General features: G+C 35.2%; 1 protein-coding gene and 2 non-coding genes across 3 annotated transcripts; 1 reads left to right on the top strand and 2 right to left on the bottom strand.

Annotated features, from left to right (window-relative positions):
- Positions 1-47239: 47239 nt before the first annotated feature.
- Positions 47240-138780, bottom strand: LOC133323488 (maternal protein pumilio-like). The gene is made up of 7 exons (XM_061532410.1): positions 138449-138780; positions 133248-134024; positions 77613-77833; positions 73930-74065; positions 69321-69439; positions 47423-47711; positions 47240-47359 (listed from the first exon to the last, which is right to left on the bottom strand). The coding sequence occupies exons 1-7, from the start codon at positions 138695-138697 to the stop codon at positions 47240-47242; spliced, it is 1911 nt and encodes a 636-aa protein (XP_061388394.1). The 5' UTR covers positions 138698-138780.
- Trnaa-agc (transfer RNA alanine (anticodon AGC)) lies at positions 109903-109975 on the bottom strand. Its single transcript has one exon. It is a non-coding gene; the product is annotated as a tRNA-Ala (tRNA).
- Trnaa-agc (transfer RNA alanine (anticodon AGC)) lies at positions 117887-117959 on the top strand. The gene has a single exon. It is a non-coding gene; the product is annotated as a tRNA-Ala (tRNA).
- Positions 138781-144179: the final 5399 nt, after the last annotated feature.

The raw sequence follows: 144179 nt of genomic DNA, 5'->3' as shown, positions 1-144179 counted from the left end.
TAACCTAGAGGAAAGGATTTCACACAGATCTTCCCTTTTGCACAAGTTATACGGGTCACTCATTTTCTTTTTATTTATTCCACGTACCGTCTTTTTCTTTTTTATTTCCTTCAAGCAGTTAAAATTATCATGGTCATATCGATTATGCTATTTTATTGCCTCCTCGTTAGCTCTTGAAACATTATAACACCTATTTTGTGTTCTCCGTGTGCCTTTATATATGTACAAACCATTCCTCTTAAACGCGGTTATTACACACTTGCGCTGGTCATCCCAAATCTTAATTGAATTCCTTTCAAAAATTACTCTTGCGCCATTGTCTGTTGCTTTAGACACCGATATAAAATTATGAAGGATGGACGTAACGTGCAGGACATCAATGTGACGTTTATTTCTCCTAGAAATTCGTCTCCACAACCCAAAGGTTTTACATTTGTATTGTTCGGCAATATAACAACTTCTACACATTCTTTATATGTTCTAAATAACTCACGCACACAGCAGAAATGACTAGTCGCTCCACTACCAATGCACCAATAATTTTCATCAATATTCTCCTTTTTGCTATTGCTATTGGCTCCCATTAACCGTGTCATGAGGCAAGAATTTCTTTCATCTTTTTTTGGTTCCGTACACTTAGCTGCAAAATGTCCTGGCTGACCACAGTTATAACATTTCTTGACAAATTCCTTCATATTATAACCAAGATCTCGTCCGGCAACTGCACCTCAACTTCATTCAGTTTCTCACAAATTGTACTAAATTCATTTAGATGATCTACCATCTTACCTCCGACTTGCAGCTTCATTGGCAGGAGTTTCTTGAACAACATTATCTTCCTTGCAGGACCCTTTGGTTGATGCGTCTCTTTCAACTTCAACCACGCCCGCTCCGCCGTTTTGCAATCCTTTACATGATGAATTTGATTTGCCTTCAAATAAAGCAATATCAATGCCAACGCCTTCTCATCCTTGATTTCAAAAACTGCTGCTCCTGCGTCTTCGGGTTTTATCTCTCTTCCACATGTGATTCTCCACAAATACATATGGACTAGGCCACTTTTTATCTAAATGTTCCATGTAGCATAATTGCCATCGTCCAATTTCTTCTCTTGATTTCACACGATTTTCGGGGATTTTCCAATTATTTCCTAAAATCACACAGAATTTTTTTCATAGCCCGCCTGGGCCTATAACCAATTGACACCTGGTTTCTATATAGAACGCAAAATTTTCTGTTTGTTACGAAGCTCTTAAATAATTTAATAACCTCAGGGCTGAATCCAATTCTTATAATTTTGGTCAATATTCCATAATGGGAGGCATGATCAAAGGCCTTCTCTACATCTAGGGAAACTGCTACGGTACACTTCTTTCCTTTCAGAACGATATCATTGGTGAATTTAGTCATTGCATCAACTGTGGAATGCCCTTTTTGAAACCCGAACTGTGAATTACTTATATACGGTAAAGTGACTCCTACATCCATTTTAATACGTACAATCATTTCCAAAAGTTTACCAATGTTAGATAACAAGGATATAGGTCTCAAATTAGATATGTCATCATTATTCGGTTTTTTCTTTATGGGAACACTTTTAGAGACTTTCCAAGATTCTGGGAAATAGCCGTTTGAAATGCAGTTATTAAAGATAATGGTAAGATATTCAAAGGCATTTGTTGGAAGCTTAAGAATTGTGAAATTAGAAAGTTTGTCAAGTCCGGAAGATTTTTTTATTTTTAATAGTGTTAGCAATAGCCAGAATTTCATTTAAATTTGTTAAATTTACACATCCTGTTTGATTTCTAGCATCTGAATCACTGGAAAATACGTGACAGTTCTGTGGAACGTTTGCAATATACCCGTTTACAAAATCTTCACTAACAAAAGGAATGTTAGCAGCGTTATTATAAATGTTATAAAAAAATGATTTTAAAAGCGTAAGATATTCAGAATCATCACTTATAACAGTACCATCTACGGCAAATTTGTCTATCGGATGGGATCATTCATGACCAATAATCTTAAAAACTTCCTTATGCGCCTTTGGCCCCTGCTTAATATTTTTAAGTTTATCTTGGAAATTCGAAACTTGCTCAAGTTCTACCTGTCTTTTTATCATTATACTTAATAATTGGATCTGTTTCGATAATCTCAAATATTCCGGACTGCGCCTGTTATTTGAGATACGGTAAATCCGTTTAAGCTCCTTTTGCCAATTATATTTTATTTTGAATAACTGTTTTATCCTATCTGATACTGTAAATTGTCTTTTTTTCAAGTCAATTTTTTCGGAATGAAATTCAGAGACCGAATTAACCACAGAAGTAAAGTCATCTACATACTGACCGATTTCATCGTTAGTCAAATTTCTATCAGTATTGGGATAATGGTCCAAGATACCTTGACAAACCAACGGCAAACAAAACCAAAATATGTATAAGGCAAGGACTACTATGTTATTTTTAGGTAGACATTAAAAAATATTTTTTAAGAATTCCACGCCTATAGGTAGACACTAAAAAATATTTTTTAAAAATCCACGCCTATAAGTAGACCCAAAAAAAATATATTTTTACAAAACTTACATTTTAATGATTTTTAGTTTCGAGTGATTATTGTTTCTGGTGGTCAATGGGGGTCGGTCGGTCGTTCATTGTTGTATTTATGCACATAAATAACTGATAATGACTCATTGTTTTAAATATTTATGCTGTAGATGGCAAATAATATGCACACGCATATATATTTACAAATATAACTGGATGTTAATGATTTATTAAAATGAGAAATACTTGTGGGAACTGAGAAAATATTTATATGCTTAACAAATATCCCAGGGAGAAAAAAACCCGAATAGCGAATTGCGCGCTTATATGATATGCAACAGTTCTCAGAATTTCAATGTGACCCCCAGTTGTAGGCAATAGTCATAGGAATTCAATGAGGACGTCAGTGTCAATCAATAATTTATTTTAAATTTTGAATAGAGCACCTAAAAGCATGCAATAAAAATATCAACGAATGTAACATCTTAATGAATTTTAATATATACCAAAAAATATGCAACACCAATAGAAGGTCTAATAATGCCTCAAAGGTATGCAATAGTTTCCCGGAGTTTAATGCAGCCCTTTTAAAATCGACAATAGCAATTGAAAATGAATTAACTCCTTCAGAATGTGCCATAACATTCTCGATTTTAAAAATGGCTCCTCAAAGTAGGAGCCATTTCTGGACATAATTCAACTTCAAAATTCCTACATGAGTAGGTTATGTGGGGATTTCATTAAAACTATTTAAATAAGAAGTTTTGCCTCAATGATATGCTACAGTTTTCAGGTATTACTAAAGAGCCTAAATGTAGACAAAGAGAGTAAAAGTATGAATTTTTAAAATATGTATACGCATTTTAATTTATAAATTCGAAATATTGTCCTACATACAGTGTCCTCTTTATAGCAAAATATCCTTCCCTTTAAGTTAAAATTCTAATTATATTTTGACACATATACAAAACTTTTCCCTCAAACTAATCATCCAACAAAACGTTCCAACTTTCTTTGGTCGATAAAATTACAGTTCGTCCTCTTCCCTCTCTGATAGGAGAACTAATTCATCTATGCTTTTAGACGAATTAGTCCAACCAACACAAAGACACTTTAATATAAGTTACTACAGACACTATTACCCATATGGTTCGTCGTCGAAGAAAGGAACGAAAAACTTTTCAATGAATAGTACCCGACAAAGGAGAAAAAGCTTTTAAGTGCATCGGAGAGTGACAGGCAGCAAGCATAGCATATCTCAATGAAATGGCAATTTAATAAAGCCGAGGCAACTAAAAGGTCTTTAAATCAATTTCCAACAGTTTTATTGTGATGGAATCGATAATATATTCGTGGGTAAAAGAAAGCTCTAAACAGAAATGATATGGGTTTTTATGTTTGGAAGAAGAAGGTTGCGGAACTTTTGAAAGATGGAAGGGTGCGGGAGAGTAATTCAGTTGACTTACCACCACGAACAGGGTATTGATTTATAAAACAACGGGTCTTACCTGGAACAGGGTAAAAGAAGAAAAATATTTGTAATCAATAAAAATTATAAATTATTTAAAAAATGTGTTTTTAAAATTCTTCGGAGTCTGACTTCAAATCATAAGTAATGAGGAATATATAATCAGGAAGTAATGAATCAATCCTCTGCAGGTAAGGAAACAACCCTTGACAAGTAATGAATCAATCATTTGCAAGTAAGGAATCCATAATCCATATGTAATGAATGAATCCCCGACTCAAAAAGAATCGATCCTCAACATGAGTCCATTTAGTTACATGGTCCGTCAATGAGAAGGAATCAAAATAATGGTATAAGAAATTAGGAAGTATAGATTTAGTACTTATTCATGTGCGGAATTAATTATTAGCAAGAGAAATAAGGTAATGGATAAAAAAGAACAGGACACGAAAGCAAGAAATGGACACCTGCAGCAAAAGGAACTAGATGAACGAATGATACGATCCTATTACCGATCGTTCCATTTGCAGAATAGTTCATTTGAACTAATTCGTTCCGGAAAGACCTAACTCTAATCAATTCATTGTTAATTAGAGCCGTATGAGCGAGTAATGAATCCTTGAAGACGGTTACTTAATTTACAACACATACTGCTGTAAAATTCATCATCTTATATAAATAATCAGCTTATTCAGTTGTTGATAAAGTATACTATGGCATCAGTTCGAAGGTTTCAGAGCCAAGTGCTTAACTTCCGTAGGTTGCACAAAAACCGATCCATACCAGGAAAAACGCTATTGTAGGCTGTAAAGTTTCCCTACATAAAAACATTGCACTGAAAAGCAATGCCAAATGTCGAACATTTGAATTTACTTTTCAGATGCAATTTCGAAATTCATTGCCCGATGACAATGAATTAGTGGTTAATTGAAAAATCAATCTCCATTAAATTTGTGGTTTTTAAGAATCACTTCTTAGGATAGGAAATAAGGATAGATGAAGCATTTTTCAAATGATTTTTTTCTGTAATCTAGGAATCAATGTTCGGAGTTTGTGGACAAAACTATCAGAGATTATGTAGTTAAAGTTAGATAGTTAGAGGTTAGATATATGGGAATCAATATTCAGCTATTGAGGGGATAATTTTCAACAGTGGATGACTAATCAATTCTATGTCGTCGATTGATGAATCAATTGGCGGTGATTGAAAAATATTCGGCGATAGAGCCGTGATTGAGTAAGCATAGATGCAGCAATTTTCGAATGATGTCTTCTTTGAATTAGGAATCCACGATAGGCACAGATTAATTGTTAATTAAATTATTTATAATAATAAAATATAAATTAATGGCCTTTTAGGTCAATTTTCCATTTATAGGTTATATACCATTTAGTCTTATAGAAGCATTTTCACTTCTATTGAGATTGGAATACTCATCCGCTTAGGACAGATTCCCAATACCTGAGGAATTTAATACATGTGCAATATTTTACAATCTCTCCGAATAGCATCCTTGATGAAGCAATATTCAAATGATTTATTTTGTAGTCTAGAAATCAATTTTCAGGGTTTGTGGAAAAAAATATAAGAGATTATGTAGTTAATGTACATATAACAAGGAATCAATATTCAGCTACTGGGGAAATAACCTCCGACAGATTATTTTCTTTAATTCTAAGTCAACGATTGATGAATCTATTCATAGTGATAGAATAATCTACGGCGACCGAGATTCATTAGGGATAGATGAAGCAATTTTCGAATGATTTCTTTGGTTTAGAAATTAATCATAGGCAGAAATTAATAAATAATAAAATTAATATTAATTATTAAAAATATAAATTAGTTAAGTCTATGCCGTTTAGGTCGACAATTTTTTGTTGGCTATCGATTTTCCAATTTTTGATTATATATTGCTGCTTACCCTTCTATTGAAGTTTGAACACTCCTCCGTTTAGAACAGATTCACTAATACTTTAAGAATTTTCTATATGTGTTCTTTTTTACACCCTCTCCGAATAGTCTGTTTTTTCAGATGTTACAAAACTGTCTCAATGCACCAGACTTGTACGAACCTCGTATTTTCGTATTAAACAAAAGAAAATGTAAAAAAAAACATGTCCTATATTTTCCTTGCTTTATTTAATATACTTCATCGGTATATACTTTCAATATTCCCCTACTACACAAACACATCCGACAATAATAACAATCGGGAAAACAACATCAATTTTTACGTCATATTAATACGCGTAATATACCACATTACTGTGTTGTTTTTCCTTTCTAGCCATTTACTTTGCCTTGCAGAAAATTTTCTTATGTTATGATTCGCATTCTTCGCAAGGCCGTCGTCATTCGGCTTGTTTTTAATGGCGGATGTAATTGACTTCCTTCCGTATGGTACTACTACTACTCCCACTCCTACCATAATAACATGACCAAGTCGGTTCATTTTCAACTGTTTTGCATACATTCACAAACAAATGCGAACAACAACTACCATCTCACTCACAGTGTGTGTGGGTCTTGGAAGATGGGCGCAATGTGTGGATCTATTAATGTATGCATCAAAACATCGTCGTCGTCTTCGTTTTCCAAATGCGTAGAACGTACACCATTAGACGGAACAGCGACCGACCGGAGTAGGTAAAAGAAAGCTTAATTACATTTTATTTACCTACCTATCTATTAGAATAAATTGATTATTGTACACGGAAAAGAACATGAGAAGCGATATCGCTGTAGAAACTCTCCCGCCTTGCAGACAAGCAAATTAAATTCCTCTTTCATTTATTTCTATTTTTTTCTACTTCTTTAATGGACGCAAGCATTGCTTTTGATCCATTTCCAGTTGTTGGCCAAAGGCAGCAACAAAACTGGGAAAGAAAAATATTATGGCAGCCTAGATATAGGCACTGCAGTAATTTTCAATGAAATTAAATCAGCCTAGAAGTATGCATTACTACAGGGAAAATATCAATTGGAGGAGTAAGAAATTATCAAGTAGAACGGAATGTAAACTAAGGTAAGATGGATGTTTCTCTAAAGTCGTTGCTTAGTTTAATTGAGAATTTGAATGGCAATTAAAAAAAATCGAAATCTCTGGTAATCTGATTAGCCATATTGCAAAGCATGGAAGGCGAAACCGAAAAAAGCTTTATGAGGTTATTGAAATCGAATACTTCATAATAGAAAAATCGAGACTTCTTGAAACTTTTAACACATAAAAAAGGAATATTTAAAGAAGTTTCTGAAGAAGTTAGGCATCCTCTATCTGTGATAGAGGATTTTAGAGAGAATGTACTACGCACGTATAGAAACTTTCTCAGATATTGGAGAAAGTTAAGCAGTATTAGAACCTTAGTATAAGTGAAAATGCTCCCATAGGACTAAGCGGTAGGTAAATAATATTTAAATGAGGAACGATAGCCAAAAATAAAAATTCGTCAAACAAGGTTCACAATTTAATTCTGTTTGAGTCCAACTTGGACTTTAAACCTGGTACTTATACTGCGCCGGGCCGAAACTTTCAAAGTCATATACTTTACTTCCGATGGTTTTACATAACCAGGTGTATACCAGAGAAAAATCTACATATTTATGTTGTATGGAAAAAAAGTTCGACATGATAAGAATAACGTGCTCTGAAAAGGCATGCCAAAACCTTGTGGATAATTGAAGAATATATCTCCTGTAAATGGGGAAACCATATCTGTCATTTTAAGAATCATTTGGTTATTGGTAATACAATTATCAGCGAAGATAGTGGTCGGGATAATTAAGAATAGATGAAGCAATTTTCAAATGATTTCTTCTGTGGTCGAGGAATAAATGCTAAGAGTTTGTGGGAATAATCTTCAGGGTTTGTGTATATTGTTCGTAGAGATTGATTGATCAATTTTCAATCATTGACTGAACAATACAAATAATTAGCCACGATAGAGGTCGGAATAATTAATGATAGATGATGCAAATTTCAAATGATTTCTTCTGTAATCTAGGCGATTGAGGCGAACATTATTAGGTATAGATGAATCACATTTCCAGAGGTCTGGGAATCAATGCTAAGAGTTTGTGGGAATAATCTTGAAGGATTGTGTGTTCAGTTGGTAGAAATTGATGGATCGATTCTCAATAATCGACTGAAGAATAAATATAATCAACGGCATTGAGGTCGGAATACTGAGGATAGATGAACGACCTAGTTCAATTGAACGAGTCAGTCCACTGAACGAGTGAACGACATAGTTCAGTTTCAATTATTGTCGTTCACTGAACGATTTTGTTTACCGAACGCAGTAGGTCTCTGAACGACTTTGCTCAATGAACGCCGTCGATCACTGAACGACATTGTATTTTCTTCTACACCTTGAGTGTTGTTCATAGGTCCACTGACTTTGACCAACTGAACGGCGTCAAATAAGAACAATTTCATATAAAATCTGTTAAATTGAATGAAGGTACGTGTAATATATTGTTGTCCCATTTCATGCAATGCGGTGCTTAAAAGATCAAATGCTGCAGTACTGCAGTATATAAATAATATGAAGCGACATTTATAACCAAAGCACCCTCATAGACAACTGTGGAGCTGGAAACCACGGAAAATACCAAAGGTGTTCGGAGCAACTGAACGAGGTGAACGACCTAGTTCACTCTTAAAAAATGTTCTAGTTCGTTCGATCACTGAACGATATTGCCCAAGACTATTCTGTAAACTAGGGATCATTATCCAGGTTTTGGATAAAAATCCTCTGGAATTAAATAGTCAATGGACAGTTTTCAGTTCTAATTAAGAATAGACAAAGTAATTTGATCTCTTCAGAAATATAGGAATCAATGTTCAGGGTTTTGAAGAAAAAATTCTCATGTATTAAGTAATAAATGTACAGAAATCAATCAGAAGTCGTTCCTTACGGTATCAATCATCTTACTGACAATTGAAGAATTCGTATTGTTTCGCAGTGGTTAAAGCGATAATATTTGGCGTTTAAGGAATCGGTTCTCTATTCTATTTGATAGAATAAACTTCAGCGTTCGAAGCAGCAATTTTTAGGTTAGATGAAGCAATTTTCGAATGATTTATTCCGTACTTCAGAATCAACGTCATGCAGATCAATCTCTGCATGACGTTAATAAGTCAGTCATTCATTATCGAGCCAATCTTCAGTGTTTGAGTGTCCATTCTTGGTGATAAATGAAAAAAAGGTTATCGCTTCTGGTTGATGGAATAATTTTCGCCAATTGAAGCAGGAATAATTTCTCATTAGGCATAGATGAAGCAATTTTCGAATGATTAGTCTACAGTAGGTAATCAAAGCCAGTAGATATCGGATATAAGAAAATCAAAAAAGCCAGAGATTTCTTTCTTATAAGCGTTTTTTTCTTATATGGAATTATCGGATAAAGGAAGTATAAGCTCGGTGTTTTTGATAATCTTTCATATATGCGGGTTTTTCTTATATGTGATGTGCTTATATCCGATATCTACTGTATAGTAATCAGGTTCGTGTTTGTGTTAATCCAGTTCCTTTTGGTCCAGTCGTTCCTTTTTTGTTCCCGTCTATTGACCGAATTAACAAACGCATATAAATGAATTATGGTAGTTCATTTTGTTGACCGGACCGAAAAAGAACGAACCCATTCAGGAACCTAATTGTCCAACTATGGTGTATATAATGTTTTTGGACCTGTGACAATGATCTTCAAATATCGAGGAAATTATCAGTAGAGATTTATAAACTAATTCTCTGTAGTTAATTGAAAATGCAATCTAAAATAGATGAGGAAATAATATTAGACATTTGAAGAATCAGATACTTGTTCTGGATCATCTTCGATGATCGGGACGAAAATTTTATTATGAATAGATGAAGCATATGCCGAATGTGTTCAGTAGTAGAGGAATCAATGATTTGAATTTGAGCTAATTATATTCAAGGAAATGAATCAAGATAAATCACTTGAAGAATCATGTCTCGCTGTTAGCTGATAGAATAATATTTAGCAATGGAGCATGTAATTATTAAGAAAAAACCCATGATAGAATAACTATTTGGAATTGTTTAGACCATAGTGTATCAGACAATAAACCAGTTTGTCCCGCATTCCAATTTAAGGAAAGGGGGAAATTTATTTTCAGAGTAGTTTCGAATATTATCTAATATTTCTAATATTATTAAAAAAGAAGCTTACAAGGTGATATCCGTCTTCGGCATCTACTTCAGCACATATTGATAACATAAAATGTGAATGTCAGGAGATAGCGCCACCCAGAGGCAAAGGGCAACACTAACTAAGCCAGGACACCAACCACTACATACAATTAAAGGGGACGTTGCTGCTAGACAAGGGTAGATGGCAGTTCCACCATCTAGGACAGACTTCAGAATGATTAACGAAACTAATGCAAGGACTAATCGAGTAGGAATTAGAGGAGAACACCTTGAATATTCTACAGCAGACCAAATAACTACTATGCTGGTTTTACACAATTGCGTAAAAGCAATAGGGATGCTACTACAACAACTACTATGCTGGAGTAAAAAGCCAATGATTAACTAAATTAAGAGTAAGAGGCAATGCGTTGTGGGAGCCCTTTGCTCCCAAGTATAGAAAAATCCCACCTTTTTTAAGTATTTTGGAAAATATATTTTCTAAAAATTTTTAATTGCTAACAATTAAAAAACATTCACTTTTGTTTGTCCTTTAAACAAAAAAAGATGCAAGCATCTATTGAACCTCAAAATAAAAATAAAGTATATTAAAACATTAATTCAACAAATATTATAAAAAACATCTATGCTCCTATAATAATTAAAAATAATTTACAACAATAGTCTTTGAAAATAGCCACTACTTTTCCGGAATATTCACCATAATGTAACAATCCTTTACCCCATAAATAATCGTTTTACAAAGTTTGGCACTGCCACAGCCATTAATGTTATTGACACCATACATATTCTTCTTTGCAGCCTACCACATATATCTCCGCAAAATAATATTTATACAGTTCTGACTTTGAAACCCCAACACAAAAAACAACGAATTATCTACCATATTCCCATTTGAAATTAATAGAGCGGAAATAATAACAATTACAACATTAGGATAACATCGAAAAACTTATTGTTCCTCCCTAGCCCCTCAACCTCCTCCATCCCATTACCAGTGTACGCGCCACTTACACACACACCATCATCAATTCACACAATTTGGAAAATATTCTTCTGCCTAATTTATGCCCAACGAAAAAAAAATTGGCCAACAAAAATATTATGAATATCAATGGAGGAGGAGGAGCGCACCATTCCATTATCGATTTCCGTTTTATCGAAAAAAAAAATGTTCACACACACAAAAAACCAAATTCTCTCAATTGCAACAAAGTTTCGAAACCAAATTTAATGCATAAATTGTTTGCCAATGTAAGTGAGTGGAACAAAGTTTTTTTTTTTGCACTCTCCCTCTTTGGGTTGTGTGAAAAATATTGAATGGCGGAAATGTAATGATACGAATGACTTCAGCTGATTGAGTGTGCAGTCGTTTGCCTAAAAGTATGCATTGGTATTTGAAAATATGTGCATTTGATTGTGTAACTTTACTAAAATCATAGATTATGAGAGGATAATGGCTGGTGAAGTAATGGTTGCGATTTTGAAATAATCGCATTACAAACGAAAATGAAAGTTCGAAAGTTCTATGTTAAGAATATTATGAATATTTATGAGGAAAAAATATTATTTGGATTTGTCTAAACGTTAAGGTTTCATGCGTAGTGTGTAAGCTAGAAGTAATTTAGTTGTAATTAAGTTCTCAAACAGGAATAAGTTGAAACAACTTAAAGTAAATCTTACAACATGTTGTGGGGTCCCAGGCATTCTGAAGGGAAAATAATAAAGGTATATGTAAGGGGGACAAAACTCATTATGATCGATTGTAAATCGGGATTAATAACATTGGAAAAGGATACATTTAAGCAAAGTATACCACGGACGAATCTAAGAAAATCCTATTCCGAAATAATGGAAATTGAGTTGTGATCAGGATATACAAAGGATCGTCGCATTTGTAAAATGGAATGACTAAATTGAAGCCACTATCAATCAGTGTGACAAGTGAGCAAGTGGAATGCATTCATTGTAGAATATTGAGAAGCCAGCAGATATAATTACGAGTCATTGTGTTTGCAAATGAAGTGAAGTGATCTCTGAAAAGACTACAGATAAAATGATCACTCTCTATGGTTTCCATAAATAGTGACCGATTGATCACTATTGAGTCCTTTTTTAAATGAACTATAATCTAAAACACTTCTATTCAGCTATCTTACATGATGAGTAGGAACTCGGCAAATAAAACGGGATCAGTCGTCAACCAAAAGGCCCAGTGAGAAAAAGGTTATTATTTAAGATATTAAAATAAAAGGAGAAGGAATGGAATTCAAAGGTACCTGTTTGAAATAAGGAAGACATATTAGTCATATTGATCCAAACCAGTATGGCAAATAGAGGTTATCTACCAAAGTCTTATTGTCCACCAAAATCTCTGAAAAGACCGATAAAAGTGCTACGAGATGAGAAGAAGCTAATTGGGTATTCTGAAGAATGGAAGGCTTATTGAATGTGATCTCTAACAAAGGTCACATTATAATCATTCGGGTCGTCAGATTCATCGATGATTTCTATGGAGAAAAAATATAAAATGTTGTTGATATTTGTTTGACACATTAAGATCTGCAATATATGCAAATTGAGGAACATTTTTAAGGAAATAGATGAAAAAATTGGAAGATTCAGCACTCGGCAATGCGTTGGAAGAAATAGAAAAAAATAAAGGGGGACAGCGTCTTCTTCGCAACGGAAAGCCATACCGACCGCAAAAATATCAGCCAAATCCAAGCAAACGAAGAAGAATCGGAAGATGTCGTTTTTATAGAATCAATCGGGTCATCAGATTCATCGATGATTTCTATGGAGAAAAAGCAGAAAACTTAGTTCATATTCGTTTGACATATGAAGATCAATGAAATATGCAAATTGAGGCAAATTGTGAAGAAATAGATGAACAAATCTAAAGATTAAAAAAATGAAAATCCATCAAAAGAAATTAAAAAAACTGATTAGAGGTAGAAAACTACTTGTCCGAGTCGGAAAGCCAGGAATCGCACAAAAATATCGGTAAAATCCAAGCAAACGAAGAATGATATTGAAGAAACCCCGGAAGAGGATGAGTTTTTTGAAGTATGTGAATACATCAATGCCATTTTATGCAGACGATCCAGTTTCCTATGAAGATGCGATAAATTAGGCGGAAGATTCATACTAGAGTTTAGCAATAGATAATGACTCAAATCATGAATGGGACTTTGGAAATAACGAAAATGCCTGGAAAGAGAAATGTTATTAGCTGTAGACTCGAATAGTAGCAAAGGCTTGATCACAACGTCTAGAGGAGGATTCTACAAAAGCTTATTCGCTAGTCGCTAAATCATCGACAATTTGTCTAATAGCAGATTTAGCAGTAAAACAAGAACCTTCAAAACGTATAAAATTGATTTTGTAACTTTTTATTTGAATGGAGATCGATGCAAAATCGTATATATGGAAGTTCCGGATAATTTAGATAATTTCTTACCAAAAAAATAATTTGAAACGCGTAAGCAAAAAACGTGATATAGCTAAGATGATTGCTCAATTAAAAAATTGGAATCACTTGTTCCGAGAGTTTTTGAATTCCCATACTTTTTTAGATTTCCATTTTGTGCAAAATGGTGTGCCCAACTTCGCTCGAAAGTACGACTCGAAACATTAGCTTTGCTCAATATGATTTTTAATCTATTTTCTATTTGTTTAACAACAAAATTATGAAAAACTGCAAGCTGGCTTGATAATTGTCCTGATTTCTACTAGAAGAAGGCTAATAATATTGGAAGGTTTTAAACGACATCGCCTTAGGTAATCTGTGTAAGTATTTCGATGTTTGCAAAGCTATGCAATCCTGAAAAGGTTGTGGAAATCGTAAACATAGGAATGTATTGTTTAAAAAAATCTGTCATGTCTGCCATATCGAGCCCAAAAAATTCTAGCAAACTTTACGGCGGCGGAGGTGGCGGCAGTATAATGGGTATGGATAACAGTACCTTTGGCAACAATCTGTTATCGAAATTTCCCCAATAAAATGACAGCCAGTACAGCATCCATGGTCATTTTGTCGGCCTCACCATCCAAGTCTGTTGCGGGCTCATCGTCAAAGAAAAAATCCACAACATCCTCATCGACGTTAGCATCTCCTCGTCAAATGCGACGGCGTCGGGAAATGAATGACTTTTTATTTCCTTTAATTTTACTAGAAAATCTAATTTGAATACTGGGTTTTTTAATTAAATGTTGTAAAAACAAGTTAAATATTACATCTGAATTCTTTTTTAACTTGTATGTGCTCAGAAACGCCGTACAATCACATTTCTTTTTCGATCCGAATTATATTCCCAAATTTATTTTTGGCATTCCCACACCAAATGTGGGAAAATGTTTCAGATTCGAGCAAATTCGAAATGCAGCACATGGGCGATTGAATCAATTCTGATTTAGAGATAATGCACACATTCCCTACTCAAAATTTAATTGAAGCACTTGTATATTTAACAGGGAATATAAGAGCAGAAATTGCATATTCTGCGCATTTTTTAAGTCAATTTAATTCGAACTATAGGACTGAATATTTACAAGTTACAAAACGATTATTGTGACCGACTAACATTAGATTTGGCTCAAAAGTATTCAACTGAAGTAGCTGTAAAGGCAGAAATCATTACCGAGGAAACAAAAATTGTTGGGAATCTGCCCAACCCATTGGATGACGAAATCGAACTGGACCTCATCGACCTCGATAAATAATTTATCGATGAGGTCCCATCTCCACCGATACAAAAAAGCACTCTTCTTTTTGAAATGGAAATAAGTGGATCGCCAGATCAAATAAACAGTGAATTTAATTCATTTGTAATATTTTGAAAATAATTAATAAAAAGACCGACAGAGTCAAAATTTTGAATTCAAAATCTATTTAAAGTATTTAATTTGCAGGTAACAAAACGTAAGTGCCGTCTGACTACTCGTTGTGTTGTTATAGTTGCAAATTTATATTGTTGTCCGTCTTGTTCAAGACTCTAAAACTACTCAGTAGAATTAGAATCCCTACAAGTCCTTTCGACTGTATCGGAACTTGAAACAATTCTATACTATGCGATTGTAGTCTGTGTATAGATGGACCTTAAGCATGGACTTTTAAAAGATATTTTATTGCAAACTACCAGAGACGTGGGTTTTTTGAAAGTCCCTAAAAGTATGCTGCTTTCAATTTGAATTTCAATTGGAAAATTCGTTTTTAATATACCTTTCCGTCTACAATAAAGTTATTTGACAGCATTTTGTTTGAAATATACTTTTTGACTTATTGTTTTAAAGTTAATTCTCTGGGATTTATTTCTATCATCACGTTATGTTGCACCCCTTCGTCTTTCATCCCAAAAGTATGCTATTTTCTATAAGTACTCTAACAAATTACTACTGCACTTTCGTTCATTTTATAATCACTGCCACTTTAACATTTCTTCTTAATTATTCTTCTTAACAAACTGTTCCGTAGTGGCGATGACCAAAGACGACAAGTCCAGAAAGGAAGAATTGAAAGAAAAAATAAAAAAATCAACTTTGAGAATGTTAATGAATTACAACAGACAGTTTGTTCGTTCATTCGCCGGCTGGCAAATGATGAAAATCTCAGAAAAAAATGAAAGAAACACACAAAGAAATTTTGCAATAAAATGGAAATATGAGAGTTGTTCTCTGATTCTGACTAAATATTGTTGCTGTTGCTTTTGTTGGGTTGACTTATTTCCAAGACGACTTCTTACCTTGAAGTTGTACTCATTAATATTTAACAAGTTTCATAATTAAGTAAAAATTGCTTAAAAACTTGTTTTTGGTGTTGTTTTTGTTTCTTGTACCATATCTGTTTCTTTCTTCTTTTCCCTTTGACTTTTCGTTAGAATTTCGTTTTTGTTGTAGTTGTTAGAATTTGTTTTTCTTTTTATTTGGTATTTGCCTTTGTTTCCTCTTTACACCATCATCACTTGCCGACAGAAGAAGCCAAAGACAACAAATGGTTGGGCCTGGAAGAAAAACGGGAAGCTAGTTGTGTTTCCGTTTTTCTCTCTCTCTATCTCAGACAGAATATCTAAAGTTAAAACCGATGTACAAATGCCAATTGCTTGAGGCAAGCAAAGGAACAACCAAAAAAATACAAGGAAGCTATAAAACATGGAACCCCGTGAATGGGAGAGAGAGTGAGCAAAGAAAATTCCAACATTGGGACCAGACAAGACAACCAAAACTCACTTAAAGTTCCCCAATTTTTTTGTTGTGTTCCAAGATTCTTCATTCACTTTGCTCTAAAATACATTGCCATGGTTGGCTCTTAACTTTTCCTTCATTGCCAAATCAAACAGTGATCAGGGAGTTCCAAACACCGAGAACTGAGAAAAAGTTTCCAGTTTGATTTTGTTTTCCCATTTAATTTGATTGTTGTTCGGGGAAATGTTGTTCGGGGCATCTTCTTCCTCCCCATCCGAAAGAAGTTCAACATTATTATTTATTCTCAATAGTTTTCTGATACTGCTGAAATTTGAAATCATGAAATGGTGCCAATTAATTTGCCATTAGTTTATTGCCGAGTGCACGGCTGGGAATAGGTTTCGTTTCAAAAAGTTTTCTTCAAACAGTGCATACTTTTAGGAGACCAAAAACAGAAAGGAAAGAGAAATTTTAGAGAGACAAAAATTTAGGAACAGGCCAGAAAATATGAGTACTCTGGATTAATATTAAAAAAATCCAGCCTAAAGATAGACCCTGTAAAATATTTCTAAAAAAAATTAAGCCTAAAGATAGACCTTGAAAAATATCTTTAAAAAAGCCACGCCTAAATAGTTAAAACCACGACTAAGGAGGCTGCTACAAAAAATATTTTTAAAAAAGCCAGCCTAAATAGTTAAAAACACGACTAAGGCGGCTGCTATAAAACATGTTTTTGTAAAAAATCTACACCTATAGACCTATCGTTAGACCCCCAAAAACATGTTTTTGTAAAAAATCTACACCTATAGACCTATCGTTAGACCCCAAAAACATGTTTTTTTTTGAAAATCTACGCCTATAGTTAGACCCATAGTCCTATCGTTAGACCCTACAAAAAATATTTAAAAAAATCTACGCCTATAAATAAAATATTTAAAAAATTCACGCCTAAAAAAATAACTTGAAAGAAGGTTTTAAAAAATGCACGACTAAAAATGGCTTGAAAAAAGTTTTTAAAAAATGCACGCCTGAAAAATGGCTTGAAAACAGATTTAAAAAAAACCACGACTATAAATAGGCTTCAAAAATGTTGTTTTTAAATCCACGGCTATGTATATACCAAGAAAATATTTGTAAAAAATCCACTCCTATAAATAGTCAAAAAAAATATTTTTAAAAAGGAAAGCCTAACGTAGATTAAAAAAAATGTTTTTAAAAAATACACGCCTTTAAATATGCTGATTTTTTTTAATCAACGCCTATAAATAGGCTTGAAAAAAAATACTTTTAAAAAATCTACGCCTATAAATAGGCTTGAAAAATATATAATATAAATATAAATATTCTTAAAAAATATTTTAAAAAATCCACGCCTATAAATAGGCTTTAAAAAATCCACGCCTATAAATAGGCTTTAAAAAATCCACGCCTATAAATAGGCTTTAAAAAATCCACGCCTATAAATAGGCTTTAAAAAATCCACGCCTATAAATAGGCTTTAAAAAATTTAAAAAAATCCACGCCTATAAATAGGCTTGAAAATATTTAAAAAAAGTCCAGGCCTAACAATGGGCTTTAAATATTTTTAAAAATTCTACGCATATAGTAAGACCACTGAGCATTGTTTAATTTTTGTTTTAGATGTGCCACCCGGGCCCTTTATCTCGCCCCTTAAATATTCCTCTACGTATTTATAAAGGACCTTGGTTCTTATATTGTAATTAGTTCCCTTTACTGTAATATTATAGCATGCTTTTAGGCGAATGTCATTTGAAGGAATCAAAATATTTTTTTTTTGAAAAACTATAGAAATTGTTTTCCATTAATTTATTAAAAGTAAACAGAAAAGACGACATTCTAATTTTCTATTCAAACGCCTAGTGAAAGGCTTTTCTTCTGTTCTTCATGACATCTGTCTGTTGTCCAGGCATTTGTCATCATTAACCGTCATTATGTAAGTCCGCATTCATTCCTTCACTCAGCCGGGTAGCTAACGAACGCCGTCGCCTCTACCCGAAAAAACAACCGACAACCGAAAAAAACAATAACTGTCATTTTCTTTAGAAAATTATTCATCTTTGGTGTTCAGTTATCACCTTGCGCATAATGAATGCGTATTATCGGGCAATGCAGCTTAGAGCTTTTAGTGAAGTTTACCAAAAGAAAACATATTTTATTTTCTATTTTTGTTTTGTTTTCCTTTCTTTTATTTTTCACAGCTCCCATTGAGAAAAACCTCTTTTCAAACTAATGCGCCAGGCGGCTTAGGAAAAATGAAAATCTCCCTGGCTTGGTTTTTTTTTGTTGTTGTCACACAAAAGGACAACTAATAGAAATGGAAAAATGTCAGCAGATATCCAGCCCCCTTCCATTGCAGCACCCCCTCTCTACATGCTAACCACAATTAAGGAAAGGATTGTATAACAAGACTTCATAATTTTGATTGACAAATGTCTATCAGGCTGCTGCTGCTGCTGCTGAGTGAATGAATGAATGTCATAGAAAAGAAAAAGGATATTTCCTTCTTAGCCATCACCCAACCACACTTCCGCACCCACCACAACTAACAAACAAAGGTCCCCAAAGACAAACAAATGCCATTCATTCATTCATTCTGTTTTGGAGAAAATTGGACGCATTATTCAAAATAATCGTGGCATGATAACAATCATCATCGTCATCATCATAATTGTAATGCCTTATGGAAGCGATGGTGACTTGTCACCACAAATAGCAAAAAAAAAAAACAAATGTCACTTCAATTGAAATACTTTCGAGTGCTGTTGTTGTTGTAACCGCCACTTTCTTTTCACCCATTCGAAAAGAATTCTACGCTTCCTTCCCAGTAAACAAATATGACGCCATACTATTTTCCAGTAGCTAGCCGAGCTCTCTGTTCAACAATTTTTATTAGCAGCAGCAGCACTTATTTTAATTAAGGGCGTGTATTGTATTTCGTTGTATTCTCAAATGTCCCTTAAAGTAGGTTACTCAAGTATCCTCCTTAATGTGGGTGCAAGGTGAGCAGCAGCGAACACATGGAAAGTAAAAACACAATTGAAAGTAATGGAGTTAAAGATTTAAACCTTAAAGTTCTCAACCTAATTGTTAAAGATATTTTTATTTAAAAATATATTTTTTTCAATCTTATTTACAGGCGTAAATTTTTTTAAATATTTTTTCAAGTTTTTTTTTTTCAAAAAATTTTAAACTAAATTTTAAATATTTTGAAGTTTACTTCCTCCTTTTTTTCTAAGCAAAGCAAAAATTCCTTGTTTTTTGTGCATTTTACCTAAATGCTATCATAAAAGTTAGTCAGGCACACACACACTCACATACACCCCACACATTACTACTTTTTTTGTATAAAGTCGAAAACTTTTGATCCTTTCGTCACCCTCAACCCTGAACGAACCGAGACAACCGAGTATAACCGACTCCCAAAACGATTCACAATTTAATCCTCTGTTTAAACATTTTTTGGGCTTATGTGGTTTAACACTTCTTGTCTTGTCTTCATCTTAAAATGTTCTTCGTTTTTTGTCGACTTTATTATCTGCAAAATTTGAATGGGATAAAGCCAGACGGGTAAAACGCATTCATGTGTGTGTGTTTGCAAACTGCTGTGTTAATGTAATGAACGTTTATCCTGGAGTGGAGCAACAAAAAAATCTCTAAATATATGTATATACATAATGATGATGATGGCATGTATGATACTTACAAAATAAAAATGAAGCATCGGGACTCACACACACACACACATTCCTACTAAATGAAGCTGTGTGGCAGGCATTAAAAGGGTTAGACATAGTAGTTGTCTATTTCCCAGCCAGGAGCAATACAACAACAAGATGAACAAAAATTCAAGAAAATGTTGTTAGGGAGTAAACTTTGAGCCTTAAGAGGGGAGAAAAAGTTAAATATCTTGAAAGTTTTTCTTTGAACTTGTTATGCCCCAAGATTTTTTTCTTGTCGAAACTTTGTTGGGGTAGTTTCCCATATATGGCCATTTCGATGATCCCCTTAATGCGTTTTAGTGCGTGTTAACCGCATGTGAATTTGGTTTTGTGGGTTTTTCTTTAATAGTTCATTGGATATGCTAGCTTATTCCACCCTAAGCTATTTAACTAAACGGGAGAATTTTGTTGAGGAGTTTTAGATGAAGGAAATCAAAATCAAATATTAGTATTTTTAAAAATCCAATGAAGGCTCTACAAATATTTCTAAAAAATCTACGCCAATAATTAGGCTCTAAAAAATATTTCTAAAAACTCACCCCAAAAAGTAGGCTCCAAAATATTTCTAAAACAGCCACGCCAATAATTAGGCTCTAAAAAATATTTCTAAACAATCTACCTCTAAAATATATTTTTAAAAGATCTATGCCTATATAATTTTTAAAAAATCCACGCCTATAAGTGGGCACTAAAAATATTTAAAAAAACCAACGCCCGAAAGTAGACCCATAAAATATTTTAAACCAGTGAGCAGAGCAGTATAGTCGGACGGGGCCGACCATACGATACCCTACACAACTACCACGGAACTCTAACTTCCTGTGGATTTTTATTCCGAGCCTGTGCAATATTTCGTGATAGTTGGACCCTCTTGCACGATTAGAGCTCACCCGCACCACTTCAGTGTAAGGAATATAACTAATATTCAGAACAGTCCTTCCAATTATTTCATATTCTCTTCACCTTGGGTTGTGTTGAGATGTTCGGCTTATAAATGTAGCCTATAGATCGACTCAAAAAAAAAAAAACACACACACAAAAACTTAAGTATTCGGTCCACTTCATCCCAAAATTAGTATCTGATCATCATCGAAAATTATAGGCGTTGTTCTTGACCATAGCTGGAACCTCATGGAACATTTTAAAACGATCACCGTTATATTTCCGCCCTGCAGTGTGGTAATGGTTTACTAATACATAAATACGTAAGCTCCTGAAAATATTTACCTGTAACTCCCACATCCGAGTACATACGAAAATATAATTGGTATCAATTTAAAGGCCAACCACTCCTCTTGGATATATTATCAACTTCTCGGGTCTATGTACTTCAGGAGTAAATATATACGCTATAGAATACAAATTTTGTCATTGTTCACACAAAATCAGGGTCAATTTGATCCGCTAAATATTGGCCGATCTTTATGAAAACAGGGATGCTTGATCCCCTTCTCCATGTAAAAATTCGAGATGTTTGGACCATAATTGTGGCCTCTAGAGCGATCAGAAAACCCGTCAAAAATTAAATACTTGGTCCATTTCATTGTGTAAATATTTGCCGATCTTTACCAAAAACAATAGGGTCTTCATTGGCCAGAATACATTCTACATGCGAAATTTCGTGAAGATTGGTCCATAACTGTGTCCTGTATCGTGTTTACAAATTATTATGGACAGATGGACGGACGGACACACATGTCTAGATCGACTCAGCTAGTTGAGATATGACGATCGGTATACTTGAAGGTGGGTCTAGGACCAATATTCGTTACAAACTCTTGGGCCTGCACAAAGCTATAATACCCTGACAACATAGTTGTGTAGGTTATAAAAATCCAGTCCTTATAGTAGACTCTAAAATATTTTGTAAAAAAATCCAAGCCAATATGTAGGCTCTAAAAAATATTTCTAAAAAATCCACGCCTATATTAGGGCGCTTTAAAATGTTTAAAAAAATCCATGCTTTATAAAAATATTTTTAAAAAATCCAAGGCTATAGGGAGACTCTCAAAAAATATCTTTAAAAAATTCACGCCTATAAAGTGGCTCTATAAAGTATTTAAAAAATCCACGCCTATAAGTAGGCTCTAAAAATATCTTTTTTAAATACATGCCTATAAGGCTCTAAAAATCCACACCTAAAGTTAGACCATGAAAAAACATTTTTAAAAAATCCACACCTGAAGGTAGACCCTCAAAAAAATTAAAAAAAAAAACATTTCTAAAGGAAGACCCTTAAAAAAAATTCTTAAAAAATCCTTCTCTAAAGGTAGACCATAAAAACAGGTTTTTAAAAAAATCCCCGCATAAAGGTAGACCCTGAAAAATATGTTTAAAAAATCTACGCCTAAAGGTAGGTACTGAAAAATAGTTTTAAATAATCCAAGCCTATAAGTAGGCACTAAATATATTAAAACCAGTAAGATAAGTAGTAGAGACGGACTGGGCCGACTATAGGATACCCTTCACCACTTTGGGTATATTTTACATATGTATCCTAACAGACAAAAATCTATATCTGAACCGATTTCAGGGAAACTTGCCAGACACTAATTTATATAACATCACTACCTTGTGTCAATCGGCCTAGCTATGGATCTTTTCACGAAGCTTAGCAACATCATTCTAGACTTAATTCAGTACCCTATACCAAAATTCGTGCAAATCGAAAGATATATAGGGTCTTGGGTGCACCAATTACCTTAAATGGGATGAAAATATATATGGGAGCTATATATAAATCTGAACCAATTTTCACGAAACTTGACAGACATCATTCTGGACCTAATGCAATACCCTATGCCAAATTTTGTGCATATCGAAAGATATATAGGGACTTTAGAGCCATATTTACCTTAAATCGGACGAAAATATATATGGGAACTATATCCAAAATCTGAGCCGATTTTCTTCAATTTCAATAGGGTTTGTCCTTGGGCCAAATAATTGACTTGTGCCAAAATTCAACTAATTCGGATCATAAATGCGACCTGTACTTTGTTTACAATGTAACATCTACAGCGGACGGACGGGCGGATGGACATGCATAAATCGACTCAGAAAGTGATTCTATGCATATTCTCAAAAGGAACCATTTGTCTATCTCGTTTCCTTTTGCCTGTTACAAACATATGCACAAAGACATAATACCTTGTATCACAGTGTGGTGAAGGGTATAAAAATCCACGCCTAAAGGTAGACCCTCAAATAATATTTTTGAATAATTCATTTCTAAAGGAATACCTTTAAAAAAATCTTTTCTAAAGGTAGACCCTAAAAAAGACATTTTTAAAAGATCCGTTTCTAAAGGTAGACCCTTAAAATTTTTTATTTTTTAAAAATCCACGCCTGAAGGAAGACCCTAAAGAATATTTTTTTAAAAATCCACGCCTGAAGGAAGACCCTAAAGAATATTTTTTTAAAAATCCACGCCTGAAGGAAGGCCCTAAAGAATATTTTTTTAAAAATCCACGCCTGAAGGAAGACCCTGAAAAATATTTTTTAAAAATCCACGCCTGAAGGAAGACCCTGAAAAATACTTTTTTAAATCCACGCCTATAAGTAGGCACTACATATATTAAAAAAAAACAACGCCCAAAAGTAGACCCCTAAAAATATTTTAATAAAATCACGCCTAAATGTAGACCTTTTTTTAACTTTTTCCTCTTACCCAACCCTCGTTTTGTCCTATCAGTATAACTCCCAATGAATATTTAACTTTATTATTTGATAATTTCTTTAAAATGTGTCATTTAATAATATGATAGCTCCCTGGACTTCTAAATTTGGTGAAAATTGGCAAACTCTCACACACACGGACCGAACACACATACAAACTTGAAGTATTCACTTCCCAAAGCATACAAAGTTAAAAGGGTAAATTTGTATTTGGAGAATACCCTGATGTACAATATAAATGTTTTTACAACAACAAGAACAACAACAAAAACACTTGTAACAAGTTTAAGTGTTGTTGTTGCTGTTGTTTGTTTTTGGTTTCTATGGCAAAATATGCTATCAAAAGGTAAAGAGGATTACCAAAGTAAAGTGTCTGGATGAAGGAAAAAGGACACAAAAAATTAAACATACTCAAAGGATATGATACTAGTAATGTATGTGTGTGTGTGTGGAAAGAGGAGGGGCAAGATATTTTCGGAATTAAAGATTTCCCAGGAATTAAATGTCCTTTGTAAAAACACTCACACATACATTTGTATACATTCTCCATAGAAAATGGAGAAGTTTCTTTGCCATTTTAAAATGGTGTGTGAACAGTCGAATCTCTTTGACCTGCCTTAACCACAATTCATTATTCTGGGACTATATCAAAGCAAGTCTTTAAAATCTTAGAATGCAATCACAAAAAAACATACACACAAACTAATTGTTGGGGGAAATTTTGTGAAATAGTAGATTTTAATAATCTCACAGATGCCACAAATTATGCTTCACAAAGATCAATATTAACCTAAAAGTATGCCACACATTTTAAATGTTTACAATTTGTTAAGGAATTCAATTCAAAGACAATTTCTGTTGATTTTATAAATTGTTTTAAATTCTTATTGAATTATTAGATTTGTGGTTTTCAGGGGTGGCTAATAATAATAATAATCTCTGATTTAATTTCAAATTTAATTGTGGAAAATTTTCTAATTAAAAATGTGGTTATAAATTGTGTGTCTTAACTTACCAAACATAAGAGTGGAAATATTTGAAAAACTAATTTTTTGTTGTAATTACCTGGAAATAGAGAAGAAGAAAACATGAAAATCATTAGTTTTGGGAAAAATATTAAACACTTATTATAAACTATCATATGCCCGCTACTTCGTTAGCGAATGTGGGATATATTTAAACATGTATTAACATATTATTTTATTTTCACATAAAACTAGATATGCCATAAAAACTAAGCAATCCACACATTAATATCGACCATAAATTAAATTCGAGTACCATTTAGTACCAAAATTTCCTCCACAATTCAATTTGTACCAAATTTAGTACACAGTAGTAAGAATTTCCAAAACTTCCTACTTAACCCACACCTACACCCCCACAGTAATCTTAAATCCAAGTTTCAGAATTCCATCTCTATCGGTTTATCCACAATCCAAATTGTACAAAATTTAGTACACAGTAGTACCAATTTCCAAAACTTCGTACATACCCCAATCCTACACCCCCACAGTGATCCTAGCCTCAAATTTCAAGATTCCAACTCTATCGGTTCACCCACAATTCAAATTGTACCAAATTTAGTACACAAAACTTCATACATAAACTAATTTTACACCCCCACCGAAGTTTCACGATTCCAACTCTATCGGTCCACCCACAATTCAATTTGTACCAAATTTAGTACACAGTAGTACCAATTTCCAAAACTTCCTACTTAATCCACACCTACACCCCCACACTGATCCTAAATCCAAGTTTCAGGATTCCAACTCTATCGGTTCACCCACAATTCAAATTGTACCAAATTTAGTACACATTAGTAAACATTTTTAAAACTTCCTACATATTTCGACCGTACACCCTAACAGTGATCCTGACTTCAAATTTCATGATTATAGCTCTATTGGTTCGCTTAAAATTCAAATTGTACCAAATTAAGTACCATTTAGTACCCATGAATATAAATTGCTTAAACTGAATCCTGACTCCAATCCTACACCCCTACCGTGATCCTGACTAAAATTTTGTTCTTCCCGCTCTTTCGGTTCACCCAAATCCAAATTGTACCAATTATAGTACGATTTAGTACTTTTCTTAGACATCAGTAAAAAAATTCCAAAACAACGTACATATCCCACACCTACACTCCGATGGTAATGTTAATTTCAAATTTCAGGATTCCAGCTCGATTTGTACCTCCAAAATAAATAGGCACCAAATATAGTACCATGTAGTACTTTTCGTACACACATGCTTCAAAACCATCTCCTTAAATGGACCCTACTTTTCAACATTAGTTTACACTCTAAATTTCAAGTTTTTAGCGCTATCCGTTCACATGCTACAGAATTGTACCAAATTTAGTAAATTTTCGTACTTTTCGGATAGTTATAGTTCGAATTTCCAAAACCCCTTTGGTACATCTATCCTGCACTCTATCAACGACCACCAAACCAAATATAAGAGTTCTGGCTCCACCGTTTCGCCAAATACAAATGATATCAAATTTAGTACTTTTCGTACCGTTCTAGTACGAAAATCTCGACTAGCTGAGTCGATCTAGACATGTGTGTCGGTCCGTCTGTCCATTATAATTTGTAAACACGAACAGGCCACAGTTATTGGCCAATTTTCACGAAATTTTGCATGTAGGATGGGTTCTGGCCAATGAAGACCCCTATTGTGTTTGGTAAAGATCTGTTATATTTAGGGGATGAAATGGACCATATACTTCATTTTTGTCCTTCGGACAAAGGGTCGGACATGGAGAAAGGGATCGGACTAAAGAATAAGCATGCCTGTTTTGATAAAGATCGGTCAACATTAGCGGGTCAAATAGACCCTGACTTTTGTGTGAAAAATTACAAAATTTGTATTCTATAGCGTATATATTTACTCCTGAAGGACATAGACCCGAGAAGTTGATAGTATATCCAAGAGGAGTGAATGGCCTTTAAATTGATACTAATTATATTGTCGTATGTACACGGATGTGGGAGTTACACGTAAATATTTTCAGGAGTTTACGTATTCACATATAGCGCTGATCGCTTTGAAATGTTCTATGAGGTTCCAGCTATGGTCAAGAACAACGCCTAGAATTTTCGATAATGATCTGTTACTAATTTTGGGATGAAGTGGACTGAATACTTAAATTTTGTTTGTGTTTTTTTTTAATCGATCAGTAACCTCAATTATAAGCAGAACATCACAACATAACCCACGGTGAAGGGAATATGGACAAGTAATTAGAAAAGCTGTACTGAATATTGGTAATATTCCGAAAATATGTCAGTGTAAGGAAGTGGTACTGTTGACCTCTAATCGGGCAACAGGTTGCAACTATCCCGATATATTGCACAGGCTCGGAATAAAAAACAAGGGGAAAGTTAGAGTTCCGTGGTAGTTGTGGAGGGTATCGTATGGTCGGCCCCGTACGACTACATTGCTCTTCTCACTGTTTTAAAAAATATTTTCCCAAACCTATTCATATGCGTGGGTTTTATAAAAATATTTTCTCAATCCTATCTAAAGGCGTGGATTTTATAAAAATAGTATGTCAAGCATGTTTTTAGGCGTAGATTTTTTAAGTTTGGATTTTTTGAAGTCCAATTTTTGTTAAATTTTTTTAAAAATAATTATTTTTTAAAGTCTGTTTATAGGCGTGGATCTTTTAAAATTATTTTCGAAGGCCTATTTTTAGGCGTGGATTTTTTAAAATTATTTTTGAAGGCCCATTTTTAGGCGTGGACTTTTTTAAAATTATTTTTGAAGGCCTATTTTTAGGCGTGGATTTTTAAAAAGATATTTTCAAGGCCTATTTTTGAAAGCCTATTTTTAGGCGTGGATTTTTTAAAAGATATTTTCAAGGCCTATTTTTAGGCGTGGATTTTTTAAAAGATATTTTCAAGGCCTATTTTTAGGCGTGGATTTTTTAAAAGATATTTTCAAGGCCTATTTTTAGGCGTGGATTTTTTAAAAGATATTTTCAAGGCCTATTTTTAGGCGTGGATTTTTTAAAAGATATTTTCAAGGCCTATTTTTAGGCGTGGATTTTTTAAAAGATATTTTCAAGGCCTATTTTTAGGCGTGGATTTTTTAAAAGATATTTTCAAGGCCTATTTTTAGGCGTGGATTTTTTAAAAGATATTTTCAAGGCCTATTTTTATTTTTGAAGGTCTATTTATAGTCGTGGATTTTTCTAAATTATTTTTGAAGGTCTATTTATAGGCGTGGATTTTTCTAAATAATTTTTGAAGGTCTATTTATAGGCGTCGATTTTTCTAAATTATTTTTGAAGGTCTATTTATAGGCGTGGATTTTTCTAAATTATTTTTGAAGGTCTATTTATAGGCGTGGATTTTTCTAAATTATTTTTGAAGGTCTATTTATAGGCGTGGATTTTATAAAATTATTTTTGAAGGTCTATTTATAGGCGTGGATTTTTCTAAATTATTTTTGAAGGCCTATTTATAGGGCTGGATTTTTTTAATTATCTTTGAAAGGCTATTTATAGGCGTGGATTTTTCTAAATTATATTTGAAGGTCTATTTATAGGCGTGGATTTTTCTAAATTATTTTTGAAGGTCTATTTATAGGCGTGGATTTTTCTCAATTATTTTTAAAGGTCTGGATTTTTAAAAAGCATTTTAAGTTTTTATTAACTTCTTTATTGCTACTATCCCAAAAGATTTCCATTTAATAGTTATTTCTCTTTCTCCTTACCCTGGAGAATGTATATGGCAATTAAATTGCATAATACAATGTATATATTTACTTATGTTTGCAACAACAACAATAATAACAACAGCAGCAACAATATATTGAATATATATATTTAATTAAAACTGACGTCTCGCTGTATAATCAAAAATTATTTATTTACATAACAACTTAAAAACATCCACACATACTCGTACACACACAGAGTAAATATTTACAATTTGTGGCAAAATTATGGAAAAACAATAGCAAGGAGGACGTAACGAATTTACGATGCCCTATATGGTTTGAATCAAACATGAAAAACAAGATTCGTAGAATAAACTCAGCTTTAATAGGAAAATATTACTGTGGCAGGGTGAGGGTTTGTAATCCATAGATCTGGCTTCCAAAGTGGCTAACTTATAGCCCAAAAAGATTTTAAAATTTTAACCGATATCCTTGAGCTTCGATTCGGAATGTTGGACCTTAGACTTTACCACACACAAAACTCCGACTCCTAGGAATATTTAAAATCATTTCAGTCCTCCAAATTATCCACTTCGAAATGTTACAAACGAAATGCCTAACCAAATCCACCCTCCATCCGGAAAGTAGTGTAAGTTCTGAACAAAAAAACCTACATTCACATAAATAATTGAGCAAAACTATACATATATTGAAATTATGATAAAACATATGAAACGTGATATTTTGTCGATAAATTTTTAAAGCTACCATCACCGAATGAACGTCTTTTTTCCGCCAACCCACCTACAACTATCAATGGATGTTTTATTTAAAAAAAAAAACATATTTTTGTCAAATGGAAAAATGTGCGAATCTGCAAAGGCAACAACTGAAAGCAAATAAAACGTGTTTTACGTGGGCCAGCATATTTATCACGTTTTTCTTTATTTCGTTTCGGTTTTTTTTTTATTTTTTAATCAAAAAATATTTTTTGATAGAATATTGATAATAATATAAATGCAAATAGATTATTTGCGTGCTTGCAGAAAATTAGGTATGTACGTTCGATGGGGAAATGTGATTTGATGGCAAACTTTGGATTGTGAATTGAATGATTATTGAGGTCGTGATATTTTTTTAGAAAGGAGAAAACAAGCAACTATATTTTTAAAAAATATTAGAGGAATTAACTTGAAAACTGAATGTAAAGAAAGTATGGGTCCTTAGTAAGAGTGGATTTTTTTTTTTAATATTTTTTGAAGTGCTCCTTAGATGATTTTTTTTAAATCCCCAGGCGTGGATTTTTTTAAAATATGTTTTAAGGTCTTTCAACAAGCGTGAATTTTTAAAAAATTTTTTTTCAGGGTCTATCTTCAGGCGTGAATCCTTTTTGTATTGTTTTGCAGGGTCTATCTTTAGGCGTGAATTTAAAAATACATTTTTTCAAGGTCTATGTTTAGGCGTGGATTAAACAAAAATATTAGAACTACAGCAAGGCCACCTTCCGCCAGACAAAACTCACACTTTACAAGACGTGGATACTACCCGTGCTGTTATATGAATCTGAAGCATGGGTACTTGCGCAAGCAGATGAGGCAGCTCTTGGGGTGTTTGAAAGAAATCTTTTCTAAGCTCGGCTTATGGAACAACCGTTCTAACAAGTCGTGGATTTTCTAAGGCGAGGATTTTTTTAAAAATATTTCTTGAAGGCGTGGATTTAAAAAAATTGAAGGCGTGGATTCTTTAAAAAATATTTTTTGAAAGCGTGGATTTTTTTAAAAAAAATATTTTTGAAGACCCTCAAATAGGCGTGGATTTTTTAAAAAATATTTTTTGAAAGCGTGGATTTTTTTAAAAAAAATATTTTTGAAGACCCTCAAATAGGCGTGGATTTTTTAAAAAATATTTTTTGGAGGCGTGGATTTTTTAAAAAATATTTTTTGGAGGCGTGGATTTTTTAAAAAATATTTTTTGAAGGCCGTAATTTTTTTGAAGGCTTGGATTATTTAAAAAATATTTTTTGAAGGCCACAATTTTTTTGAAGGCGTGGATTTTTTAAAAAATATTTTTAAGGTGTGGATTTAAAAAAAAAAATTAAGGCGTGGATTTAAAAAAAAATTTAAGGCGTGGATTTAAAAAAAAAAATATTTTTTGAAGGCTTACAAATAGGCGCGGATTTTTTAAAAAATATTTTTTGAAAGCCCACAAATAGGGGTGGATTTTTTAAAAAATATTTTTTGAAGGCCCACAAATAGACGAGGATTTTTTAAAAAATATTTTTGAAGGCCCACAAATATGCGTGGAATTTTTAAAAAACATTTTTGATGGCCCACAAATAGGCGTGTCTATGTCTACCCTAAGTCGTGGATTTAAAAAAAAAAAATTTCAGGGTCTATCTTAGGCCTGGATTTTAAAAAGGGCCTATCTTTATATTAATTTTTTTTTTAATTTATTTTGTTCAGACAACCAAGGACATAGATTTAAAAAAATATTTTTTCTATAGTCATAGATATTTTGTAAATATTTTTTTTAATATCCATAAACATAAAAATTATTTGATATAATTATTGCATATTTCACACTTTTTTCCAAGAAACAAATCGCTTCCCACTTTGTTTTTTAGTTAGTTGTTAAATCACACTGCCTGTCCGTCCGTTTGTCTGCCTGCCTATAATCTACCATCCTCTATTGGCCACCACACTACAATTGATAGGCCACTTTCGTTTGGCGGAACTTTGTTTTTTTTATGATTGTGTTAACAAAATTATGGTTTTCTTGCTATTGAATATTACGAAAATTGCAACAACAACAAGAACACCAATAACAACAAATTGAGAAAATCAACATTTGATTTCGGTATCGCGAAAAATAAAATTTGTTATGCTCTGTTTAATGAACGCAGCGGCGCTAAAAAGTGTTAGAAACCAACAGCAACAGCAAAAGATTTCAATGTACAACAAAGTTATTTGTTGTTGTAATTGTGTTTTTTCAACACTTAACATTTTCATTTTTTTTCCAGTGCGAAAGAAGAAGACGAAAAAAAACTTATAATTATTTTCCAATCTCATTTTTACACAATGCTCATCGCCGACCGTAGTGGTAGTGGTCGTGGAAAACATTAAATCGTAAATTAATCAATAGACGGCGGCCAGGTTGGCGAATAAATAATTTTAATGCGAGGTGAAGACGTGGTGTTTATGTGATTTTTTATTTTAAAAATTTTCCTTCGATTTTTGTAGCTTCCCTCTTTGTTGTTGTTCGCACCATCATCACTTCACCGTTAAATATTTTACGAAGTAGCCGAATAATGAAACAATAACAAAAATTAATGTAGCGCATAGTATTTGTAAAATATTGTAAAATTGTATTTTACAACTAAAAAACAGGTGTAGCTTAGGGGTTCAATACGATTAGTTATAGTGGTGGTGCCAGACTGAAATTAATCAGTTTGCTGCTAGAGGAAATCATTAACACTTCATATTAAATAAATTATTTTAAACAACGCAAGTCATTTTTTCTATTAAAAAATAAAAAAATTATGCCCATTTTAATAAGTATTCAAAAAATATTTTTAAAATATTCACGCCTTAGATGGTTATTCGAAAAAAAAAAATTTTTAACAATACACGCCTATGGTGGGTAATCCAAAAATATTTAAAAACAAATCCTGTCTTGGGGGGTACTCAAAAAATATTTTCAAAAAAGAACCCCCTCTATGACTTTGGTCTTTAAAAATATTTTTTAAAAACATTCACGCCTGTTAAAGGTCTAAAAATATTTAAAAGAATCCACACCTGTTAAGGGTCCTAGAAAAATATTTTAAACAAGTGAAAAAGCGTTAAGTTCGGCCGGACCGAACTTTGGATACCCTCCACCATAGATATACTGACAGGTACTTGAAATGAAAATATAGGGAAAATATCAAAAAGTGGACCAATACCGACAGTTCCACAAACCGATTATGTAAACCATAATACAAATTTCAAAAAATTTTAATGGATAATTATACCCTCAGCCTTATGGCTGATGAGGTTGTATACACTTTGACACGGTGAAAATGTGCCTCATGGAAATATTGGTTCTAGACCCCATGTTTCATTGGACCAAATTTGTTTCAGAAAATTTTGATTTCATCCAAACTTTGCCCATCTTATTATTTCTTCCAAAATTAATTCAAGTTCGAAGATGGGGAATATCGGTCCCCTCTTTCTGGTACCTCCCACACAGAGGCTAGGCCTAAATGCGGGTTATAGTTCATATATAGTTCATTATCGAACCTTACGTTCTAGCTTTTTATCTCGATATCCTCCGCAGTTGAAATGATTACGACTGAGTCTTAGAACCAAACCCAAAACGCGGAACAAATTAGATAACTATGTTAATATAAACAAGTAAGGAAAGTTCAAAAGTCGGACGGGGCCGACGATATGATACCCTTCACCACTTTGCACACATAAGCATGGACCTGCGCTGTGCAAAATGTTGGCCCAATCGGACAAATATTAGAAGTTTGGTGCATCATTTACATAAAAGCTATATCTAAATCAGAACCGATTTTCTCCAATTTCAATAGGGTTCGTCCTTGGGCTAAATAAGTGAACTGTGCCAAATTTCATCCAAATCGGATCATAAATGCGACCTGTACTTTGTTAACAAAGATACATGGACGAACGGACGAACAGACGGACATACGTAAATCGACTTAGAAAGTGATTCTATGCATATTCTCAAAAGGAACCATGGGTCTATATCGATTCTTTTTGCCTGTTACAAACATATGCACAAAGGCATAATACCCTGTACCACAGTGTGGTGAAGATGGTTATATGGGGACTACCCCAAAAAGGGGACGAATATTAATAATATTTGGTGGGGAGATTTGTTACCATATACGACTACAAAATACCAAATTGCAGCGAATTCGGCTGAAAAACGCGCTCAAGAACCCCAAAATACCGAAAATTGGGGGTACCCTTATATGGGGGCAATCCGAAAAAATTGACCTATAATTATAATTTTTTGTGGAGAGATTTGGTACCTATTAAGAACTCAAAATACAAAATTACAACCAATTCGGTGGAAAAATACGATCAAAACTCCCAAAATACTGAAAATTAGGAGGTACCGTTATATGGGGGCTACCAGAAAAAGTGGACCTATACTTATAATTTTTGTGGAGACACTTAGTACCCAATAAGAACCCAATGTACCAAATTTCAGCGAATTCGGCTGAAAAACGCGCTCAAGAACCCCAAAATACCGAAAAATGGGGGGTACTGTTATATGGGAGCTATGCCTAAACGTGAACCGATATATCTCATCTTCGAACTTGACCTGCCTGCAGACAAAAAAAAAACAAAAACTATACAAAATTTCAGCACCCTATCTCAATTCATTCAGAAGATAGCGTGATTACAACAGACGGAACTGAGAGACCATACTGGAAACCCTACATTTGGAATATAGAATTGAGATAAGGAAGCATAGTAATTATGTGTACTAAACTCAAATACGAAAAGTACTAAATATGGTACAATTTGGATATATGTGAACGGATAGGGCTGGGATTCTGAAATTTATTATTAAAATTACTGAAACTCGTACTTACGTCTACGAAGAGTAATAAATGGTACTAAATGTGGTACAATTTGGATGTCGGTGAACGGATAAAGCTGGAATCTTTAAATGTGGACTTAAGGGGACCCCCCCATTCTCGGGGTCAAAATTTTTGTTGATATAATTCGAATCTACACTGATTAAAGAATGTCTCTACAAAATTTCAAGTGAAAATCTCAAGAACTGTTGAAGATATATCCGATTTATTGTGTCAGCATCAAGTGACGGCTGAAGGGCTTCTCAAACTTTAAACGCGTTTTTCTCTAAACATTTTTTTGCGAATGGCGGGCACGATAACTCAAAAACTAATAATCCAATCGGTTCCAAATTTTGCAACGTTTCTCTGGGAGTGTATAGCTCTCGTATGAACTAGGATAAAGCCAATCGGTGAAGATCTTCCTTATTTTTTAACTTGGTTTTTGGTAAAAAATCCGCGATTTTTCAAAAATATTTTTTCAAAGGGCCACCATTTTCTTAATTTTAGAGCGAAGTCAATAATCCTAGTTCATACGAGAGTCAGACATGTACTCTTTCTAACACCGTTGGAATTTTCGGATTCCGATGTTCCAGTGAGGAGTTATCATGCCCGCCATCAAAAATAAGGACTTTTCTTTAATTACAAAAAACAACAACAAAACAATAACAAAATTTTTTTGTAAATTATTTTTCTTCTCTTTTAAATCTTCAATTATATATGTGCAAAGTTACAAACCTTAACAAGCATTGGCATTGATTTACCAGCCCATTGAAAATCTTGAAAAAATAAAATCGAGAATGGGGGGGGTTCCCTTAAGGGAATTATTGGAGTGCATAACTGAGATAGTTTTGGTTCGTACTTATGGGTACGAAAAGCACAACATTTGGTACAATTTGGAATTTGGTGAAGGGGTAAAACTGGAATCCTGAAAGTTGCAACATAGGTTACTGTGGGAATGTAGTTTAAATGTGGACTTATAATTACTATTTGAAATCAGGTTTTCGAATATTGAGGTAGGTTTTGGAATATGGGTAAGAAAAGTACAGAATAGTACCAAAACTGGTATAATTTTGTTTTAAATGAACAGAGAGAGATGTAATTCTTAAATGTGGACTTACGATTACTATTTGAAAGCAGGATTCAGGTAAATTTGGATTTGATTGAATCCTTAGATTATAAATTTAGATTACTGTTGAAGTGTAGTAGTATTTAGCTATGGAGACAACTTTGGAAACTCGCATTTATGTGTACGAATAGTAAATAGAAAAGTATAAATAAATAAATAAAAAAATCATTACATTTGAATTGGGGTAACGAAGAAAGCTGGAAACCTAAAACATAGAATGTGTTTCACTGACGTAGAGTTAGAAAGAAGTACCAAAGGACTTTTGGTACTAACTGGTACTAAATTTAGTGGTGGTTATGGTATGGAGTCTTGTGGAACCTGTACGTAAAATATATAATAGGAATTCTGATGTATTTTTAATCTGTGTAATGGAAATAAGAAAGAGATTTCGGAAAATTGTGCTTATGTGTATGAAGAGTACTAAATTGGTAATAAACTTGATTTTAGATATAGGAATAGAGGTGGAATTCAGAACTATAGTACAACAAATTATACCGTATTCACAATTTCCATATGATATTATTATCGTATTCCCTTTCAGCATACGAAGTAGCTGTCACTTTGCTAGTAAAAAATATTTTTAAAAAATCCACGCAAAATGAACACCTATAGATGTAATTTTATATATTTAGATATATATTTTTTTACTTATATAAATATATTGCATATTTTCAGGCGCTTATCATTTAATTTAATAACATTTCATTTACACACCAGAACCAACCAAACACTTTTATTATTACTCCGCCGTCAACTAATTTTCCGGAGTTCCAAGTGGCTCTGATTACCACAATCTCACCTGCCTCTCTTCCTCCCCTCAACCTCTTTCACCCATACTGAGGGAAAAATTGTTTCGCTAAAAACTAAAAGTCGTTTAAAATAACTTCGAACTCGCGTGCTGCAATATCTCTCATCCTTCAAACTTCTCCTTCTGCGAGAGATAACGTGAAAGGGTAAGGGGGTGCGGTGTGGTGTCGAGTGTGTGTTTTTTTTTCACACTTTGACACCCAAAGTTTTGAGTTTCATGGCACACAAAAAAAATGAAGGAAAACAAAACCAGCAAATACATCATCGTCGGGCTGTGAAGGAAAAACTTTGCCATAAACGAAAAAAACATTTTCACATGGTAGGTGGACGATGGAAGGAATCGCGGAGCAGAAATAAATAAAAAATAACTTTGTCACTTGTTGTGTTTTTTGTTGTTGTTTTCCTTCCACAGTTGCTTGTATGTTCGCTCACAAGGAAACAAACTGTGAACCAAACATTGGGTTGCCGTGACAAAGTTGTTAGTTTAAGTAGGTATTAGTAACGGAATTAACTTTTCCGAAGGTTGCTGATATCGGTTTCACTTTGATTTGTTTTTTATACTCTTTTATTTCTGAATATTTATGTACGAATGTGTGTATTGGGGTAACCCAGTTTTATTTTTTTATTTATGATGAGGTGAGTGCCTTAACATTAATTAGTTTGGGCTGAGGGATCTTCAAAAATATTTTTAAAAAATCCACCCCACTTGAGGAACCTTTAAAAATTCACGCCTATAATTATGCTTGAAAATAATTATGCTTGAAAAAATATTTTTAAAAAATCCACGCCTATAACTATGCTTGAAAAAATATGTTTAAAAAATCCACGCCTATAATTATGCTTGAAAAAATGTTTTTAAAAAATCCACGCCTATAACTAAGTTTGAAAAAATATTTTTAAAAAATCCACGCCTATAACTATGCTTGAAAAAATATTTTTAAAAAATCCACGCCTATAATTATGCTTGAAAAAATATTTTTAAAAAATCCACGCCTATAACTATGCTTGAAAAATATTTTTAAAAAATCCACGCCTATAACTATGCTTGAAAAAATATTTTTAAAAAATCCACGCCTATAATTATGCTTGAAAAAATATTTTTAAAAAATCCACTCCTATAATTAAAACCCTGAAAAATTATTTTTAAAAAATCCACTCCTATAATTATGCTTGAAAAAATATTTTTAAAAAATCCACGCCTATAACTATGCTTGAAAAATATTTTTAAAAAATCCACGCCTATAACTATGCTTGAAAAAATATTTTTAAAAAATCCAAAATATTTTTAAAAAATCGATTTCACCAATGCCCACATGCCAAATGGAATAATAAAAATTGGATATCATGTTTAATAAATATATATAACTATGCTTGAAAAAATATTTTTAAAAAATCCACACCTATAATTATGCTTGAAAAAATATTTTTAAAAAATCCACGCCTATAATTATGCTTGAAAAAATATTTTTAAAAATCCACGCCTATAATTATGCTTGAAAAAATATTTTTAAAAAATCCACGCCTATAATTATACTTGAAAAAATATTTTTAAAAAATCCACGCCTATAATAAAGTTTGAAAAAATATTTTTAAAAAATCCAATTATGCTTGAAAAAATATTTTTAAAAAATCCACGGCTATAATAAAGTTTGAAAAAATATTTTTAAAAAATCCAATTATGCTTGAAAAAATATTTTTAAAAAAACCACGCCTATAATTAAGTTTGAAAAAAAATTTTTAAAAAATCCAATTATGCTTGAAAAACTATTTTTAAAAAATCCACGCCTATAACTATGCTTGAAAAAATATTTTTAAAAAATCCACGCCTATAACTATGCTTGAAAAAATATTTTTAAAAAATCCACGCCTATAATTAAGTTTGAAAAAATATTTTTAAAAAATCCAATTATGCTTGAAAAACTATTTTTAAAAAATCCACGCCTATAACTATGCTTGAAAAAATATTTTTAAAAAATCCACGCCTATAATTAAGTTTGAAAAAATATTTTTAAAAAATCCAATTATGCTTGAAAAAATATTTTTAAAAAATCCACGCCTATAACTATGCTTGAAAAAATATTTTTAAAAAATCCACGCCTATAACTATGCTTGAAAAAATATTTTTAAAAAATCCACGCCTATAACTATGCTTGAAAAAATATTTTTAAAAAATCCACGCCTATAATTATGCTTGAAAAAATATTTTTTAAATGTCCACGCCTATAATTATGCCCGAAATTTTTCTTAAAAATCTACGCCTATAATTATGATTGATTTTTTTTTAAATCCACGCCTATAATTATGCTTGAAGTTTTTTTTAAATACATGCCTATAATTATGCTTGAAAAATATTTTTCCCCCATATTTTGTCTTTCCAAAAAATTACCATTCTTTCTCCCCCTCTCTTCTTTCCCCAAAATATATCGATTTCACCAATGCCCACATGCCAAATGGAATAATAACCAGTAAGGAAAGTAGTAAAGTCGGACGGGGCCGACTATATGATACCCTTCACCACTATGGGTATATTAAACAGGACTATTAACATGTAATTGGATGAAAAAAAGTAATGTTTATCTAAATGTGAATCTACCTAGATCTATCCATAAAGTATGTTAATCGACTTCAAACAAATATAAATAAGTCCGTTGGGCTATGTCTGTACTTCTAGAAAACGCAACTACGTAATTGTATGCTCAATTTTGTGCGTTGTGCACAATTTGATGTCAATCTGACTAACATGAGGAGTCTGATGCCCAATTTACTTGAAATCGGTCGAAAATATATATGGAAGCTCTATCCAAATATTAAGCGATTTCAAACAAACTTGTCACAGGTTAGGTTATACTAATTTCAGAACGTTTTGTTTCTATTGGTTCCTTAGTACGTCAATTACTTAAAATCAATCTATAATAAAAGGGAGCTATATCTAAATCTGGACCGATTTTCACGAAACTTAGCATCATTTTAGGCTCAATTCAGTACGTTATGACAAATTTCGTGCAAATCGAAAGTTATATAGGGACTTTGGGGCACCATTTACATGAAATCGTACGAAACTATATGTGGGAGCTATATCTAAATCTGGGCCGATTTTCTCGAAACTTGGTAGACATCATTCTAGGCTCAATTCAGTGCGTTATGCCAAATTTCGTGCAAATCGAAAGTTATATAGGGACTTTGAGGCACCATTTACATGAAATCGGACGAAACTATATATGGGAGCTATATCTAAATCTGGACCGATTTTCTCCAAACTTGGCAGACATCACTCTAGGCTTAATTCAGTACGTTATGCCAAATTTCGTGCAAATCAAAAGATATATAGGGACTTTGGGGCACCATTTACATGAAATCGTACGAAACTATATATGGGAGCTATATCTAAATCTGGACCGATTTTCTCGAAACTTGGTAGACATCATTCCAGGCTCAATTCAGTACGTTATACCAAATTTCGTGCTAATCAAAAGATATATAGGAACTTTGGGGCACCATATACATGAAATCGGACGAAACTATATATGGGAGCTATATCTAAATCTGGACCGATTTTCACGAAACTTGGCAGACATCATTCTAGACCTAAATGATTAAGCTGTACCAAATTTCGTGCAAATCGAAAGATATATAGGGGCCGTTTACATTAAATCGGTTAAATATATATATGGGAGCTATATCTAAATCTGAACCGATTTTTCCCAATTTCAATAGGGTTCGTCCTTGGGCCGAATAAGTGACCTATACCAAATTTCATTCAATTCGGATCATAAATGCGACCTGTACTTTGTTTACAATTTAACATGGACAGACAGACAGACAGACAGACGGACAGACGGACGGACATGCATAAATCGACTTAGAAAGTGATTCTATGCATATTCTCAAAAGGAACCATGTGTCTATCTCGTTTCCTTTTGCCTGTTACAAACATATGCACAAAGACATAATACCCTGTACCACAGTGTGGTGAAGGGTATAAAAATTGGATATCATGTTTAATAAATATTCATATTTAGTATATATCCTTCCTTTGGGTAGACGAATAGCTGGCACCAAAACTAACTTCCAACCAAACCCCCTTCAACCTACCCTGCTCACAACCTACAGGTGTGAAGACACTCATTGTATTGTTGAGCAGGCCTTTAGTTTCAAGTGTTTGCCTTTGGTGTATCATCATCATCGTCACCATCGTACTTGCCAAACGTCACGAGTGACAAGTACAATACAATAATAACAAAAATAACAACAGAATATTATATGAAAAATATTACTGCAGAGGAAATCGAAAATTAAAGTGAATGGAAATTGATATGGAAAAACAAAAAAAAACAAGCAAAAGGAAAACACTACAAAAGCTAGGTGGTAAGGGAGGAATTGAGGCTTAGGCAGTCTCTTATGACAAGGGTATCGTGCAAATAATATTTATTTTTAATTACAGGAAATTCGATAGGCCAGAGGACAAAACTACAAAAACAAATCCACGCCTAAAGAAGATAGGCCTTTAAAAAATATTAAAAAAAAAAATCCACGCCTAAAGAAGATAGGCCTTTGAAAAATATTAAAAAAAAATCCACGCCTTAAGGTAGGCCCTCTAAAAATATTTAAAAAAAATCCACGCCTTAAGGTAGGCGCTCTAAAAATATTTAAAAAAATCCACGCCTAAACAAGGTAGGCCCTTTAAAAATATTAAAAAAAAATCCGCGCCTAAAGAAGGTAGGCCTTTTGAAAATATTTAAAAAAACCACGCCTTAAGGTAGGAGGTCTAAAAATATTTAAAAAACCCTCCGCTTTAAGGTAGGCCCTCTAAAAATATTTAAAAGATCCACACCTTAAGATAGGCCCTCTAAAAATATTTAAAAAATCCACGCTTAAAGAAGGTAGGCCTTTTAAAAATATTTACAAAAAAATCAACGCCTTAAGGTAGGACCTCTAAAAATATTTAAAAAAAAATCCATCCCTTAAGGTAGGCCCTCTAAAAATATTTAAAAAAAAGTCCACGCCTTAAGGTAGGTCCTCTAAAAATATTTAAAAAAATCCACGCCTAAAGGTAGGCCCTCTAAAAATATTTAAAAAAAAAAAATCCATGCCTTAAGGTAGGCCCTCTAAAAATATTTAAAAAAATCCACGCCTTAAGGCAGGAGCTCTAAAAATATTTAAGAAAATCCACGCCTTAAGGTAGGAGCTCTAAAAATATTTAAAGAAAATCCACTCCTAAAGAAGGTAGGCCCACTAAAAATATTTAAAAAAATCCACACCTTAAGGTAGGCCCTATAAAAATATTTAAAAAAATCCACGCCTAAAGAAGGTAGGCCCTTTAAAAATATTTAAAAAAAATCCACGCCTTAAGGTAGGCCCTCTAAAAATATTTAAAAAAATCCACGCCTAAAGGTAGGCTTTCTAAAAATATTTTAAAAAAATCCACGCCTAAAGGTAGACCTTCCAAAAATCCAAGCCTATCTTTAGGCCACAGAAAATATTTTAATTTAATCCAGGCCTAAAAATAGACAAAAAAACAATTTTTAAAAAAATCCAGGCATAAAGATAGACCACAGAAAATATTTTTTTAAAATTTAGGCCTAAGGATAGACCACAGAATCCACGCCTATGGTTAGGCTCTGAAAAATATTTAAAAAAAAAATCCTCGCCCATAGGTAGACCACGGAAAAAATCAATGCCTAAAGTTAGGCTCTGAATAATATTTTTAAAAATCTACGCAGTAGGCCCCTGGAAATATGTTTTTAAAAAATCCACGTATATTGTCTACTTTTAGTTGCTATCATAACCATTGCCTAGTTTTAGGCATCCTCAATTTGATTTGTGAAAAATAAATTAGAATCTGCCATTGACAATTGTGGCTAATAAATCCGATTGCTTTTTTCCTTTTTTTCTGCTCAGCAATTTTAACTCCCCCAATTTTTCTCTATTTTTTTTTTTAATTCAACATTCCACTCAGAAATTTCAAAAGTGCCCCGGCAAGCCAATACTGGTGCAGAAATTAACTCCAACAGCTCAGAGGCAATAAATTCAACAAGTAAATACAATTGTTGGGATTCACAATTCACAGCAGAGATGGCCATACGGAGTAGTAGGATATGGATTCCGGAGTGGGTTGGGCGAACCATTTACAGTGGATTGCAGCAAATTGCCGACACACACACACAAATGGGCCAAATGCAAAACTTCAATTTTAAGTAGTTCAAACTATCAGAGGGAAGAAAAGAGAAGGGGGACATAGGAGAGAATAGGGAAGAGTTAGCACACATTTAACTCAGCAATTTTACAATGACATTAATTCCCCAGGGAGTCATAAAATCCGAATGCCTACTATTGGCTAAGAGGGCTTACGTCGGGCGGTGGGATAAAACTTTTCCGGAATAACTCGAGGAAACCATTTAAATATTCAGGTCAATTGGATTGCCATAGGGGGGATATTTAAAAATTAACAAACAAAACAATCAGAAAGGGGAATCGATTTAATAATTTGTTGAATTGTTTGGCAGAGCAGGAATCGACATACGCACATATCCTGATGCAAGGAATTAGAAAAAAAACGCCTTGTGATAGGCAATATAGACATTATTTTCAAAATCTACGCCTAGTGGTAGGCTATATAAAAAGTATTTCAAAAATCTACGCCTTATGGTAGGCTATATAAAAATAATTATTTAAAAGATATGCGCCTTATGGTAGGCTATATAAAAATTATTTTATAAATGTGCGCCTTATGGTAGGCTATATAAAAATTATTTTAAACATCTACGCCTTGCGGTAGGCTATATAAAAATTATTTAAAAAATCTACGCCTTGTGGTAGGCTATATACAAATTATTTTAAAAATCTACGTCTTGTGGTAGGCTATATAAAAATTGTTTTAACAATCTACACCTTGTGGTGGGCTATATAAAAATTATTTTAAAAATCTACGCCTTGTGGTGGGCTATATAAAAATTATTTTAAAAATCTACGCCTTGTGGTGGGCTATATAAAAATTAGTTTAAAAACCCACGCCTTGTAGTTGGCAACATAAAAACGATTTTAAAAATATACGCCTTAGGGAAGGCTATATAAAAATTCTTTTAAAAATCTGCGCCTTGTGGTAGGCAATATAAAAACGATTTTAAAAATCTGCGCCTTATGGTAGGCTATATAAAAATAATTATTTAAAAAAAAAAAATATTTAAAAGATCTACGCCTTATGGCAACTATATAACAATTATTTGAAAAATGTACGCCTTGTGCTGGGCTATATAAAAATTATTTGAAGAATCTAGGCATTGTGATAGCCTATATAAAAATTATTTGAAGAATCTAGGCATTGTGATAGCCTATATAAAAATTATTTGAAGAATCTAGGCATTGTGATAGCCTATATAAAAATTATTTGAAGAATCTACGCCTTGTGGTAGGCTATATAAAATTAGTTTAAAAATCTACGGCTTGTAGTAGGCTATATAAAAATTATTTTAAAAATCTACGCCTTGTGGTAGGCTATATAAAAATTATTTTAAAAATCTACGCCTTGTGGTAGGCTATATAAAAATTATTTTAAAAATCTAGTATATAAAAATTATTAGGATATATAAAAATTATTTTAAAAATCTGCGCCTTGTGGTAGGCTATATAAAAATTATTTTAAAAATCTACGCCTTTTGGTAGGCTATATAAACAATTATTTTAAATATCTACGCCTTAGGGAAGGCTATATAAAAATTATTTTAAAAATCTACGGCTTAGGGAAGGCTATATAAAATTATTTTAAAAATCTACGCCTTATGGTAGGCTATATAAAAATTATTTTAAAAATCTACGCCTTGTGGTAGGCTATATAAAAATTATTTTAAAAATCTACGCCTTGTGGTGGGCTATATAAAAATTATTTTACAAATCTACGCCTTGTGGCGTATTATTATTTTAAATTATTTTAAAAATCCACCCTTTATAGAAGTCTATAGAAAAATGGTTTACAGTATCTAGACTTCAGTTCCAGAATTAAAATATTTTGTATGGGTTTTTTTGCCCAAAAGTATGCACCACACAAAAAAACACATTCCATCTGATTACAGACTTCACACATATGTAATTGATCAACAACTTCTTCCAACTGCAATTTGTACTTCCTACCTAATTTGTCGTTGGCAAGATACTTGGCAAAAAAATACTGAAGCCACGAACGAACATGCTTTTATTGAATAATTTATATTCCTTTTTAAGGAATATATTAATGGTCATTTGATTTCCTTGTGGAATTATCAAGCCGTCATGTAGTTGGGTTTTCTTTTTTTGTTGAAAGGAATCTTCCAAGTGTGGAAAGTTTTACGTGCCGGAAAGGGTAGGTAAGGAGAGGCAATGGTGTTTCTTTGGTTTTCAATGTCCATTGCAATTTGGTTTTTGTACTTCATTGCATTTCTGACTGACTGAGTGGCTGGCTGGTTGGTTGGTTGGTTGGTCCGCCTGATAGAAGAAGTGTTGAAAAGTGTTTGTCCCGCAATGTTCGGATGGCTGGCAAATTGTTTCTTTACCGCAAAACTTTGTTAGGCGAAGGGAGGGAGGCAGGGGCATATTGAAATTTACTGGAATGTGTGTAACATACACACACATGTTTACAGACATATGTGTGTGTGTGCATTGTAATGGAATAAATTTTGTAGCCAGAATATGTAGTTAGTTTTACTTCGTTTTTTCTTCCTCCTCTCAATTTTTTTCGTTTCGGTTTGTAATGAAATGCAGTCAATATTGCTCAAGTTTCATGTTCAATTCGCTTGCCATTCGTCGTAGTCTTCTTCTACTTGTTTTTCTGCCAGACATGTTGCCACTCAAAAAACCACATGTGTGGAAAGTTTTGTCTATTTATCCCGGAGGCATTTTTGGGGGAGAGGCGCAGGGGAGAGGGTGGTATATAGGAAGGGTATCAATGCTGTTACTACCAACTGTAGTTTTAACTTCATCCTATCCTGTATCCTTTTTTCCGCATATAACCATTTACTTTTGCATCTGCCATTGCTGTGGAACCGAATTGAATGGTGGATTTGAGTTTCAGAGGAAGAACAAAAAAATACTGGACAGCCATCCAAATGCGTATAAGAATTTTCAACTAATCGAATTGACAGCGTAAAAAAATATTCTATGCATTTTTGGTGGGTGTCTCAGTCGTTCGATTTTTTGCTATTATTTTTTTTCTGTGGTTATTGACTTTTATGGGCTATCAAGTAATAGCTTACTTCTCACTTCCATTTTCGCTTCAATGAAGTCCTCCATAATGGCATTTAAGCTTTAAAACATAACAAAAATATTTTATAGGCATTCATATGGCATAGATTTTTTAAATAATTTTTATATAGCCTACCACAAGGCGTAGATTTTTAAAATATTTTTATATAGCCTTCCTTAAGGCGTAGATTTTTAAAATAATTTTTATATAGCCTACCACAAGGCTTAGATTTTAAAAATATTTTTTATATAGCCTACCATAAGGCGTAGATTTTTAAAATAATTTTTATATAGCCTTGCTCAAGGCGTAGATTTTTAAAATAATTTTTATGTAGCCTTCCTTAAGGCGTGGTTTTTTCAAAATAATTTTTATATAGCCTTCCTTGAGCCGTAGATTTTTAAAATAATTTTTATATAGCCTTGCTTAAGTCGTAGATTTTTAAAATAATTTTTATATAGCCTTCCTTAAGGCGTAGATTTTTAAAATAATTTACCTTAAAAAAATAAAAATGTACGTCTTATGATTGACCCTTAAAAATCTACGTCTTATGATTGACCCTTAAAAATATACGCCTTATGCTGGACTAAGGGATGATGGTATAGAGTGTATACCACCTAGCCAAGATGAGGTCATAAAAACAATTAATCGGCTGAAGAATAATAAAGCAGCAGGTGCCGATGGCTTACAAGCCGAACTATTCAAGACTGGTGGTCAGATGCTGGTAAGCAGCATGCACCAGCTGATTAGTACAATTTGGCTAGAAGAATGCATGCCTAATGATTGGAACCTCCGCATCCTGTGTCCTGTGCACAAAAAAGTAGACAAGACGATATGTGCCAACTATAGAGGAATAAGTCTCCTTCCCATTGCATATAAAGTGCTATCCAGTGTGCTGTGTGAACGATTGAAGCCAAAGGTCTATGACATTATTGGACCATACCAATACGGCTTCAGACCTGGCAAATCCACCATTGACCAGATTCTCACCCTGCGCCAAATCCTGGAAAAAAAAACCCACGAAAATCACATCGAAACATACAACCTGTTCGTCGACTATAAAGCCGCATTCGACAGCCCTATCCGTTCAGAGGAAAAGGTCATACGGAAGGCAAAGGTGAACAGAAATGGCACTCTGTACACCAAACAACACATGTTACTAGCCTACGCCGATGACATCGATATAATGGGTCGAACATTGCGAGCGGTAACAGCTACCTTTGAACAAATTGTGAAGGAGTCTGCCAAAGTGGGTATCAACGCCCAAGACATCCAGTAGACTCGGACCAACTGTGGAACTTGAGAACTACAACTTCGAGGTAGTTATAGATTTTATATACCTTGGTACCGCCATAAACAAAAAGAATGACATCAGTTTTGAAATTCGGCATTTACTGTGATGGCCAACAGATGCTACTATGGTCTAAGTAAGTAGTTTAGAAACAAGCCACCTCCCGCCAGACCAAACTCACTCTTTACAAAGCGCTTATACCACCCGTGCTGTTACATGGATCTGAAGCATGGGTACTTGCACAAGCAGATGAGGCGGTGTTTGAAAGAAAAATTCTCCGAAAAATCTACGGGCCGATCTGCGTCGACGGTGAATATCGGCGTCGAATGAACCACGAGCTTTAAAATTGATACGCGGACATCGACATAGTCAGTCGTATTGAGCTGCAGCTACTGCGATGCCATGTTGGGCGAATGAATGAGAATGCCCCAGCTCAAAAGTCATATAAAAGCGAACCTACTGATGGTTCCCGTAGAAGGGGAAGGCCACGAATCAGATGGAAAGATTCGTCTTTCTAATTGGAGGAGATGCACACAAGACCGACGCGCTTGGAAATCTTTTTTAAGTTCGGCTTATGGAAGGACCGTTCTCTACGTAAGTTAGTATGCTGGACTAAAAAATAAAATCTACACCTTATGCTGCACTTTTAATTTTTTTTAATCTTCGACTTATTCAGAGCTTCGTATAAATTATTTGAAAAACCTACATCTTCAAAAATAATGCCTCCTGTAATTAAGACCTAATTATAATTCTCCCGACTCACCTGTACATCAAAATTAGGAGGCTGTTGCTGCAATAGATTTCCTGGTGATTCCATTTGATTGGGACCCTGTTGACCTTGGTGATTCATCATGGGACTCTGTAACCAAAAAAAATCGCAAGTTATTCCACATATTCCGATTAAAAACGTGTTAAAACTTACCTGAGCCATTTGCATACCACCCACACCGTTCATAACCGGTGGCTGTAGCTGATTCATTTGCGGCATTTGATGATGTGGAAATGATGAGTTCATCTGTTGACCCTGACCACCGGGACCACCGGCACCCGTATTGGCGGACGAATTACCGGGATGATCCATACCGGCGGCGCCCAACATATGATTGAATGCATGTGGTGGAAATGCCGGGTGTTGTGAGGGATCGAGTAGTGTTGGTGGACGTGGTAGGGTCTCTTCGGCTGGTGATGGTTGGCGGGAGCCGGGTGTACGACTGTAAAGATGAAGAAAAGATAATTTAAACGTAACGGTTATTAAATTGCCTTAAAGAAAATGTTAAGGGTGATTACAGTATGTCTAACTATAAAGGGAAATGTTAAAAGTACTGTACAATATATTTAATCGATAAGGTTGTTGTCTATAATACATGGAAATATTTTTCTTGTAGCCGAGACATACACCAAAGTGCTATGTTGGCAAAGGGGAATATTTAGCTTTAATATGAAATATGAAAAGGGATATTTTAAAAGTTAGCAGAGATCCAAATCATTTCTGAACTCAGATAACAGAAAAAAAATTAGACAATGTTAAAGTTGTGACAAGTTTTGGGACAAATGTTACAGCACGGTAACAGTATTGGTTCACACAATATATCCCCTAGAAGCATAGCATGTATTTACAAAAATCCTTAAAAAATCTACTCTAAAAAATTAATTAACAAATGTACGCCTTTTGTAGGACTCTAAACAATTTATTTAACAAATCTACGCCTTTTGTAGGAATCTAAAAAAAATATGTAAAAAATCGACGCCATATGCAAGACCCTAAAAATTATGTAAAAAATCTACGCGTTATGTAGGGCTCTAAAAAAATTATTTAAAAATTCTAAGCCTTATGTAGGACCCTAAAAAAATTATTTTAAAAATCTACGCCTTATATAGGACCCTTAACAAAATTATTTTAAAAATCTACGCCTTATGTAGGACCCTAAAAAATTATGTAAAAAATCTACGCCTTATGTAGGGCTCTAAAAAATTATTTAAAACTTCTAAGCCTTATGTAGGACCCTTAAAAAATTATTTTAGAAATCTACGCCTTATGTAGGACCCTAAAAAATTATTTTAAAACTCTACGCCTTATATAGGACCCTAAAAAATTATTTTAAAACTCTACGCCTTATATAGGACCCTAAAAAATTATTTTAAAACTCTACGCCTTATATAGGACCCTTAAAAATTATTTTGAAAATCTACGCCTTATGCAGAGGCTTGAAAAAATTCTACGCCTTATGGTTGGCCTTAAAAAAATTCTTTAAAAAATCTACGCCTTATGGTTGGCCTTAAAAAAATTCTTTAAAAAATCTACGCCTTATGTAGAGGCTTGAAAAAATTCTTTAAAAAATCTACGCCTTATGTAGAGGCTTGAAAAAATTCTTTTAAAAATCTACGCCTTTTGTAGAGCCTTGAAAAAATTATTTAAAAAATCTACGCCTTATGGTTGGCCTTAAAAAAATTCTCTAAAAAATCTACGCCTTATGTAGAGGCTTGAAAAAATTCTTTAAAAAATCTACCCCTTATGTAGAGGCTTGAAAAAATTCTTTAAAAAATCTACGCCTTATGTAGAGGCTTGAAAAAATTCTTTAAAAAATCTACGCCTTATGTAGAGGACCTAAAAAATTATTTAAAAAACTACGCCTTATGTAGGGATCCAAATTTTAATAAATTTACGCCTTACGGCTCTTATCTATGTCCCTAAACAAATTCTTTAAAAAATCTACGCCTTATGTAGGGCTCAAAAAAAGTTATTTTAAAAATCTACGTCTTATGCGGGGCTCTAAAAAAATCTTTTAAAAATTCTACGGCTTATGTAGAGCCTTGAAAAAATTCTTTACAAAATCTACGCTTTAAGTAGGGCTCTAAAAAAATCTTTAAAAACATATACGCTAATAAAAATTATTAATAAAATTACACCTTTTGATTGACTCTGCAATAAACAATATCAGTAATCATTTGATCGCTCGTGTGCCTTATTGTTATTGTTTTTTGTGTTACATCGATTAACTTAACAAGTTTGGCGCTTAAGTCTTTTGTTTTAACTTTCTGCCTGGCTGGTTGGCTTGCTCGCCGTTGTTTTTTTTTTTACTTTGTGGGCTAACTAGCTGTTGGACTATGATAGTTTTTTATTTATTTTTTAACTACAACTTGTTCGAGCTGCAACTAGCTGTGGGTATCGTTGATGTATACACCCATTATAGTCTCCAGCCGTTGTTGTCGTCTCTCCGACTGGTGGCTGCATTGAGTTATTGTTTGCAAATTGACAGACACACAGATGGTTGTTGTTGCTGCTGCTGTTCGAACCCCATTGCAAATTCAGTCAATAGATTTATGGCAATTTAATTGATTGTTGTTGTTAGATTTGTTTTATTGTTTGTATAAATGGTGTGATTATTGAGATGTTGTTGTTGTGATTGTTTTGTTATGGTTGTTGTTGCTATTGATTTGCAGTTTTGTTATTTGATTGTTATTTGTCAAGATTTGATATCAATTAACAGTTGATTAGCTTGTTGCTATTGTCAAACTATATGATGATCTTGTTGGCAGATATAGGTCAGTAAGGTTTTTTTTTGGTCCTTGAAAAAATATTTTTAAAACAGATCGAGGCTTCTGTTCGAAATTTGAAAAAAATTGGACAGCTTTTCTTTTTTAGGGGTAATTTTGTATAGATTTTTTATAACCGTACCATAAAGCGTAGATTTTTTAAAGAATTCTTCTAGAATTCTTCTAGATTTTTCAGAATCCTACATAAGGCGTTGATTTTTGGGAGCCCTACATGAGGCGTAGATTTTTCAGAGCCCTACATAAGGCGTAAATTTTTTAGAGCCCTACTTAAGGCTCAGATTTTCTAGAGCCTACGTAAGGCGAAGATTTTTTAGAGCCCTACATAAGGCGTTGATTTTTTAGAGCCCTACATAAGACGAAGATTTTTTAGAGCCCTACATAAGGCGTAGATTTTTTAGAGCCCTACATAAGGCGTAGATTTTTTAAAGAATTTCTTAGAGCCCTACACAAGTCGTAGATTTTTAAAGGATTTTTTTAAAGACAACCTTAAGGCGTAGATTTTGTAAAGATTTTTTTTAAAGACAACCATAAGGCGTAAATTTTTTATAAAACTCCTAAGATATTTGAATTTTTTTATTTGTCTGCTTTGAAAAATTAAATTTGGGGCCTTCGAAAAAATATTTGTTTTATAATCTTTTTAGAATATTTTGGAATATTAAAAAAATACAAAATTGACTTCTCGGGATTGTTGAAATAATATTATGTTAAACAAGATGCTCGGAATCATTGAAAAAAGTGTTGCTTCGGTATTTCAAAGGTATTGGAAACCTGTGAGCGGAGCAGTATAGTCGGACGGGGCCGACCATATGATACCCTAACACAACTTCGACGAAAATCTAACTTTCTATGGTTCTACATTCAGAGCTTGGGTAATATTTCGCGATATTTGCACCCTCTAGACCGACTAGATGTCAACAAATATTTCTAATATTCAGTACACGAGGGCTGTACTTGTCCAGATTCTCTTTACCGTGAGTTATGTTGTGATGTTGAGCTTTCAATTGTGGCCTGTTGATCGAGTTGAAAAAAAATATGTTTTCGGTCCACTTCATTCCAATATTATTATCTGATCATCACCGAAAATTATAGGCATTGTCCTTGGCCATAACTAGAACCTCATGGAACTTTTCAAAGCGATCAGCGCTATATTTCCGCCCTCTAGTGGGGTAATGGGTTACTAAATAATATCTGAATATATAAGCACCAGTAAATATCTAAGTTTAAGTCCCGCATCCGAGTACATACAAAAATATGATTGGCATCAATTTAAAGGCCAACAACTCCTTTTGGATATACTATCAACTTCTCGGCTCTATGCCCTTCAGGAGTAAATATATACTCTATAGAATACAAATTGTGTAATTTTTCACACAAAAGTCAAGGTCTATTTGAACTGCTAAATATTAACCGATCTTTATCAAAATAGGCATGCTTATTCTTTGGCCCAATACCTTCTCCATGTAAAAATTCGAGATGTTTGGGTCATAATTGCACCATCTGGAGCGATCAGAAAAACCGACAAAAAGTAAATATTTGGTCCATTTCATCCCCTAAATATTAACCGATCTTTACCAAAAACAATAGGGGTCTTCATTGGGCCGAACCTATCCTACATGAAGATTGGTGCATAACTGTGGCCTGTATCGTGTTTACAAATTATAATGGACGGACGGACCCACATGTCTAGATCGACTCAGCTAGTCGAGATATTACGATCGGTATACATAAAGGTGGGTCTTAGACCAATATTTCGCGGCGTTATAAAACCTTGGTGCTGCACAAAGCTATAATACCCTGACAACATAGTTGTGTAGGGTATAAAAACCCACGCTTGATTGGATCTTTATATTTTTTTTTAATTAACGTAACTCAAATTGTCCTCAAATTGTTTTTTTAATCGCCTTTGGGCCCTCCTTTTTGTTATATAAACACAAATGATTCCTTTGCTGTTAGTCCTTTCAAAAATAAAAAAATCCACGACTAGACCTCCGATGTTCCTTAGAAAAATATTCTTTAAAAAATCCACTCCTAGGGAGTTTTTTTAACATATTCATTAAAAATTAAAACCTCGTCATCTGCTGTTTTTTTTAAATATATTCTAACAAAAATTCATGCATAGACCTCCGATGAGCCTTTGAAAAATAAATTCTTCAAAAAATCCACGACTGGGCCTCAGTTAATCCATTGAGAAATATTCTTTAAAATATCAAACCTCTTTCAGCCTCTGTTACTACTTTCAAAATAAATTCTTTAAAGATACACGCTTGGACCTCCTATGGTCCTCTAAAAAATATTCTTTCAAAATCTATGCCTGAAGGACTGTTTGTGCCTTGAAAAAATCCACGGCTGAAGGTCTGTAGGTCCTTTGAAAAAATCTTAAGAATCCACTCCTGAAGGACTGTTGGTCCCTTGCAAAAAACATTAAAAATCCACGCCCGAAGATCTGTATGCCCTTTGAAAAAAAATCTTTTAATAATATTCTTTAAAGAATCCACGCCCGATGATCTGTATGTCCTTTGAAAAACATTCTTTAAAGAATCCACGCCCGATAATCTGTATGTCCTTTGAAAAACATTCTTTAAAAAATCCACGCCTGGAGGACTGATAGTCCTTTCAAAAAATCTTAAAAATCCACACCTGAAGATCTGTAGGTGCTTTGAAAAACATTCTTCAAAAAAATCCACGCCCGAAGATATGAATGTCCTTTGAAAAACATTCTTTAAAAAATCCACGCCTGGAGGACTGATGGTATTTTCAAAAAATCTTAAAAATCCACGCCTGAAGATCTGTAAGTCCTTTGAAAAATATGCCTTTGAAAAATATGCTTTAAAATCCAAGCCTGAAGATATGTAAGTCCTTTAAAAATATGCTTTAAAAAATATTATTTATTCTTTCAAAACACGCCTGGAGGACTAATGGTCCTTTGAAAAATATTCTTTAAAAATCCACGCCTGGAGCTCCAACGGTCATTAAAAAAATATTTAAAAATTAGAATTCTCGGATGGTTCCTTGACATCATACGGTGCTTTGAAAATCATTCTTTAAAAATCCACGCTATATTTAATCCTTTGGAAAAAGCATAAGAAAGCAGGCCTGCTGGTCCTTAAAAGTCTGTGTATCCTTTGAAAACTATTCTTTAAAAAATTCGAGGCATGGATCTCCGGTTCTTTGAAAATATCTTTAAATAATCTATGCATAAACATCCGATGATCCTGCAAAAATATTATTTAAAATTCATTTCACCTTGTCTATTTTGTTGCTTTAGAAAATATTCGTTAACAGCATTTTGTTGTTGTCACTTTAAAAAGACAAGCAATCATAAACTATAAATTCTGATTCGGAATGGTATGGCTATTAGTGTCGGATGAATCACCACAAACCGTTTATCATCTATCCATTGCTTTAATCGTTCTCATAACAAATTCCATGAATGGTTAAAATGACAAACAGCGGATGAGCGAACGAGCGAGCGATTGAATGAAATGGAAAATTGAATATGAATGTGTGTGTGTGTGACGACCAAAAAAGAAAGAAGAGAAAAAAATAATTTTTTGTCGGCTAAGCACCACTTTGCAATCAGAGTTGGAGCAGCACGTTTTTTCACGCTTTCGTTGTTGTTGTTTTGTCACAGTTCTTTTTTTCTAAATGCATTTTTAAATAATTTATTTATTTATGATTGTCATAGACGTCTTTGTTGTTGTTGTCGTTGTGATTATTGTTTTCATTTTGCTGGGATTTGCTCGTAAATTAAAATTCAGTTTTCACAGCTAATTTCATTATTGTTGTTGTTCAGATTTTTTGTTGTTGTATCTGCTCTTTTTTTTTTTTTGTTATTGCTTTTAGAGGTCATTAACATTCAGACAAGTTAATGATTTAGAATCATTTTTTAAGGGGAGGAGAAGTTAAAGGGAGGGTGATGCCTAGTTGTAGTACTACAGATGATGTAGTAGAATTCGTCTGCCGCTAATAGTTCCCTACTAAACTTAATGGAGCTAATTGCTGCTGGAAATTGTTTAAAACGATTTTTAATGAAATAGAAAAATGTAAATGGAGGCTATTAACGCCATTGGTAATGACGTTTCTATTTGCCCAACTAAGCTCCAGGTGTAGATTTTTTCAAGTATATTTTGTAGAGTTTCAATAGATCTATAGACGTTGATTTTTAAGGAATATTTCCAAAGGACTTATAGATCTCAAGGCGTAGATTTTTATAAAATATATCACCAACAAATCCTTCAGGTGCAGATTTTTATAAAATATTTTTTCCACAGACAAAGAGGTCTGGTTTTTAATGAATATTTTTGAAAAGGAATAATGTCCTCCAGTCCTGTAATTTTCAGTGAATATTTTTCAAGGACCATCAGTAGTCTAGGCGTGGATTTTTTAAATAAATTTTTCAAAGGGTCATCGAATTACTTTTTAAAGAGTCATCGGAGGTCTAGGCATGAATTGTTTAAAGAATATTTTTCCAAAGGTCCATCGGAGGTCTAAGCGTGAATTTTTTAAAGAATATTTTTTCAAAGGGCCAACGGAGGTCTGGACGTTGATTTTTTAAATAATATTTTCCAAAGGGTCATCGAATTATTTTTAATGGGTCATCGGATGTCTAGGCGTGGATTTTTTAAAGAATATATTTCCAAAGGGCCATCGGAGGTCTAGGCGTGAATTTTTAAGAATATTTTTTCAAAGGGCTATCGGAGATCTAGCCTTGGATTTATTAAATAATATTTTTTCAAACGGCCATCGGTGGTGTAGGCGTGGAGGTTTAAAAGAACATTTTTTTCAAAGGGCCATCGGATGTCTAGGCGTGGATTTTTTTAAAGAATATTTTTCCAAACGGCCATCGGAGGTCTAGGCGTGGATTTTTTAAAGAATATTTTTTCGAAGGGCCATCGGAGGTCTAGGCGTGGATTTTTTAAAGAATATTTTTCCAAAGGGCCATCGGAGGTCTAGGCGTGGATTTTTTGAAGAATATTTTTCCAAAGAGCCATCGGAGGTCTAGGCGTGGATTTTTTAAAGAATATTTTTTCAAAGGACCGTCGGAGTTCTAGGCGTGGATTTTTTTAAAGAATATTTTTCCAAAGGGCCATCGGAGGTCTAGGCGTGGATTTTTTGAAGAATATTTTTCCAAAGAGCCATCGGAGGTCTAGGCGTGGATTTTTTAAAGAATATTTTTTCAAAGGACCGTCGGAGTTCTAGGCGTGGATTTTTTTAAAGAATATTTTTCCAAAGGGTCATCGCAGGACTAGACGTGGATGTTTTAAAGAATATTTTTCCAAAGGGTCATCGGATGTCTAGGCCTGGATTTTTTAAAGAATATTTTTCGAAACGGGCATCGGGGGTCTAGTCGCCGAGTTTTTTAAAGAATATTTTTCGAAACGGGCATCGGATTTTTTTTTTAAATCCACTCTTTGATAGTCCTAGAAAAAAAAACCCTTTTCCGATAGTCGTCCTTCAAAGTAAAATCTCAAAATAATCTAAACTGAAAACTCCGGTAGGCCCTGAACATGTTCTTCCTCTGTTGTTCGTTAGAGACTTATTTGAAGTGTTCTGTTCATAGAGGAGAGTTCAAGAGATGTAATGTATATTGAAGCCCTCCGACGATATTCTACGTATTGTACACCTTTAGAAGATATTCCTTATACATAATGCCTATGGAGTTTTTCTGCAGGATGCCTTCTGTTTATTGAAGACCGCATTAGGTATCTATCTGAGGTATTCTAACCTCAGGAGGTCTCAGAAGGTCTTTTGTCTATAGATGACTTCATATATAAAATATTCTGTTTGTAGAAGACTTCAGGAGGTAAAGAGAGGACTGTATAGAAGAATGCAGGAGATCTTCTGCCTATATGAAAGATCTCAAGAGACATTTCTTATGTGGAAGATCTTAAAATGTATTTCTATATCTATAGAAGAAGGAGAAATGTCTTCCGTCTGTTGAAGATCTCTTCATTCTTTAGGAGGTCCTCTAAAACGACTTCTCGAAGATCTTTTGTCTCTATAAAACATCACTGGATAGTATTCTGTCAATAGAATGCCTCTAAAATGGTCTTTATCTGAAGGTATTGAAAGGCCTTCAAGAGGACTTCAATGCATATAAATCTCTAAAAGTTATTTTGCCTCTATATAATCTCAAGGAGTAGTCTAACATAGTAAGGCACTCGGGGAGGTCTTCCATCCATAGAAAATTTCGGGATAACTTTTTACAAAAGAATACGGTTTCGGAAAAATTTCTGGAAAGTTCTCTTCAGAGTCTTGAATATCCTCTAAGAGTTCTTATATCTATTAAATAACGACTCTATTATTCTGCCAATAGAATACCATTTATAGTTAGCCTATAGAAAACTTTTAGGATATTTTTGCCATTTGAGGTCTTATATCTTCAGAGGACCTTTGGAATGGAAGTCTTCTATTTGTAGAAGATATGTTCTTTGTTTAGAAGGCACCCTATAAAGTCTTCTGTCTAAAGAATCTCTAGAGTATCACATGCCCACATAACACCCCAGGAGATTGTGTTGGTGGTCTTGAGCTATAGGGTATAAAACAATCACCCACGCTGACTATTTTCCATTTTTCTTTAATAAACACCACTTCACTCAATCGTGTTCGCCAACAATCAGTGCTGACCCCATTTGCTATTTCTAATTGCGGTTAAGAGGTTAAAACTTTTTTTTAGATATATCGGCTAGAAATCGTAATGACGAAGCAAAAAATTGTAACAATCTTATGATCAAAGAAACGTGATACAATAAAAAAAATTAAAAAGAAAAATGACAAACGAATCCGGAGAGGTGAAAAAAATAAATAAACAAAAATTTTAATTGGAAGAATTTCATCGTTTATGTACTAAATAAAAGATGAATAGAGGGACTTATTTTCTTCCAGGGAAGGGTAGGACAATTGTCTACAGTAGACTAGCCTATATATCAAACAAGTACTATGTGGTGCGGGAAGGGATAGAGTTGAGCTCTCCAGGCTTTTAATAGCCGTCAGTAGAAAGCAAAATTCAAAACATCGGGATTTTCAATTCGAAAATTTTCTTTAATTATGCCACTTTGCATTTTATCAGCAACTACTACCCATGTATGCAGCTCAGCTGCATATCATCAAACCACAAATATCGCATTACATTACCCTGCCCTGCAATTACAAAATGTTGTAATGCCAGCAACGTCAGATACCTACAGACATAGTAAACGAGACGTCGACGATGGTGATGACGACTGTGACGATGACGATAACAATAGCCACCGAGTAGTAGTAATGAAGTTTGTAACGATGTTACACAGCCGCAGCCACTCCACTCAGCCAGCCACACTCTTAGCTTAACTTTCAAGCAAAGCTTTGGTGGATATCAAGTTTTTTTGAAAATGATTATTTTGACCATGAATTATTTGAGTTGGTGCCTTGTGTTTTTTTGCTGGCCAACTGCTGTGGTAAGAGCAAAAATATATGTTAACCGGCATTTTTTGCTATTGTTGTTGTTGTTTTTGTTGATAGTAAAAACTGGTTATGACGTTTGTCGGTTTGGCGATGGATGATGTTGGATATATAAACCACCATTATTGGCCAAGTAATACCATTTTTATGTTCATGCTGTTGTTGTTATTTTTATGATACACATTATTATTAACATCAACAGGTTGCTATGTAATAATGCTCATCTTTGCGGCAATTATGTCATTTGCGATTTTTTTCCTTGTACAATTTAATTTTTTTGAAAAAGAAGTGTTGATAAAAATTTTATTAAACTTGGAAAATTGATGTATATACACAGAAGATTTTTAGTGGTATTCTATTAGGACAGGAAACCTTTAGGGGAATTCTGTATACATAATAGGTGCTGAGGTTTTCTATACACAGAAGATAGCCTGGTGGTTTTCTAAATATAGAAGAGTTCATTTTTTTATATTTCAAGAAACAAACTCTTCAGGTCGAAATAATTTATTTGTATTAAAAAAAAAACACACACACAGAGATGCTTAGAGTACGTGGGTACCTACCTTGCGGTCTTACCCCACGGTGCTGTAAACACCAGTTAATACAAAGCGTCAACCAACGCCCCCACACCGAAATGCAGGTACCAATCGATCGATCACACGTATTTGGACGCGATCACCTCCTTGGATGAGGAGCGGAGCCCATCTAAAACTCCTGCCTTTCTATGGGTCAGGCACCCGGTTGTAATGCAACTCCACACCGAGTCAAAGCTCTCCCCGCGATTTGGGTACAAACCACAACCAGCACGATGCTCCCCGAAGGGCCAACACCAACTGCCAGGCTAGATCCGCAGACCTAGGGGCCCTGACACCCGTGCTACCGAAACCTTCGGTCAGGTTCATAGCCAAAGCTATTACCAGTAGAACCCCAAACAGTTCGAGACTGGTCACTCACAGACTATAGCCTCTGCCCAGCTTCATAGCCAAAGCTACTACCATTAGGACTAAACATGCAGGCTCTCTACAATGAAACAATTGCTGAAAGGGGATACAATGCAAAAGTGGCCACCAACATCACACGATATTGGTAGCCACCATGCATCTCACCCCTCCCAACAATTATTCCACAAGCCTGCTAGTCCGGGAATGGTCCCCCACAGACTAAACTCTGCACGTTTTCGTAGCCGAAGCTACTACCATTTGAACTTGTAACTGCAGGCTCTCCACAATGGAATGACCATAAAGAGAGGATGAAAACAGATGCAAAAACCAACACCTCTCGATGCTAATTCCCACACCGTCTCCATCCTGACCCAATGATCATTCCACAAGCCTACAAAGTTCGGGAATGGTGACCCTACTAGTTTCGATCCACGATCCGGGACTAGTAAACCCAAAGACACCAAACACACCACCGGAACACCAGAATGCCCTCACGGGCATTCCGCACAACACACACACACCAAACAACAAAACCTCCCAACCTCACCACAGTCCACACAACCATCCACACAGGACAGTGACCGCAACCACTCGGGTATCCGGCCCGTCGGATCAAACACACTGGACAGTGACTAAACACCCTCACGGATGTCCAGCCCGTCGGACCAAGCACCCGAACAACGAGCAATCAAGGGCCCCAGCCAAACACGTCTAAACAGACGGTTCGACACCACCAACAGACAACCAGCGACCGAAACCACCACCGCAACACAACCTCCCATCAGACCACACATCTCACACCCACACAGGACAGTGACCATAACCACTCGGGTATCCGGCCCGTCGGATCACACACTCAGGACAGTGACTAGACACCCTCACGAATGTCCAGCCCGTCGGACCAAACACCCGAAAACCATCAACCAATGGCCATAGCCAAACACGTCCATACGGACAGTTCGGCACCACCAACAGACACAGCGACCAGCACCTACCCATACAGACACACACACACACACACGCAGAGCGACAAACCAAACCAACACCACCTCCAGCGCAACCACACACCTCACCCCAAGCGCCACTACACTACCATAGGCATGACAATGCAGTAGGCACCAGCAACCACCAACACCACGAGCAAGCAACCACTCACCACGGCAGCTTAGCGGAGTCGGTGCATGACTTCCACAGAATGGAGCCACACACCAATACCGCTCAACTGCCAACCTCCGAGGCCAGCAAAACGATGAGCCGGCACAGGGAAACGCTAAGCAGCTCATGAACAGGACCATACACCAGATGACGACTAGCTCCGAGGATCACCTCCACTAAGTCTAGTCCTTCTCCTAGTAAACACCTCCCTCGCAAACACGCCAAGTGCCGCATATGTCTCGTCCCCCACGACCGAAGCTGTTAGATCCCTACCATCCCGGGTACTGCGAATACCCATTCTGGCCAAGTCTCTAACGTCATCATAAAACATGCACTGAGTCAGTACGTGCATGACATCCTCAGGTCCCCCACCACAACCACAATCCGGAGAGTCAGACAAAGTTCGCCTATGCAAAAACGCATTCAACGAACCGTGCCCCGTCAGTAAATACCCCAGACTAAGACCAAAGCCAAAGTCTGGTCGATCCTGTACGAAGGTCACGTCTTTGATAAAGGCGTACGTCACCCGACCATTATTACTCTCATTCCATCTTGTCTGCCACCTAGACACAAGTCGCTCATTTACGAGTTCTTTGTTCCTCCTCATATCCCCGGCCAGTTCAGATGCGGAAATCCAATCAACTTCAGAGAGCGGCAGTCCCTTCTTGATCTTAAAGATGATAGCTCTGCGCATCACCTCCAAGTCAAGGGGTGCTGCCCCTAACAGAACCTGCAAAGCATCCGTAGATACAGTCCTACAAACGGGCATACTCGCTAACAGCATAATCCTTTGAATAGATTGGATCTTGCGCAGGCCCACCGAAGTGGTTACTGCCTTATACCACACAGGTGCACCAAATGTTGCGCAAGCAACAAAAAGTCCACCATATATGGTACGGACAGCACGCCTGCCCAAGCCCCAATCGCTCCGAAGGATACGCTTAACTTTCCCTGCCAGTGCTAACATCTTCTCTCTGACATAATCAAAATGAGCAGTGAAATTCATGCGTTCAGCAACCATGATCCCAAGATACTTGACCTTGGAAACGAAACCAATACTAACACCACCAGAACGAATGAGTGGCGGACGACTGTGCGACAATCTCCCTTTAAGGAGCATCGTCGAAGTCTTGTCGAAAGCCACCTCCACACCAACACGACCACCCCACTCATTCGCTATGCGCATAGCCACCTCACCCCGACTCTCCAGCTCGGCACGAGACCGGCCTTCGATAAGAATGAGAAGGTCATCCGCATACGCACACACCTTAAAGGATGCAGCCAATGAGCGCAACAAGGTATCCATCATGAGATTCCATATATATGGACCACAGATGGAACCCTGAGGACACCCACGGGATACATCCCTATAAACTGTGTCGCTGGCACCTACCACACACGCCTTTCTATTACTAAAATAACTCTGCCAAAGATCTAACTCACGACAACCAATTTCCTCCAACCGCGTGAGCACTCTATCCCAAGAGAGATAGTCGAAAGCGCCTTTGAAATCTACGAATATGCCCAACACATACTTGGCATTCGACTGACTAACTGCATCACTAACATACAGCCAAGCATCCTCCACACCTCTGCCTTGCCTAAACCCGAACTGCTCTGTGGCAAAACCGTCGCTATAGCTCTCCAAAAGTCGTGCCACCATTACCCTCTCCAAAGCTTTCGCAAGCTCCGGAAGGAGACTGATGCCACGATAGGAGCGGGGATTGCTCCTATCCCTATCTGGGGCCTTAAGGAGAACCACAACGCGTGCCACTTTCCACACGGAAGGAAAATATCCTGTTCTAAGGCAACTCTCAAAAATTGATTCGATATGGGCCGGAATGGCTTTCCAGATGGCCTTAAGCATCCTTCCAGTCATTCCGTCCATACCGGGCGACTTTCCACATTTGATCCGACCAATACTTACGTCCACTTCCGAACTATCCAGAGGAGGCGCATCAGCAATCTCCACCACAGGTGGAATATCACCAACACGTTCAGCATCTGGGAAAAAAGATGTCAGTAACGTCTCTATACACTCACTCCAAGAAGACAACGAATTGCCAGCTTGGAGGGCCGTCACGTCGGTCACTCTACCTTTACCTCTGCACACTTTGTACACGGTACCCCAGGGGTCATCCCTATTGTCCAGTACAAATCTCCTCCAATCTTCGTCTTTAACCCTAGCTAAACTGTCTTTGTACGTCCTAAGACAACCAAGATATTCATTCTTACGCTGAGCTAGGTCCTCCGCATTAGCCCGCCTAGCCCTTTGGAAAAGTCTCCTAAGGCGTCGAACTGACCTCCGCATCAGATCTAACTCACGGGTCCACCACGGGACCTTGCTTGGCTTAGCCTCTCGGCGTCTACCAAGGTGCGCATCATTCACTGCACACATCCACTGATCTACCTTGCTTATCCGATCGTCTATCGTCAGTAGCCTAAAGTCCTCTATTGGCATAGCTGCCTCCCTGACACGATCCGAGTATAATCCCCAGTCCACGTCTCTGTCCCGCCACTTGCGAGACCGTTCGGGAACCCTCGTTCGTTGATGGAAAGTGACATCAACCGTAATTGGCCGATGATCACTTACCCCCCAACTGTCCTCAACACCCCACCTAAAATCAAAGGCTGTCAGCGCTGCCCCATTTACAGCCGTCACGTCGATGTCACTAGCACCATTGGGTCCATCGAAAGTATATAAACTACTCGGCTCATTTAAGACACCGAGTTCCACCGAAAGCATCCATTCACTAAGCATTACGCCCCGGTCGATACTCCTTGAACTGGCCACATGACCAGCTACCTTGGAGTACCACATGGGCGAGCTCGCATTCGCATCAAGAGCCACGATGAGCGGACTACCACTAACAAGCAGCAGAACCGCATCCATATACTCAAGATAGGGACCCAATGGTTCACTATACCTACAGTAGACGCTAGCCAGAAGCATCGTCCCAAAACCCCCTTCAATCCGGACACAAACGCCCCACTGGCTGCTACTAACGACGGTACAGTCAACGTCCCTGTCACAAATAACAATAGCAGAGTCTCCATTCAGTACGTTTTGTTCCCTTCATCCATATATTGGTTCCTTGGCGCGTCAATTACTTAAAATCAATCGATAATATAAAAGGGAGCTATATCTAAATCTCAACCGATTTTCACGAAACTTGGCAGACATCACTACAGGTTCAATTCAGTATGCCATGCCAAATTTCGTGCAAATCGAAAGATATATAGGGACTTTGGTGCACCATTTACATAAAATCGGACGAAACTATATATGGGAGCTATATCCAAATCTGGGCCGATATTCATTCTAGGCTCAATCCAGTACGTCGTGCCAAATTTCGTGCAAATCGAAAGATATACAGGGACTTTGGTGCACCATTTACATTAAATCGGACGAAACTATATATGGGAGCTATATCTAAATCTGGGCCGATTTTCACGAAACTTGGCGGACATCATTCTAGACCTAATTCAGTACACTGTGCCAAATTTCGTGCAAATCGAAAGATATAAAGGGACATTGGTGCACCATTTACGTTAAATCGGACGAAAATATATATGGGAGCTATATCTAAATCTTAACAGATTTTTCCCAATTTCAATAGGGTTCGTCCTTGGGCCAAATAAGTGAGCTGTGCCAAATTTCATCCAATTCGGATTATAAATGCGACCTGTACTTTGTTTACAATTTAACACCAACAGACAGACGGACGGACGGACATACATAAATCGACTCCGAAAGTGATTCTATGCATATTCTCAAAAGGAACTATGTGTCTATCTCGATTCCTTTTGCCTGTTATAAACCATTGGACACCTATTTGAGATCTTCTGTCTCAAAAAGTAATCATAAAATTAGTCGTTTTTTCAGAGGTCTCCGGGAGACCCCCCTAAGTCTTATGATTACCGAAGAGCGTAGATGTTTTAAAAAATATTTTTAAAGAGATCAGTGAAGCATCGATTTTTAAGCAATATTTTTATACACTCAGCCTTATGGCTAATAATCGAAATATTAGTTTTAGATCCCATGTTTCTTTGGCGCAAATCCGTTTCTGACCATTTGGAGTCTGTCCAGCTGGTGGGCACGATAACTCTCGAAGGAAGTAACCGATTTTATTCAAAAATTTACACATCTTAATATTTATTCCAAACGGAGGATATCGGTCCACTCCTTCTGCTACCTCCCACATAAATATTTGTAAACATCATATGAAGCGAACGAAACATCCAATATCATTGAAACTTTGCACAGATCGAGTCCGATAATGGGACAAATTGGTTCACTCCTTTTGGTACCTTCACCACAAAGTGTCAAAATTTTTAAATATTAGGTCGAAGAAAAAGAAATCCATTATATGTCGATTAAATCGGAAAAATGATCGAAGTTGACCGGCATGTTAGCAGTCGTAACATCGCCCAGGAGCTAATAATCAACCATAAAACTATTTTAAACCATTTACATTTACAAAAAAAGCTGGATTCAAAAGAACCTCGATGTTTGGGTGCCACCCCAATTAACAGTAAAAAATAAAATGGATCGAATTTCCATGTGCCAAGCCTTGGCCAAACGGAATGAGAAAGACCCATTTCATAAACGGAGATTAGAAATGGATGGACATACGATAGCCCTGTGCGAAAACGGTCGTGGCCAAAGAGCGGTGAAGCACCTCAAACGGTGGCCAAACCAGGTCTAACGGCCTGGAAGGCCCCGCTATGCATTTGGTGGGACTGGAAGGGGATTATTTATTATGAGTTGCTTCCATATGGCCAAACGCTAAATTCTGATCTCTACTGTCAACAACTGGTCGGTTTGAAGATAGCAATTGACCAGAAACGGCTAGAATTGGCCAACAGGAGATGTGTCGTGTTCCATTAGGACAATGCTAGGCCACACACAGCTACAGTGACTCGCCAGAAACTTCGGTAGCTTGGTTGGGAAGTTTTAATGCATCCGCCATACAGTCCGGCCTTAGCACCAAGCGATTATCATCTTTTTCGTGCATTGCAAAATTTTCTTAAAAGATAAAAAATTGGTATCTAGGGAGGATTGTGAACTACTCGACAACTAGAGTTTTTTTTTTTTTTTGCAAATAGAGAGCAGGACTTCTATGAGAAAGGCAGTATGAAGTTACCTTTAAAATGGCAACATATCATACAACAAAACTGTGCACATGTGGGCCAAATCGGACATTCCGCAGCATGTTAAATAAAGCCCTGTAGTTCATATAAAGAAAATAATGGATTTCTTTTTCCCGCGAACCTCCCACGATGCAAAACGACCGCAGCCAGCACGCTCACCACCAACAACCGCACCAACACCCATCGCCACCCGGTGCACCAACCCACCACCACCCGGTGCAACCGACTAAATCCACCTGCGAGGGCAACCTCCACTAAGTGCTGTCCTTCTCCTAAATGTTTCACGAGCAAAACTACTTAAACAACTAAAGGTCCGATCGTCTTCAATAACTCTACTGAAATCTCACCCCGACCCTCCCTTCTACATACCCATACTTCCTAAATCTCTAATGTCATCATAGTAACAGCATTCCGTCAGTATATGCTTCCAGTCCTCAGTCATCCCGCACCCACATAAATCCGTCTGGGACAGGCCTCTTTCATGCAGAAACGGATTGAGAGAACCATGCCCCGTCAGTACAAAACCAGTACTTAAGCCGAAGCGAAAGTCTGGCCGGTCCACAACGAACGTTGCGTCACGAATAAATTCGTACGTCACCCTCCCTTTGTCACTTTGTCTTTTGTGTTGTGTTAAAATCGATATGGATATAGAAAACTTCTAAAGTAACTCAAAATCTGATGATTATTTATTCTATAGATGAAAAATCCGCCAATCGAACAGATAGATTTTTTTAAAAAATAAACTATTTTTCCAAAGTAGGATATATTTTTATTAAACCTTTTCTAAAAATAATCTCCAACGTACCCCCAAACCTTTTCAGTTTCCAAAGATTTGCCAAAAACCATTAAAATCACTTCGGAAGCATTTCCCCAAACTTTTTCCATATTAGGCAAAACAAAACATTCATTTTTATGAAATAACTCTTGACATAAATCACCATTAAATTATTTTCAAATAAAAGAAAAGATATTCAAGTCTGGCGGCAAGTGTACTAAAGCCAAAAAGAAAAGAACCGGTTACCAGCATTTTTCTTCGACATTTCAGACATGAAAAGAAACAGACAAACAAACAGAAAAAAATCTTGGAAAATCTTCAAGAAAAGCGAAAAGTTAAGAGTAAGAGTTATGCAAGAAAAAAGGCAAAAACAACGAAGAAAAAAATTTAAAAAAAAACTTTAGAAGTTTCTTAATAACAAATGAAAAAAATTGGCAAATTCTAATGGAAGGGAGAAGAAACTACAACAAGACGTAGAAGCAGACAAATACTGAAAGAAATGAAAATGAAAACCTGAAACTAAAAACCAAAAACTATGTTGTAATAACAACATGAAAAACTTTTGTATTTGCAATAACACCAACCAACAATCCGACAAGAAGAAAACAACAACAAAATAAGGAAACCAGAATGCTGCCATAACACCACCGTCCGCAGTCTTGGATAAGTGCAGAACACACACAAGTGCCGTCGAATGAAAACCCCTCCGAAGCTGAAGAAGAAATCTATACTCCACACATGACGAACAACGTATGTGTGTGTGTGTGTGGAAGCTCAAGAAGAAGACAGACACAAGATGCAGACACAATGCCAGCAAGTTCTTTGTCGGGGTGTGGAGGCAGCAGGCGACTGAGCCAGACGACACCGCCAAAAGGAAATGAACAAGTTTTCTGGTAACCGGAAAATATAAACAATTTGAAGCTGTTAACATGCTGGCTGACTGGCAGGGTAGCCTAGCCCAGGCTAAGTCGGTAAATGTATGGCAAGTTAGAGGGGGCTATTGGCACACAAACACAACAGGTGTGAATGTGTTGAAAAGTCTTGGATTACAACCAGAGAACAGTGAGAGCCTGAGTAAAAAAATCTTCAGGTCCTACGAAGGATAATTTTTTCTATAGAAGAAAATTCCTCTATTGAAAAAAAATCCTCAGGTCCGGCTGATGCTTTTTTATAGAAAAAAATACCTCTGAAGTCTGCTATTTCCTATAGAAAAAATTCCTCAGATACCTCTGAGAACTATCTTTTCTATAGAATAGAAATGCCTCAGATACCTCTCAGCATTGCTTTTTCTATAGAAGAAATTCCTCAGACTGTTTTTTCAAAAAAAAAAAACCTTTTTCTATAGAAAAATATTCCTCAGATACCTCTGAGGATTGCTTTTTCTATAGAAAAATATTCCTCAGGTACCTCTGAGGATTGCTTTTTCTATAGAAAAATATTCTTCAGATACCTCTGAAGATTGCTTTTTCTATAGAAAAATATTCCTTAGATACCTCTGAGGATTGCTTTTTCTATAGAAAAATATTCCTCAGATACCTCTGAGGATTGCTTTTTCTATAGAAAAATATTCCTCAGATACCTCTGAGGATTGCTTTTTCTATAGAAAAATATTCCTCAGATACCTCTGAGGATTGCTTTTTCTATAGAAAAATATTCCTCAGATACCTCTGAGGATTGCTTTTTCTATAGAAAAATATTCCTCAGATACCTCTGAGGATTGCTTTTTCTATAGAAAAATATTCCTCAGATACCTCTGAGGATTGCTTTTTCTATAGAAAAATATTCCTCAGATACCTCTGAGGATTGCTTTTTCTATAGAAAAATATTCGTCAGATACCTCTGAGGATTGCTTTTTCTATAGAAAAATATTCGTCAGATACCTCTGAGGATTGCTTTTTCTATAGAAAAATATTCGTCAGATACCTCTGAGGATTGCTTTTTCTATAGAAAAATATTCGTCAGATACCTCTGAGGATTGCTTTTTCTATAGAAAAAAATTCTGAGGTCTGAGGTCTTCTTTTTCTATAGAAAAAAAATCCTCAGGTCCCCTGAGGTCTTCTTTTTCTATAGAAAAAAATTCCTCAAAAACCTCTGAGGATAGCTTTTTCTATAGAAAAAAATCCTCAGAAACCTAAGAGGATGGCTTTTTCTATAGAAAAAATTCCTCAGAAACCTCTGAGGATGGCTTTTTCTACAGAAACAAATTCCTCAGATACCTCTGAGGATGGCTTTTTCTATAGAAAAAAATTCCTCAAAAACCTCTGAGGATAGCTTTTTCTATAGAAAAAAATCCTCAGAAACCTAAGAGGATGGCTTTTTCTATAGAAAAAATTCCTCGGGACCCCTGAGGTCTTCTTTTTCTATAGAAAAAATTTCTCAGGACCCCTTAGGTCTTCTTTTTCTATAGAAAAAATTCCTCAGGACCCCTGAGGACTTGTTTCTCTATAGAAAAAAATCCTCAGGACCCCTGAGGTCTGTTGTTTCTATAGAAAAAAATTCCTCAGGAAACCTGAGGTCTTCCTTTTCTATAAAAAAAATCCTCAGATACCTCTGAGGATTGCTTTTCTGAGGACCCTGAGGTCTTCTTTTTCTATACAAAAGAATTCCTCAGGACCCCTGAGGTCTTCTTTTTCTATAGAAAAAAATCCTCAGGACCCCTGAGGTCTTCTTTTTCCATAGAAAAAAATTCCTCAGGACCGCTGAGGTCTGTTTTTCTATAGAAAAAAATCCTCAGGACCCCTTAAGTCTGTTTTTCTATAGAAAAAATCCTCAGGGCCCCTGAGATGTGTTTTTCTATAGTAAACAATTTCTCAGATACCCTAGGGTCTTGAGAAATTTTCTCCCACTGTGTTTATTTAATTGTGTCCCGGAATCGGTGTCTGCAATAGCAACCATAATCAAGTCAATATGCCTCCGCTCTAGTGTTGAAGTTATGTGATGATTGTTATTGTCGTCTAGTTTTTGTTGGTTTTTGCGGCACAAAAGCCGGTTGGCTGGCTGGCTGACTGCCTGCTGAAAACTAAGACGGCATGCAGACACTACCATTGAAACAACCCAAAATAAGCACACACCAGGCCATGCCAGACCAGATCCGACCGAACCGATCAACTGGGAAAGGAGAAGTTGAAGAAAAACGCAAATGGAAACCTTGAAGAAACCAGTTCTCCAATTCTAATGTCAATGCCATTACAAACAAGTTGACGGGGATTGTGAAGCATGGCTGGATGCAGGCAGCAGCAGCTGCTGCTGCATCAGCCATCCTCGACGTCACTGCCACCGCCAAAAACCAGCATGGTGTTTGGTGGCTGGTTATTGTTAGCAATTGTGGTTTGTTGCAGCATGCAACACACACTGCAGCTTGTGGTACCAACACACACGTACACTCGTATTAAACAATTACTCAAGCAAAATATTCGTCGAAAGATGTTGGGAGATTGGAGGAGAGTCGAGGCACTCCACCACAACATTGTGATTGTTAACAGCAACAACATTTGACATAACCACAAATCAACAAAAACAACAACAACCAACCAGTGACTGATTTTCGTTGTTACCTAACATTGGATGCAATAATCTGCTAGTGATGTGGAAATTGAGAAGAGAACGGGTAATCCGAATTTGAATTGCAGAAGAATAGGATTGATTTATTTATTATTATTAATTTTTTTTTTTTTTTGAAGTCTCTGAATATTCCCTTGGGTCAAATTGTATCCTATCAGAGCACCTAGACTTAGCCTCAGGTAATTTTCCTATTTGGATCCTATCCAAAATTTATTTCAAATCGAATGTTTGGTACTTACTTGAATCCTTTGTCATCGTCAATGCCATTGACAACACCATTCGTTGTGGTCACTTGGTCATCCTTCTTCAGACCATTTGTGTCAAAAGGAGAATTAGCCTTCTCTTTATCGTCGTGAGACTGGAATGAGAACAAAAAAGAAAATAAATGTAATGGAAATTGTAACTCATACTAAAGACCAATAAAAAGACCTCAAACGTCCTGAGGAGTTTTTTCCATGAAAAACTGATATCAGTAGACCTGAGAAATTGTTTTCCACAGAAAAACAGACCTCAGAAGATTTGAGCATTTTTTTTTTCTATAGAAAAACAGGTCTCAGAGAACCTGAGGAATTTTTTTATAGAAAAACACACTTCAATTGTTTTTATAGAAAACCAGAACTCAGGAGATCTGAGTATTTTTTCTATATAAAAAACCGACCTCAGGAGATCTGAGTATTTTTTCTATATAAAAAACCGACCTCAGGAGACCTGAGGAATTTTTTTCTATAGAAAAGGAAGACCTCAGGGGTCCTAATGATTTTTTTTCAGGGAACCTGACTATTTTTTTATAAAAAATAAGACCTTAGAAGAAAGCGACCTGAGGATTTTTTTTATAGAAAAACAGGCCTCAAGCGACCAAAGGATTTTTTCTATTGAAAAACAGACCTTAGGAGGCTTGATTTTTTTTCAACAGAAAATCAGACCTGAGGAATTTATTTCTATAGAAAATCAGAACTCAGTAGACCTGAGATTTTTTTAATAGAAAAATACACTGTAGCCCTGATATTTTTTCTATAGAATACTATACCTCAGTTGACCTAAGGAATCTTCTCTATAGAGAACAGACCTCAACGGACTCGAATTTTTTACTATAGCAAAAATTGACCCATGGGTCCTGAGAACTTGTTTCTCCTGAGGAGTATTTTCTATAGAAAAAGCCACCCTAAGTGGACTTGACTTCTTTTTATTTAAACAAGCCCTCACTGAGGCCCGACATTTAAAATACGAAAAAATTATTGAGGCTTTTATGGAGGCTATGCCATGGTAAATTCCAGCCAACAGAAAACAAAGACCTTGAACATACTAAAAATGATGCGTGAGCTTTGTATGGGTCTAGTAGAATCATAAATATATCTAACATATTCCGTAAGAAAGCTGGTTACCCACCCATGTCCTAGACTATCAAAATTACAGCCAACTTCGTAATTATAAAATATAGTCACTTTGGTTGGAAAATACGCATAGGGCCATTAAAATAACATTTAAAAGGCTGAACTTGTATATGGGAGGCTATATCCAAAGATCGACCGATACTTGAAATTTTTGCTAGGAATATCTGTATTCTAATGAAAACCTAAAATATCCGATTACAACCAATTCGATTGAAAACCCTGACTGAAATTCTCAAAATACCGAAAATTAGCGCAATCTTTATATGGGGTCTACATCAGAACATGGACCGACATTCGTAATTTATAATAGGAAGACTTGCAAAGCAATGGAAATTGAAAATATCAGATTACAGCCGATACATTTGAAAACGTGTATTCAAAATATCGAATAATGGGGGCTACCCGTTATATGTATGCTACCCTGAAAGTTAGGCCTATATTGATACTTTTTGGTAAGGAAACTTTCTGCACAAAGTCAATTCGAAATTCTAAATTCCTCGGTCGGAAAACGTGACAAAAATTCTCAAAATAACAAATATTGGGAGGGTACCAAAAACAATTGGACCAATATTGATAATTTTTGGTACGAAGATTAACCTTATTTTTTAACTTGGTTTTTGGTAAAAAATCGGCGATTTTCCAAAAATATTTTTTCAAAGGTCCACCATTTTGTTAATTTTAGAGCGAAGTCAATAATCCTAGTTCATACGAGAGCCAGACATGTACTCTTTCTATCACCGTTGGAATTTTCGGATTCCGATGTTCCAGTGAGGAGTTATCACGCCCGCCATCAAAAATAAGGACTTTTCTTTAATTACAAAATTACAACAACAACTGTGCAAAGTTACAAACCTTAAAAAACATTGGTATTGATTTACCAGCCCATTGAAAATCTTGAAAAATTAAAATCGAGAATAGAGGGGGTTCCCTTAAATAAACTTTCTGAAGATTTTTCAACCAATGAGAACCCAAAATATCCAATTACGGTCGATTCGATTATGTCGATAATGAATAATGAAGGGAATGTCTCTATATTAACGACGTGACCCCGCTATAAAAAAGAAGAACAATATATCGAGCTCGCAATCTCTACTACTTCAAGATGTTGCTGGTGTTTGCTATAGAAAAACAACTCTCAGAGGTCCTAAAGAAAATTTTCGATGGAAAAAACACCTCTGGGAATTTTTGTTGCGAAAAAGAAAACCTCAAGTGACCTTATATATTTTTTTGTAAAAACAACCCTCAGGGGACCGGGGGATTTTTACTGTAGGGACGCAGGCACCAGAAGTGAGCGGAGAAATTGTTTTCTTGTGGGGACAAAATGAATAATTTGATTAGAAAAATAACCCTCATAGAGGGCTAAAGAGTTTTTTTTTTTTTTTTTTTTTTTTTTTGTACAAAAAGATTTATTTTCTGCAGAAGAGGTCCCTCAGGAGATCTAAATATATTTTTATACTAAACCAATTTTCAATGGACATGAGGAATTTTTCTAAAGAAAAACATCCCTCAGGGTAGATAAGGATTTTGCTCTAGAAGATAAATCCTCAGGAGACCTGATAAATTTGTTTTCAGAAATGAAATCCTCAGAGAAATTAAAACTTTAATGGACCTGAGGAACTTTCAGGTGATTTTAGAATTTCTCAAGGGACATGAGGATTTTTGGTTATTTTAAAAGTAGTTTTGCTTTTATACAAAAAAAACGGTAGGGTCCATGAGGGAGTTGTTGTTGTAGAAAAACGATTTTTAACAAACATTTTTGTCATCAGAGAAGTTTATTTATTTTTAGAAAGCTAATTCTAAGGTTTTCTACGGAAGAACATACATCAATCAGTCTTTAGATTTTTTGTAGAAAAAGAACCATTACATGATTTGTGGTTTTTCTATAAAATAAATAAACAGATCAGATTTTTTTACAAAAAATCACTTTGGATTTTTTTCTATGAAAAGCGGACTTCAGCGAGTCATATAAAATTTACTACTGTATATAATTAGGAGAAGGTATAAAACTGTTCAGTCTTCTGGTACCTGCCTCAAATTAAAAAAAAATGTATTGTTACAAAACCTAATAAAATCCGATAATGGGATCTATAGGGCAACTTCTCCTGTTACCTCTCCATAGCTGGTCAAATCTTTGGTAAGAAAAATATGATGATTACAATTTTATGTAAAAAAAAAATCCTTAGGGCTTCTGATGATCATCTTTGTTTTAAAAAATGCTAAAGACCCTTGAGGATTACCGAACATCAGGAACCTAAGGATTACATTATAGTAGTGGAAAACAATTATTTTCTATATAACTGGTACGCCTCAGGACTTGGGGTTACCTTCTTCAGTCCCTTCTAAGGTCTTTTGGGGATTACTTTTTTCTATAGATATCCACAGGGCCCATATATAGATATTCTAACCCCCCTTGAAGACTCCATCTATAGCTAACTTCCTTTCATAGGTTTCAGAGATTTATATAGAAAAAAATGCTATCTATAATGACTCTCTTCTGCAAAAAAATAAATCTCGTTTTTATTAAACAAAATTAACTCTGCGTTTAGTGATTACAGAATTACCCTGGTCTGGCTAACTTCCTTCCGTTTCAATTACAATAATTCTCTTCTGGAGGAATTCTACATAAGGGGATAGAAGGTATTTTTATTTATCTCCCCCATTACATGTTTACATGTGGATGCTGGTGCATCGCGGTTTACATAGGGTGTTAACTACAAAATTACTGTCGCTGCCGGTTGGTTGATTGGTTCGCATTTACAATTGGACAAAATAAAAAAAAGAATTCCGGATAGGAAATAAACCTCTATAGATAAACAGCCATAGACAGTCAGAACAATTTTTGTGTAAAGCGAATTTATTCGCCACCACTTCATTAAATGAAAATTACCTCCAACACCACCAACAACAACAACAGCAATAATAAAATAAGTAGATAGATATGCAGAAAAGGGCATTGACAACTAATGAGGTTATCTCTTTAGTGTTTGTTGGGTTGGAACGATTGGAAATGCAGTGGGAATTTTATTTAATGTTCACTCAAATTTTCTGTGCGGGCTGCACTATTTGGGGTTTAAGCAGTTACTGTAAAAGAAGAAGCAAATATAGGCCTTATAAATATTTATACGAAAATTCGAGGGAAGGTTGCCAAACAGTCCTCTGTGGACCTAAGAATTTTTCTACGGATTTTTTACGGAACCTCTGAAAAAATAATTCTCATTATTTTTTAATTTTTTTTTTTTGCAATCCTCAGGAGTTCTGAAAAATTATTCGCATTAAAAATTATACTTTCGGGAACCAGATATTTTTTTTATAGAAAAATAACTCTCAGGGGACCCTTAGTGGGTTATATACACCATGTTACGACGAAAATGTCCCTCATCGACATATCGAAGAGAATAGCCAATTTAATTTATTTATTATTATTATTATTATTTTTTTTTTTTTTGCTTCAACTCACCTTATCATTATCATCGAACTTCAGTCCTCTTAAGCGTGGTTCCAAACCGGACAAAGGACTCTCTTTGTTCGTTGGTGATCCACCCAAAACATATTCGACCATTTTAACACCCAAACCACTTGTTGAATCACGAGGACTGTAAAGATAATAAAAAACATAAAATAAATTATTAAAATTAGGAAAAAATTAAATCATTTTTTTTTTATAAAATAATTAATAAAGTCAATTCATGAAAGTAAGGATTTATTGTAAAAATCTGTAAGGAAAGTAGTGAAGTCGGACTAGGCCGACTACATGATACCCTTCACCACTGTAGGTATATTGTACAAATGTATCCTTACAATTGTATCTCAATGAAATTACATTTATTTGTAGCCTATGATAAATTTAATTTCATGCGGGCAGATCTAGTGTCGTCTGCGCATCATGGGACAAATTTATGGAAATTTATAGCAAATTTGATACGTGATATTCGGTACACCACACTGTTAAAAATTTAATTTCAAACAGACACCCGTTCAAAATACATAAGGAAGCTGTGGCTGCATCTGCACCAATTTCAACAAAACGCAATAACGTCATTCAAGTCTCAATTTGATACGTTGTGCAAAATTTCGTATTAATCGAACAAACATAAGGAGTTTGGTTCACCATTTATGCAGGGTGCGCAAAAATTCGCTCGCGAATGATTTAAAATACATTATTTTGTTTGTTGTTGTTTTTAACAGTGCTCGCGAGAATTCGCGAACATTTGTTTTTTGAGTTTTTCAAAAGAATATTCTTCAGCAACAAATGCTCGCGAAAGAATGAATCGACGACACTTGCAGCGAATTTTTATCGTTTGTGAATTTTTCGTACAATGCGAACATTCACGAGAGAATGCAAATGCTTGTGCATTCATTGTAACTTTATCATTCGCGATAAATTGAAAACATTCAAATTCTCGCCCGTGAGCATTCGTGAGAACGAGCGTATTTTAATCATTCTTCGCACCCTACATTTATGTAAAATCGAACGAATACATATGGATATGTTGGAGCTATATCGAAATCTGAACCGATTTTCACGAAACTTAACACACACCACTCCAGACTTCATTCAGTACGCAATGCCAAATTTCGTGCAAATCGAAAGATATATAGGGACTTTGGTGCACTATTTACATAAAATCGGACGAAAATATATATGGGAGCTATATCTAAAGCTGAACCGATTTTCACGAAACTTAACACACATCATTCTAGACCTAAATCATTAGGCTGTGCCAAATTTCGTACAAATCGAAAGATATATAGGACCTTTGGTGCACTATTTCCTGAAATCGGACGAAAATAGATATCTGAGCTATATCTAAAACTGAACCGATTTTCACGAAACTTGACAGACATCACTCTAGACTTAATTTAGTACGTTATGCCAAATTTCATGATATATAGGGACTTTGGTGCACTATTTACCTAAAATCGGACGAAAATATATATGAGAGCTATATCTAAATCTGAACCGATCTTCACGAAATTTAGCACACATCATTTTAGACTCAATTCAGTACGCTATGCCAAATTTCGTGCAAATCGAAAGATATATAGGGACCTTGTGCATTATTTTAATCGGACGAAAATATATATGGGAGCTATATTTAAAACTGAGCCGATTTTCACGAAACTTAACACACATCACTCTAGACTTTATTTAGTACACTATGCCTAATTTCGTGCGAATCGAAGGATTTTAAGGGACTTTGTTGCACTATTTAGCTAAAATCGGACGAAACTATATATGGGAGCTATATCTAACTCTGAACCGATTTTCATGAAACTTAACACACATCACTCTAGACTTAATTCAGTACGCTTTGCCAAATTTCGTGCAAATCGAAAGATATATAGGGATTTTGGTGCACTATTTACCTAAAATCGAACGAAAATATATATGGGAGCTATATCTAAATCTGAACCGATTTTCATGAAACTTAACACACATCACTATGGACTTAATTCAGCACGTTTTGCCAAATTTCGTGAAAATGGAAGGATATATAGGCACTTTGGTGCACTATTTATCTAAAATCGGACGAAAATATATATGGGAGCTATATCTAAATTTCAATAGGGTCCTTGGGCCAAATGAATGAGGTTTGCCAAATTTCCTCCAATTCGAATGAAAAATGCGACCTGTACTTTGTTTACAAGTTAACATGAACAGACGGACGGACGGACATGCATAAATCGGCTCAGAAAGTGATCCTATGCATATTCTCAAAAGGAACCCTGTGTCTATCTCGTTTCCTTTTGTCTGGTACAAACATATGCGCAAAGACATAATACCATGTGCCACAGTGTGCTGAAGGGTATAAATAGAAAAAAAATTAATTTTTTCCTAAAAATAGAGGCGTTTTTATTTATTTATTTTTTTTTTTAAATGGTTTTTAATTTTTTTTAATTTCCATTTATTATTTTTTCAAGGTCTATGGCTATATGTTTGGATTTTTTAAATATATTTCTTCAGCCTTTCCTTGGGCGTGGATTTAAAAAATGTTTTTGGACATGGATTTCAAACTTTTTGTGTAGTCGCATTTAAAAAATTATAATTTTTTGTCTATCCATAGGCGTGGATTCTTAAAAATATATTTTTAAGGCCTATTCCAAGGCGTGCATTAAAAAATGCCGCTCCTTTTATTAAAGAAGACCACAGATTTTTAGAATTTTTTGAAACAGATTTTTACGATTTTTTGGATTTTTTAAAAAAATATTTTTTTCACGAATAAACCAAGGCGTTGATTTTTTTTTTTTTAAATATTTTTTCACTGATTAACCCAGGCTTGGATTTTTTTAAAACATTGTTTCACGGATTAACTGAGGCGTGGATTTTTTTTTAAATATTTGTTCACGGATTAACCGAGGCGTGGATTTTTTTAAAACATTTTTTTCACGGATTAACCGAGGCGTGAATTTTTTTAAAATATTTTTGAAAAAGAAACCCCTAGGCGTGGATTTTTTAAAAAAATATTTTTGAAAAAGAAACCCCTAGGCGTGGATTTTTTTAAAATATTTTTAAAAAGAAATCCCTAGGCGTAAATTTTTTTAAAATATTTTTAAAAAGAAATGCCTAGGCGTGGATTTTTTTTAAATTTTTTTAAAAAGAAATCCCTAGGCGTGGATTTTTTAAAAAAATATTTTTTCACGGATTAACCGAGGCGTGGATTTTTTTAAAATATTTTTTTCACGGATTAACCGAGGGTTGGATTTTTTTTAAATATTTTTTTCACGGATTAACCGAGGGTTGGATTTTTTTTAAATATTTTTTCAAGGCGTTGTTTTTTATTTCAAGGATGATGTGGATTTTTTAAAGAATAAACGAGGCGTGGATTTTTTTTTAATATTTTAAAAAATTAAACGAGGTGCGGATTTTTTTTTTCAAGGAAAGAAACATTAGAAATATTTAAAATAGAGTGGATCGTGTAAAAAATTGAAGCGTAATTTTTTTGAAATATTATTTAGAAGACAAGGAGATCCCTCATTAGTCAGGTTCTTCAAGCCATTTTGATATCGCTTCATCTCGTGATCTCTTTAAGATTCTCTCGATAAAATAAGCTACCAAGCCCTAAGCCCTTATCTTCACAATTATTTTGTTTTATTTTATAAAAAAAAAAAAAAACTTGAAAGACCCTTTGGCTCACTCACCTTAATATGCCAGCATTTCCACTCGCTGTCGTATCGGGCGCTTGTGGAAATGTACGTGGCCTCGGCAATATGGTTTCAGTCTGTGTTGACCATGGCGAATCTTTCCAAACATGTGGATCACCAATGTGCAAGGGATTTAGGGGGCCACCGGTAACACCAGCCGATGAGGCGCCCTTGCCATCCGATTTCTCCCATAGTTTTTTGGCAGTGGATGTTGTGATCTGCAGAATGAAAAAGACAAGAAGAAGAAAATTAAATTTCAGGAAAATATTTAAAAAAAATCGAAGATTAAATTTAAATACTAAATTAAAATTGGTAATAAAAAACATTACATTATACCACGATTTGTGGTTGTTGTTGTATTTGATTATTAGTGGTGGTGGCAACAACAACTGAATTACTTGACATTTTCCAAGTTTCCGTTTTACTTTTAACCACGTTGTGTCATTTCCGCAATTTGAATAAAATTTCTTGCTCCACAGAAAATTTATTTAAGGTGAGGGGAGAGAAGGTAAATGGGAGAATAGGGAATTCAACAGGACATGTACAAATCAACGCTTTCCACAGACATACACACACACCTGGACTCAGTGTATGGTTCTATCCAATTCCATTGAAAGTTAATTCCATTCCCTTCTATGCTGCCTTACTTCTGCTACTGCTGTCATCAGTAAGTCAATCACCTCATTTAATCTGTTACTAAGGGAAGTGAAGGTGAAGAGTGGAAGAGCGATGAATGGAAAATGGATGAACAAGTGTGTGAGGGGCTGATAATGCCTAAATGACTCATTGCAAAAATTGCAGGTTGGTTGCTCATTTTCATTTTTCAGTCCAATCATTGCACACCCACAAAAAAGTTCTGACAGTAGGTTCAGCACTTGCTTCGGGAGACCATCATACTGGGCTAATGACATATTCTCCAGTTCAGATTTGTGAACAACAACAACAAGAAAAAGCGCAAAGGGGACGTTCTTCTTTTGTGATTTGATTTGGTTGCCATTTACACAACCGCCTGCCCGACCGACCATCCGTCATCCAGTCCCCCTGTCCACCTCTCATAATTCCAAATATATGTTGCGATGTATAGAAATCCGACTCGAAGTGTAGGCAAGAGTTATTTGCCGCCTGACCTAATTGCCAATAGTGCTACTACACTTCGGGAACACTACTGTGAATGGCTGATGAGGTGGAGGATGAATGATGATGACGATGTTGGATGGCAACAGAAACCCAAACATGTAGACAAGGAGTCAGGAAAGAAAAAAAAACGTGTTCAAGTATTTGGATCAGAATCTTTTGACAAAAACAAAATCATCATCGAGAAGAGCTATGAACTGTGGAGCAATGCAGCACAGCTGCAAGGCTGGAAGGGAAGCAAAGCATGCAACTCAGTCAGTTGTCAAGAAAGGAAATCACAAATTATCTAGAGGTTGGAGGGCAGAGCATTGGATTCGGAGTAGGACGATGACTAATTGGAGGAACAAACAAATGTATAGGAAAAGTAAAACTGGAACAGCAATTTTACTCGTTAAAGAATCGCAATGAAATTGGTAGATTTCTGTAAAGGATTGTTTAAGGACCAAACGAAGCGTGGATTTAAAATAAATATATATTTTGGGTGACGTAGGGGACGATAGATACCAAACAACGGATCTGATTGGCTTTAACATGGCGAAGCCCAGGCTTATCTTGGTCCCTCTTTTCATCATAATCATCCTATAGTAGTTAGCAGCACCAGATTCAAGCTTCACGATATACACAAGGCCACCTGGATTTCTCCTTATCAAGCAACGAGAAATCAAATTGACCCTGTTGTGATAGACGGAAGGCATTTGTCCAGTGTTTTAGACGTTCGATCGATACGAGGAGCGAATATCGATTCGGACCATTATTTTGTGGCAGCCAAGGTTCGCAGCCCCGCCTTAATGTAGCAGCAAAGTTGCGATCTAACACAACACGGAAACTCGACGTCGAAAAGCTGCAAACACAACAGGTAGCAGAGGCCTACACCGCTGAACTTACCCACCAGCTTGACGAAAGCACTTCTTGTCCCGATAATGGTACAGAAGCACAATGGCAATGAATTGCCCACTCCCTACAAACTGCAGCAAAAGCATCACTTGGGTACCAAAAACCACCATCAAGATATCCATGGTACGATCAGGAGTGTCGTAATGCCACAGCATATAGGGCAACCCTGCAAATAGTAGCCACAAGTAATGTGATGGAGAATTATCGGCAGAAAAGGAAAAGGATAAACAGAAAAAAGAACAAGAAAAACGTGAGCGTGAACGTGAGCAAATCGAGATGTACAGGAGTCAGAATGAAGTCCGAACATTTTACGAACGAGTAAAACACCAAACCGAAGGCTTTGGTGCAGGCACATCCTCTTGTAGAGATGAAGAAGGAAACCTGGTGACAGATACAGACAGCGTGCTGAGGATCTGAAAGGAGTATTTTGAAAAACTTCTGGTATCAAATAGTAGCGGTGAAGAGGATACCCTAGAACCAATAATAGATGACGGTATAGAGCAGGCACGGGCAGAGCATAAAAAATTCTGTTCTCACGCACTTGTCTTTGTGTGTGTGTCAATGGTTTTCCAATTGGTTCAGTTGAATGTGTGTGAGAGAATAGTGATACTTACTCTCGCGAGAGTGCACGCGTGCGGTGCTTCGCCCGACCAAGATGAGGTCAGAATAGCAATCATTCGGCTGAAGAATAATAAAGCAGCAGGTGCCGATGGGTTACAAGCCGAACTATTCAAGACTGGTGGTCAGATGCTGGCCAGGAGCATGCACCAGCTTATAAGTACAATCTGGAGGAATGCATGCCCAATGATTGGAATCTGAGCATCCTGTGTCCCGTGCATAAAAAAGGAGACAAGACGATATGTGCCAACTATAGAGGAATAAGTCTCCTTCCCATCGCACATAAAGTGATATCCAGCGTGCTGCGTAATGGACTGAAGCCAATGGTCAATGACATTATTGGACCATACCAATGCGGCTTCGGACCTGGCAAGTCCACCATTGACCAGATTTTCACTCCACGCCAAATCCTGGACAAAAAACACATCGACACATTCCACCTATTCGTCGACTATGAAGCCGCAGTATTCGACAGCCGTTCAGAGGCGTATAAAGCAATGTCTAGGTTTGGCATTCCTGCAAAATTAATTCGGCTATGCAGTGTAACTTTAACTGGTACAAGAACAGCAGTTAAAGTCGGAAAGGACCTCTCGGAGCCCTTAAATACCGAACGAGAATTCAGACAAGGTGACAGTTTTTCGTGTGACCTTTTTAAAATCCTTCTGGAAAAGGCCATACGAGAGGCAAAGGTGAATAGAAATGACACTCTGTACACCAAACAATACATGTTACTCGCCTACGCCGATGACATCGACATAATGGGTTCGAACATTGAGAACGGTAACAGCCACCTTTGAACAAATTGAGAAGGAGTCTGCCAAAGTGGCTGTGGCAGTAAACGGCGACAAGACCAAGCTGATACCGTATCAACGCGAAAGACGTCCAGTAGAATCGGACCAACTGTGGAACATGAGATCTACAGCTTCCAGGTAGTCAAAGATTTTATAAACCTTGGTACCGCCATAAATAAAACGAATGACATCAGTTTTGAAATTCGGAGAAGGATAGTGATGGCCAACCGATGCTACTATGGTCTGAGTAAGCAGTTTAGAAACAAGGCCACCTCCAGACGGACCAAACTCACACTTTACAAGACGCTGATACTACCCGTGCTATTATATGGATCAGAAGCATGGGTACTTGCGCAAGCAGATGAGGCAGCTCTTGGGGTGTTTGAGAGAAAAATTCTCCGAAAGATCTATGGGCCGATCTGCGTTGACGGTGAATAATGCCGTCGAATGAACCATGAACTGTACCAGCTATTCTCGGACATCGGCATTGTTAGATGTATTGAGCTGAAGCGACTACGTTGGCTAGGTCATGTTGTGAGAATGGATGAAGATGCCCCAGCCCAGTAAGCGAACCAGCTGATGGTTCACGCAGAAGGGGAAGGCCACGAATAAGATGGAAAGATCAAATCGAAGGCAACATTGTCGAATACGATCTTTCAAACTGAAAAAAAAACTGCGAAAAAGACCGATGCGCCTGGAAATCTTTTCTAAGCTCGGCTTATGGAACGAAAGTTCTGTCACAAGTCAGCTTAATAAGTAAGTAAATAATCCATGGCTATTGGAACCTTGAAACACTATTCTTCAAATAATCCGCGCCTATTGGGACCTTGAAAAAATATTCGTTATATAATCCACGCCTATTAGGACCTTGAAAAAATATTCATTAAAAAATCCATGCCTATTGGAACCTTGAAACACTATTCTTTAAATAATCCACGCCTATTGGGGACCTTGAAAAAATATTCTTTAAATAATCCACGCCTATTGGGGACCTTGAAAAAATATTCTTTATATAATCACGCCTATTGGGGACTTTGAAAAAATATTCTTTAAATAATCCACGCCTATTGGTACCTTGAAAAAATATTCTTTAAATAATCCACGCCTATTGGAACCTTGAAAAAATATTCATTAAAAAATCCATGCCTATTGGAACCTTGAAACACTATTCTTTAAATAATCCACGCCTATTGGGGACCTTGAAAAAATATTCTTTATAAAGGCGGGACCTTGAAAAAATATTCTTTTAATAATCCACGCCTTTTGAGATCTTCAAAAAAATATTCTTTAAAAAATCCACGCCTATTGTGACCTTGAAAACATATTCTTTAAATAATCTACGCCTATTGGGACCTTGAAAAAATATTCTTTAAATAATCCACGCCTGTTGGGACCTTGAAAAAATATTCTTTAAATAATCCACACCTAGATCCTTGGAAAAAAGTTTTCTGACTGTCCTCTGCTGATCTGTGGATTCTATTTATTATTTAATTTATGTTTTAATCGTTAACATTCCCCGGGCCATAATAATTATGCTTTTACAACAACAATAAACATTATTTATTTACAACTGATATTTACTATTTTATTGAACACGCATGTAAACGATTAACAAAACGAATAGCTCTGAGCAAAAAATAATAAAAAACAGAAAATCGACAACAGCCGAGTGCAATGACCAAAACTGTGTCAAGATTAGACAACCATTTAAAGGCAACATTGGGTCGATTAGTTAGAGACATATATGTCCGTCTCTGTGGCCGACTGGCTGTCTCTATCTGTCTATATGAGGAGGGTATACATCATCCTTGTAAATGCTGACGCCACCAACCCTCTCTGCCACCCCAACGACCTCTCTTCTCACCCCAAAATGGCTTAGTTGCCGTCGTTTATTGTTGTTGTTGGCTCATGCAAACGATATCGATTTTTTCGTTCGCAACTCAGTCAAAACATTTATGGCAAGAAAATATTGACTGGAAAATTAAACATGTTTTTGAACAAAAGCAACAACAACAACAATATTATTTAATTTTTATAGACATTTAGTGCAACATAACGATGTGAGCAAATCAAAAACATAAATCATTTTTATTTAAAAAAAAAATTTATTTTTAAAAATTAAAAAAAAATTGAAATTTGTGTTCAATGAGATTTTTAGATAAATTAGTCATATTGTTTAATCATGATGTTTAAGCTGCCTGTTGAACAGCAGTCATCGTAAAAGTCATATACAAAGCTAAAATCGGACCTCTAAATTGCATAGCCTTGACCCTAACCAAAGAAAAAATTCCATGGATCTAAGTCCATGTCTAGTCCATATGGTCCCTAATGTTCAGGCAATTTTTTTCATAAATTCCGTGGAAGTATTGACCATAACCTGAACTTAATATGAGAAGGATGAATGTTCATACTCTAAAGTATAATAATAATTGTTACCTAGAAATCCCAACAAATTGCTGTTGAAAATAATTGGTTGTGTCCAAAAGGCAAATGGCCTCATCAAGTTAGGTGACAAACGGACATAACAACAGGCAGGCAATGTGTTGAATTCCCATACACACAGAGTATCCTTGAAAGGGTCATTACTGAATTGCGTTTTTTTTTCTTGTTCGTTCGAAATTGTTATATACCTATCCTAGGGGGAAAGGGAGGGAGGTAGGCAGAGAGCAAAAAAAAAAATGAAACAAAAATGGTTGACAAATGTTTCAAATACACGCACACCAGTATGGTCACCTCTCGTGTATTTAGCCATGCTTGGCATGTGAGGAATTATTTCAGACATAGAAAAGGTCCTGTCAAGTCACTGCATGTAACAAAAATTCCATTACTAATTTTATGTTTTTATATATAAATATATTTTTGGAGAATTCATAAATTTCAACGTTAAAGTGATCACGACACGTGAGGTGTTTCGAAAAAATTTTATATATGGTCATGGCAAATAACAGGATAACATGTTGGTTTCATTTTTAATATTATTATGTTATTAATTATGGTCTACAATAAAAATGTCTAATTAGCATAGAAATTAAAGAGGCACGTGTGACTTAAATAATAAAAAATAATATAATAAAAAATATATATATAATATAATAAAAAAATACTAAATGTCCTTCCATTAAACTATGAATAGTTTTCAAGGACGAAAAGACCTCCAAGCATGGATTTTTTAAAGAATATTTTTTCAAGGTCCCAATAGGCGTGGATATTTTAAAGTATATTTTTTCAACTTCCCAACAGGCGTGGATTATTTAAAGAATATTCTTTCAAGGTCCCAATAGGCGTGGATTTTTTAAAGAATATTTTTTCAACTTCCCAATAGGCGTGGATTTTTTAAAGAATATTTTTTCAACTTCCCAATAGGCGTGGATTTTTTAAAGAATATTTTTTTAAGATCCCAATAGGCGTGGATTTTTTAAAGAATATTTTTTCAAGGTCCCAATAGGCGTGGATTTTTTAAAGAATATTTTTTTAAGATCCCAATAGGCGTGGATTTTTTAAAGAATATTTTTTCAAGGTCCCAATAGGCGTGGATTTTTTAAAGAATATTTTTTCAAGGTCCCAATAGGCGTGGATTTTTTAAAGAATATTTTTTTAAGATCCCAATAGGCGTGGATTTTTTAAAGAATATTTTTTCAAGGTCCCAATAGGCGTGGATTTTTTAAAGAATATTTTTTCAAGGTCCCAATAGGCGTGGATTTTTTAAAGAATATTTTTTTCAAGGTCTCAATAGGCGTGGATTTTTTAAAGAATATTTTTTCAAGGTCCCAATAGGCGTGGATTTTTTAAAGAATATTTTTTCATGGTCCCAATAGGCGTGGATTTTTTAAAGAATATTTTTTCAAAGTCCCAATAGGCGTGGATTTTTTAAAGAATATTTTTTCAAAGTCCCAATAGGCGTGGATTTTTTAAAGAATATTTTTTCAAGGTCCCAATAGGCGTGGATTTTTTAAAGAATATTTTTTCAAGGTCCCAATAGGCGTGGATTTTTTAAAGAATACTTTTTCAAGGTACATCTTTCAGTTTTACATGAAAAAATATTATGGCCCACATCAACGTAAATTTTTTCAAAGACATTTTTTCAAAAATCATAATAAGCGTAGATTTCAATAGAATACTTTTTGTTCAGTACCTCATTGAAAAGTATTTTTTAGCGAATACTTTCTTAAATGTCCCACTAAGCGTAGATTTTTAAACGATTTCTACCAAAAAGCCCACCCACAACAAAAAGGCATGGATTTTTTAAATGATATTTTAAGGAATACTTATTCAAAGATCCTTTGAAGGCCCACGAGCAAATAGTATGGATTTTTCTAACCTCCACCTCGAAATATTCATCAGAGATTCTCAAAATGAACAATATTCCCCATTATTCATTATTTTGGGGATCTGGACTTTTTTCAATAATCTCTTGAAATATATATTTATTTGTAAATCCTCTCTACCTAAATCTCTACAAGGACGACAAAATAATCCTTTTGGGCTATTTATGGTCAAAACCACCTCACCACTTGGCACTCAACTTGCTGTCAGGACGAATGTCATTGTCAAAGTACTTAAATCCAACCTTTTTAAATCTCAACACATCATCGTTGCGTTATCATCATCATTAAGACATTATAGTTATCCTCCTCCTCCTTTAGCCACAGTCCGGTTGATAGCAACAATTTGCAGCACTAACTGAATGAGCGAGTGCTTCTTCTTCCTCCTGGTTGTTGTGTGTAACATTTGCATGTCCAGTGACACATCACTTTATAGCCTCTATAAAAGTTAGACAGATATGTGAGGACAAACCATCATCGTCCTCGGTCGGTAGAGGTGATGGTGGTGTTGGCCAACATTGGACATTCATACCAGATAAGGGGAGTGTCACAATTGGAACTATAAATCCAAGTGTTGGGCGTAAGAGGGCCAGAGAGAATGGTTGGCTGTGTGCGATAGTTAAGAGGTCATAAAACTTTTGTTATTGTTGTGATAATGTGTCACGACGAACAATGTGACAGAGTTTTCTACCACTGGAAATTTGTGTGAGTGTGCGGAAGTTTTTTTTTTTTTTTTTTTTTGAACTGCTTCAAGAAATTCGAACGGAATATTTTATTGGGCAAAATTTTGTGGTAACGTTCGACCAGATATTTTTGAATAATTTACCATCGATGTTCTTGAAAATATTCAGAGGATTTTTGAAGAAATATATAAAACTAATCAGAACATCCAACCATGAGCTCGGCTTTTAATATACCTAATAATGGGGTATACCTTGAAATTTGGCAAGTACAGCCAATTTGGTTGAACAGCATAAATGAAATAACAAAAAAAAATACCAAAATTTGGGAGGTACCCTTATATGAAGGATAGAAATCCTACAAAGTGCACCAATATTGATAATTTTTCGTGGGGAGATTTTCCACAAAAGGAGAAACCAAAATTCCCAATTACAGCAATTCGAATGAAACTCTCAAAATAACGAATAAAGGAAGGTAACGTTATATGGAGACAACACCCCAAAACTTGGGCCAATATATAATTTTTTTGGTATGGAGATTTTTCACACATTGTACATTCAAAATATAAAAAATGGTTCAAAATACCGAATATTGGATGGTACTGTTATATGAGGGCTATACTACAACCTGGACCGATATATCCCATTTTCAGTACCAAACATTCTAGAAGCAATTACCATTACATTATATGTTCAAAATTTCCAATATCTATCTTAAATATTAGCAGCTCTATTGTGAAATGCACATAAAAATCGACGTTGGATTCTTAAAAAGTATTTTTTATGAATTTCAAAAAAATTCAGCAAGCGTCCTGCGTAATTTCAGACCTGGTGAAAATACTCATAAAACTTGTGGGGAAAGTACCAGAAAGAGTAGACCGATGAGTGCCATCATCAAACAATGATCTAGGATTGGTAAAAGCAATAGATTGTGCAAAGTTTGGTTCAATTCGAACATTCCATTAGCCTGATATTGGATTTATAAATACTGAAAATTTTGAACATCTGTGGGGGAGGTAGTAGAAGGAGTGGGTCCAATGGGTCCCATCATCCTACTTGATCTAGGCTAGGTAAATATAATAGGTTGTACAAAGTTTCGTTAAAATCGGATAGTCCGTTTTCATGTTATTATAAAATTAATTTTTAGCACAATTTTGACCATTTTGTGGGGGAGGTACCAGAAGAAGTGGACCGATCTTCGAACTTGAACTAAGTTTGGAAGAAATATTAAGATGTGCAAAGTTTGAATGAAATCGGTTGCTGCCTTCGAGAGTTATCGTGCGCACCAGCCCGACAGCGGGCGGACGGACGTGGCTAAATCGACTCAAAATTTTCAGAAACGGATTTAACGGTATCCTAACATATGTAGAATATATCTGAACCGATTTCAGTGAAACTTGCTAGAGACTAATTTATATTACATCAGTACGTTGTGTAAATCGGCTTAGCTATGGATCTTTTCACGAAGCTTAGCAACATCATTCTAGACCTAATTAATTACGCTGTGCCAAATTTCATGAAGATCGAAAGATATTTATGGACTTTGGCGAACCATTTACCTTAAATCGGGCGAAAATATACATGGGAGCTATATCTAAATCTGGACCGATTTCCAGGAAACTTAACACACATCATTTTAGACATAATTCATTACGCTATGCCAAATTTCGTGCAAATCGAACGATATGTAGGGACATTGGTGCACCATTTACATTAAATCGGACGACAATATATATTGGAGCTATATCTAAATCTGAACCGATTTTTCCCAATTTCAATAGGGTTCGTCCTTGGGCCAAATAAGTGATCTATGCCAAATTTCATCCAAATTGGATCATAAATGCGACCTGCACTTTGTTCACAAAAATACATAGACAGACAGACGGACGAACATGCATAAATCGACTTACAAACATATGCACAAAGACATAATACCCTGCACCACAGTGTGGTGAAGGGTATAAAAATTTGTCTGGGCTGACTAATTAAACAATTATTCTAATACTGGTTTTTTTTTTTAATATTTTTTTATAAATTTTACCAAGTGTGGATATTGTACAAATATTGTTTTTTTCTTAGTTTTATCAAAACTGAGTAACAAAAAATTCCATCCCTGTGGACTCTACGAAAAATTTAAAAAAAAATGGTCTGAACAAATCCGTGAAAAAAAAACTAAAAATAATGAACATTTGTAAATGAGTTCATGAGGATAAAAAAATAATTCAGAAGCGTGAATTATTTTTCAAAAAATCTTATTTAAAGGTCCTTAAGAATATATTTTGTATACATCCACGCTCTTGGGTCCTTGAAATAAATATTCCGTAAAAACTTCATCCTTGTTTCCTCTTCGAAAAATCCGAAAAAATGTATACAAAATAAAATAAACACTTCTTGGGGTTTGCGGACTCTTGACAAAATATTCTTTAAAATATCTTAGCTATAAGTATTATGGTGAAGGAATTGAAAATTGTCTAGGATCTCCAACCTTGACTCTGTTCATGAAATTGTGACAATGACGTTAACATTTCAAATCCGAAAAATATCATACACCATAAAATATATTGATAAGTTTCTTTAATAGCCAAAGTGTCGTTATGAGTAATACTCTCATGTATGTGTGCGTGTGTGTGTGTCAGCGCGTCCATGGGCCATAAGCCGGCCGGCAATTTTTTCTATTCATTTGCCACATTTTTTTACTAAGCTATTTAACCATATGTTGACTAAATGTTTATTTAGCCATATACATATTTATTGTGGCCTCCTGGCCATATGAGTTTTGAGACGCTTATTTTAGTAAACTCTCAAAAAGAAGTAGATACTCTTGTCCGCAAAACCCGCTCTTGACTTCCCTTCCCTCCTATGCCATTACAAATAAGCCGACTTAGTTTTATAAACGAAACATCCATACAATTCGTCTGTCGTTATTTTGGCCATTCTATTTTTTTTTTTTTTTTTGTGTTTCTTGTTACGCACGTTTTCGCATAGGCCTTTAGCGTGATTTTGACATTAAAAGTTTTGTGTTTGTTTTTGGTTTCGCGTTTGTCATTCATGTGCAAATTTTATGCGTGACGACCATTGTTTATTGTTTTACTAACTTTGTGTGTTTCGAGTCTTTGATTTTTTTTTTTTTTTTTTTTTTAAAAATTGAATATTTCAAGTTTTTATTTTTGGCCTGCCATCAGTTTGTTGTTGTTGTTTTCGAGACTATTTATTATCCAAAATTTTCAGTCACCACTTAAAACAAATAAATCTCCATCATTCTGTTGTCATCACTTTCGTTTTGCTTTAACTGTCTTCTGTCCGGCGAACTGTTCCAAAATGTTTGTTTTAGGCCCAATAAAGAATGGCCATAATGACTGGAGGTGTTGTTATTGTTTTTTTTTTTTAGAAAAAAAAAAATACCGGTATGTTGCTTCCTTGTTTTCGTGTGTGTGTGTGTATTTTTTAAAAAATTCTGATTTTTATGTAAAGTGAAAGTATGCCAAAATTTTTTTAACTTTATTATACAAATTAAATTAGGTCTCATTAAAATTAGGCCTCAACATTGAATTATTAATGCAAAGAATCGGAACATGTTGTACAACACCAGGGAACAAGAGAGTAATTCAACAAATATTTTTTCTGAATTTTTTAAGGTGTGGATTTATGAAAGAATATTTTTTCAAGGTCTATAGAAGGCGTGGTTTTCTAAAGAATATTTTTTCAAGGTCTATGGAAGGCGTGGTTTTCTAAAGAATATTTTTTCAAGGTCTACAGAAGGTGTGGATTTCTAAAGAATATTTTTTCAAAGTCTATAGAAGGCGTGCTTTTCAAAAGAATATTTTTTCAAGGTCTATAGAAGGCATGGTTTTCAAAAAAATATTTTTTCAAGGTCTACAGAAGGCGTGGATTTCTAAAGAATATTTTTTCAAGTTCTATAGAAGGCGTGGTTTTCAAAAGAATATTTTTTTAAAGGTCTATAGAAGGCATGGTTTTCTAAAGAATTTTTTTCAAGGTCTATAGAAGGCGTGCTTTTCTAAAGAATATTATTTCCAGGTCTATAGAAGGCGTGCTTTTGTAAAGAATATTTTTTCAAGGTCTGTAGAAGGCGTGGTTTTCTTAAGAATATTTTTCAAGGTCTATAGAAGGCGTGGTTTTCTAATGAATATGTTATCAACGTCTATAGAAGGCGTGGTTTTCTAAAGAATACGTTTTCAACGTCTATACAAGGCGTGCTTTTCTAAAGAATATTTTTTCAAGGTCTATAGAAGGCGTGGTTTTCTTAAGAATATTTTTCAAGGTCTATAGCCCACTCTCACCAAAAATAAATATTCACGAACCCGGTTAATTTGCCAAAAATTTGACTTATTAATATTGAAAAAAAAAATCAAAAACAATAACGAATTGTGGGCCTGGGAATGCGGAGGTTTTGCTTACAGTTTTCTTCGATCCGTAGCTTCGTCGTTTATCATGAGTTCTTGTCAAAGGATCGTTTCAGATTTTTTAAAATTACCTTTAAAACCCCATGACTATATATGTCTGATAGCGCATCAAAAAGAAAAGTTTTAGATAATCCTTTGAAAAAGTATTTGTATAAAATCAACCAATTTTCCGGTAAATATAGTTAGAAAGTATTCTAAGACTGTAGCTGTAATAATCCTTCACAAAATACGGATCTACTGATACTCTTTGTTTGAATTGTTTTCTCACTAGCTGCGATTTTGTATGTGTATCAAAATTGTTATGGGTATAACAGAGCGTATGAGTGTTGACATAAAGTATTCGACAAAATATCGTCGAATGTTAGAAGTAAGTAACATCTTGTCTCATTTAGTGTGTCATTTTGAATATTTGTCGCCCTGATTTTGTTGTCGAATCATAAGTATAACGTAGAAACCAAAGCCAATATTGTAGTCCCCCTTTATTTGATTTAACAACTAAGGAGATCCATTAAAGAACGACCGTTGTAGCTCTGATTAATATTTTTCCAATCGCTTTTCTAAAAATCCATGCTATGATAATACTTTAAAAATATTCTCAGAAATTATGTATGATGTTCTTAAACAATAATTTTATTTTATATATGAACTCATATAATTTGCCGGAGTACACTAGAGCGTATGAGCGTTGACAACAAATTTTGCATCATTTAGAGGAATCATCAGAGTAATCAATAACTTCTGATCACGTGAAATATGAGAACATATTCTTGATAATAATTTTGCAAGAAATTAGAGAAACTATAATACATATGAGACACTCACTTTACGGGCAAATTAACATTTTAAGGTCCTCAAAAAATATGAGAATGAAGTCAATTGTTGACCCAGAGAAGGGCAAATATCAGCAGAAACCAAATTAAATGTTTACGTGTTGAAACTTAATTTAATTTGAGGCCCAAGAAAAGCGCAATGCTGTCATTATCCTAATAAAAAGTGTTGTTGACTTGTTTAAGGTCATTATGCGAACTTTAAATTTTGCTTGTTCCTCAATTTCTTATTCTTCGAAAGGAAATAAAAATGTTGTAAATAGAATCGTAAAATAATCTAAGAATCGAAAAGAAAGAAAATTTTTTACAACTTTTTATCCATTGTTTGAGTAATCCATTTTGGGAGGTAAGGAAGGTAATGACATATGTGTTAGAGAATTTGTATAAAGGATAAATAATTCCAAATTTAACTATGTAGAAATGTTAGAATGTTCAATGAAAATTTCAAAATATTAAGATTGAAACGGCTGCCGCTTCGTTTGCTACACACCGCTGTTTGATATAATTTATTTTACGGCGAACCGTGGAGCGTATGATTATTGACACAACGTATACGCCATTGAAATCTATCGAGTATTACGACTGGATTTCATGACTATTACGACTGAATTTCATGAAGTCTTCCGTGGGTTGTTCTATTGGAAATGCTATTAGGTTTTCTTAATACTCACAATTAGGTCTTAAGTCCAAATTTTATATGTAAATAACATTTGATTTTCTATTAAAATAGCTTCTATAAAATACCTTTAAGACGATCTCTTGACATTCTATAGTACGACCTTCCTATTAATACATCTTTATGTCCGATTTTTTTAAATATTTTTGAATGGAAGAAAAATGACCTACAATTTTGACGGTTTATTTACAAAACAAAACTGCGGTTCAATATAATTTTTTTAAGGTGAACCGTAGAGTGTGTTATTATCGAGACACTTTATCCGCCATTTAATTCAATCGACGGTTAAGAATAGATTTTAATCGCTATAATTGTAAGAATTTCTTCAGATTTGTTTATTTGTCCTTTTATGCGACCCTAGGGTTTTATTAAGATCCCTAAAGATGTCGAACCCTAGAGCGTATGATTATCGACACAACGTATACGCCGTTGAACTCAGCCGACTGTTAAATTGGGATTTAACACGGTATAATTGTATATGCAGTCCTCGTTGATGTTTAGTCGAAGACTGTGTTTTTTTAAATCAGTGGATTTTATTTAGTCTATTCTATTGGAAGACCTTTCCATTGAGATATACTTGGGGTCCGATTTTTTTTTTCTTTCAAAAATATTTTACCAGCGCCAATTTCTATTAACGTAGACACTGTTGAGGTGAACATTTTAAAAGTTGAATGAAAATTTCAAAATATGATAATTGAAACGTCGTTTTAATATAATTTATATTGCAGTGAACCACAGAGCGTATGATTATCAGCACAACGTATGCGAATAACGTACAGAATAAGATTTTAATCGCTAAAACTCTAAGAATTTGTTTATGAGTTCATAGATTGTGGCTATTTTTTAAGAGCACTGGATTTTATCTCATAAGCGTAGATTTATATAGAATAATGTTTCAAGGTCCAATAAGTTTAGGTTTTAAGGTCCCAATAAGCGTGATTTTTTTTAAATAATAATTTATATAAAGCCACAATAAGTGTTAAGTATTTAAAGCATATATCTTAATGGCCCAGTAAGCATAAATTTTTAGGAATATTTTTCCAGGTCTCAATATTTTTTCAAAGTCCCAATAAGCGTGGAATTTTTTGTTAATATTTTATATAGGGTCACAAGGAATGTTGGGTATATTAAGAATATTTTTCCAAATCCCAATAAGTGTTTTTTTAAATATTTTTTCAAAGCCCTAAAAAGCGTGAATTTTTAATGAATATTTTTTCAAGGTTCCAAAAAACGTAAATTTTTTTAAAGAATATTTTTGAATGTCCCAATAAGCGTAGATTTTTAAAAGATTTGTTTTTCCAAGGTCCTAAAAGGCGCGGATATTTAAAGAATATTTTTTCAAGAAAAAACTATTTTAGATTTCCCCTGTCGCCCACTGTCCCATTTCCCAATTTTTCCAGAAAGGGAAATGTTATTACCAAAGAACAAAAACAACAAAACGAAGAGTACAAAGACCTTTTCATTTCAACCCAGAAAGAACAATCGACAAAGCAGTGAAGCAAGAAATTATCCAGACAAACCAACAACAACCAACATTCCGCCATTCATTTATTTATTGGTTGGTCGGAGTGGTGGGTTGGCGGATTGCAAGGGAAGATAGAATAGCGTAATGGCTTAAATGTCCCTAACGTTTGACTGACTTTCTGTCCGTCTATTTGTCTGTCTGTTCATCCGTCCAATTCAGATGTCTGTCGTATTAACGTCAGTTGCGAAGCCAAGAGTTCGACATAATTTTCAAATACAACCCGGATAGAAGAATATGACAGTGTGTGTGTATGTAACCCTACGTGTAGGTTCTTCTTACCAAAAAACTCAACTTGTTCTAGGTACTTTCATGTTGCAGGGTACTTAAGAAGTACGAAAGAATGGAAACAAGAAAGCAAAAATAACAACAACAAAATATGGTACTTTCAAGTGGTTACTCCTCTTCTTCTCAGCAATATGACAGTTGGAGTCGTCATCGTCGAGTATGTCGGTTGCGACGATGTATGTAGGAATATTTTTGTTGTTGTTGTTCTTTTTTGGCCAAAATAGGAAGAACCCATAAAAGGCAACTAACAGCAGCAACAACAACAACAGAAAAATACTTAACAGAATACCAAATGAAAACAAATGGCAAACGACGTAATTGGAAAAAATTCTGCTTCTCCGACCAGAAGAAGAAGTCGGTCGGTCGGAGCGGACAGAAGAATGGAAACAAATTAAAGTCAAGCCATAATCCATAATGAAAAAAGTGACTTTTTAAATGCCTGATTGTTGTTGTTTTTGTTTCAATAAAGACAACATGACAACAACAACAATGTGAAGACGATTAAGACAAGTTAAAATAACATAAAGCGACGGACGAATAAAAAGTTCGATAGACCCTCAAAGAAACAAAAATAACAAAAACCGAAAATGGAGAAGAAGTTAAGAAAATCTGATAACAAGTTTTGGTTAATAGGCTGGAAATTAAAGTGTCAATTGTGACGATGAAATGAGATTGTTATTGTCATAGACAATAATGAAGTTTTATGTTAAGACCTCCAAAAATTGGGCAGACAATAGGAAATAATTGGAAAAGTGTTAAGGAAACAATTTAGGGAAAATAAAGGGTGATCGAAATTAAACATTAAAAATCTACTTCTTTGGATTTCATACAAAAATATTTTTTTAAAAAAAATCCAAGCCTGTGGAATCTGTTAAAAAAATATTTTTTTTTTTAAATCCACGCCTGTGGAATCTGTTAAAAAAATATTTTTTTTTAAATTCCACGCCTGTGGATTCTGTTAAAAAAATATTTTTTTTTAAAATCCACGCCTGTGGATTCTGTTAAAAAATATTTTTTTAAAATCCACGCCTGTGGATTCTGTTAAAAAAATATTTTTTTAAAAAATCCACGACTGTGGATTCTCTTAAAAAATATTTTTTTTTAAATCCACGCCTGTGGATTCTGTTAAAAAAATATTTTTTTTAAAATCCACGCCTGTGGATTCTGTTAAAAAAATATTTTTTTAAAATCCACGCCTGTGGATTCTATTAAAAAATATTTTTTTTTACTTCTCGCCTGTGGATTTTTTTTTAATCGACGCTTATATTAAACCATTCTCTGGACATCTTTGCGTATACGTTGTGCCGCTAATCATACGCAGGGATGTCCATTGTAAAAATATCAATTTGTAAATGACCTTTTATATCCTTTTTAATACATCATCAAACTGTAAACGATGTTCGAATCGTTGATTAATTTATCTCTGAATGTCATCTTCAATAAACGTAGAAAACCTTAAGTACCTGTTAAGGGTACTGCTACTTCATTTTACCATCTTGCATTTTAGGAAAACATCGAACATAGTCATCATTTTTTATTAAGGTGTTAATTATTTTTCTTTGCAATGCTTTAATTTTCTGTTGATAGAAGAACGACAGGGTAAAACATATATTTTCGAAAACCCACCAAATCTTAACATCCAAAAAACATCATCTACTAAACCCATTGTTGACACTTTGGCGTATACGTTGTGTCGCTAATCATACGCAGTGATGTCCTCCATAAAATAAAATTTGGGTTTTGTAAAGAAACTCCTTTTTGTTGAAATCTTGAATATTTTCCAAATTTTCATGTCCTTCATTAACTGTATCTATAAAAATTAGTTAGGATATAATTTTAAAGGCTTAAGTGCCTGTTTTGGGTCACTTTAGAAATCGTCGAACACAGTCTATATTTTATCTCTCCGGTGTTGATTGTTTTTCTTTAGGCACAATAAATTTTCTTCTTCGATAGAAGAACAAGGAAAATAAAACCTTTTTAGACCTAATATAAGTTGATAAAATTCTTTTAATAGTAAATCCTTTGTTGGTACCTTGATGTATACGTTATGTCGCTAATCATACGCAGTGATGTCCTCCATAAAATAAAAATCAGGTTTTGTAAGGAAATTTACATTTATTTTTAAATAGATCTTTAATATTTTCCGAAATTTCAATTCCTTTATTTGCTGTATCTACAAAAATCAGTTACGATTTAATTAGAGAGGCTTAGTGTCTGTTTCGAGTAACTTGGTTTCTTCTTATGCTCCATTTTTGTCTTATAGTCAATATTTATCTTCCAGTTGTTGATTGTTTTTCGTTTTCTATTAGCAACTTTTAATTTTCTGCTTCGACAGAAGGAAAAAATTGAGGAAAATAAAATATTTGAGGTGTACACAGTGCACGTTTTATTTGGATAATGACAGACTGTGTATTTTTTGTGGAACGGCAAAAATTAGGTTTTAGCACGTAAGTATTTAATTAGGCTGCTACTAAGTTTCCCTCACGCCCCGAAAGCAAACAGCTGAGATAGCAGCAAAATTCAGTTTGGACTTCCAAATATATTTGTACGTAACCATAATAATAATTTTCTCCACTGTAGACTCACATTGCCTAAGAAAAAATGTTTACAATTATGAAAAGGATATGGAAAAGTATGTCAACCATTAGAATCCTCCTTAAAATTGCTTTTTTCTGCTCAATTTCCAATTTATATATCAAAATAAACGTGTTAATTTTCCATAAAACAATGAAGAAAGTCATTAAATCAGTTAAATTATAGATATGGTATTATTAATTAGTTGGCCATATTGTCGTATACGTTATGTCGATACTTATACGCTCTATGAGACCAGAAATAATGAAATCGTGAGAAAGCCATGAAAATTATTATTTCAGAGACTTTTTTTTAGTATTGGAAGATCTTTTAAGGCACATTTTTGAAGAGAACATATTTGAAGGTCTATTGAAACGTAAGTATTTAATTTGGCTGCCACTAAGTTTTCCTCATGCCCCGAAAGCAAACAGCAGCTGAATTCAGTATGGTCTTCAAAATCCCTTTGTACGTAAACTTAATAATACTTTAGTTCACTGTAGCCTCAAATTGGCTAAGAAAAAATGTTTACAATTATGAAAAAAGCGTGGAAAAGTATGTCAACCATTAGAATCCTCCTTAAAATTGTTTTCTGCTCAATCTTTAATATAATTATCAAAATAAAGGTGTTAATTTTCCATAAAACAATTCAAAAGAAATTGTTGATGACTTTCTTAATCAGTTAAATTATAGATATTGTATTATTACTTCGTTTGGGCATATTGTCGTATACGTTGTGTCGATACTTATACGCTCTGGGAGACCAGAAATAATAAAATCGTAAGAAAGCCATGAAAATGATTATTTCAGATACTTTTTAAACAGAGGATTTTTTAAGACAGATTTTTTAAGAGAAAATATTTTAAGGTGTATCGAAACTTGTATTGTGGATTTAGAATGTTTTTTCAAGCACCACATGTTTTTTGGTGGTGTTGATTTCTATAGAATTGTTCATGGATGAAGAACAAAATTTTTCCAATAAAAATAATTTTTTTGTGATGATGGAATTATGGAATATAGCTTTGAGATTCCATATCTGGCATTGCCACATTTTATTTTCGATCTTTAAAGAAAACTGCTGTTGTGTTTTTGAAATACAAAAACCAACCCAATTGCCAACTATGGTCAATGACTATTTCCATAAAATCCAAATGGAATGCAAGAAATCATGTCAAGCGGAAAATTGTTTTATTTCTCTATGGCATTGTGACGGTGTTAAAATAAAACCCCCTGAGGAATAGGCAACAATCCCCAACAATCAAATATGAAATGGCAGTCAGTCCAATATTGTAACCAATTATGATGTGCACCCTCTCGTCATAAAAAATAATCTATCTATATATGAAAAAAATTGCAAACAATTGAAAACGGAAAATATATATTCTAATTTAGACACATACATTTTTCATTGCAACTAGAAACAATGTTGTAAACCAAAGTCCTCTTTTTAGGAGGGGGGCATTTGAAACAAATGATGGAAAAATAAATACACTTGGAAAAAAAGGTGAAATCCAGTTGAAAATAAACGAGAATTTAAACTTGGAGAGCAAATCAACATGAAGAAGTAGGGATTTTTGTAAATAGAACCGCAGAATGATAAAGACCTCTTTCAAAGAAAGAATAATATCTGCAGATCTTCCATAGGATATAGAATACCTGCAGCTCTGCTATACGTAGAATACTGCCTCCAGCTTTCCTATAAAATAACATGCATCTCCCCTGCAGGAAGAAGAATACCTCCTGATCTTCCATGGGAAGAAGAATACCTGCAGCTCTTCCATAGGATCTCGATTTTAAGTAGATTACACTTAGTGGACTTCTTGGCGTATACGTTGTGTCGATAATCATACGCATTGTTTTACTCCGTAAATTAATATTTGGAATTTCCATATATTTTTTAATACCTCTTCAATGGAATCTTCAAGTAGTTCATTCGATTTATCAACAAAAGTTGGATACGATTTAATTAGAAAGACATACGTTTCTGTAGGAAAATTTTGATCAGAATTGGTATAAATAGGTCATGCAAACATACACTGAGAAAATATATACTTTTAACTAGGAGACAAAATCTAATATGTTCTGTAGAGAGGTTTTGAACGTAGAACCGCAAATAACTTATATTTTTATTTTTTAACAGAACGGCCTTTCGAATCTTTGGAGTATACGTTGTGTCGATAATTATACGCTCCAATACTCCCAATGAAAATATATAAAATAATAAAAATATTTTTTTTAAAAATTCACGCTTACGAATTTTATAAAAATTAATAAAAAATAATCCACGCTTGTGAATTTTTTAAAAAAAAATCACTCTTGTGAATTTAAAAAAACACACTTATGAATTTTTTTAAAGAATTCCCGCTTTTGAAAATTATAAAAATATTTTTTAAAAAATCCGAACACACAAATTTAAAAAAAAACATATTTTTTAAAAAATCTAGGCTTAAGACTTTTATAAAAAATATTTTTTACAAAATCATCTTAAATCCACACCTATTTTTTAAATAATCCAGGCTTATCATAGGCTCAAAAAAATTCAACAAATCCGCCAGACCTAAAAAGATTAAATAGAAGTTGAAAATCATTCACTTTAGGTAAACCCGTATGTTGACATCTTGGCGCATACGTTGTGTCGCAAATCATACGCAGTGATGTCCTCTGTAAAATAAAATTCGGGTTTTGTAAAGAAACTTCTATTAACTTTCAAACAAATCTTTCATATTTGAGGATCTGAGAAACCTTAAAAACATATATTTTTTAAACATCTACGCATAGAAAAAACCTTAAACATTTTACTCCTTGGGAAGAATATAAAAATGTTTCAAAAAAACCCTTGCTTGTCTAAGTTTTTAAAAAAATATAATTTTCCAAAACTCAAACCGATCTAAAAGGTCTAAAATAATATGAAAAACATTTTCTTATAGTAAATCGACTGTTGACATCACGGCGTATACGTTGTGCCACCAATCATACGCAGTGATGTCCTACGTTAAATGCAATTCCGGCTTTGTAATGAAACTACAACTTTTGGAATAAATCTTTAATACTTTCAGAATTTTGAAGTCGTTACAATTTAATTAGAAGTTTGCTGCGATTTTATTTGAAAGCTTAAGTGCTTGTTTCAGGTCACTTCGTTTCTTCTTCTGCTCCTTTGGAATTGTTTTGGAAAACACACTCAATATTTCACTTACAGTTGTGGCTTGTTTTACGTTTTCCTTCGACGACTTCTGATGAAGAAAAAGTGGGGGGGAAATAAAATATGTGAAGTGTACACAGCACGTTTTATAAGGATAATAACATATTGTGCTTTTTTGGAACGCCCAAAATTACGTTTTAGCACGTTAGTATTTAATTTGGCTGCTACTATGTGTTCTTCGTACCCCGAAAGCAAACAGCTGAGACAGCAGCTGAATTCCGTTTGGATTTCAAATTGTATGGAACCTTAATAATAATTATTTCCACTGTAGGCTAACATTGTCTAAGAAAAATATTATGAGAAGGGCATAGAAAAAGTATGTCAGCTATTAGAATACCCCTTGATTTTTTCTGTACAAATTTCAGACTATAAAATTAAAAAAATATCAGAAATGAAACGTGTTAATTTTCTATAAATCTATTCAAATGGAATTTTGGATAAATAACTTTATCAAAAAAATTATGTATATTGTATTAGATATTAATTATAGATATTCGATGGGCATGTTGTCGTATACGTTGTGTCGATATGCATACGCTCTGGCATACAAGAAATAAAAAATCCTCTAAATTCAGGGACATTTTTAGATTTCTTGTTCACGAAAATATTATCTATTAAATCTTTTTTTAGGAAAAAAGAACTAAAGGTCTACCTAACATTAGTCTTATAATAGTTCCTACAAAATATACGTATACGTTGTGTCGATACGTATTCGCTCTGATATACAAGAATTAATAAAATCCTAAAAAAACGCAAATGATTCTCTCAGGGCCTTTTTTAGACTTCTTGTTAATGAAAAAATGATATAAATATGTTTATTAATAATCCACTCTTATGAAGATACCGTTCAAAATTGGTTTTTAATTAGACAAATTATAGTTATTGTATTATTAATTTGGTGGACATGTTGACAAGAAATAAAAAAATGCATGACAGCTATGTAAATAATTCTACGAGAGTCTTTTTAAGGTTTTTGAGTAACAGATTATTTTTTAAGGCGTTTGTTAAGGGAAAATAATTTAAGCGATATCTAAAATTAGGCGTGGATTTTAAAGAATTTTCTCAAGACCCTATAAAAATATGATTACAAATGTAATTTTTTTTTAAATATCCACGCTTATGATGGATCTAAAACACCTTAATGAAACAAATTATAGATATTGTATTATTAATTCGATGGACATGTTGCCGTATGCTTTGTGTCGATACGTATACGCTCCGGTATACAAGAAATAATAAAATCTTATGAAAGCTATGTAAATTATTCTTTGAGAGATTTTTTAAGGTTTTTAGGTACAGATAATTTTTAATGCTGATTTTTTAGGAGAAAATAACTTCAGAGCAATCTAAAATTAGACACGGATTGTTGAAATAATTTCTCAGGACCCTACAGAAATTTATTATTAATAATTATTAATTTTATAATATATTTAATAATAAATATTTTTTTTAATATCCACCTTTTGGTAGACCTTAAAAATATATATTTTTTAAATTACCAAGCTTATGATTGATCTTAGAAATATTTTTTTAAAGACACGCTATATATATTTTTAGTTTCAAATCCAGGCTTATGATATAAAAAATATTTTATTAAATAATACAGACAGATAAAGAAAGTTCAAAAAATAGATTTTTATTCAGCCAAATTGTAGATAATCCGTTATTATAAATTCGGCCATACTGTCGTATACATTGTGTCGATACGTATACACCCAAGTATACTAGAAATAATAAAAACGCAACAAAATCTACGCTTATGATAATAGATGTGATTCTTTCAGGTCCTTTTAATAAGTTACTTGTTTTTCTTTTGGGAGCTTTTGAGAGCAAATAATTCAATGGCTATCAAAACACTAAGTATTTTTTTTTGTAGACCTTCAAAATACTTCTTAACATACACACGCCTCATGATGGATCCCAAAAATAACTTTTTTGAGTTTTTTTATTTTCACTCTTGTGCGGAAAACTTTTAATATTTTTCCAAATAATTGTTTTAATGAGCCAAATTATAGATAATTTGTTATTAATTAATTCGGCCATGCTGTCATATACGTTGTGTCGATACGTATACGCTCTAGTATACAAGTAATAATAAAAACGTAAGCCATGAAAGCAAATGAATTCAGGGCCTTTTTAGCCTTTTTATGAACATTTTTTTTAAGAACAAATAAAACACTGAGTAATTTTTAAAAGAGCCCAGGTTATTATAGGCCTTTGTAAAATATAAGTGAAGAATCGCCCTGTTGTTTCACAACCCATATACTACTTTTTAGTTTTAGTACTAGGTTACTAATATTCTCTCAAGAGAGGCTTCATACTTATGATTTGGATATCATTGTATTACTTCACATTAAAATTTCATATAGTAAAGATCATATTATTCTCTATAACTCACGAGTCTTTTATTCCTAAATCTAACTGACTGCTAACAGCCTTCAAAATACTTCACGCTCATGATAAATCTTAAAAAATATATAATTTTTGTGTGTTTTTTTACATACACGGTTGTGAGGAAAACGTTGAATATTTTTTCCAAATAATATGAAGATTAAAGATATTATATATTTAATCAATAAAATTATAGCTGATTTGCTATTATTAATTCGGTGGGCATGTTGTATACATTGTGTCGATACGTATACGCTCTGGTGTAAAAGAAGTAATTAAATCGTATGGAAGTCATGCGCAAATGATTCTTTCATGGACTTTTTAAGGTTTCTTGTTCAGGAACAGATGATCTGTTAAGGCGACTTTTTAACAGAGAATAATTTACGAGTTAGCTAAAATTTTGCGTGAATTTTTTGCATAATTTCTAGTTTCAAAAACAAAACTTTAAAGTTTGTTTTAAAAAATTATGAATTTTTTTGATATTTTAAAAATTATTTTTTGATTGAAATTAAGTTTTAATAATTTTTTATAATTATTTGATAATTTTTTTTTTAATTATTTTTGTTTTCTTTATTAAAAATTTCATCCATAATTACCATTTCCTGCGTTGACAACACCATCTCATCGCCATTGCGCGAATCGAACATAAATTCATGAAGAAATTTCATCATGTGGATAATACTATATTATTTTGTTTTTAACTATTATTTCGTAGATTTATAATATATATTATTTCGTAAAATATATATTTTTTACAGCTTTCGAAATTCACAAATACAGCACGTTAAACAAATCGACCACACAAATTACAGAGATTTCACAAATTTTACAACTTTTTCGCCTTCAACGAAATTTTTTTTTGTGATTTTTGGATGAATTATTAATATTTTTTATTATTTACACAACATCTATTTACAGGAATTATTTTTAAAGCATTGCCACACACACGTAGAAGATTGTTGGGACTGATATATTTTTTTCTGGATATTAAAAATATAAATTAAATAAAAAATATTTTTTTAAAACTGACATTTTTAGATATTTTTTCGAATATTTGCATAATGAATATTTTTTAGTTTAAGTAGGAATTTTATTGATTTTTTTTTTAATTTTTTATTTAACGTTTGCATTATATTATTATTTCTGTATTATTAACCTTTGTTATTGTGTTTTTTTCTTTTTTCAATTTTGTATACTTTCAGATACCGTTTTGGCGTATACGTTATGACGACAGTCATACGCATTGGTGTTCGCCATAAAGTTTATTAACAAATCTATTTTTTTAATGTAAGAATAATTTTTAAATTGCATTTTTCGATGAAATATTTTTTATTGAATAATATTTTTTGCAAATTTTAAAAATTTTTTATTTAAATTTAATTTTTTAACCATTTTCTTTTTCGCGTATACGTTACGTAGATAGACATATGCATTAGTGTTCGTCATAAAGGCTATAAACAATTATTTTTTTTAATTTTAGAATAACTTGTTTCCTTCTAATTTTAAAAAAGTGTTTTAGATTTAATATTTTTTATTAAATTATAATTTTTGTAAAATTTTTAATTAAAATATATTTTTTATTTAAATTTCATGCTTCTTGTATTTTATTAGTTATTTTTATATTTTATTGTTTGTAGTTAACTCTTTTGTTGTAGGGATTTTTATAGATGGAAACACATGAGCTTTGGAATTCTATCTTGAATATAAGGCCTTCAATTTACTTCTAGGCGTATACGTTATGTCGATCATCATACGCCCCAATGTTCGACAAAAATTCTCTATAAATGGAATATTTTATAATTGTTAATATTTACATTTCCCTCAAGTAAGTCATTGCAGCTCATTTCCTCTATAATTTCCATGGCATCTAATATTCTATCGATATGTCAAGGTTCTCACAATTACTAATAATTTGAATACATTAAAAGGATTTAAAATAGAAACAGCAGAAATTATCATTTTAAATATTGACACTTTTCCGGATTGCCCACACAGAGGCACATAGACATATAGAGAACAGTTGTACGATATCACACACTAATCAATGAGAGGATAGAATGTCACTGATATAGAAATTTAAGAAATTCTGATTGTATTTTTATTGAGAATATATACGGAAGAAGTTACATTTTCGGAAACATTTGGGAAAATATTAGTAGATCCAGATAGATGGAATTCTCTCGTTGATTTTTGGGTCATTGTATCGCACTTCAGAAATTCGAGCAGCAGCATGAGACTAATTTGGAATGTGTAGAATTAAAGAAGAGCTTCTGAGGGATTTTGTATAGAAGGACAGAACGCCTAGGGGTCCTCTATAGATCGAAGAGGTCTTATATAAATCTTATGATTTCCCATGGACAGAAAACCTCTCAAGGCATCGCTCATAGATAAATAGATAATAGATTTCAAGGGGTCTTCTATAGATAAAAAAAGGAGATTTCCTTAGATAGCATACCCTTCAATTAGATTTCGTTAAATTGTGAAACCATTCAAAGGGTATTTTAACACTAGATTGCCGAAGGCAGTCATTTTGACCGTTTTTCAATTTCAAGTACAAAAACAATTGTGTATACAAATCGGGAAAAATAAATGTTATATTTCCAGTCGATTTCACTCTTAGAGTAAAGACTTCCTCATTTTCGAACATTTTGTCCGGACTCTTATTTTTCGAAAAGGGAAACTCGAGAGCCCTCCCACCGAAAACAAATTATAACAAAGTTTTGTATGATTGTAAATAATGTAAAAAATATTAAAAAATAAGTTTAAAAAATTTTCTTTACACAATAAAAATTCATTCAGAATGAGGTCCTTTTGACCGATTTTAGGCAATATAGGTATATAAAAAATTCCCGTCTTTCTAGTGTTAACGATGTTTCTTTGGATCAAATCCCATTTTTTAAGAATTTGGAGTCGAATTACAAATGTCCGTCCTGCCTGGCCGGCTACTGCGCATGATATCTCTCGAAGGCAGTAACCGATTTCATCCAAACTTTGCACATCGTAATATTTCTTCCAAACTTAGTTTAAATTCGAAGAAGGGAAATATCGGTCCACTCCTTCTGGTACCTCCCCCACAATAAGGTCAAACTTTTACTGAAAATTAATTTTAGAATATCATGCGAATGGGCTATCCGATTTGAACCAAACTTTGTACAAGCGTATATCAAGTCCGAAGATGGGACCCATTGGTCCATTTCTTCTGGCACCGCCTCACAAAGGGTCAATTTTTTTAATTCCAATACCAGGCGAATTGAATGTCCGGTCAAATCGGACATTCATTCAAACTTTACACATTTTTTATATACTTTTGTACATTGTAAATAATTATTTATTATATTTTTTATATTTTTGTTCATCGTTTTTATTATATTGAAATGTCTGTTATTTTTTATTTATTTTTATATCTTTATTATAAATATTTAAATTTATTCTATTTTATTTTATTTTTAGTTAAATTTATTTTATCTATTTATTAAAAGTTTTATTAACATTTGAATTTTTATGTAAATTTGAAATTTTATTTATATATTTCTTTTTTTTTATTTAAATATTTTTAGTTTAGTTACAATTTTTTTTACTTTTCAATCATATAATTTTAAAAATGTTATTAAATTTTTTTATATTTTGTTATTTTAATTTTTTATATTTTATTATTCATATTTTTGTTTTATTTTGGATTTTTCTGAAATGTTTGCCACAGGTAGCTCTCGTCTCCCTGATAACGAAAATAATTGACTTTAATGGGGAAGTCCATAATTCCCGAGATATTGACCTCTGAAGTTCTGAAATTCCTACGTTCATAACATCATTATTTATGGATCGACGAAGGTAATATTGGTATGGTTGTAAAGCTTACACATTATATATTCACTTAAAATCGTCTGAATTAAAAATTGTCCAAAATAGCCGGCCTTCGGCCAGGGATTTAAGACAGATGGAAAATTCGGCTATGCGATCGAAATTTCCTTTTAAATAAACATGTTTCTCCAAATATCCGCCAATATTACCATAATCGGTCCATAAATGTCGATGTTATGAGCATATGAATTCCGGAAATTCAGAGGTCCATATCTCGGGAAATATGGATTTCCCCCATGAATGTCATATATTTTCGTGATCAGGGCGACGAGATGAGTCCCTAAACTCAACTTAAGCCTTTATTTTTTCTATACAGGTTTTAATTTTTGTTTATATTTATTAGTTTTGTTTTCTTTTGTATTCCTATTTATTATTTGTAGGTATTTACATTTTTATATTTTTTTTATTTTGTTATCACTTGCTATTGAATATATTAATTTCACATAGGTTTGTTTAATTTTTTCCATTTTGTATTATTATAATTTTTAAACGCATATTTATAATTGTTTATTATTTCTATATATTCGTTATATTTTTATTCTGATTTTTACTTTTAATTTATATTTTTAATCATATTATCTTATATAGATATTATATTTGTATATATTTTAAAAATATTTTATTATTTTATTTTTTATATAAATTCTATGCAGCTCTAGTCTATTTTGCACGTGTTTTATTGTTCAAGTTGTGCTCCACCGGCGATTTTTTGTTTTTGTTGGGATTTTGCCAAAATAGTTTTGCGAGAAAACAGTCGCATAATTATTATAATTTGTTGTAATTTTTCAATTTTTTCTAGTTTCATATTATTTCAATATTTAATGTAACATCTATTCAAAATTTCTTAATAATTTATTCAACAAAATTGTTATCCGAAAAAAAAATTTCTCAATTAGCAGCACAGCAAATATTTGGCGGCCTATTTCACATTTTTTGTTAGAGAATAACTTTCATTTTTGTTATTTTGTCATAGGCCTCTGACAGGCAGACAGACAATTCACGAAATTCACTTTCACACACACGCACACACAAACAACAATTTTGCTCCACTTTATTTTATTTTTTGCTAATTTTTTTTCTTTTGGAGTCAAGCTATTTATGTTGCTCCATCATTAGAAAAATTTACATTTTTCTAGAAAAATAATTATTCACAATTATTTGTAGATTTTTTCATTTACGAAAATATTTGTTTGCCATAAACCGGTCGTTTAGCGAGGTCGTCGAAAGAAAACCGCGCGCATATGAGAAAAAATAGAATTACAACCACAAAAATAATGTATATATAGACGGCACAAAGTTGTTTTAATTGGCCATAGGAGGAGCAGCCCTCCAGCAGATGATGATGACGAGGAGAAAAAGAGGCCTAACAAACAAACCTTTTTTTAAATAAACCGATAAAAACACGCACCGTTCTTGTCGCGGCTATTTAACACAATCGATGGTTGACAACTGACGACCGTCAGTCAACGCGAAAAAAAATTGCAAAACAAAACTCTTTCTCTCTCTCATGGAAGCCCCAAACCACAACGAAAAAAAACAACACACGGAGGAATGAGCAAAAACAAAATACCCAACTAAACCAAATCAAACAAAAATAACAACAAACACACACTAATATAAATAAAGCTCCAACCATGCTGTTGGTACAACAGCAACAACAATGACGACATTACTAACAACAAATAATAAACTAACTCAGAGTATAAACGGTAGATGAGATATACCCACAGAGAGAGACAGAGAGGGGTTAGCAAAGACGTCGTTCGTTTGGTTTGTACTGTCGGCCGCCTATAGTTCGTTTGCCGCCTTATGAGAAGAACACGGTCAAACACAGCCACTCACACACACACTGTAGTTGTGTAGTGTAAACAATAACAACAACGGCGTACAAAGACCTCATCATTATCATCAACGGCACCATCAACTAAACGTCATAACTAAACCTCCCAACAAGCAGGCAAACAAATAGGGTTGCCAATTAATAAATTTAAAAGAAAATCCTATGTTAAATATTGGCAAAGTTTTTATTCTGAGACTGACAGACGAGGATTTGTTAAAGAATACTGTTACCAAAAATTCATAGACCAATAGGCGTGTGTTTTTAGAAAAAATATTTGAAAAATATTTAAGGCCCAAGTAAGCGTGTATTTTTTAAAGAATATTTTTTCAAGGGGCAAATATGCCTGGATTTTGTGAAAAATATTTTCTCAAGGTCCTTATAGACTTGGCTTTTTAAAGAATACTTTTTCAAGCGGGTGGATTTTATAAAAGTATTTTCTCAAGACTTGGTTGTTTACAGAATATTTTTTAAGGTCCCAACGAGAATGGATTTTTTAAAGAATGTTTTTCCAAGGTCCCAACAGGCGTAGATATTTAAAATGATATTTTTTCTAGAACCCAATAGGCGTGAATTTTTTAAAAAATATTTTTTAAGGTTTCAAAATTTTTAAGAGTACGACCAATTTTTTAAAAATTTCTTTTGAAGATCCCAAAGGGTGTGATTTTTTTAAAGAATATTTTTTCAAGGGGCCAATATCCGCCGAAATTTTAAAAAATATTTTTTCAGGCAGCCAATAGGCATGGATTTTTATTTTTTCAAGGGGAAAATAGGAGTGTAGTTTAATTTTTTTAAGATCCCAACGGGAGCGAATTTTTTAAGAATATTTTTTTCAAGGGGCCAATAGGCGTCGAAATTTTAAAGAACATTTTTTCAAGCAGCCAATAGGAGAGGAGTTTTAATAACGATTTTTCAAGGGGCCAATAGGCGTGGAGTTTTTAAAGAATATTCTTTCAAGGGCCAATGGGCCTGGATTTTCAAGGAATATTCTTTCAAAGTCCCAAAAATATTTTTTCAAATATTTTTATAATTTTTAAAAAATATTTTTTTGTTTTTATTCTGACGCTTCGATTTTTAACAAATAATTCTTTAAATACCCAAAAAAAAACTTGGATTTAAAAAAATCAAAAAAATCTCAGGCGTGGATTTGAAAAATAATTTTTCAAAAAAATCCTCAGTCGTGTTTTTTTTTCAACATTTCTTCGTTTAATTTTTTTTTAAACGTTCAGGCGTATATTAAAAAATCAAAGAAACTTCTGACTTGGATCTAAAAAAAATTAAATTCTAAGCCGTGGATTTAAAAAAGAATATTTTTTAAATTCTTTGGCGAGAATTTCTTTGATAAATTCACTGGTGAATATTTTTAAAAAAATCTGTGGCGAGGATTTCCTGAAAGCGTCGAAGATTTTTTTAAAAATATCTGTTGTAAGGTTTTTTTAAAAAATCTGTGGCTAGGATTTTTAATTTTGTTTTAATTCTCTGGCATGGATTTTTGAAAAAAAAAATATTTTTAGGGTTCTAGATAGGTTTGGGATTTTTAAAAATATTATTTTAAGGGGCGTGGATTTTTTGTCATAGAAGAGACCTAGTTTAAAAAAAATGTTTTTGGTCAAAAATCAGGCACAGATTTTAAAAAATAGTTGTTAGGTCTCAAAAAAGCGCGGATTAAAAAAAATATTTTTTTAAGCGTGGAATTTTCATAAAATATTTTTAGGCCATAAAATTAGCACGGATTTATTACAAAGTATATTTTTAAACGTGTTTTTTTATGCGTGGATTTTAAACAATACTTAAAAATATTTTCTTTAAAAATCCAGCATGATTTTTTTCAAAGGATGCTTTTTTTAATATAATTTTTTTAAGGAGCGGATTTAAATGAAAAATATATTTTTTCCAGGGTACCAAAATAACCTTGGTTGGCTCAGATGAGATTAAAAAAAAATATTTTTCAAGGCACCATGGCATGGATTTTCAAATAATATTTTAACGACATTTTGTTAAGTTCGAATTGTGGGATTTTTCTTTAATATTGTTGAAAGGTCCCATTATAGCGGCTATCAAAAATAGCATTTATGTCCCAATAAGCCTGGTTTTTTAGAAAATATTTTTCATGATTCCAATAAAAGCTTCCATTTCTAAATGACTTTTTATTTATTTAAGTATTATTTTAAATTGGGAAAACATTTTTTTAATTACCTAAAATATCTAAAAAAATCCAAAAATATTCAAATTTCCTAAAATCAAAAAATTCTACGTATTGGAGATGCGGGGCATCGATCCCCGTACCTCTCACATGCTAAGCGAGCGCTCTACCATCTGAGCTACATCCCCTACGATGACCGAGCCGTTGCAGCAGCGGACATGACCAACGCAATATGTTAAACAAGTCGCAGCAGCAGTCGACTGACCCCCTACCAACAACAACACATAAAAACACGTACATCACACACACCTCTCGCTCTCTTCCCCTCTTGTTATCATTAAAAAATTACTATCAGCCGGTGGTGAATGAATAAATGAATGAAATGCTAAATCTATTAGCATGGCAGCAGTAGCAAAAAAAGCAACAACAGCAACAACAAGAGACAATAATATATTTATTCACTTACTGAATCAATCTGGTGGAAACATCAAAATTATTATGGGGAATTTAAAAAGTAATGGCAACACTAGAGTGCGTAAAACGCGATTAACATGTAAACTAAATTGTAAAAGCAACAACAATAAAAAAAAGAGTTAAACGGAAAGCCGTTAGAATTGTGAGAACCTTTTTTGACAAGTGAGAAACACAAATTAGAGTCTCATCATGAGATTTATGTATTGCCGTTGGAAGAGAGGGGAAAGAGATTATAGACTACATTAGAGGCAATTCGTGTCATTAAAAATTAATCGCATATTTAATCAGAGAACATCATATGAGTGCAGGAGCATAAATGCGTAGAGTGCTTAATCGCTCTCTGAGTTTCTTCTACAGAAGGTCAGAACAAACATTAGTTGCAGATTCATTCAATTAGATTTCATTTGAGATGTATAGAGAGCAGCTAAGGGCAATAAAGAGGCCAAGCCACCTGCTAAATAGACAAAGCGGTGAAAGACCTGTTTATGAAAATCTTTCCCTCCCCTTGACGAATTTCCAAGGTATAGAATAATTCTATTCTGTCTGTAGGGTCTACAGAAGGCCCATTGAGGAGACTTTTGTCTATACTAGACCTATTAAATAGTCATATTTATAAAAATATGCCCTGAGGGACGTTATATGAATGGAATAGGCCATTCAGGGCGACCAGAAGACCTCTGGAAGGGACTTCTACAAATAGGAGTCGCTTCGAGGGTCACCTGGAGTCTTCTCACTATAGAAGACGTTCTAAATCCACATAAGACCCCTTGAGAGATTCTCTATTCATGTATGGGCCATTGATGGTCATATATCGATGACAAGACGAGACACATTCTTATAGGTATTTCTGTTTATAGAAATTAAATAGAAAAGTCATTAAGGGGTATTCTGCCTATAAAGTATCTATTCTTTCTATAGAAGACTCTTTGAAGGGTTTTCTGTATATTGAAGGTCCATTGGGACGTCTTCTATCGATGGAAGATCTACCTTCTATATGTATAGAAACCCAATTGGCAGGTCTTATAAATATATTGAATACGCCCCGAAATGTCTTCTGCCAATAGATGACCCATATAATTGAGTTCTATACAAAATACGCCCAAAGTATATCCTAAAAATAAGATACATACGTCCTTCAGGGTGCAGAGAAAACCTCCTAATGTTTCATTTACCTATATGAGACCTTTTACCTATATGAGACCTTCAAGGACCTTTTGAAGAGTATTCCGTCTATAGAAGTCATCATGAATCATTATTTATTTATAGAAGACTCTTTGAATCTTCCATTTATAAAATAACCCTTGGAGGTTATTGCTTAAAGGTTATTGGCCAATATATGGACCCTTTGGTCTTCTACCTCTTGAAAGTTCGTCGATCTATTCAGCCTCAAGACCTCTTAAAATGTCCTCATTTCAAAGAAGATCCATTGAAGGTTAAATAGTTTCGATATATCTATTACAGATCTCTGAAAGATTTTATAAAAATTCTCTTGAAGGACTTATAGAAGACCTCTTGTAGATCTACCTCTGGAAATTTCTATAGACTTTTTGAAGAATTTATAGTAGAACTTTGGTGGGATAGATTCAAGGACCGTTTGAAGGGTATTCTATCTATAAACAACATCATGAGGCCTTGGAGGCCCTTTTATTTATAGAAATTGCTTGAAGAGACACGGCAGATAACCTCTTAGATCTATATAAGAACTTTTCAAACACCTTCTAAGTCTTCGACCTCTTAAAGGTTCTTCGATCCATAGAAACCCACTTGAAATGTCTTCTATCTGTGCAAGACCCTAGAAATCTCCCCATTTTATTGAAGACCTCTAGAAATAACTCATGACGGATTTATGGAAGGAATTTTGAAGAAGTTATAGAAGACCTCTTGAAGGATCTCGTTAAGATTATGTTACCTATTGTCACGTCTATTTATATAAGACCCCTTGAAAGGCAATACCTCTTGAAATGTACTCTTTTTATAGAACTCTTGAAGGTTCTATATACTTGAAGGATCTTTAGAAAACCTCTTGACGGATTAAAAGAAGATATCTTAAGGGATCTACAGATGTGAGTGGCCTCATCTATTTTATAGAATGCCTATTAGGGGGTATCTATTTTGTAGGGAAGATCTCTGTGAGGGTATTTTAAATATTGTATAACTTCTGAAGGGCTCATGAGCACTCTTACCTGCCCATATCTGTTTTAATAGAATTTTGCATGACCAAATCACAATAATGACTATCCAATGTCTTGTCGATAGCCTCTCAAGAATTCTATGTTCGAAGTATTGAATAGACAAGCGGAAGCCGCAGAGGTTTATGTTACAAAATATCGCTGGGCAGTTACGAACACCTCTTCGAGAGATAACATGGTCAGTAAATCCATTGTTGCGTTGATTGTGTGAAACTTAGAGTTTTTCTCAACTATAACCTTTGAGTTTTTCGGAGTCCCCTATGCGGCAATTTTGATTGTTGATGTAGATCCAAGTCGTATCAAAGAGTGTTCTCTTTAAATGTCCTCTATTTAAGGTTTCCGGAATCTTAGATCTATAAAAACATATCTTGACTGACATATCGATCACAACTCTGAAGAAATCGAAATCTTGAGATTTTGAACATTCGGCACTAGTGATTTTGAAAATTCGGAACTAGTGCTTCACGACGAACCATAAATGCTTTACATGGGCGACCCTGTGACTGTAACATGCGGTAATAGCCACCAATATAACTATTAATTCAAAATAACTCTTTTTTTGGAAAATCCTCCGTAAAGCCTGTTGGGTGTCAATAAGGCGGCTCATGAGTGGAGTTGGTATGGCTTCATCCGAAACAAAAATATTTAAGATAATACTTTTACTCCTTGTTTAGAAATTATTTCCGGCTTATGATCTGAGTCTTAAGATCTCAATGTATGCTAAACGAATAAAAGTGGGAGTCAGAGTGACTTTATTGAAGTTAGGTTCTGCTTAGATTATTATATTGTATTGGTTATTTAAAAAGGTCTTAGGATCAAAGATGTAATTTTATGGTAACACCTCTTGTAAAATCGGTTCTACATATTTTCTTCCGTTTTCAATTTATCTTTTACTCTTGTAGCAAAGAAATTTACATTAATTCACACGACAGTATCACCGGTAAGTGCAGTACATTCAACGAACGAACAACGTCATGCATGCAGCAAGCATACTGTCTGTATATGTGTAGGCATGTATAAGCGTGACAAGCGAATGAGTAATAATCCAGCCGACCGGCTAGCCAGCCAACCAACCAGCCTTTGCCAAATATCAACAACAACAAACAAACCGAGTAGTAGGCCCCTTCGTGTGATTGATTTACTACAAGTGTGTGTTAGTCACAATGTAAGCTGTGCTCTCTGTCGCGCTCTCTCTTCCATTCACTCCTCTTGTATGAGGTCTCTGAGTAATAGAATTGGGGGGCCAATGTTGTGTATGGACAAGGAGTTTTGTTGTGGTTGGTTGTCACAATAATAATAATGACTGTTGTGTGGTTAATTCAAGCAACTTACGTTGTTAGAAAGTAACGAAGAGGAGAGGAATGGTAGTGCAAAGTGGGGTTAGGAGATGTATGCTTATGTTTAAATATAATTTTGGATATACCCCATCATTTTTTGTCATTGTCGTGTTTATGAAAATAATAGACAATTAACATGTGATCTAATCTTAGTGCAGGGATGCACGCCCTTGCACTCTAGCGGTCAGCTCAACTCACACGCATTCTTACGCTCATTTGTTTAGTCGTCGTTGAGACTTCAACGAGTAAACATGTCTATGCTGGTGCGCATCATATTGCGACCAAACTTAAGCGGCCCACACACATCAAACATGTACGTTTGATCGGTGTGAAGCTGATAGGCCACAAATGAATCAACAAAGCTTTATTTCGAATTTGGTTTTTAAAGAATGAAGAAGGTCAGCGATAGTGACGACGCAAAAAATACCGATCAATTTTATTTACTTTATTTTTTTAATTTAATTCACATCGATGGAAAGCACATGTTTAACGTGTGTGGCCCGCTTTAACTTTGTGTGCTAGTCTCACACATACATTTACAAAATGCCATCCTCTCACCGTGTGCATCACTGTCTTAGTGGTAAATTCAAGTGTTTGCCGGTATCGCACCGCTCTCTCTCTCACTCTCTTGCCCTGCCACTCTATCATTAGCTCTTAATGTGTTTAATAAGAACATTGAGCAGGCAGTATGTAGTTGAGTTATGATTGAAGCAAATTACATTATTTTGTCAAATTTGGACAAGAAATATTTGAAGCATAATTAATTTTGCGCAGCTGTTGTTAATATATTTCTTGTTTGGTGGAACAATGTGGCAGTTTTTTCTTTGCCAAATTATAGACAAATGTAAGTAGAAGAAAAAATGACTGGACAAATCATATGTTTACAGGGAGGAAAGGAAACTGAGAACGAGAGAGAGTGAGTGAGTAGCAAATTAGGGAGTTTTAAAATAGACGAATAAATTATTAATGTTTTGCATTGTTACCGGTTCAGAAGACAATACACAATTGAATAAATAATTAAAATTTACATTTTCTGTAAATTATTAAGAAGAATAAATATGTTTCTTCGTGTTCAAAATTTATAAAATATTCTTTTTCAAGAATAAAAAATGTAACAATAAAAACCAGGAATATCAAACTTGATCCACTTCGACATAAAAATACATAAAATTGGGCCGAACTTTTATTAGTCGTTTCTTAGAATAATATGAAAGAGTGAACGAATTTTCTGTAGACAATCTGAATAGAGATTTTATAAATAAACTGAAGTGTGTCTCTATGAGCCTAAACACAACCAGAGAGTCTAGAGTCATGACGGTCGACTCTAGACTCGAGGAAATAAAAAATACGACATTGTTTATTAAATAATAAATCGAATTTGGTTTGCACAACGTATAATATTCTGTCAGAAAATGAAAACAAATAACTGACATTTTGTGCCGCAAGCCGCTAACTCTTTCCTTTGGTTTACACGCCGGCGAAAAAGTATGCCGCTGACTCCTGACTCTCTGGTTGTGTTTAGACTATAGACGAGCTTTGGGGAGACTCTATAGACGAGTTGAAGGTAATTTTCAGTGATGAACTCAATGGAGTTTCTATAGACGAGTAGTTATTGACAAAATAAAGAAAGGAAATTCTGAAACGATAATGGAGCTGAAGGATCAGAGAATTTCTCGACGGACTGAACACCAGAGGCTTTTTAAATACAAATTGAAGGACAGCGAGTTTAATTCCTGGAAGTCTCTATAGGTAAGTTGAAATCAATGGAGCCATAGACAAGCTCCAGTACTAGTTAGCTTTTGTAGCGAACTAAAGGACTGGGTGTCTTTATAGGCAAGTTGAAGGATCAGGGAGTCTTTATTGACGAGTTGAAATTCATGGAATCTTCGTAATTGAGCTGAAGGTTCAGGGAGCCTGAAGGGAAACAGGGGTTTTTATATACAAGCTAAATGACAGGGAGTCTCTATAAAAGTGTAGAATGCGGAAGTCCTTAATGACGAGCTGAAGTCCATTAGGTCTTTGTAGAAGAGTTACAGAATCAGGCACTATTTATAAGGAACTAAAGCACAAGAAGCTCTCATTGACGAGCTAAAGGCCTGGAAGACTTTATGGACGTGCTGAAAGCCATTGAGACGTTATAGATGAGATGAAGGGCCTGGTGTTCTATATGGACCAGCAGTTATTGTAGGTTCGGTTACATTATTGTTCAGTGAAAAAATTATTTTGCTGGCTTGAGGGCCAGGTAGTCTATAGAAAGGATGAAGTCCAGAGAGAAAATATGAAGTCCAGAGAGAAAATCTGAAGACCACTATAAACAAATTAAAATTCAACGAGCCTTCATAGAAGAGAGGAAGACCAGGGAGATTTAATAGACGATCTGAAGTTCAATCAGGCTTTATAGACGAGATGAAGGCCAGGAAGACTTCACAGATAAGTCTTCATAGACGAGCTAATGGGCCAGGTAATCTGTAAGGACCATCAGTTATTGCAGGTTTGCTGAATGGATCTATATAAACAAGTTAAAGCTCTGGGATTTTTGTACAGAAGGACCAGGGATGGTCCGTATGACGAATTTTTAGGTTTTCGACTGTCGAAAAGGTGTAAACGTCGAAAACGTCATATACCTGTATAAAATGTAATATATGTAGAAAACGTCATTTATTCGAATATTATTACCATATGACGTTATTTTCGTTAAAAATATATATTATTTTTACATATATCTGTCTGTTCCTTACTAGAACTAATACCAAGTTCTAAACTTTTTGGAGAATTTTTTTTTGAAATTTTATATGGATTTCAGTAAAGCATACGTAATTTCCAAATTCATTAATAGAAATAGGTATTTTGTCAAAAACCTAATGGTTTTGGGAGGGTTTCCGACGTTTCTGACGTATGTAATATACGTCGAAAATGTATGTCATTTACGTCACTGTTTCTGACGGACCATCTCTGAGAAGGACTGAAGGTCAGGGATCTGGGGGTCTTTATAGAGAGCTTAAGGGCCAGAGAGTCTTCAAACTGAATAGCCAAAAAATCCTCCACAAGCCGAAGGCTAGGAATTCTTGACAGACTTGCTGAAACCCAGCGAGCCTTTATAAATGAACTGAAGCCCGGTGGGAATTTATAGACGAGTCGAAGCCTAGGGGACCCTTTAGAGCCCATATGCAGTTTAGGGAATCAGTATATATGAACTAAAATCCCGAGAGTCTTTATCGATGAACTAAAATCCCAGGGACATTTCATAGAAGAATACCTGTTGTTCGGAAAATTGTTTTTATTTATTATAATAATGTGGATTAATGTAATTAAATTAACATTTTAAAACTTACGAGTATAAATATCAAAACGTTTATTCTTCACTTCTGTACATTTGGTTGGCCTCATCGAAAATTCATGACGAAATTTGGTCTTCTTAGAAGGACATTAATTTAGTAAAATGGTTCGGATTTTTAATGACTATTATTTTTAATGAAGATACAGTTATATTATAATCTTGGATATTTATAAGAACATTTATCTTCAATAAAATTAAATGAAATTAATTCGATTTTAACCGTTTCCTATAACAAAATAATTATTTTCTAAATTTGGGTATGGGAAAGGTATGGAATTGTTTGTAAATGCCTTGTTAACCTCGAAGTGAGGCACCAGCGAAATTCTCATGCAGTTTATGTCGTTGGTCAGCTAAGTACTTCGCTTTGTTACAAGAGACATTTGGGTATGAACGGTTTTTTGTATAGAAGCAATAGCTTCTGGGGAGAATATCCCAACAAAAAACTAAGGGAACTGATGAGGATCAGTGGCATGATCCGAAACTATAGTCTTCCCTGCCTTACCCCTCGGCAAACAATGCCATACATTCCCCACTAATAAATAGTTGTTTTTTTTATAAGAACAACAAACTGGGAACTGGCAAAAACAAAATACAAATGGTATCCCAAATAACCCGCCAACATTACTGATTTTCTAAATTTTTATTATTTCAAGTCCACTAACCATATATATGGTATGTATGTGATTATCATAAAACGACTGATAAAAAAATTAAAAATAAAAATATTGGGTGGGTGGCGGCTAACCACACAAAAACACACGTGGGGATGTAGCTCAGATGGTAGAGCGCTCGCTTAGCATGTGAGAGGTACGGGGATCGATGCCCCGCATCTCCAAATATAACATTTTTGGAATTATTATTATTTTTTTTTGATTTTACAATTGATTTATATTTAAAAACAAAAATAAAAAATTGTTTAATAAGAACCATTTATAAATCTTTTCTTTAAAATTATTTTCTAAATAAAAAATAGTACGAATTAATTATTTTAAAATAACTAATTAATGGATTAAAAAATTTTAATTAATGTTTAAATAAATATATATTATAACAATTATTTATTAATTTATTGTTTGTATGTTGAATTTTTATTTTATTTCATTGTAAAACTTCGATCACTTCAAAAAAAAAACAAATATTAGAAAAAATAAATAAAAATAATAAAATAAATTTCCAATATTGGTGAAAATGATTTTTTAATATATAAATTAATAAAAAAAAGTCTGAAATTATTAATTTGTCTATTGAAAATATTTTCACCAATATTGGAAATTTATGCTTAAGGGATTATGCTAAATGAAATAATATAAACACATACTTAATTATAGTCCAAAATTTCAATTCATAAAAAAACTAACAACTAAAAAAGTTTTCTCCAAAATAACCTATCCTAACCTATTATTGGCAACCACCTCCGTAACATTTCTTCAAATTACAACAATAAAAAATAGGCCGACTGAACAACAAACAAAAAAAAACAAATTTAATTAACATTCACCCTCTGAATATCGTTTTCTTTTTTGCGTTTTATAAAAAAAGTTACCTAAAAGGGTAGGGGAGATCTAATTACTCTGCCATGCAAATCGTAGCTGAAGTAGTTTGCATGTTTATTTACTTCGTAACTATTTAAACGTTTGGAAATTATTATGTTAATCGTATATAATTTTCATATAATTAACCCTATAAAGAGTTTCATTAAAGCTGTATTTAGAGAGATACGTCATATCTTCTATTCAAAAGCCAAGTTACGCTCTCATGGTAGGCCTACGAAGAGCTCCATCGCTACTAAAGTGGATATTATGTGAGGTAGATTATGGAGCACACTAACAACAAACAGCAACAAATAAATCACAAAAATTAAAAAAAATAGTTACCAGACTGGATACCCGCAGGGTCTGTATAAACATAAAATATATAGGAGGTCATAAATATATATAGCAGGTCTACCTGTAAAAATTTAGATATAGACGAGCTGAAGAGAGTCTCTGTTCACGAGCTATAGAAAGTCTTTATAGACGAGTTGAAGAAAGTCCCTATAATCAAACTGATGGGGTCTCGAGTTGAAGGGAGTCTTTATAGATGAGCTGAGGGGAGCCTTTATCGGAGAGCGGGGAATGGCTCTATAGAGCTGAATGGATTTTATATTGATAAACTGAAGACAATCTTTAAATACGAGTTGAAGGGAGTCTTTATAGACGAGTAGAGTGTCCAGAGGGTCTTCGTATTCGAACTGAAATGACAGAGAGTCCTCGAAGAGCTGAAGGCCAGGAATTCTAAACAGGACGCTGAAGGCCAGGGAGCCTTTATAAATGAACTAAAAACAATGGAGCATTTATAGACGAGCCAAAGACTGGGAGCCTTTACCAACACAATGAAGATCTTGCAGTGTTTATATATGAGCAAAAGACCCGGGAGTCTTTATAGCAGTGTCGGGCAGAGCATAAACAAATTTGTTCTCACGCCTTTGTCTTAGTGTGTGTGCCAATGGGTTTTCAATTGGTTCAGTTGAATTTGTGTAAGAGAATAGTGATATTTATTCTCGCGAGAGTGCGAGCGTGCGGTGGTTCGCCCGATACGGCTTTATAGATAAGATAAACTCCAGAGAGTTTTCGTAGACAATCTGAAGACCATTGCTGTCCATGTAGCCCTAATAGACGAGTCAGAAGTCAAGGGGAACTTTCATAGACGAGCTGAATGCCAGGAGGTCTTCATACACTAGTCGAATGAAATGCAGCCCTTACAAATTTATTGAAGGACATTAAGCCTTTATAGACTACCTGAAGGCCGGGTAGACTTCATAGATAAGCTGCGAATCGAGAGAGTCTTCATAGACAAGCTTAAGTCTAGAGTGTCTTTAAAGACGAACGGAAAGCCTAGGGACCTTTAAAGACAAGCTGAAGACCTGAGATCCTTTACAGACGAGCTGAAGTCTAGGAAGTATTCATAGACGAGCTTAAAGACCAGGGTTTCTTCGCAGATGAGCTAAAGACGCGGGATACATTATAGACGACCTGGAGTCAAGGAAGCCATAATGAAGACTTGGGAGGATTAGTAGACGAGATAACGTCGTCCACGGCATCTTTATTGACGAGCTGCAGACCAGAGAGTGTTTCCACACGATCTGAAGTCAAAGGAGCCATGACCTGAAATGAAGATCAGGGAGTAGTAACAGGCGCACTCAAGGACAATCAGCCTATATTGGAGAACTGAGGAGTCAGCAAGAAGAAGGGCAAGGGTGAAGGATGTCAAACTTTTGATCTTAGCGAAATCCAAATACTTTTTATCGGCAAGTTGAACCCCTGGTAGAAAATATAGACAAGCAGAAAGACTTCATAGATGACCTGAGAATCCAGGAAGCCTTCGCCCACAAGCTGAATTCCGAAGTGACTTTACAGACTGATCTGAATATGGCCTTTACTGACGAGCTTAAATCCAGGTCCTTAAAGCTACCTGAGCTTAAGTGTTAAGGTTTCGTCGTAGACGAGCTAAAGACCTGGGAGGCATTATAGGCGACAAGGGAGTCAATGGAGCCACAATTAAAAACTGGGAAGCTTTATATACGAGCTGAAGGTCAAAAAGCCGTAAACGCCCAAAAAATCCATATATAGACGAACTATAAGCCAGACCTGAAGTCAAGAGAGCCAGACCTGAAGTCAAGAGAGCCTTTATAGACGAGCTGAAGACCAGGGAGGCTTTATAGTCGAGAGGAAGGTCAGAGAGTCTTAACAAACGCACTGAAGGCCTTTATAGACAAACCGAGGAGCCCAGCGATCCTTCATAGACAGCTGAAGGATGAAAGTGTCTATAAAAGAGCAGAAGTCCCGGGAATCTTTATTGAGGATTATGTATATTTATTGAAGAAGTTGAATTCATAGACGTGATGAAGGCCAGAGAGTTTTCGTGAGATTGACGAAGTCCAGGGAATTTTTACAGATGATCAGAAGGCCGGGGAGTCTTCACAGATGGCCAGGAAGTTTTTGAAGACAGACTAAATAGTTGGAAGGATCTATATATTCAGGGATTCTTTATAGACGAACTAAAGACCTTCAGAGATCGAGCTTAAATAGTTTTTAAACAAGAGCTGAAAACCAGCTCAAGGTTAGCCTTTGTAGAAGACATTTATCGTCAGGGAGAACCTACAGAAGGCCAGGAAGCCTTTATGAACTAGACCAAGCCCAGAAAGCCTTAATAGAAAGCTAGGAAATTTATGTAAACGAACTGAAGACCTGGTTGACATTATAAGGTACCTGAAAGCAATAGTGATGAAGATCTGTTCATAGTTAAGGGGGTATTTGTTGGAGAGCCAGGGAGCCTTTATGAAGAACTGCACCAAGCCCTGGGAGCATTTAGGGAAAGTCAGGTATTTTATAAAAACAAGCTGAAAACCTCTATAGAGAAAGGCAGGGCGTCCCTGTAAGGCTTGGGAGTATCCGATGGTCAGTTGCACTATATGCACTACTATTTTCAAGATTTTAGACGCATTTTCCCAACAGAAGTGATTCTAATTTGGCATTCCGTGTTTTTGGTTGATAAAATAGTCTGTGTAGAAAGTGACCAGTATAAAAGTTCCGCCTCATTTTAGATATTTTTATGTGAAGTGACTGTAATTTTTCCAAAGGAAGAGACTGTTATTTGGCATTGGAGGGCGAAAAATATTTTTTTGAAAATAATTTTCAATATTTGACCATGATTTGGCATAGTCCCCATGTAAAGGTTCCTGGCCATATTTTAGGTATTTTATCCTACATGAATTTTGCAAGCGTAGTGGCTGACATTACTGGTTCATGTTGGGTTAAAAACACATTTGCAAATTTTCGATATAGAACCTGGTTTTGTCAAAATACATTTATATTAAGACTCCTTTCAGTTCGACTCTAGATACCTGCTCCTTCAACTCATCTCTTAACTTCGTGTATAAAGTCTCACATCAAGTAAGGTATAAAGAAGGGTCAGTTAGAGAGCCGTTATACGTGTGCGGTGGACATGAAGACTCCCTTATTTCGTCTATAAAGATTTACTGTTGTTCGTCAATTAAAACTCCAATCGGGACGTCAAAAAAACTCTATTCGGGTGGTCTATAAAGACTGCCTTCAAGTGGTCCATAAATACACCCTTCGGATGGTCTCGAAAATCCTTTTTCAGGTCGTGAAAAAGACCCATTCAGTTCGTATAAAAAGATGAACTTGAGTTCTCCTATATAAAGAACCCGTTCAAGGAATCTTTAAAAAAAACCTTTCGCTTCAGGCCATTTATAAAAATTTCCTTCAGATTGTCTAAAAAGATTCCTAGAGGCTCCCTGAGCTTCAGCACGTCTCTGACTGGACTCCCTGGACCTTAAGTTCATCTAAAATGAATCCCAGAGATCCAGTACGTCTATACTGACTCTCTCGACTTTTAGCTCGACTATAAAAGGCTTTCTGAGCTGCAGTTTTCTATTAGGGGGTACAGATTTTGTCAATACCCCAATATAAAGATTCTGCTCCATTTTATGTATTTCTATAGATCTACACGATTTTTCCAAACGAAGTGATTGTAATTGGAAATCCCGTGTTCTTGGTAGGTAAAAAAGTCTACGCTGAATATTTTCAATATAAGTTCATGTTTTGGCGAAGCCCCCACATAAGGGCCCCAGACACATTCCAGGTATTTTGATGGTTCTATACACATTTTCCAAAGGTAGTGGCTGTAATTCCACATTCCGGGTTCTTGGTGGTTTAAAACCCCAGGTTTTGTCAACACCCTGATCCCTATTATGTATTTCGGTAATCCCCGAATTCATTATTTCGTGCTCTTACGGGTTGAAAAAGCCCCGGAGTCATTTTCCAAACGATGTGGCTTAATTTGACATTCTGGGTTTCTTGTTGGCAATCAAAATTTTACGCCGAAATTCCAATATGGGTCCATGTTTTGCTTCAGCCTCCCTAAAGATTCCACCCCATTCCTCTTCCAACCTGCTGGCGGACAATTTTGCAATGTTTTCAGATATTCCTCATATAATATTCCAGCCGATTTGATATATATTGGTCTTTAACCTGATATGGTGGATGGTATAAAAAGTTAAGCCCGTCGAAAATAAACTCTTGTTTTTTACTTATTTCCATTATTCTATTAAAAAAATAATTTTATTTCCTTGATACAACATAATATTGAGTACCCCTTCATCTGCCGTAAAAAATTGTATGGCAACCCTAATTATAAACAAATTAATATGTTCACAAAAATAAACTTAATTACTAATTTATATACGACGAAGGACTCTAAAAATAACATAAATTAACTTATTTCTCCTGTTAAACTCAATTTTATTTTATTTCATTCAGAAATCTGACATTTTTGAAGTATTTCTATTAAATAAGATACCGCCCTCTCTTCATGACCACAACTACACAAAACGGAAATAAATTTATGAGCCACCCCACATACAATACGAGTACATATAATGGGAGAGCCAGTCAGCCAGCCAGTAGGAGAGAGCACAACTGTTCAACACACATGTGTTGTACGCAAAATACAAAAAAAAACGTAAAAACAAAGCGAAATAAAATATACAATAACAATACGACGACGAACGAAGACGATATGCGGAAAGAAGATAACTACCACTGGGGACTAGGGCACTAAAAAAAGCGTCATTATCAAAGCAAACAGACAGAGGCACAGGCACATAACAGACCCCCCGACCTCAAGCAACAAAACAACAAAAAATTAAGTGAGAAGAGCAAGCATGCGAGCAACCAACTATGAATCAAACCCTCATTGAAGCACTTTATGAAGAATAATTGATGAGACTCATAGAGATTGAGAGAGAGGGTGAAAGAAAAAAAACAAAAAAGGAAATATGAATTTGTCAGGGGAACGGTATCATAGAGATAACCACAAATAAAACACTGAACAAAATAATTATTGTAAAATGATAACTCTCTCGAAGAGAATAACTTCTCTCAACATAAAACAATTTTATATTTATTGAAATTAAATGGGATGCTAAGGATGAGGCTTCGGAAGGTTAAAAAAAAACAATGAAGGTGTGTAAAAATAATTGAGTGATTTTTATACAGGTCCAGAAGGGTGATCAATAGAGATTTTTGTAGAGTTATGGAATGAATGGCAATCTAAATAGATGAGCGGAAGAAAGAAATCTTTGTGAAGTAATAGAAAAAGGGGTTTTTCGTTAATCGAATTTCCGTGAAGACTTTCGGCAAATTTTGGCGTGCCACTCACAACTTTTTTTTGTATCGATCGGTTATGCATAGATCCAAGATACGTCACGTTTTATAAAGACATTTTGAAGCACCGCGATCTATACAAGCCTTTTTGGGAGCATTAAAAAATTGTGCGGGATCTGGCAAAGAAAAAACCTTTATTACCACCAGATTTTCATGTGATTAGAATGTATGACGATGGAAGAAATGTCGGAAGATGCTTCTATTACACGGCCGGCTTCAATGTTCATTAACGCACTGCATCAATGTTCTGTGGTGGCACAAGAAATTCCCTGGGTTTTAACTATTCTACGAAAATTGGATGGTCTTCAGGCAGTCTTGCCATTGTTGTTCGAAAAAAATCGGACCAAAATGTACGTAAAAATGAACCAAAATCGTATTTTCGGACTAATAATGGAAATTCAAACGCAATTAACATGACGAAAATGGACCGAAATGACCAACTATCGGACCAAATTAAAAATGTATTTGTTTTTCGGACTAAATGTGACCCGAATGCTAAAACTGTCTTCAGATTTTCAATTTCAGTCCTATATTGAGACTCACTTCATCTATAGATAATCTCTGAAGTTAGTTTTGTTTTTTTTTTCTGTAAAGTCTACCAGAGCATTGACTTGCCTTAAATTTATTCAGGAGCCTCCTTGGCACTTCAGCTCATCTACAAACACTCAATGGTTCTTTAAGTCGTCTATAACACTCCCCGATGTGTAAACCTCCCAGGCCTTCAATTCGCGTTTAATGGTTCCCTGAAATTCCGTTCGTCTATAAATACTACCTGGTTATTAGCTATTTTATGAAGACTGTCTCGCACGTAGCTTATCTCTGAATGTACTTCGGACTTCATCTTGCCTATAAGGACTCCCATTAAGCTCATCTGTAAAGACACCTTGTAAAAATGGTCCGAACGCTAATACGGTCTTCAGGTTGTCAATAAAGTTCGATATTGAGCCTCAGCTCCTCTATAGATAATCTCTGAAGTTCGTTTTGTTTCTTTCTATATAGTCTACCAGAGCTCTGACTTGTCTTAAATTTGTTCATGAGCCTTCTTGGCACTTCAAGGTGTCTTTACAAAAACCTTAATGTCGTCCTTATAGACAACATGAAGTCCTGATATGTAAATTTCCAGAGAGCCTTCAAAAATAGCCTTTAACCAGGATTTTTACATTCCATCTGAAGGTATGTCGGAACCTTTATAGGCCTATAAGGACTCCCAGGTTAAGCTCGAGAGTCTGCAAAGACACCTTGTAGAACCATTTTTTTGCTATAAAGTACTCAAGGAGGCTATTCTATAGAAACATGTCAAATGTATAGAAGCTCTTCAGCTATGGAGACGCTTTCAACGCACTTCTGAACGCAAATTAAGACTCTCATCAGGACTTCATTATAGACCACTTCAGGTGGTCTATAATAGCTTCTCTTAGCTTCTGATGTCCATAAAATACCCCTTCAGCTAATTTAAGTCTTAATAATCGCTTAGTATAACAACTCCGCATAGGGCGTCTATGAAGGTACATAGACGTGAACTCACATGAGATGCATTATAGTTCTTCTAGGAAACCCTGCACTTCAGGTCACCCATACAAATTTCCTTGGGATATTAATTGTCTACAAAAAGTGCTTGGGGCTCCGTGAGCTTCAGCAGGATTATAAACATTTCCTGAGTATCAGTTCATCTATAAAGGCACCCTGAGGTGTAGCACATCCATGAGGACTGCCTGAACATCAGCATGAACGTCTTTAGATACTCCCTGGACATCAGATAGTCCTTAGACTCACTGAGATCTAAGGATGCTTATGCTTACGGCGTCTATAAAACACTCTTAGCTTAGCTGGACTTCAACTCGCCTATAGAGACCCCCCGAGCTTCTGCTTGATGACAGCCGGAGCCATAGCTCTATATAGAATGCCTTTAGCTCTTATATAAAAATTCCTTTAGATTTATAAAGATTTCCTTGGCTTATGCACGTCTAAAGAGACTCGATGAGCTTTATATAAATATACCCTGCTTAAAGTCTGGCCTGGCATTTATTTCGTGTATAAATACTACCTTGACTTTAAGCTCGTCTAAACTAATGCTGGGCAACCATGGGAACTGGTGCCCGTGTTTTGCATGTATCAATAAGCTCGTTCTCTGCATTCTCTCCTTGTAAGACATTTCATATGGCGGTTTCTCCTTTACTCTCCTCTCTTTTTGCACGCCTCTAGTCTAAACAGACTCCCTGAACTGAAGATCCTCTAAGTTTAACCTCGTTTATATCGCCTCCCGGTAGTTCCCGCTCTACTCGTCTATAAAAAACCTCAGATCACCTTATGTTCTGTTTATCTATAAAGACTCCCGAGGTTCTGCTATGAAGACTTTCCAAGCATCTGCTGATCTTTAAAGACCCGTCGACTCGTTGAGTTTAAGTTCCATTGAGAGTGGATTCCACCAAAAACACACATACTGTGAAAAAAAAAATTGTGAAGGCAAAGAGCCAACGAGAAAACCGAAGTTGGGTAGCTATCATTGTCTCTCCAATTGTCAATGACTTCAACGAGAGCACACAATTTGACGTTTGTTGTCAGCAAAGTACACAGAGCAAAAAGTGTTATGTACACATGGGTTTGTGTTTTCTATTGCTTGTTTTCTTATTCTCACCGATTTGCTTTGCTGCATGCTTTTCTGTTATTGTTTCTTTTTTTCGCTTGTTTTTTTTCCTTTTGAAAAGCTGCACGCTAAAATATTAATACAAACGAAGCAGAAAAATCAACAAAAGTTAGGCGAGGAGAGATGTGGAAAAAATGCCGGCTGGTTTGTTGTGTGCTTTTGTAAAGACCCGACTCATCTCGTTGTTGTTGTTTTTGTTGCTGTCGTTCAAAATACCCCCAACAAATCAGTTGATGTGTAGTAACTTTGCACACAAAACAAAGTAAGCAGCTGAATTCTAACACACAGACTCGTTGTCTCTCTCTCCCAGTTATGCACCCTCTGTTTGGCTGTGTCTCTCGCACACCCTTTGTGGCTCTGTCTCTCTCTCTCAGTTATGTTAATGTTTATTTTTCTCATCACAGCAAAGCAAAGCACTGAAACGCCACTACCTCCCCTTTTCGAGAACTTTTATGTGAGAACGCGTGCGAGTGTGTGTGTGTGTGTGTGCGACAATGACACATGGAACAAAGATGTTTGACAGGATTACTGCTCCTTGGCTGGATGGATGGGCCGCAAAAAAACTAGAAAATAAACAGTCAGCCAAAGCAGCAATTCACGTTTTGTTGTTGTTTTTGAGTTCCTTTCGTTGAAAATAAAAGGAAAACTTTTTGCCACGACGCCATGTTGCCACATTTCACAGAGACAATGAATACGACGGCGAACGTGGTGGAAATGGTGCTGGTGGTAGTGCTATGTTCTTTTTTCGCTTTGTTTTCGAAAGAAAGAAGCAGTTCCTCGATGTGAATTGTTGTTCCATTGTAGTATTTCTGTGTTTTTTTTTTTTTTTTGGATTCCTGATCTTCTCATTTTAATTGCAACGATTATGAGATGAGAGTAGAGGAGTAGAGCAGCAAATAAATGGGTTATGTGGAAAAAATCATGTCAAGCCGCATTACCTACAATTAGGCAAAGACAAAGGCACACTCACACATATTCTAGGTGTGTGTTTTTATATGGGAATTTTCGTCCTAATTCGGATATTACAAAGGGTAATACGATGTTTAAGCATTAAAAACGGGATCGGAGTTCAAAAATGGCCGGGAAGAGATTACTCTATCCAACATTGGGAGACAGGTGACGAGAACTCGAAGTTAAGGTCCGATTAAAAAAACGAAAGTAAAACAGACAATCGTCTTAGAATGCTGGAAGAGGCAGAAAGTTAGCAAGGATATTATATCTCCGGGAGAGCAAGCTATTGCTTACCCCGCGAAAAAGAGCTTCCTTCATTTGATACCCCAAGTCATAGGTAACTTTCATGAGAATCAATTGAAAGAGGCTAGTTCAAGTATGAAGAAGCCTTGGAATTCTCCACAATGTCCAGGAATCCCAACACATGGTTATTCCCCCCTCTTCCTTCAGAGCGACGAAGAGGATTACTTCTCCGAAAGATCAGACCAATGCCAAAACTGCCAGAAAGAGCTTCCCCTGATTTGGAACCCGAAGTAAAAGAAGGCTGCCACGATAACCGGTCGACAAATGGCTGCAATGCTGAATCTATTATTAAGAAATCTTCTGTAATGTCTAGGAATCCCAAGGAAACCCCTGACTATCGATTCAATTCCTCATAAGCTGTAAAGAGAATTATATATCCAGGAGAGCAGATATATAAAATTATATTCTCATAGACTCTGCATCTGCTTCATAGCTGAAGTTACTACCATTCGAAGTAATAACTGAAGAAGAAAGATAAATAAAGTCGAGCCAAAGAGTTAACCCCACGTCTACGGTGATAATTCAACGACAGAGAGGCTCTGTGTCAAGAAGACGAGCGTAGCTTCAAAATTGTTGACAATGTCGGGAAATCACAACGGGAACAACCGGACAACACCAATCAATCAATCAGTCAAATCAAAAGAGATTACCTCGAGAATTCATCCACAGAGGCCGACAAAGCTGACTCTATTGTCACGAAGACGAGTGCAGCTTCGAAATCTTCCGTAAAGAAATAAGAATGCAATAAAAACAACTGGAGGTAAAAAAAGAAGAAGAAGACTGCAAGGATCCGTGAGAAGGCAGAGTCAATCCCAAGTCAAAGGAAACTGTTAGTACAAAGTGGATCCTTTGTATTAACTGGTGCGAAGCCCACCTAAAACAAGGTAATGCAACTCTAACCGCGATTTAGGTGTAAATCAACTCCAGTACGATGTTCCCCGAAGGACCAACACCAACTGCCAGGCTAGATCCGCAGACATAGAGGCCCTGACACCCGTGCTACCGGGAACCTTAGTCGGGTTCATATCCGAAGCTATTTCAAGTAGAACTCCAAACAGACCGGGACTGTTCTGACACAGACTATAGGTTCTGCCCAGCTTTATGGCCGAAACTTCTACCCTTCCATCAAGTGCACAGACTAACTTCTGCATGTTTCCATAGCCTAAAATACTACCATTTGAACTATAAGCTGGCTCTAGCATCACGAAGAGGTGATCAACTTTGGAACCTTCTGTAATGCCTGGAAATCTCAAGAGGAACAGCCAAGCAATGGCAAAGAGACAAAGAGAAGGCAGAAATAACCCCAGCTAAACGAGACTGCAGAGATCAGAAGGTAAACTCAGTCTCGGATGTTTTCGTAAAGTCTGGGAATACAAACAGGAACATTCAGGAACTGTCGGGTGACAGTAAGATCTGGTAATGAGCCGAAGTGAAACAGAGGCAATGTCAAGTCAAATAACTGAGACTGACACGAGAATCCACCGACAGAGCGGCAAGTATGTAATTTGTAATTCACAACATTTCATTTGTAATTTTAAACTTTTCGTATGAAATTCAAAAAGTTACATTTGAAATTTAAAAAATTTCAAAGCGAAATTTCAATTTGAATTTCAACCTCAAATTCAAAGAAATCCATTTGAAATTCAAGAGAACACAATTTGAAATTCATAACATTTTACTTGTAATTCATAAAATTTCATGAGGTATTGTGACAATTCATTTCAACAATGATTCCCTTTTTGTGACCAATAAATTTTTTGGAATTTAAAATTAAATGTTTTGAAAAACAAACGGAATGTTATGAAATTATAATTCAAATGTTAAGAATTTTAATGCAAAAATTTTCGGAAGAGAAATATTTTTAATTTCAATTGAAAATTATGAATTTCAAACATCAGAATTTCAACGATATAATTTCAAAAGACCACGTGGATTTCTCCCGATAAAACAACGAAAAATCAAATCGATCATGTTGTGATAGACGGAAGGCATTCATCCAGTGTTTTCGACGTTTGATCAATCCGAAGAGCGAATATCGATTAGTACCACTGCCTTGTAGTAGGCAAGGTTCGCGTCGAAAAGCTGCAAACACAACAGGTAGCCCACTCCGCTCATCTTACCCACCTGTACTTCTTGCCCGATAATATTATAGAGCACAATGGCAAAGAATTGTCCACTCCCTACAAACTGCTGCAAAAGCAACACGTAATGTAATGGAGAATTATCGGTGAGAGAGAATTATCCGGAGAAAAAGAGAGAGGAGAAATGTATTTAAAAAAAGAAAAACGAGAGCGTGGCAAATCGAGATGTACAGGAGTCGCAATGAAGTGCGGAAATTTTACCAACGAGTAAAAGACCAAAGCAAAGGCTTCGGTGCATGCACTTTATAGATAAAGAAGGAAACCTGGTGACAGATACAGATAGCGTGTTGAGGATCTGGAGGGAGCATTTTGAAAAGAGTCTGGTATCAAATAGTGGCGGTGAAGAAGATACCCCAGAACCAATAAGAGATGACGGTATAGAGTGTATACCACCCAGCCAAGATGAGGTCAAAATAGCAAACAATCGGCTGAAGAATAATAAAGGAGCAGGTGCAGATGCGATACGAGCCCAACTATTCCATACTGATTGTCAGATGCTGGTCAGGAGCATGCACCAGCTTATAAGTACAATCTGGAGGAATGCATGCCCAATGATTGGAACCTCAGCATCCTGTGTCCCGTGCACAAAACAGGAGACAAGACGATATGTGACAACTATAGAGGATTAAGTCTCCTTCCCATCACATACAATGTGTTATCCAGCATGCTGTGTGAACGACTGAATCCAATGGTCAATGACATTTTTGGACCATACCAATGCGGCTTCAGACCTAGGAAATCCACAATTGACCAGATTTTCACTTTGCGCCAAATCCTGGAAAAGGCCCACGAAAAACACATCGACACATACCACATATTCGTACACCTATAAAGCCGCATTCGACAGCCCTATCCGTTCAGAGGTGTTTAAAGTCATGTCTGCGTTCGGCATTCCTGCAAAATTAATACGGCTAAGCACGATAACTTAAACTGCCACAAGATCAGCAATTAAAGTCGGAAATAACCTATCGGAGCACTTCAATACCAAACGAGATTTCAGACAAGGTGACAGTTTGTCGTGTGATCTTTTTAACACTACATTACTCGCCTAGGTCGATGACATCGATATAATGGGTCGACCATAGCGAGCGGTAACAGCCACATTTTGAACAAATTGAGAAGGAGCCTGCAAAATGGGTCTGTCAGTAAATGGCGAGAAGACCAAACTGATGGTATCAACGCGCAAGACATCGAGTAGACTCGGACCAACTGTGGAACTTGAGAACTACAGCTTCGAGGTAGTCAGAGATGTTATATACCCCGGTGCCGCCATAAATAAAACGACATCAGTATTGAAATTCGGAGAAGGATTGTGATGGCCAACAGATGCTACTATAGTCTAAGTAAGCGGTGTAGAAACAAGGCCACATCCCGCCAGATCAAACTCGCACTTTACAAGACGCTGATACTACCAGTGCTGTTATATGGATCTGAAGCATGGGTACTTGCGCAAGCAGATGAGGCAGCTCTTGGGGTGTTTGAGAGAAAAATTCGCCGATCTGCGTCGACGGTGAATATCGGCGTCGAATGAACCACGAGCTTTACAATTTATACGTGGACATCGACAGTCGTATTGATCTGCATCGACTACGGTGGCTAGGCCATGTTGTGCGAATGAATGACAATACCCCAGCTCAAAAGGCATATAAAAGCGAGCCTACTGATGGTTCCCGTAGAAGGGGTAGGCCACGAATTAGATGGAAAGACCAACTACAAAACAACATATTGGAACGTGGTCTTTAAAATTGGAGGAGATGCACACAAGACCGACGCGCTTGGAAATCTTTTTTAAGCTCGTCTAATGGAACAACCGTGCTGTAAAAAGCCAGCTAAGTAAGTAGACAGAAAATAATAGTTTCACAAAAAAATAAAAATTCCAAAACTTGTTTTTCTAAGAGACACAAAAAATCGTTTGGCGAAGACAAAGTCAAAAAGGACGACGCGGATGGTAATGATGATGATGACTGGCAATATCAACACATTACAAAAGCTCATTATAGGTTGTTCTTGTTTTTTTTCATTCTCTAGTCACAGTCCCAGTTTCACGTGTCCATAATTGTGTTGATGGAATTGAATTGAAAAGGGGTTGAGAGTCCGTCTGTCCGACCATATCCACACAAAGAAGAACAACCACAAAACAAGAACAGCAACAACATGGTTTTCTTTTTTTTTTTTTAATTTTTGTCTGTTTGTGAATTTCTTTCATTCCTTTTGCTGTCGTGCATTCATTTACAGCATTTTTTTTTGCGCCAGCATTTTTTCTTTTTCAGATCCAGACCAGACCAAAGTAGTCGGTGCAGCCAGGCCAACTAAAACTGAAGAAGACCGGTGCCACAACTTGCGATTTTTGCATGGATGGTTGGCTGGATGACTAGCTGAATGGATGAGAATGTTTGTGCCACCACACCACAACAACCAACCAGCCATCCAGTTGTTCAAAGGCTGAAGCTGAGGAGCGCGGAGGGGTTCGGTTGGCATTCAGGCATTCACATCCAGACAAAAGAATGAAAATGAAAAGTTTTGTTTCAAGAATCTGAGAGAAACTGAAACTATGCACAGACGAATGAATGCATGGCGGGGGGGAAGGGCGGAGAGAAGGCAAAGAAATAAGCATACCTGAAGAAGCCCATATTGCATGGCATGTACGTACATGCATGTGTTCTTCAGAACGTATATGGTATCTGATAGAGAAATGTTTACTTTTAAAAAAATAGGGAACAAATGGGTATTTTCTAAGTAAATTTATCCTAAATTAATTAATTTAAAAAAATTATTTTCCCAAAACTCTTTAAAAAAATTCTAAATTTTTCGAGCCATAAAAAAACCAAAAAAAAAATTTTCAAAATTTGTCTACTTACCGCTGCTGCATTCCTTGAAGCGGCAGCCGCTGCGGCAGCTTGATTATTCATATATTGATTTTGTGGCATCATACCCATGGCCGCTGCAGCGGCGGCGGCATGTGGTTGTCCACCCAAATAGACCAATTCCCCGGGACCCGGTTGACCGGGTGGCGGTGGTTTCGGCACCCCGACACCATTCATACCCACACCCGGGTGCACACCCGGATGATCGTACATATTTCCAGTTGCTGCCGCCTGCATATTCGGTGGCAATGGCATATGTGGCATACCGGCTGCTATGGCGGCAGCGGCTGCAGCCGCAGCTGCCGGATTATTCATGGCATGATTCAAAAGATTCGAATTGAATTGATGCGATTGCATTTGTGAGGGATGCGGTGGACCATGCTGCTGATGCTGGGGATGCGGTGGCTGTTGATGAGCTGGATGTGGAGGTTGCTGTTGCTGCTGTTGTTGTTGTTGCTGCTGCTGTTGTTGTTGCTGCTGTTGATGATGTTGGGCAGCCGCAGCGGCGACTTGAGACATCATTTGATTATGTTTGGCAACAGCGGCCGCTTGTTGCATGGCAGCCATCCCGGCTGCTGCGGCAGCTGCTGCAGAGTTACCCATTTGATTAGGGCCACCCATGGATGGGTGGAGACCGCCATTTGTGCCCATACTACCAATACCACCGCCCATACCAATGGGACCAATGGCTCCCGGGCCTCCGCCAGGTGGAGCACCAGGGGCGGCATTTGCCGGATTCATGGGTGGATTGTATTTCCATTTGTCGGGGTTCTGAAAAAAAGACGGGAAATTAAAAACAAAATTAGAAATAAATCCAAATATGATTTTTTTTCAAGGAAATAATTACATTTTCTAGACCGACTTATATTCTCCAAAGTTCATAAGAAAATGAAATTAATTACAAAGTTCCTATTGAAATTCAATATCAAATGTTTTCAAAGGCAAAAAGTCTGCACTCCAGCCAAAGTGGATTTTCCAATGCATATTTTTTTTTTAAAGAAACCTGAGTCCAGTATTTTTAAAGAATACATTTTCAAGGACCTCCCGATAAATAAGCCTGGATTAAAAAAAAAAAATCATTTTTCAAGGCCCCTAATAGTTTTGGGATTTTAGGGAAAACTTTATCAAGGACTCACATAATAATTTTTCAAGGGCCCTGAGCCTGATAATTAGCGTTGATTTTTTAAAGAATATTTTTTAAGATAATAATAGGATTTCCAGGGACTATGGGAACAATAAGCTTGAATTTTTAAAGAATAATATTTCAAGGATCCTCGGTGTAATATGAGCCCAAATAGCGTGAACTTTTTTAAAGAATTGTTTTCAAGGTCCCTGAGGCTAAATGTAGACTTTTTAATGCTTTTGTGACGATCAGGCAACTCCTTCATGTAGAAACAGGTGTTCAAAAAAGACGCATCCGCAATTGTATACAATGGAAAAATTAGAAATCCGTACTTTCATTGTAAAAAAATTGCGGATGCGTCTTTTTTGAACACCCGTTTCATGGCTTCATAACAGAGATGGAAGTTTCCAAAACAATTATTTTTATACCCTTCACCACACTGTGATACAGGGTATTATGTCTTTGTGCATATGTTTGTAACAGGCAAAAGGAAACGAGTTAGACCCATGGTTCGTTTTGAGAATATGCATAGAATCACTTTTTAAGTCGATTTAAGCATGTCCGTCCGTCTGTCTGTCTTTCTGTCCATGTATTTTTGTGAGCAAAGTACAGGTCGCATTTATGATCCGAATTGGATGAAATTTGGCACAGCTAATTTTTTAGCCCAAGGACGAACCCTATTTAAATTGGGAAAAATCGGTTCAGATTTAGATATAGCTCCCATATATATTTTCGTCCGATTTAATGTAAATGGTGTACCAAAGTTCCTATATATCTTTCGATTTGCACGAAATTTGGTACAACGTACTGAATTGGGCCTAGAGTGATGTCTGCCAAATTTCGTGAAAATCGGTCAGATTTAGATATAGCTCCCATATATATTTTCGTCCGATTTAAGGTAAATGGTGCACCAATGTCCCTATATATCTTTCGATTTGCACGAAATTTAGCACAACAAAGTAAATTAAGTCTAGAATGATTTGTGCAGTTTCGTGAAAATCGGTTCAGATTTAGATATAGCTCCCTTATATAGCTTCGCCCGATTTTAGGTAAATAGTCCACTTAAGTCCCTGGAAATCTTTTGATTTGCACGAATTTTGGCATAGTGTACTGAATTAAATCTAGAATGATGTGTGAAAAGTTTTGAGAAAATCGGTCCAGATTTACATATAGCTCCCATATATAGCTTCGCCCGATTTTAGGTAAATAGTCCACTAAAGTCCCTGGATATCTTTTGACAAGATATTCTGTCTATAGAAGTCCTGTAAAATATCTCCGGCCTGAAGAAAACAGTTTTCTGTCTCAAGAAGAATTGAAGAAGGTTTTCTGGTCTAAGACTGTTCACACTGAAATTTACCCAATCTTCTACATGTCATACCTTTTAGAAAACCCTGAGAGACCCCATTTATTCTTCAATATAATAAAAATCCCTGAACATTTTGATTAGTTTCCAGCGAACAATGAGTTCTCTGAGACTCAGGGAAACATGAACGTGGTGAACCTTGTATGAACATGATAGGAAATCGAGGAATAAAACACCTCGTCTCCAGATTCACTCCAGAAGATGAGCGAATTGCTATAATCCGTATAAAAGCCAAGTTCTTCTACATCAGTCTAATTTACGCCCATGCTACGACGGAAGACAGAGATGAACATACAAAAGACGAGCGCCTAGAAACAGCATATGACCGCTGTCCTGACCATGATTTTTAATGCAAAAATCGGAAACCCGTCGGAAAATTTAACCTCCATGAAGAAACATCCGACAACTGCATGAGGTTGATTGACTTCGCGACAGCAAAGTCTAGATTCAAGCATCTCGATATACACAAGGTCAACTGGATTTCTCCCGATCAAGCAACGGGAAATAAAATTGACCATGTTGTGATAGACAGAAGTAATTCGTCCATTGTTTTAGACGTTCGATCGATACGAGGCAGCCCAGGTTCGAACCCGTCTTAATGTAGCTGCAAAGGTGCGATCTAATGTAGCACGGATACTCGATGCCGAAATACTGTAAACACAACAGATAACAGAAGCCTACTCCGCTCAACTTAGCCACCTGCTTGACGAAAGCACTTCTTGTCCCATACAAACTGCAGCAAAAGCAACACTTGGGTACCAAAAACCACCATCAAGAAATCCATGGTACGATCAGGAGTGTCGTAATGCTACTGATGTGAAAAACGCAGCGTATAGGGCAACCCTGCAGACAGTAGCAACACGTAACGTGATGAAGAATTATCGTGTATTCAGAAAAAATAACAAAGAACAAGAAAAACGTGAGCGTGAGAAAATCGAGATGTATAGTAGTCAAACTGAAGTCCGAAATTTTACCAACGAGTAAAACACCAAACCGAAGACTTTGGTGCAGACACAGATAGCGTGTTAAAGATCTGGAAAGAACATTTTGAAAAGCTTCTGGTATCAAATAGTGGCGGTGAAGAAGATACCCCAGAACCATTGGATATACCCTAGCCAGCTAGATGAGGTCAGAGTAGAGCAATTAATCGGCTGAAGAACAATAAATCAGCAAGAACCGATGGATTACCAACCGAACTATTCAATACCGGTGGTCAGATGCTGGTCAGGAGCAGGCAGCAGCAAATGCGGACCATTTGGACATGCTCAATGATTGGAACCTCAGTCTCCTTCGCATCGTATGTAAAGTGCAATGACCAATGGCATTATTGGGCCGTACTAATGCAACTTCAAACCCGGCAAATCCACCATAGACCAGATTTTTGCACTGCGTCAAAGCCTGGAAAAGACCCACGAAGAACACATCGACACATTCCACCTATTCGTCGACTATAAAGGCGCATTCGACAGCTCTATCCGCTCAGAGATGTTTCCTGCAAAATTAATACGGATAACTTTAACTGGCACAAGATCAGCAGTTAAAGTCGGTAAAGGACCTCTCAGAGCCCTTCATACCGAACGGCATTTCAGACAAGGTGACAGTTTGCCGTGTGAATAGAAATAGTACTCTGTACACCAAACAGAATGATATGTCGAACATTGCAAGCCGTAACAGCCACCTTTTGAACGAATTGAGAAGGAGTCTGTCAAAGTGGGACTGGCAGTAAATGGCGAGAAGACCAAGCTGATGGTATCAACGCGCAAAACTTCCACTGTGGAACTTGAAAACTACAGCTTCGAGGTAGTGAACGATTTTATATACCTCGGTACCGCCATAAACAAAACTAATAACATCAGCTTTGAAATCCGATCTGAGTAATCAACTCAAAAGCAAGGTCACCTCTCACCAGACCATGATACTTGCGCAAGCAGGTGAGGCAGCTCTTGGTGTGTTTGAGAGAAAAATTCTCCGGAAGATCAATGGGCCGATCTGCATCGATGGTGAATGAACCATGACTTGTAAGTCTATTCTCGGATATTGGCATTGACAGACGTAACGAACTGCAGCGACTACGTTGGCTAGGTCATGTTGTGAGAATTAATGAGGTTGCCCCAGTACAAAAGTCATATAAAAGCGAGCCAATTGATGGTTCATGCAGAAGGGGATGGCCACGAATTCGATGGAAAGATCATGTAGAAGACAACATCTCGGAACATGGTCTTTCAAATTGGATCAGCTGAGCACAAGACCGACGCGCTTGGAATCTTTTTGGAAATCTTTTTTAAGCTCAGCATATGATATTACCGCCCCGTCACAAGTCAGCTGAGTAAGCACGTTAAAAAAAGTGGACGATTATTGATAATCGATGATAGTATTAGATTTTAAGCGTCATGCGTCGTAACATGATTGCATTTTACAATATCAATTAGTATTCGATAATCATCTTATTACAATAGCTTATTTCCTTATTATATTCTACTACAGCTCGACCAATCTGACGTTAGTGACCGAACCGGTGTCCTGACCATTAACATCATACATAATATAAAGAACAATACTACTACTAGGCAGAACAGCCTTGGCTGACCATAACAGAGTCGTCGGTTTTCCAATGTCTACTATTCGGTATCTAAAATCCTAATTTTTTTTATATTTTTTAGGGTCCAGCCGAGCATAATAGCCTAGAATTACATAGAAATTAATACTTACATCAATGGTGTGTTCATCGCCACAGGCCCAGCGAGCCTGTTTCTGGGCAAATTGTGCCGCATATTCCGCGGCAGCAGCATCATGGACATTACCCGCTGCAGAGCCCATACCGGGAGCCATACCACCCGGAGAGGGGCGGGGAAAAACATAGCTTATAGCTGCCGCAGCGGCAGCATCCTCGTTGTTACGCGGTATGGATTGATCGATGCCGCGCATGCTTCTATCATCATTACCGCCCAATAACTTCATGTGTGTGAGTTGTTGTTGGTGCTGCTGTTGTTGTTGCTGCTGCTGGTGTTGGTGCTGCAGATACTGATGTTGTTGTTGCTGCTGTTGCTGATAATGATGTTGTTGCTCTTGGTGTTGGATGTAGTTTTGATGCTGCTGCTGCTGTTGTTGTTGTTGGGGATGTGGTGGCAGCTGTTGTTGGGGATGTTGTTGCTGCTGCTGTTGTTGTTGCTGCGGATTCGACAACGGCGACGAAGAAGTTGCTAAAGGTGATGACGAAGTCAAAAGGAAATTTTGAAATGAGTGTCGCTGTTGATGCTGCAGATTGCTGCTGTTATTGGCTGACGCCGCCGATGTGGATGATGCTGTTGCTGTGGCGGCCACCGCTGCTCCGGATCCCGTTACAGTCGAGGATGAAGACGATGCTGCTGAGGTGGATGCTGCCGCCACCACTGCTGATGTAGATGAGCCTGCTGCTGCCGCCGTCACAGATGTTGAGGACGCCGGCTGATGGTGGTAGTAGGAGGGCGGTGTGTTGTAGTGGGCCGATGCAGACACCGTGGACTCAATGGGGGCAAAGGAAATAGACGGAGTCGATAGCAGCTCTATTTTGAGGCCGTTCTTTTATACCGTTGGGTGGAGAGAGAGGAGATGAAATGGAATTTATGAGACTTCTTCCTCTTCTTCTTATGTAGCAAAATGCGGGATGCTGCTTGAGAGTTTGGGCTCTTCTTGTGTGTGTCAAAATTGATGCTTAGGAGTATCCTCGGGAAAAATGTGGGGAGCTGCTGTTCTTCTTCAAAAAATTCTTAGCTTTTTTGTTGTTGTTTGTTTTAATTTTTGGAGACAATCAGACTTTTTGTTGTGGTTGTTGTTTGATAATCCTATCTATAATACACAATTGTTGTTGCAAATGTTGTTGTTGTTCTTAAATGACCGATACGATCTGTATAACTTTGTACACACACTTCGTTCAAAACGAGCGTGGAAAGTTCAGAGATTTGAGTTTTGAATTTTTACACAATTAAATTTACACAAGACAAACCGGAGGTTTTCACTTTTCACCAAATTCTCAAATGAATGCCGGACGATACGCGTTAGATTCTGATATAGACGAGGGCGACGATTTAAAAAAAACTTCGCGCTAGTTCCGACCGCTTGAAAATTTGTTTTTCATTCACCGGTATTTTGAATCGTTGTTGTTTCGGGTTTTTATTTTTTTAAATTATGTGTTGTTGTTGTAATTTACACTTAAAAATTATTTTATTTTTAAAAAATTTCAATTTTTGTTTTTATTTTTATACACAGAAATAAATTACACAATATATGATGTTTGGATGTTTGCTGATTTATTTACTCAAATGACGATGACATTGATGACGACAAACGACGACGCTAAGTAGTATTTTTGAATACAATGACGACGTGTGAGCGATAACGGCGACGACAACGAATGACGTTTAGAGATAATAATTACAACGACAAATTTACTTTTTTTATACAAAAATTGACTTTTGTTTGTTTGACACAATATCAGCTGTTATTTTGGGCACTACAGCTGACTTTGGAATTGAATCAACTGTTTCTTAGACACAACAGCTGATTTGGTAAATCGGATCAGCTGTTTCTCACACACTTAACTATGTATTTTTAAATGAATATTTGCATTTTTTTGTCGATAATTTGATGATGATTTATTAGATGAAGGGTTGTCGTCTTCGATCGCTGTTTTTTAATTAATTTATGAATTTTTTTGTAATAACTAAGAAATATTTTTTATACACAAATTTTTACACTGAAAATAGAAAGAGAAAAAAATAAATATTAGAAAATATTGAAGTTATTAAAATACATTAGGGTGATTTTCATCTTAAATCTACATTTATTATTATAATACAATAATTAATAACTTAAAATTCCGAGACGACATAACCTTAGTTGGCTATACATTGAGAACCCAAACTACCATAAAAATACCGAATATTGGGGGCTGCTGTTATGTAGCTGCTACCCCGAATCTTGAGTCAATATTATTAATCTTTAGTAGAGAGGATGGTTATACACCAAGAACCCAAAATACCAAATTAAAACTAATTCCGATGGAAACGTGTCCAAAATACCGAATATTTTTCAGTTGCCGTTACTTCGACAATTATATATTATTTTAATACGGAGCTTGACTATACATTATGCGCCCAAATTACAACCAATTACGTAAAATTACGTTAAAACGTATTGATAATTTTTTGTAAGACAGTGTGACCCAAAAATGTCAAATTAGAGTCGATTCGATTAAAAAATGTACCCAAGCTGTGCAAAATACTAAAGGTTGGAAGGTAGCGTTTCTACCATGAAATTGGGGAGACAGATTTGTCATACTATAAGAACCAACCTTAGATTCGATTGGAAAATGTTTCCAAAATACCGAATAATGAAGTACCGGTGTATGGTGGATACCCTGCTGAAACTTTTGCCAATATTTAAAAATTTCTGTAAGATGGAACCCATTGGTCCATTCATTCTGGTAAATTTCCAACACACCGTACATACCGTACATCCAGCTGAAATAGCTGGATCTCAGAGTTAGGAAATTAGGCTGCAGATCAGTAAATTAATCACGGATGATTAGCAAAGTAAATGAACGGAGGATAGGAGCTTTATCAATTTTAACAATACAACGGTGAAAGACATACAATGTATACGATCTCTTACTACCGAGGAGGTACAAAAGTTTACGATGGCTTATATTTTAAGAGCGTCAAGTGGGAAATCTATGGTAGCGCTGAAACAGGTGAATGTGGTAATCCATACCGAAATTTGTGCCACATTTTTTCAGGCCTTCGAAAATATTTCCCTCGGCCACGTTCGACACGTTGGATAATATTTGTAGTTTCGAAATTCTGAAACAAAAAGTTCAAAGGCCGTAAAATTAAACAGGAATTTCCCAAGAGTGATGTGAAATCTTTGATCTCATATCCCATATTTCACGTCGTTCAGAGTACGTTACGTATGCAGATGATTGCATCAATTCGATCGTGCCATCATCTGCATATCACCAGTATAATATGTTGGGCAGATCACCTCCAAATATATATCGATTAAGAACCATAGCGATCTTTTCTGAGTAGTACGAACATTCGGTACAGATTTTTAATGGAAGATAAAAATTGATATAGAAATAATTGTATATTCGAAGATGCTTCAATTCGATAAACTATTTCGTCAGCATTTGATTGCGATATATTAATGGAATCCACATCCTGATAATACGGACAGAAACCAAAATAAGGCCGTGACTTGTCTTCACAGACTTTACCATCATTTTTATTAATTTATCTTTCGAGATGAGCTACATGATCGGAGTTGCAATGAAAAGGAAATCCAGAGAGATACTACATTCCCACCACTATGTGACGCGTTTCGCCGTTGGTTAAGCGGCTTATCAGACATATTGGGCAATGTGGCTTACAAATGACTTTACTTGAAAAGTTGTATTTATATCGACTATTGTTGCGAAATTGCATCTACGAATTAAATTCAACCGTGTCAAGGTTCGGACATTTGGCATCACACCAGAACATTCCTTTGCAGAGCAGATTTTTCTTGTAGTGACGGATTTTTTTTCCATACAGGCTACAATATTTTTTCTTCAATGGTATGCATCTGCATATTGTGCAACCTTAGTAAGATAAGGAGGTGGCTTTGAACGCTAAGGCGGCGGACCTCGACAGATGCCATGGGAACCAGGGTTCAAACCCCAGACGGGCTCAAGCTGAATTTTTTGAGTTTTGTTTTTATGCCTTTTTAGTTATGCTCTTGAAGTATAGACACTGATATAGTTTATCCCTGCATTTCATTCAATATCCAATACGCCTCACTAAGTTGAAATAGGACACATAATGAGTCATTTTTTGAGTCGTTTCAGATAGATTTCATTCGGCTCTCCTTTGTTAGGGCACAGGAAAATGTGTTATCGCTCCATTTTCACTTTGATATCTTCAGTTTAAAAACGTTTCTGTTTAGAGGCTGAAGGCCTAATATAACGTTAGAATTCCATTGTTGTTCCTCTGTCCTGCTTACAGGCCACCTTGTCGAGAATGTACTTCGATTTTAATACGGAAATCGTGTAACTGTCAAAGTATGTACCCCATTCCGTAAATAAAACATGAGTTGTTTTTATTTTATGTACTTCGAACGTTCTGAATTTTGTTTGTGATTGAGAAGAAATTTATTAAGACATCGAAGCCCTTCTACATTTGCCAGCTATCTCATTCAATGCAACTCCTACAAGGCATTGAACTTAAAGGTGTAGCGTACATGCAGGAGGAATAAGTCTCCTTCCCATCACATATAAAGTGCTATCCAGTGTGCTGTGTGAACGATTGAAGCCAATGGTCAATGACATCATCGGACCATACCAATGCGGCTTCAGACCTGGCAAATCAACCATTGACCAGATTTTCACTCTGCGCCAAATCCTGGAAAAGACCCACGAAAAACACATCGACACATACCACTTATTTGTCGACTATAAAGCCGCATTCGACAGCCCTATCCGTTCAGAGGTGTTTAAAGCCATGTCTGCGTTCGGCATTCCTGCAAAATTAATACGGCTATGCAGGATAACTTTAAGTGGCACAAGGTCAGCCGTTAAAGTAGGAAAGGACCTATCGGAGCCCTTCAATACCGAACGAGGATTCAGACAAGGTGACAGTTTGTCGTGTGATCTTTTTAACATCCTACTGGAAAAGGTCATACGAGACGCAAAGGTGAACAGAAATGGCACTCTGTACACCAAACAACATCAGTTACTCGCCTACGCCGATAACATCGATATAATGCGTCGAACATTGCGAGTGGTAACAGCCACCTTTGAACAAATTGAAAAGGAGTCTGCCAAAGTGGGTCTGGCAGTAAACGGCGAGAAGACCAAGCTGATGGTATCAACGCGCAAGACGTCCAGTAGCCTCGGACCAACTGTGGAACTTGAGAACTACAGCTTCGAGGTAGTTAAAGACTTTATATACCTTGGTACCGCCATAAATAAAACGAATAATATCAGTTTTGAAATTCGGAGAAGGATTGTAATGGCCAACAGATGCTACTATGGTCTAAGTAAGCAGTTTAGAAACAAGGCCACATCTCGCCAGACCAAACTCACACTTTACAGGACGCTGATACTACCCGTGCTATTATATGGATCAGAAGCATGGGTACTTGCGCAAGCAGATGAGGCAGCGCTTGGGGTGTTTGAGAGAAAAATTCTCCGAAAGATCTACGGGCCGATCTGCGTCGACGGTGAATATCGGCGTCGAATGAACCACGAGCTCTACAATTTATACGCGGACATCGACATAGTCAGTCGTATTGAGCTGCAGCGACTACGGTGGCTAGGCCATGTTGTGCGGATGAATGAAGATGCCCCAGCTCAAAAGGCATATAAAAATGAGCCTACTGATGGTTCCCGTAGAAGGGGAAGGCCACGAATTAGATGGAAAGACCA

Source organism: Musca vetustissima, unplaced genomic scaffold, assembly GCF_032173495.1.
Source record: "Musca vetustissima isolate MV318-11 ecotype Yass unplaced genomic scaffold, APGP_CSIRO_Mvet_v1 utg2323, whole genome shotgun sequence".
Taxonomy (NCBI): Eukaryota; Metazoa; Arthropoda; class Insecta; order Diptera; family Muscidae; genus Musca; species Musca vetustissima.
The sequence above is the reverse complement of the archived record's forward strand: the minus strand, read 5'-3'. Positions and strand labels throughout refer to the sequence as shown.

Excerpts from the sequence above, each read along its gene's own strand:
- LOC133323488 (XM_061532410.1), bottom strand. The coding sequence starts at position 138,697 with ATGAAGTTATTGGGCGGTAATGATGATAGAAGCATGCGCGGCATCGAT. Across the intron at positions 74,066-77,612 it reads GGAAATGCTGGCATATTAAG|TCCTCGTGATTCAACAAGTG; the intron begins GTGAGTGAGCCA and ends TTATCTTTACAG. Across the intron at positions 69,440-73,929 it reads AGTTCGATGATAATGATAAG|TCTCACGACGATAAAGAGAA; the intron begins GTGAGTTGAAGC and ends TTCTCATTCCAG.